Below are 144179 nucleotides of genomic sequence, written 5' to 3' on the forward strand. Positions count from 1 at the left end.
AGGTAGAAAGGAGTCTAAATAAAGTCTATCTTTTCTTGTGAATCTAGTAAGGAAATAGATTTCATGTAGCTATTTAGTATCACCTGGAGTTAAGAATGAAGAGAAAGAGGGATCCCTGGGTGGTGCAGCGGTTTGGCGCCTGCCTTTGGCCCAGGGCGCGATCCTGGAGACCCCGGATGGAATCCCACGTCGGGCTCCCGGTGCATGGAGCCTGCTTCTCCCTCTGCCTATGTCTCTGCGCCTCTCTCTCTCTCTCTCTCTCTCTCTCTCTGTGACTATCATAAATAAATAAATAAAAAATTAAAAAAAAAAAAAGAATGAAGAGAAAGAGAAAATGTTGCAGTTGAAATGTGGTGAATTGACTTTCTTGGGAGATTTTAGAGGCCAAAAGCAGAACTTTCGTGGGGTAAGATAAGAAAGAAAATCGTGCGATCTGACTTAAAAAATACTATTAAAAATATTATTAAATTTCATTTGTTTCCTGCATGAGAGTAAGCTTGCATTATAAAATGCATTTTACATTTAATATCAATTTATCAGGAAAACAAGATACTCTTTGTATCTTATTTGCAATGTCATTTCTCAGTGCTTTTCTTTCAGTTTTCTTTTGTTAGAGTTAGCTCTCTAAAAACAGATTTTTTTCTTATCAGTTTTACAGACATTGGCTTAAATACTATTAATATCCGAATGTATGGATCATGTCACTGAAAAAATGGATATTGAAAAGTCTCGTGTTTAAATACCTGATATTAAAATATTTTCAACGTTGAATTTGTAAACAGCCTTTAACCTGAATGCCTCTCATAATCATAAAAAAAGCAGTCTTTTTTTGATTTATAATACTGGTGAAACACTGATTCTAATTTATTGCTCCTTGAAAGATCTGGGAATATTTGCACTGTCAGCAGCTTAAATTGAGCACAGAAATGATAACTAATTTAGAAAATTGTAAGATTATTTAGTCATTTAAGATGTGCATACGGTAATTAAAAACAAACTTTAGAAGGGTTAAGACCTTACTGTAGTTGGTTATTCTACAGCTGGGGTCACTGCCTAAGTTGTATGAAGGCATATGTTCAATTTACAGTTGTAATGAGGAACATGGGATGTTTTGATTCTTCATTTGCTGTGCTCATCTCTAGAGGATGCAATTGCCTATATTAAAAAATGAACATAGGCAAGATCTTTTGTGGAGGATAATAAAAATGTGTAAGATAATACATGCCACATGCATATATGGCTGACATATGGCTTTTCTCTTTGAATATGGAATTGTTGCCCTTAGCTGATATCATGGAGCAGCCACATGGAAATATTCACTATTAGCCACCTAGGAATGAGACCAATTCCTTTGATCTCATTAGTTTGATCATGATTATTCCACTTTACTAATACATGGTGTTTGTTAAAGGTTGTTTTCAGTAAACTTGCAGGAGCATTCTGTGCTTTATTCTACTCAGCAAAACACAGAAATGTATGTTATAAAGTTTTCTTTTGCAAGTATACAAGACATAGTAAAAGACATAAAGCAGGTTTTTTTCTTTTTTTTTCTACATTTTAAAAAAATGAATGGCATTTGACTTGCAGATATTTTCTACATGTTGATACACTCGAAAATACTGGTACATAATTTTGAGTTAACTTTAAAGAAATAATTTTAATGTTGTTATGGCATAGGTTGATATTCAATAGGAGGATTACCTTTTGATTTAGTGAAAACTCGTATTCCTCTCAATTATTATTCCATGAAGTTTGCAGAATTTTAGTGATCCTGGCTACATTCAGGGCCCTTCTCTTGGCTCTAAAACAAAACAAATACAATCTTTCCCTTATAAAAAATGCATAAAGAAAAACATCTTGAGATGTCTCTGATTTGAACAAATTAGGGGAAGGCTAATCAGAATTAGTGAAAAATATAAGATTAAAACATGTTTTGAAAAAAGGTATATGTTTAAGTCAGTGGTCTCATTTAAATAGATATAATGAAGAACCATATTTGTTTTTAGATCTGCCCAGCACTGCCCTTTGCTTGGTACACTCTTCATTCCTTCCCATTGTGTGGGCTGCCAAAACCTGCACCCTGTAGCTCTGTGGTCACGTGATCGAAACCTGCCAATCCCAATGCTCCTGTGCTTTGTCATATTGTTCTCTCTAGAGGTTGGGATGCTTTACCAAACTGACCAATAACATTCACACCTAGGATGTTTCCACCTGGGGATCTTGAGAAAAAGAGGTTTTGGGTTGTGGAGCTGGAAAGACATAAATTGGTGGCAAGCAGTAGGCGAGCAAATAAAGCCAGTCAGGGGTAAGAGGAAAAAAGTGCTGGGGGAGGCAGAGTTTAGTTGTTTCATGTCCCACTTCTGGTGGATTCAGACCTGCCCATTTCTTTCCAGTATCCTTCAAAAATACTCTTGTTTTTTTTTTTTTTTCTTACTGTTTTGTTTAAGTTGCCAAAGTCCTATGGAGTGAATAGACAAGAATTCTTCATCAGCCTGGCATTTGTTTGTATTAAATGGGTTACTTCTAATGCACTAGGCATCATAAGTATTTCAGAGTTTCCTACAGATATCTGTACTTAAACAAGTTTGGAACAGCTAAAGCTTTCACTGATAAGGAAAAGGTAAAATTTCATTTTGGCTGAATAATCATAAATCCTGAATTAATGACATCCAAATTATTGGAACTGTGCAGCATTAATGCCGATGAATTTAGATGGTGTCCATAACCTTGCTTGAGCCCTGGACCCAACTTTATCCTTTTCTCTTTCTACTTTTCAAATCAAATCCACCGGCCTATACTCTCTTGAAATCAGAGTTTGCAGCCTACTGGCTTTCCTCCAAACGTCTTTCATTGTTTCACAAGCCATCCTTGTTTTCAATTCATCCTTCTTTATCCACTGTGTAAACTAGGTGGACCTGAATCCTTAGGAAAAATCTAAAGCATTTGGTTGTTATTAGAGGAAGGATAGCTGACTCACACATGTGAAACATTAAAGAAAACTTACAAATGTTTCAGTGATTTTTTTTTCTTTTGTTGTTGTTTGGGACTGTGGGGCATTTAACCACCTCCTGCCATGCGTAGAACACTTGAGCTTCTCTTTTTATTACCAGGTATAGTTAGGTATAGGCTAATAAAACAAACAAGGACAATATTTTTATTTTCTTTTCCCAGCATTTTTATTGATTTATTGAAATGTAACATACTATACACTGTTCAGCCTTTGGGGAGGTAGGAAGAGGGAGGGATTTTATATCTTTATGAGGAGTCTCCTTAGTACCAGCACTCAGATGGACACACATTTATGGCCAACTCACCTTGACATCATGGCTAGGGGCCACACTTCCCGCAGAGACTGAGCTCCCAAAATCATGATGATTTTTTTTTAATACACAATATTCAGGGCTGGAACTGCTTTTTCTTCAGTAGCACAATCCAACTACAAAGGTGACCAGAATTCTATCTCAATATCAAGCAAAGATGCCATTTTTAAATTCAGGAGAATCTCCTTTCTGTTTCTGTCTCTATCTCTGTGTGTGTGTGTGTGTGTGTGTGTGTGTGCACCCAAGTGCGAGCACACTTGCACACGTGTGTGTGTTGGGAGGGGGAGGTGAGGGAGATGTTTTCTATTTTTGGCTTCTGCAAGCTTTGATACATTTTGCTAGAAGCTGTTTTAGTGTTTGGGGTCTGATATTGATGCCTGTTTACACATAGTCTCCTTAGCAATCTAAATGGCTACATGAAATACGAATCCAGTTTGTGCCCTGTTTGCTGTTCGTGCAGTCATCTAATCCTATATTTGTCTCACCAAGCATTTAATTTTGGTTTTGGGTGGTCTGTATTCATGTGTCAGGTGCAATTATTATTTTAAAATGAAAGAACAAAGGTAATCTAGTTCTGATAGCAATACATTACATTATAGCTCTCAGATTCAGTTACCAATTATATTTTCACATACAGATTCCAACCACAAAAATTAAACATTTTTAGAATCTGATTTGTTAAGAAGCAAGTTGGAAGCCAAATGCCACAAAACACAACTTTAGCCATAAGCCAAAACTCTCTGCCTCAAATGCATATCTTTTGAAATCCCAACTTTTTTAAGGAATGAAAAAATAAGACCTTTTATGGGATTACTTTATGGGAAAGTTTCCTAATAAAACTAATTCTTAAATAACAGATTAACTGGAAGCACTGGTTAAGCATTGACACAATTAAGTTATAAGAGAGGATCACAAAACACCAGCCTTTCTAGAAGTTAAACTTTAGTAAAAAGACACATTTAGTGAGTCTTTCCCTTGTACCAATATACTGTATCCAAACAGTAAAAATAAACAGACCTTTTCAAAACAAGAAATATGAAGATAAAACTGCAGCATCAATATAATCTTATAGTTATCAAAGTATTTAAAACAAATAGTATTTTTCTACACTTTTAAAAAAAATCACTACAGACACTGCAAATAAGGCTTATGTATTTATTTAGTGGAATACAATGTGATGATGACTGGTATACTCTTATGTATTGTTTCCTATACCTGCTCTAACAAAATGAATTTTGATATGGTTACATGATGGAATCTTCCAAAGCTCTTTAAATTTACAGAAAATAACTTTTATTCGGTTTTGTAAAGACTAGATGATACAGCTTGAACAGATTTCAGTATATGGCTACACATATACCAGGATATATTTGCTCAGTTTAAGCCCCTGGGAGTGTTATACTTCAGATTCCTCAATAATTCCTTTGGAGGAGATGCACTATTGTGGTACTCATAAAAGGCTCTTATATATGCAGACAGCCTCTTCATCACTTACCATTGAGACGCATGGCAGAAAATCAGTAAATAATGAGGCTAGGTACTAAAATTTATTTAACAATTTTCCTTCTTTTAGCATATTCTTGGAGCCCCATTGGTGTATTAAAAGAGAAGAATTTGGCCTTTGGGTCTATTTCTTATGAAAGGAAGCCTTAGGAGTGATAGATGTTTTTAAATGATGGCAGATATCTCTCATCAAGCCATGCCACAGCACTGTCATATTTATTGTTGATGGTTCTTATTGCAGAAGTGATATTAAGTTAACAGATAGCACATGGGGCTCTCACCCTGCTTCCCTATCTCCTCTCCAATTCTTGAAGTGTTTGCCAAGTTTTAAGAACACTTTGTCATGAACATGCATGTGGTGTGCTGAAGAAAAAGAAAAGGTAAATCAGAGGGCAGCTGCTGAGGATACTCTTTAAAACCCCAAAAGATATTTAACATCCTATTAAATAAATAACTTAGAACGAAATAGAAAGGGATGAAGGCAGAATGCACAAGCATACCATACTATTTGTTTTGTTAGAACAGTTTTACACTAACATGTTTACATTTTTTAAAATCTTATCTGACTCTTCCATGATGCCACGCCCAAAGCTCCTTTGGTTGTGCATACGATGTGACCCAAGTGCTTTCCAGGAAATGCTTGCGTGTCTTACTGCTCATTGAATCATTAGGCTTGAATGAATGAGCAATGAAAGTCTTTGATATGAGTTCGTATTCCATAAATAACTTTCCTGAAGATCATTCAACAGATTGTCCCATGTCCTTTGAGTTCTATCTTAGAGGTTAAAAAACAAGCACAGAAACAAAAACTTCACCAAAAAAAAACCAGCCACAATGTTGTTCGCTTAGGAATAACTTCCATCCCATTTAATCTGCTTATATCTCGATTATAAGGCATGACACAGAACTAATCAAAAGAACATCGTATGTCAGCAGTGAGTACAACACCTTTAAAGACTTCCTTTTTTTCAAGCAAGCAGACACCTGCAATGTGTCTTTGCCTTCTGAGCTCCTGTCTTTATGAAGAATACCAGAGAGTCCTGGCAAAAGAACCTTTGGTTCCACTGTATCCACAAGCATCACCTTCCTCTAGGAGTGGACCACCATTGGAAGAAAATGAGCCGAGGTGTTTTTCCTTCGTGTTTTCTGCCCTCTCCTGGGAGCTCCTTTCCCATTCAATGCCACGTACATTTGCCTCCCATTGTGCTGCCAGTTAAAGGATGCATACGTATTGTATCCATTTTCCTCTATCCTCTCCTTCAGCTTACAGTCATTGTTAAATTCTTTCTGCAAGGGAAAAATAAAATCTTTTATTCCTGTGATGATGACACTGAATTCCATTTGACACAAACCATCCAGAGAATGCCAGTTCAAGAGTTTTGTTTGCTGTTGCCATTTGTACGTAAGTTGTGCACTTAATGTGCACTGTCAGCAACAGAAGAGTAAAACTCATAATCATAAACAGAATCTGTGTCTGAAGGCTCATGATTCATTTTAATTGATCATCATAACCACATGTTAGGGCCCTTTAAAAAAGCTGGTGTGTTTTGAAGATGACATGGTTTAAGTGACTAGAATGACTGTCAAGAAGCAAACATTCCATGAACAGTATTTGTGATATGCCAATGATAAAGAATAGCATTATGTATAATCCTTTTTTTCAGAGTAATGACCAGGGGTCTCATGAGGAAAATAGAATTACAGAAAAAAACTTGAGCTTATCAAGTTTTCAAACTTTATCTAGCTACAAGTCCATAATAAATATGCCCACACTGGTAGGAAAGCAGATCTTATAGCAAGATCATGATAGTTCTAGATAACTAAACAAGAGGCCAGGGAAGGGTGGGGAGCTGTCATTGTTTCTTACAAATACTAGATTTCCCCATTTTGTAGATTATTTACAGTTTTCCATAAGTTGGAATTTTAATAGGTTTACTCTGAGGTCTAGAAATAATTGAAAACTATGACACAGAATGCCTTGCTTTGTGAATTACCATATCAAAGAAATTACAAGCATGGTGACTATCACTGCCTTTATTGTATAAACCTGAGACTTTGATCCTGGGAAATTCCACTCTATAGCCATAGTCCTTTGGCATTGTTTCAAGTGGCCATGTGTTTTCAAGGGGATCTTTGGGACAAGAATTGATGTTTCCTTCATTCCACAAATCTAGTATTTCACCCTGGAGTTATTGATGAAGAGTAATCACTAATCTCAAAACTCTAGCTTTAGAAATGTACCTCTTCCCTCATATCCACACTAAAGCAAATAGGCAGCTAAGGAATTGGGGTCTTTGCTCTTCTGCTTCCACCTTTTCCAATCCAAACAAAGGTCATTGTAGGCATCTTTTAGCTGGCCTCTACTGGGCAGTTAGGACAGCTTTTCTCAACTTGGTATTTAAAATTTTTTTTTTACTAAATTCTCAGTTCCTGAATATGTATATATTTAAATATCTGTGTTTCCATGAGCTAGATCATCATTTTGAACATTATCAGAACCATCACAAACAGGTATATTTATGTTAATGTTACTGGTTTAAGCTTTGTTTCCTGGAATTTATTTATCCAATGTGCCTATCTTCTGCAAATTAACATTTAAGTGTAACAGTAAAATGATTAAAAAAAAAAAGTCAAATGATTTATTTGGTTGAAAATAAGATGAAAAGGTAAGTTACTTAAATAAGGATTATAATATAAAAAAAGGGATTATAATGTAACAAAGAATTCTGCATTAGAAAGGAATTTAAATCCTTACTATTTTTTTCCATTTATTCATCTTAGTTTGTCTAAAACTATATGGCTTCAAAAAGAATAAATAAATAAAACTATATGGCTTCAAAGCAGAGATAGCTTTTTGCATGAATAATTACATTCATTCTAATAAAGGGGGTGGTGCAGTTTAGAAACTAGAAGGATTAAGTTATTTGAGATGATTTTATATTTGCAACAGAGCTGTGTATAGAAAAGTAGCAGTAAATACTCATTTTTCCTCCCCCAAATAAATTTTTAGAGCAATGTCTCTAGGTTTATTTATTTTAGAGAGAAAAGGAGAAAGAGAGTGAGTGGGTAGATGAGGGGCAGAAGGAGGAGAATCTTTAGCAGACTCCCAGCTGAGTGTGCAACCTGACACCAGGCTCCATCTCATGACCTAGAGATCAGGACCTGAGCTGAAGCCAAGAGTGGTTTGATCAGCTGACTGAAGCACCCTGGTGGCCCTAAAATACTGTCTCTTAAAGTGAGGTACACCTGTAGCAGACTCCGATTCTCAGGTGTTTTTTTAAAAATATTTATACCTTACCTCAAATGTATCAGAATCTCTGGAGGAGGGATCTAGAAATCTATGTGTTTTATAGCATTTAGGTGAATCATAAGTATTAAAGTTAAAAAAAAAAGTCTTGGGGGGGGATCCCTGGGTGGCGCAGCGGTTTGGCGCCTGCCTTTGGCCCAGAGCGCGATCCTGGAGACCCGGGATCGAATCCCACATCGGGCTCCGGTGCATGGAGCCTGCTTCTCCTTCTGCCTGTGTCTCTGCCTCTCTCTCTCTCTCTGTGACTATCATAAATAAATAAAAATTAAAAAAAAAATAAAGTCTTGGGGCTCTGTGCTCTGGATAGATCTGAGTGCTGAGGGTATAGTGTGGGACAAGGAAGCCTCTGCCCAATTTAAGTTCACAATATATTAGGGGAAGAGAGTCAACAACAAACACATTAATGAGAGAATTTCTGATAAAACCCATTGCAGATAACTAAAAGGGAATGCTATGATAGAAAGCAGTAGGTATCTATTTTAGATATAGAAATGGGATGAAAGAATTCACACATCTTAGAGTTCAGTAAGAAGCATAGGCACAGTATGTGAGCCTGAAGAAGAAAAAGGTGGGGAAGTAAGAGAAGTATTAAATATTTTTCTGACACAGTTCATTTAAGAATTCTCCATTTCTCTTTGATGTCACCTTTTAAAAAACAGACACTTTATCAATTAAAAGTTATTTCAATCTTTTATTGCAATTAAAATTATTTACCCTTTTTCTCTTGATCTAGATTGTGTGATCTGGCTTTACTTTAAAGCTTTGGTTTTGACTAAGTATATTAGTATCTCTGCAAAGAATATAAACTCAGTTCTCTTACCCAGTAATTCTGATAATAGTAGATAAAGGAGGGATTCAGGCATGTACATTCAAGAAAATAAATTAAAAATGCTTCAGAAGTGATTATAATGTGAACCCTGACTGGCACCACTTTTTAAAATGGCCCATTACATTTCTGGGCTCATGAGCAGAGCTGCATATAATGGAAAAATTTAACTGAAATTCCTTTAATCACCTTCTTCCCCTGCCATGCAAAATGCAGTTATGCTAGACAGAGGGACTGGCCCACAGTGTGGGTGTCTAGCTCCCCACTTATGAGTGGGCCTGATACAAAAGAAATACATGACTATTCTATAATCAGACCAGTGGTTCTCAGTTTGGGTTATCAAAGTGTTGCATCAGAAATTCCTGGGACCTCGTTAGAAATGCACATTCTTAGGTCTTATCACAGCTTTAACGTATCAGAAAATCTAGAAGTGTGTTTTAATCTTTTCAGTGATTGTGATCAAGTTTGGGAGCTGCTGGCTCTAGGCAGGCAGTGCAATTGTTCTTATGCTAATCAACAAAATAAGGTTTTTTACACATTTTGAAGTGATATTCCTTAATATTTGCTATAAAACACAGAGATGTATGTACTCAAAGTGTCAGCTGGATACCAACTACATCAATGAATTAGTGACTATTGTACATAAATAAAATTATGGAGTTGATTGAATGCACACAAATGGTGAATTTCTTACTCTGTCTCCCCATCTCATATTTTAATAGAATACAAAATTTGAAGCTCCTGTTTTATCTTAACCTCTAAAATACACACAGTGTATGGTTTCCTACTCAATTTAAGAGCTTTGTTTTCAATGATTCTTCTACAAGTTGTCTGCAGCACCCGTGCCAATCTGACCAGATGCTTCCGTGAGAGTATGACCCGTTAACAGTTCAGAGCATTGACGGACGAAAGCCAGCAACAGCGTGTGTGGTAGACTGATGGGTGAACAACAGAGGAAATTACAAAATTGCGAGAGCTGCTTTGCCAGCCCTTGAAACTCTGGTGACCAGCCTACTGTGGCTCTATTTACTAGCAATAGAATGATAACAAAGCTCTTCAGTGTCTGGGGGGAAACATTCCAAAACTGTGGTAATGATTTACTGCAGTGGACTTGGAAAATTAAAGCAGAATACTTACTGAGCCATAGAGTTTCCCCTTCTTGTTCATGGCTAAATAATAGTTGCTGTTAATGGCTTTGACGGCAACGACTCCGATTTCCACTGAAGTTATCTCCAGGATACCTAAAACATACAATAAAAAAAAGCTAAACTTGAAGAGTTATATACATTTAAGTGAAAGAAAGAAAATTCAGAACTATTGAGTTTGAATTTCTGGTAGTTCTAAAATCAGTAGATTTAAAAAACTGGGGGTAGCTGGGTGGCTTAGGTAAACAAACAACTCTTGGTTTCAGCTCAGGTCATGATCTCAGGGTTGTGAGATGGAGCCTGGTGTCAGGCTCTGCACTCAGCAGGGAGTCTGCTTGAGATTCTCTTTTATCCTCTTCCTTCCAAATAAATAAATAAAACTTTGAAAAACAATAACTAAAAAATTTTAAAATTGGGGATCCCTGGGTGGCGCAGCGGTTTGGCGCCTGCCTTTGGCCCAGGGCACGATCCTGGAGACCTGGGATCGAATCCCACGTCGGGCTCCCAGTGCATGGAGCCTGCTTCTCCTGCCTGTGTCTCTGCCTCTCTCTCTTTCTCTCTCTGTGACTATCATAAATAAATAAAAAAAATTAAAAAAAGAAGCATTTAAAAAAAATAAATAAAAATAAAAAATTTTAAAATTGGAAAAAAACCCAAATCTATTTCAATGTGCCTAAAAACCCAACAACTATATTTAAACAAGTAGTTAGTCTTTAAAAGAATTGGCCTATATTTTACTGTGAGCATATAAGGCAAAATATTGTTTTAATTAAAATGCTTCCTTTGCTAACTCTGCATTTTCAACCCCATAAATATTGAAACAACTCTATCTTAGCCTAGATTTCACAAAAACTTATCAGAGCACACATCTGTACTATGGTATTAAATTAAATCCATAGCATATGTCAATAATATGTCAGATTTGCCTCAATCTGTAAAAACAGTGGTAAACTATTTCTCCTTTGTAGGGCACTTAGATAAACTAAATCTCTTGGCTACATTTAACTGATAAATTCAGTTTTGGAAAATGTGTTGACATTCTGTGATACAGAAAGACTAATCCCAACATCCACATTGTCTTTAAAATAGCAAAATCGTAACTCTGGTTTGGGAGAATATCCAGTATGCATCAGCATTTTTAAAGGCTTTTTTTCCCCTAGAAAGAATGGAAAACTGAGGGAAATTGTAACTGATAGACAGGAGCCCTTTTCTCCAAATACACACATTTTGGTTGGTGCATCCAAAGGTATTTTTCTCTGAAAACTGTAGGTAACTCTAGGGAGAGCATTCAGTATCTCCCTTGCCCTCAAGGCACAAACAAATAGATCCATTTATATGCATATTTATTTGTTTTTAAATATTTTATTTATTTCTTCATGAGAGACACACAGAGAGAGAGAGGCAGAGACACAAGCAGAGGGAGAAGCAGGATCCATACAGGGAGCCTGATGTGGGACTCGATCCTGGGACTCCAGGATTATGCCTTGGGCTGAAGGCAGGCACTCAACCACTGAGCATCCACCCAGCGATCCCTTATATGCATATTTTAAAACACTTTCTTGTAGTTTATTTCCTTAATTCTTACAACAGTCCTCTAAGATGGTATTGCTATTCTTAATTACAGATGAAAAAATGGAGGATATGAGATCATATAGCTCATATATACAAGATGATAAAGTGATGGATTCAACACCAAAGCTTCTGGCTTTTAGACTGTTTTGCTCTCTGTGTCTATTTGCCTCTCCATCATCTCCCCACCCTTTCCCATTCTCCAACGTGGAATCCTGTTGGAAAACTATCTGACAAAATGACTCATCAAAGAGAATAGCCTTTAATAGGCATGCTACAAAGTAAAATGTCTAAGTATCAGGGAAAGGAGTCTCATATACTTTATGTCACAAACAGAAGATATAGTAGAGCAAAGCAGGAGGTTGAATCCTGGGGCAAAATATTTAGGTTGGTGTTTACTTTCCTTAAGAAACAAACACTGTCAGTAAATTGCAAGGTGTTCCCTATGTATGCTTTTGTAACTGGAAATTGTTAGAATGAAAAGATTGAAGGATGATTTGAGCAAAGAATAAAAGCAGGATTTTTGAAGATGAATAAAAAGTAATGGGATTAAACTAGATGCTAAGAGACTGAGCTGACAAAAGGAAAAACGTGATACAAATGTTACTAAATCCTTGACCAGTTATTCCTGAGAGTGCACTGCACATGATCTATCATATTTAGCTTAGAAACCTCTCGTTTTTTCTGCTTTGCACAAATAGGAACTCAATATTCAAAGAATTCCTCAATTGATCAACCGTTTTCCCACTCTGCAACCAGTTAAGACTAGTGTGAAAAGGTTCACTATGCTTCGAAATAGAAAGTGGGAAGACCTAGACGACTTAAGGCTTTTTCAAATTCTGCAAAGAACTTTTGGGTATGAGTAAATTATAATCTGATAACTTTTCCCTAATGAACAATGACTGTCTTTATTAAAAGCATCTATTAATGTGAAAGTAACTCTTTCTGAGGGGCTTAAGTGTAGTGGGTTTGTACATTTTTCATAAGTAATCTATCCAGTATTCTCTGTCCTTTGATAAGGATGATCAAGTTTGCCTATAAAAGTATTTTTGAAAAGGAGAACCAGAATTTTACTCAATGTTGTTGGACTAATAACTTAGTATTGTATACTTTGATCCAAATTTAAGTGCCAATTAAAGGATGACATCCTATCGGAAAGTAAGTGAAAGACATACAGATTTCTCTATATTTTTTTACAACCTATGTGAATCTACAATTATCTCAAAAGTTATAAGGTTTTGTTGCTCCAAAAAACTAACACCTGAAAATTGTATCATTAATGAAAGAAACATAAGTTATATTTCCCATTCATATAAGTCAGATATTTTCTAACTTTAAAGACATACTCTTGTAGTGAAATTCTATTACTTACATTAAGTTTTAACCACATCAGTTTTGATGTCTCTTAAAAGATGAATATGCCAGGTGGTATTCTAAATCTATTTAAGAGCTTTTGAACAGTTTAATTCAAACACATAGGAAGACCTCTGAGAAGGGCATTCTTTTGGGAAATGGGAACATAAAGTCAAGTAAGTTATGGCTTTCCTTAAGCAAAATCTATGCTGTATTGAGAGTAAAAGACAAATACACAGAGAATTGCAATAAAACAAATTAAGTGATAGTAAGAGCTAAGATGAAACGCAAAAGAAGCGAAAATAAAAGTAGTTCATATTGGCTGGGACTCTAAGGCAGACTTATGATTTGGAGAGGAGACTCAACTTGAGTTTTGAAGGTTGAATAAGAAGCATCCAGGGGAAAGGTGAGAAGACATGAACAAAAGCATTAAGGTGAAATTGTATATTTTTAGAAAAATCATGTTTGATTTACCAACTAGAGAACAAGGAACAAGGAAGGAATTCATGAGATGGGAGGTTAGGAAGTTAAGAAACACTCAAGGTATCAACCATGTTGTATGGACAATTTTGGAGAAAGGAAGTATTTTACCTAAAAACATATAACTTTAAAAAACATTAGAAAAAGCCAATATTTTGTGAATTCATTTAAGTATATAATAGCAATCTATAAAGTTTATTTTGAATTATATTTGACATCCTAAATAATAAAGATTGATTATCAAAATTACAAGTGATTGTGACATAAATCAGCTCATATTAATGGGCACATTCTACCTACAAATGCATCATCACCATAGTAGTGGGGAGGATTTTGCAAACTGACAAACTTCAAATGTTAATAACCTAGAAATCACAATTTTCATGTAAATCATCTTTTCTTTTAACTTGCCAAGGCATGAGTTATGTTTTGATGAATCACTGAGTAGTTCATCTGAGGAGGGCCATTCACAAGTTTCTTTCTCAGTTTATACTTCTTATCCTTCTCCAGAAGAAAAGCATCTGACCCATTTTCTCCCCAGCAATCACTCTGCACCAAGAATACTTCTCTTTTGGGCCTATTAGAATAAACAAACTGTTGGCCAGCATGGTAACTTTCTCCTTAAATATATTTTTATGGACATAACAGGAGAAAGTAAAAGGCAAGTAAAACCTTAATACAATGGATATAGGTGGAGAAAGCTAGATGTAAAAAACAAATGCAAAATCCCATCCTCCTCTCCTAAATAAACTGAATGTATTTATCATCTATCTATCTATCTATCTATCATCTATCAGATATACATACACACTAGAGGTTCTCTCTATACGTATATATATGTACATACGTATTCTCTGTATATGTATATATGTATATTCTCTCTATATACACACACACTAGAGATTCTCTGAGTAAATTCATTTGACTAATATGTAGTAAGTGCCATGGTGTAGGATTTGTATTAGCTCTTATTATGGAGGATGCAAAGACAAACAAAACACAGTCATTACCTTCAAGGAGTTTTAAGACTGGGTAAAATAAGGACACATATAATGAAAGTAATTACAATACAAAGAAAATATTTTAGGGGCAGCCCGAGTGGCTCATCAGTTTAGTGCTGCCTTCAGCCCAGGGTGTGATACTGGAGACCTGGGATCGAGTCCCATATCCGGCTCCCTGCATGGAGCCTGCTTCTTCCTCTGCCTGTGTCTCTGCCTCTCTCTCTCTCTCTCTCTATGTCTCTTATGAATAAATAAATAAAATCTTTTAAAAAATATTTTAGAGGTACATGAGAGAGAAAATACATTGTCTTCATTTTATTTATTTATTTATTTATTTATTTTTTCATTGTCTTCATTTTAAAGAGTAAAGTTGTCTTGAAGAAGATGGTTGATGTTGGAAGTGAACCTTTTAGGGGTAGGATTTTAGTAGGTGAGAATTTGGGAAGTTGAGAGGAATAGTCTATTCAGAGAAAAATGAGTGAGGAAAGAAAGGCCTGGGGGAAGCAAAAAGATTTAGTGTGTATTTGAGCTATGGTTGGCTCTCCCCACCAATTGTACTTTGTAAAAGTATAGATCATACTTCATTGAGTAGCAGTGGTGCTGTCAGTGAGGAATGTACTTTCCAAAAACTTTGTTGTGAAATTTGGAAGCAGTTCAATAGGTGTCAGAGCCTCAAGAATTCAGAATTAGTCATGTCTGTTATTTTGTTCTAAACATTTTACTCAAAATTATGCTATATAGTTTGATAGTTTTAATGTCCTGAAACATAAATATGATTAGTATAATGTAATACACAAATCCTAACTTCTCTAAGTTAAATCTCATTCTCATGAATTGTTGTCAAGTGTCTCAAATAAATTATATTATATCCTAATATAAAGAAGCCTATGAAACCCCCCAGAGTTTTTATCACATCTACACTATACACCTCAGAGATTATGTGGCCATACTCTGAAGTGTGGGCCTACGCGGCTCCAAATGTAGTCTTGAGAATCACATAGGTCATACTCCCTTAAGCATGTATCTTTCTAATTTTATTTTATGTTATTTTATGATAGTCACAGAAAGAGAGAGAGAGAGAGAGAGGCAGAGACACAGGCAGAGGGAGAAGCAGGCTCCATGCACCGGGAGCCCGACGTGGGATTTGATCCCAGGTCTCCAGGATCGCGCCCCGGGCCAAAGGCAGGCGCTAAACCGCTGCGCCACCCAGGGATCCCTATAATCAATAGAAATCTAAAGCTGTTTTAAATTTTCTAAATAATATGTGTATATCTCTTCAACTATGCATTATTGAAATTGTGAGAAAAGGGATCTAAAACCTGGATCAAAAAAATAAAAAATAAATAAAATAAAACCTGGATCAGAAAGGCTATCTAGGGTGTGAGTTCTCAAGACAACATTCTTGGTTAAGAAAGCACCAATTGGGGTAAGTTGAATTGAAAGACAGTTATAGCACAAAAATCAAGAATGGTACAGTGACTATCATGTATCATATATTTAACATTCATATCTGAGTCTCACAAAATATATCAAGTAAGCATTATATTCTATACATGTTGAAATTGGGCCTTGGAGAAATTAAATAAATTGGAGAACATACATTCTACCTAGGGTATGGCAGATTTGGTATTCGGATCCAAGGCCCATTCTCTTTCCATTAAATAAGGCTTTGTTGAATAAAGTTGAATATAGCAAAATAAAAAAGGCAATGATAAAGACCATTTTACCTATTTTGAATACTCCTCCATACTATAGCAAACACTTGAGTTTTAGATTTCAAAAGTATTTTAGAGAAGCATATTGATTAGTCAACTCAAAGCAATTAATTTCCATATAGATTAATTTTCTAGGTAATGAAAGTTTTACAGCTTCTTGGATGTTATTTATCTAAAAAAGTAATTTGGCACCTTCATCTCCAGGTTCATTTACTTCCTTGTTCATATATGGAGATTACTAATAAAAAAGTAATGTTTTTCTTGATGACTCGGGACATCAATATTACCGCTAATGACTTTCTCTGCTATGAAAGTAGAATGCCCTAAAGTACTTCTGAATACCTCCATTAAAATAAGCTGATGAATTAATATGAAATCTGGTTAGAATTGAGTCAAAATTATGGGCAAGGCTTGGTGGTGTTTTTTTCTGAGTACAGGACATATGAGGTTTTGTGTAGAAATCCTAGAATCTCTTTTTGATAGGTTCTCCATTACATTTCAGAGAGTGATGTTCTACACAAATGAGGTGCAAAATTCTGGGGCAACAAAAATATTTAGGTTTATGTCTAGAACAAACTACATTAGTTTTATCTTTTTTATCTATGATAAAACATGTAATAAATTTCCTATGTTGTAAAAATTGTGATAATTTGCAAACAATCTAATGGGGTATAATTTTGCTTCATAGACACTGGTGTGGAAAAAATTACACAGCAATTATTATTTCAGCTAGTAGTTCATTGATACCCTTGAATTTGTTGAAAACATGATTCCACTCATGATTTTTGACAGTGAAATGCTACTTTGCAACTAGGAAGTCCAATAGATTGCATGTTTATAAGATCATGTCCAGAAAAAACACATAGGAGTTTTCATCACAGTAATTTCCATCACAGTAATTAAAAATATTTCAAATAATGTTTTCATTTCTCTTTAATGTGAAACAGAGTTGATTGAATCCTCATCATATTATGTGAACTGCTGAACTCTCACACAGCACAAAGGATCTTCCTGAACACTCTGCTAAGAGCCCTGACCAAAGGTAAGCCTGACTTCCACCTGCACTAGGTTGTGTCCCTAAAGGTGACCTCAGGTCCCATGCTGAGTCTTTACTTAGGAAAATACAATGTTGCCCAATTGCAAATTATACATTGTCCCAACCCACCTTCCTATGCTATTTTCAGTAATTCCCCTACTTCCTTCCTTCTGTAATTTTCCACTTCCACATAGACTCTCATCTCTTTTTTTTCTCACCTTTTCTGCTTTCCTGTAATCCTTCTTTGTTCTCCCTTAAAAACCTCAATCACCTTTGTCTGAGTTGGAGTTGAGCTTGATTCGTCTAGTAGTCTCCCTCCCTTATCACCTTTAACAAGCATCTGGTGGTATTTGTCTGCTTGACAATTACATGAGCTCAAAAAATTTCACAGAGGTAATGAAGTAGAAAACTGTCACCAGGGATCCCTGGGTGGCGCAGTGGTTTGGCGCCTGCCTTTGGCCCGGGGCGCGATCCTGGAGACCTGGGATCAAATCCCACGTCGGGCTCCCGGTGCATGGAGCCTGCTTCTCCCTCTGCCTGTGTCTCTGCCTCTCTCTCTCTCTCTCTCTCTCTCTCTCTCTCTCTCTCTGTGACTGTCATGAATAAATAAAAAAAAAATTAAAAAAAAAAAACTGTCACCAAATTCATAAGTAGTGCATGTCCCAAAAAATAGTCCATGAGTGGTGGATGCAAAGAGTGCAGGAAGAGAATGGGTTTTTGAAGCCTGACTGGGAAAGGAGAGCACACCGCTGAGGGTCTAACAGAACTGTGTTCATATCTCTTAGCTTAAGCAGACCTGTTCAGGATTGCATATGTGCTTGACTCAACAATTTCAAGAAGTGCATCTAGACTTCAAGTTAACTGTCTTGGAAGAATGTCCAAATATATCTAACTGTTTATATTGCGAGTGACTGGACAGCAACATTTGTGATACTAATTTTATTTTTTGGTTACCTACTTATTTTCCCATTTCATTTCTCTCCATCCTGCCCTCCCACCATCTGTCTATCTCTCAATTGTGCACACACACACATACACACACACACACAGAGCAGCTAATAACTTCACAGGCACACACACACAGATTTTTAAAGGGAACATCAAAGTTATATTTTATATGATGAAATTAATAGAGGAGTTTAGGTGTAAATGAGAAGGAACTAGCTCCCAAAGAGCAGAAGAACTTGGCTTAACATCTCAGTTCTGTTACTTAACCAGCTGTAGGACCTTGAGTAGGTCATTTATAATTCCTGAGTCTTGGTTTCCTCCTCTTTCCATTTGCAAATTGGGGCTAATTGCCTACAGCTCACAGGACTGTGCTGACTCTGCAGCAGTGGGTATTCAATAGGTATTTACTGTCCACTGAATCAGGATGTGGGGAGTTAGCCAGGTTTTCATACCAGTGATTCTCAAACTTGAGCATGCATCACAATCACCTGAAGGATTTATTTAATAAACACAGATTGCTGGGATTTTTTATTTAAAAGATCTGGGGTGGGCCCAGAGAATTTGAATTTCTAGCCATTTCTTAGGAAATGCCAATTCTGCTAGTCCAACGACCACACATGTTCTATACTCTATGATTCAGAGACAGAGCAGGCCTTTGATATGAAAAGGCATCAACAGAAACGTGCAGGAAAGTAGAACCACAAACAGGAATAGACACAAATAATGGTAGCAGCTTAACATCAATGAAAAAACTTTAAAGACTGTGGAAGGAAGTGCTAGGTTTTTCTTTTGTGTATTTTTGATAGGTGTAGAACTCAGCATCTGCCTAACTATAATCATGTGGATTTGGAACTTGTCTACAAATATACCTCATTTCTGTCTATAGGCAGTATTTTTTTTAAAGATTTGCAATAAGATTATCATAGCCTTTATTTTCTTCTCCTCACTAAGAGTGTGGAAATGTTGGTTGAAACTTAAATGCCTTCAGTTATTCCCTGAGTATTTTACATGCATTATCTTGGGCTAATTGTGTCAACACTCTAAGGGGCCATGTGGCCCCTTTAAAATTATACTGATAGCCAAGAAATTGCTACAGATCAGTGGTGATTCACTTGACCCCTTATCCTCTACCCAGAGTTAAAGGCATATACTTGTTCTAGAATGATCTCACCACCTTTAGAAGAGGATACCAGAGTGTGCTAATCATTAATCTAGTTCTGGTCTACCTTGTACTATTTTAGACTCTGGATGCCCTTTCAGCAGAATGCAACACAGCGATTTAGTTTCTCTATCATCCACAGTTCTTTCAGATACCCTTGACATTCATTTAGAATTGCAGACAGAAACAGGACCTACGTTAGCAGAAAATTCTTACCCTCTCTATATAAGAAGATATGTATTTTTCTCAATTTGCTAAAGGCCAGAGTGACCTTTTACATTTTCAACTGGTGCTTTAAGTGCAGTCATTAGTGTGGCCTTTTTGAGGAATATAGTGGCAAATTCTAAAACATTTCTCAATTTAAGGCTATATTTAATTGATCAGTATTGCAATCGAACCATTGTCAGTGACCTACCATGAAAAGTATCAGAAACTAAAAAAAAAGAAAAAGAAAAAAAGAAAAGTATCAGAAACTAACAACACAGTTTTAGGGACAATAGTGTCTGCTGTAAATTAATTATTTAAAATATGTTAAAGATTAATTTTCTACTGCATTTTTAATTGCAAATGAGATGTGACTCTGGAGTCTTCCATGTTGATCATTAGTCAACAAATATTTGCAGATAGTTATTTAATGTGTTTCTTCATGGAACTGTGCTAGATCAATAGATTTAGAAAATGTGACAATTTCTATTTTTTTTTCCCTCTCCAGAGATTGTCTTTTATCCACTTGACTTTATTGAATTATTTCAGGAAATAGTTATCAACATTGTAATAGTGCCATATTTTCAAATATTACCTTTTGTGTTCTTGAGATATATTCATAATGAGAAACATTAAATGTTTGTGAGGATGATACTTTATTTGGAATTTTTGAGAATTGTCCACAGTAAATGTTGATATAAAATTAACTTGCAAAGTGAGAAAAGATTGGCTAACTTTGCATGAAATAAAAACTTAGAAAAGCTTATGTGCCCCTAATAATGGGAATCAAACCCCCTACTTCCAACCACCAGCAATCTGAAAACAAACTAGAATGCTTACATGTTTGAGTCATTTGCTGTGACCCAGAATAACTGACAGTGGATACTATGTACAGTGGGAGAAATGGTAGGAAGTATGACATAAGACATAAGACAGAAGAGTTTAGAAAAGGAGTCTTGAGATACTCTTAGAAAAGCCCAGTACAATTCATTTGAATGGTAATAAAGCCATGGGTAAGGCTAAGAGTAGTTACTGAAAATATTTCTTCCTGAAAAGTAAACTTATTTCTGTACCAGCAAATATATTTGTACATAAAGTCATACAGCTATTTATAGTTTTGCCTTTTTTTCCTCCTTTATTTTTGTAAAACCAATTCTTCAGGAAAAAATTTAGAAAATCAGAAATCCTAGTTTCTTGCCAGGGCATCTAGCCACACCCAACTTTGGCTCAAACTTAATATGCCTCCTACACTTCACGTTTCGGGAAAGAACCTGACGGCATCCTCCTGTGTCTTATGTCTCGTCCCTTGAGCCTTGGGGAGAAGGAAAATCTGCCATTCTGTTATAGGGTTTTGAATATTAACCTGGCAAAAGTAAGGGAAATCACTGCAATGTTTTTGCTGTTGGAAAAATCTATAGAGAATGCAAAATATACTAGAAATGTGTTGTGTTCTAGTAAAAGTCCACTAACTTTCTAAATTAGATCTAATATAAGGAGGTGTCAGCAGGATTGTCAGTTATACTTCCTCACCCCCCACCAAAAAAAAAAACACTAAATCATTGGAGATTATTTCAAGAAATGTTCTGTTAATCAAAACTTCTGATCTAAATTAAAGCACAGATTTCAAAGCCTCAAAATCAATTAAAATTACTAAATAAGAAAACCAGTCTCTCTCTCTCTCTTCTTGGGCTCTCTCTTTAATGATAAAATTTAGTTATTTAAGGCTTAATAAAAAACTAGTTTTTAGCAAATTGTAGAGTCAGAGAAGAGCTTGACAAAATCTAACAAGTGTCTGGTTCATCTCTGATTCTCTTTTGTAGTAGATGACACTAGAAGACCCAGGGACAACAAGAGACTTATCAAGCACTTCTAGATTACTCAGGACTGAAATAGTCCATGTTCTTTCTACTACACCATGAGGCTCCTATAAACATTTACAAACTGTTGGGAACAAGGCAAAAATGTTTTATCTATTTAATGTTTTATAGATTATTTTATTTTGTTCATTACCCAGAAATAATAATTCATTCTTGTTGAGCTTGACCACTGCATTTTATTTATAAAGGAAGAAAAATTTAAAAGCCAACAGAAAGAGTTGGAGAAATTACTTCATGGCATATTTCACTAATTGAGCACCATGTCAGTTTAGATGCTTACCCTAAAGACATTCCTATAAAATGTCTAACCACATTTGCTAAAGTTTTTAAGAAATTATTTGATACAATTAAATATAATATACACTATCTTCACTCCTCAATTTGATGAAAAGAATAAAGTGGGTCAGTGGAACACATCTTGATGTTGGGTTTCTGGCAAGAAAAAAAATCTTACTTGATGCATTGAAGTGTTCACAAATTAGCAAACATGAACAGCCCTAAGTAGTTTAAAATACTTAATGTAGAACAAGTTTTAGGATTCAAACCCAGGCTCACTTTGAACACATATATTGTAAATTTGCCAAGCTTTCAACATGGTATAAAATAATTTATAATTAGCTTCTTAACTCTTTCATAGATTCTTTCCATCGTTACTTAGACAGTGGGTAATTATAACACTTGCTAAGAAATATAAATGCTACTATTGGTTTATATGTTTTTTTTTTTTAAATTGTGTGGAAAGACAACTCACCTGTTTATATATACTGGCCAAACCAAAACATTTACCATATGTGAAAATCTATACTTCTGTAACTCATGATATTGGCAATGAGGAATTCTGGCTTCTGCTGAAAAGGTTTAATCAAGATAGAAAGCTCATGGCCTTCTCGATTGAAGATTGCCCCTTTTTGGCCATACACCAAGGTTGAAGTGATTCTTTATCCCCAAGATTCATGGAACTGCCCTGCCCTTGCCACATCACACAACTGGCAAAGAAAACAGATCTCTTAGCCTGGAAATAGAAGACAGCATCATACATTCATTTTGGATCACAAAGTAAAGCACATAGCCAGCATTTTGCAGAGCACGTTGTAAAGGATACTTTCACAGAAATTAATGTAAAGGGTTTTCCTGGTACGTAACATTGGTATTTGGAGACAGCATAAAAAGAAAGATTAAAACTCCATGTAAGAGCCTGACATTCTAGCATAGACAACACCAGAAGAACAACCTGGGAGAGGAGGAGATGTTTTAAGAAGAGATACTGTTACCTTAATTACATGTGGGGTGGGAGATTGGGAGTGGGAGTGACATTATTCCTTCTTTAGTGAGATTCAACTAAGGATTGACATTAGAATCCAACACATATCCTCTATTGCTCTTTGTCAAGTACTATTTTGTACTCAGCTTTGTGCAAGTCTTAGTAAACTTTTCGGAATAAAACATGCTGAAAGTTTAGCATTTAAGTCTAGAGGATAGGGATGCCTGGGTGGCTCAGTGGTTGAGTGTCTGCCTTCAGCTCAGGGTATGATCCCAGGGTCCAGGGATCAGGTCCTACATCGGCCTCCCTGAGGGGAGCCTGCTTCTCCCTCTACCTGTGTCTCTACCTCTCTCTTTGTCTTTCATGAATAAATAAATAAATCTTTAAAAAAAGACTAGAGGATAGATTATAATTACTATGTACTTGAGTCCTTAAATACATATTATTTCTGGGATCCAGATTATAGAAAAAAATAAAGTGAAAATTAAAACCTAAAACAGGAGAAACACTGATATGAAATGATTAGACTGACTTGATCCAAACCTTGCAAACTGCAAATGTTTCACTTTACTTAATTCAAATTTTATTCCAAATTGTTAAAGCCTTTAAAATTTTTGGGAAAAGAATAACATTCAAAGAAAAGTTATCTTAAACTTCTTTGTAGCATACTTTAGTTATGCTGGACAAAACTTCACAAAATTATGTTTTGAAGAAATGTTTCCATTTGTTTATTTATCAAAATCTGAAAACATTCCCTCCAGAAGACTCAGTTAATATTATTTAATTCACATAATCAATTGCAAGAAGGAATTTTAATTGACTTACTCAGTTCAGACTAGTTTATACAGTATTGCCAAATGATTCTTAAATTCAGCTGAAATAAGATAATTTACAATGATTAAAATGTTGGTGTATAGATATGGTATAGGGAAAAATGGAAGAAATTTGAAAATAATTTGTCAAATTGCCATTAAAGGCAAAATATAATTCTAGGTAAAGTGGTTGGCTTTTTAGCAAGTCAAGTTAGTAATTAATTGAAACATATATAAAAAAAACAAGTAACATTCAGTAGTTTTATTCGATTTCTATTGCAAATGTTTCCTCTTCTCCTAGTAATTCTAGATGACCGAAAGAAAACTCTGATTGTAATATAATTTAATTTAGTACAAACATTGAAATATTTCAGTGTAGATTATTCTTGGGTAAGATTCAAAGTAAACCCTGTTTATTTTCATATAAGAATCTTAAAAAATGATGTCCAGAGAGATGTCAAATCTAGTGTCATAATTTAATTTTAGAAGGAGATATATTTAAAGTCTCCATACTTTACCAAAACAGGCCCAGAAATTCAGGACCCATAATACACTATACATTTCTTGGTCAGTGTTATTAAATAAATAGATGAGTAGAAATATGCACATCTGTCTTATACAAACTGGTTAAAATGGAATTGTAGAAATTTTTAAAAAATCAAGTAAATAAAAATAGACATGCCCTGAGAAAGCTCACAAAGCTCAATTAAACTATGGCAGACCATGGAAATGGCGCTCAGGAATGGAACTCTATTAAGCAATTTTTATTTATGGATAGATTACAGCTACTCTGTCACTGAACTTAATTGATAAAAAAACTGGATCTATTTTCTTATCAAGGAGAAATGTTCAGTATGCAGATTTCAGATTCTTTCAAAACTCTGATCTTGGATCATTTGGCAGAAGTGAGAACCATGGTGAGGAACTAGAAGAGTGAATATAGCTAGAGATAGGAAGAGTCTCGGTTTGCCCTTAGTTTGTTGGAAGCACGGCTCTTCTGTCTGTCCATATGGGCCACATCTGTGCTAGCAGGACCTTGCCCACAGCAGATGCCCAATATATAATCATGGAACAAATTAATAAATCCCTGTGCAAAGTACCTGTTTCAACAGTGGCACTTTTCTCTGGAAAGAGGAAAAGAGCAAATGGTATCGGCAGGTAATCCTTCTTAATTTGAGGGTGCCAATGCAACCCTGGATATTCAGGTGAAATCAGAAGCCAATTCAAAATTGTTTCATCTTTCAGAGCAGACAGGAATATAGAGGAGGATGACATTGCCCCCCAATACTGCCCCAGTTTGTCTTCCATTCTCAGCACAGTCTCTGACTGACCCAGAGTCTGATCCCTCTCATTAATCTTGTGTATATATATTCAACTCTAAGTAATGCGTTATTGCCTCAAGGGACTGATTACCAAATATAACCATATGAAAATATTAAAAAATATTCAATGTTTACTGTGTAAACCCACCTACCGATCATAAAAAGAGTCACTTTGACTTGCGTGGTATAGGAAGAGGAAGAATGAAATGAAGTCCCAAGCCTAAGTACAGAGTTATTCTGCTCAGTCATTTCCTACTAAATTCCACTTTTTCAACCACAACAAAAGGACCACTTTCCTCCCTCTCCTTACACAGGTGTGGAGTCGCAAGAAACTATTTGAAAAGCTTAGAAAAAAGTTGCCTAACCATAAAGTCTAGTTTTCTCAGTCACCACCCTGGATGTCCTTTGCCTTGGAAACTTGGTCGAGGATGTTAGGGTAATGAGGTCTGCTGCAAAGGCCAAAATATAAACAGTTACTTGTTGACTCTAAACCCCTGCTGGGTGTTTTCACCTCGAGTGCTTAACAGCTTTCTGACATGGTGGGAGATCCTATCTTTATTCCTCCTACCTACAAACAGCCTTCTCATCCCTCTTTGCTTTCTCAGTCAACACTTTAAGTCCAGAGAAGATGACAGAGTCTTTTCTTTATGTTGAGACTTAAAAGCTGCTAGAAGAGTACAACAATTTCACGCCCTTCTTCTTTCATCATCATCAACTCCTCTTTTTATTGTTTCTCTAACCTGCCATTCAACAAAAACAGCCGCTAATAATTATGTTTGTGGTACGAGGCTATGTGATCTAATTGCACAGACTTGTGCCACATGTCTTGTCCAGTTAAACTTGATTTCCAAAAAGAGAGCTTCAGAGACAATTGCTTAGCTGTCTTCCCACTCACAAACTTCAAGGGATGTGCACACGATCCTGTTAAATGCCTGTACCTGACTCTCATTTTAACGTTGTATTTTCTTTCACCTTCATTCAACTCTTCCAAAAATACCAGCATCTCTGTAGAGAGGAGTGTACTACTGATTGGAATCTGATAGTTTTTTTTCAGTTGCCCTTGCTAGCTAGCTACCTTGGAAAGTCAGAGTTATTTTTGACTTTTAAATTGAAGCAAAGTATTGACACACTGAGTCTTTAAATAGACATGGTGGGTTTTTTTGACACACTTATTAGGGACAGGAAAATTATATAGTTATTCTTTTTTGCAAGATACTTTCACAGGCAGATTCTGTATATTTACTTTAATTCTAACTATAGCCTGACAATCTTACCTATGTTAATAAATACTTTCAAAAAGTTTAAAGAGGGGCGCCTGGGTGGCTCAGTCAGTTAAATGTCTGCCTTTGGCTCAGGTCCTATTCTCAGGGTCCTGTGATAGAGCCCCACATTGGGCTCCTTGCTCAGCAGGGTGTCTGCTTCTCCCTCTCCCCGTGCTGTTCCCCCTGCTTGTGCTTTCTCTCTGTCAAATAAATAAAATCTTTTTTTAAAAAAAAAGTTTAAGGAGACGAAAACCATATAAGGAAAATCATTTCAAGTAGATTCCTATCCAGAATAACTTGTTAAATATTTGAAGAATTGATATTGCAGATGAAGATTTTGCTCTTACTTTTAGCAAAGAGGTACATCTCATTGATTTCTTTTGACTTTACCAAGTCTAGATTTTATTATGTTTGTTGAAACATATCTCTTCCTAATTGTTTGGCATATTTTAACCTGACATCACTGTCTTCTTCATCAACACCTCCAGCCTCAACCAGCCTCCATATTCACATGATAACTTAAATGAAAAACATCACAAAATGAGCATACACTCAATATCAGAAACATTTGTTTTGGCATCTATGGCTGAGATCTTCTAAGTAGTCCTGGCAAAATCACCATCTAGTCTTCAACACAAAACAGCTGTTTTAGGTGGCAAAATCTTACCAAGCTAAAGAACCCAACCCCTCAGAATGGGTAACTGGCAAGATTTTGTTCCAATTCATCTTTAGTCTCTACTGAATCTGGACAAACAACTGTGAATTTGTGCCAAATTCCTCTTCCTGAAATAGGCAGCCTGGCTTCCCACGGTGACATAGAATTTTTAAAACCTTAGTGTCCCCAGGGTATCTGCTAGTACAAAGCTGGTCTAGGATAAGCCACATTAATAGCAGTTTCCTCTTGTCATTCTTAAGCTGTCCTTTTATATTTATGAGTTCATCCGCATGAGTTAAATATTTTGCATATATTTTTGCTACTACAATAGCTGATACTTACTAAAAAACTACAGGTTCTTTAATCCTTTAGTAAATAGCTTTTCAACATTTCCAAAAGTATTGGATTTTCAAAAGAGAGTTGACTAAAAAGGCATTATAAACAAGGTGCAAGGAGACAGTGGTAGTTGATAACTTCTCTTTCTCAACATATGGGTTATGTTACAACTGAACAGGTCCTCAGCTTTTATCTCTGGGAGCTGAGGTTGATTGCTTATAAAGTCTCATTGTCTAATTAATCCTTAGTTAAAATTCACCTAAGTAAGTCTAACATGAATAGGAAGTTGGTTTCTGTTAGTTATTCCACCTTTCACCCTACTACACATCTGGGAAATATTCAGTTTAAGATCAGGTCCAAGCCTTTTGGCATTAACTACCTCTAAACATTAAGATATCACCAGCAATTTGCCTCTGCTTCAGAAAATTAAAAGCATATTTGATATATAAACATGAGTATGCCACTAATATTACTGGTAATAATTGAGAGCTGTTCTTTTATTATAATGAGAAAAAAGAAAGACTATTCTCAGATGAAATAGGTAGCATAAGTCCAAATGGTAATATTCTTCTAAAATAACTGCATATACATTCACATAATGAATACTAAAAATCAGGTTTATTAAACGCTACTGTTTTTCTTTACAGTTGTTATACTGTTGTTATGGTAGGTAAAACACATACTCTGTATAAATAGTATTTATTCTGTCTATGCCTCAGGAAAATATCAAAATTATGATTTAAATTGCTTATAGGTTAGGGATTATTAGCTCAGTTGATTAGACATTGCCATTTTTTGCTAAGATTATTGTCTGGTTAAAAATAGAAAAAAAAATCCTACTTGGATCTTTTTATTCAGACTGATTTGATCCTTGAGGTTATATTTTGCATTCATAGTCTAATAATTAAAAATGATCATGTGGATAACACTATAAATAGTTATAACTGGGAAAATTTTAACATCAGTTATGACATTTATACAGGATAGCTAAAGGTAGAGAGATGGGTAAATGGGAAGTGACTGAAAAATTTATTTGGGAACTAGATTTACATTTTTTTGTCAAACTAGAAATTAAGCAAGATAAGATATTTCTTTTTAAAAATGTATGCAGTTATTTTGGAGCTTCTTTGTTGCTGGGATCTCCCCACTAAGACTTTGTTTCACCACATTTTTTTTTTTTTATCTTGGAGCTTTGCCCAGTAACTGAGACTCGAAGAAACTGTTTGCATTATATCCATCAACATCCAAATGCTTATGTCTACTAACTTTACGTGATTTTAGTTTTTATTAAATAATTGCATTGATAAGAGAAAAAGGGAGAGGAAATTGAAAACGTAGCTTTGTGCCTTTAACTACAGACTCAGAAATTGTTCTCATGTGATTTCCATGTTTGGTTCAATGTTTTCCAAAAATCAGTGACATTTAAAACATTCTTTAAAAGGTCATTTTGAAGACATGTGAGCAAGTTGTACTGAGGGTGTTGTATGTGCAATTAGGGTTCCTTTCTCTGTAAAGCCTTGCCAGCTTCTTAGATGAATGAAGATCTATCAGCTCAGTTTTCATCACCTTCTGTATCTTTGGGTCTGACACAATGTTGTTGATCCTGTTTTGCATGCAAAAAACCATATGGGACTGAGAATTAAAAAACAGTTACCGGCCAAGCTATTGTAACACACATAACCAAAGACCACCAAGAACAGAAATCATGTTAGCATCATGCTAAAAGGAATGTAAAACACTGCCATGAATATTATGGTTACTCAATACTTGGTGATTGGTTGATATTTACATGTGGACACTTTGGGGCTAGAGCTGAAGACATCTAGGTTTTGTTTCTGATGGTAGTGCTGTTGAATATAAATAACTGAAGGGAAAAATATACAAATGTTTCCCTTTCTGTCTTCCCTCTTAACAGACAACGACTAACAGTGTTAACCCACCATAAGTGTAAAGCACAAGTGTGAGCTCCATTTTACCATGGAATACTGCAGAGACATGTTTAGCATTTTGTTAAAAACTTTTTACTCTTGGTAGGGAGTCTGTTGATAGTAGTTCCAGGTTTGGCTTGGCAGATTGCGAGCTATATGAATTTGGAAGAGCCCATTAACCCCTCAGAGTCTCCTTCCTCATCTGTAAAATAAGGAGGATGCCCCAGAGGTGATCATCAAAGTCTTTTCCAGCTTTATAATTCTGTAATCTACAAACAAGAGCCAAAAATACAATTTAGGATCTGGCACCTGATTTTATACTTTGCTAGTGCCATGGAATTGCTTCTTTCATTAATCTCACATGTTGAGTTTCTCTGTGTAACCTGGTTTGACTTTGTGGTTTTTCCTTTAAAGGAACTAAGTATACTATCCCTTTGGCAACTATAGGTGATCCTTAAAAGAACTTTTAATCCTACTTGGGAAAGGTAGGGTTTAGTGGTGTACGTGTCCTACTGCCCTCTAGTGGGTGAAACCATATCTTCCCTACATCACCCGCAGGATAGATTAAAATAGCGCTCCTCAAACTAATCACATGGGGGGGGGGGGCGGCGGGTCCTCAGTTTCTGCATTACAAAGTGCCAGGTGATTTCATTGCTGCTTGTCCTAGAACACTTGGACTAGCAAGAGTTTAAATGATTAGTACTCTTTGGCACATAATTGGTTCAAGCAAGGAAGGAAACACATTCGGCATGTGCTGAGAAGTTTCTAGTTAAAGATGAAAATGAAGGAAAAAAAGAGAGGGGGAGAGGGACAGAAGGATAAGAAAAAGGAGGAGAAGGAAAGAAGTCCACCAGATTGAAGGGACTCATTTGGCAAAGCCACATTGTTCTTGATCACTGGACATCCAGGGTTAATATGACAGTATATACATGAAGACTTAAGGTCCCTCTAGTATTTTACTATATTTTAGTAAATTTTAATTAACAGATAGGCCTACCAAAAAGTAGAAATAACTGAACCTAATTTGAGAGTCAATTCTACAATTATGTAAAAACACATTAAAAGCAGTCTAGACAGAAAATATTCACCATATTGGTGTAATTTATTACAGAAGGAAGCTGTGTTGATGGAACAATGAGTACATATGTCCAGATGCACTGAACTCTTGCAGAGTGGGACTTCTTTCCAGACAGAAGAGTAGTCTAAGTTTAGCAGCCAAAAATTATATTTCAAAGCACTTGTACTTGACCCTGTGCTAAGCATACTGTGGTCCTTACCTTGATGGCCCCATTATATATATATATATGTATGTATATATGTATATATATATATATGTATGTATATATGCTGAAATTGAAAAGGACAGAGTCAAGGTACAAACTCTAATGAGACATCAAATGTGTAGGGTCTTACCCGCTATACCCGCTAGATTATGTTGCATTTTATTGGATTTCAAAATGTTAACTCCAGTTGACTAACAGATGAAGTGAGTCCTTTCCCTCTGTATGATTTGATTTCCATATTCTCAACAGGCACCTCCATAGTGCATTGGAAGGGGCTGATGCTGAGACTGCCAGTTTGAATGATAAATGATGTGTGTCTGGATCCTACTATCTCTACATTTGTATTTTATGTGTGGGGAGTTGACTGTAGGAAGAGGGAGGAGCTGGCAGGAGGAAAGAAGGCAGAGCTTGACCCTCTTGTCTGTTTTTAGATCTGACTTCCTATTCCTTCATCAGAGCTTTCATTCTCTTACACTAAGTCTTCTGGGCCTCACTTATTTTTCAGAAGCAAATGGTCATGTGGTACAAAAAAGGTGATTATCATTTCTTTTGCCCCTACAGTGAGGAAGGGCACTACTTCCTTATACAAATGATAAGTGTTAATCTAGATTTATCTTCCTAGCATTCTGCTTCCAATAAGCCTCAGCTGTCTGAAAACTTTGTGATGCCCCATATCACATTTCTGATTGAGGATATAAGTGTCCTCTTGTTATGTCTATAACTTAAGGCTCCCATCTTCTCGTTTTGCCATATTATCCCTGCACTCTAGAGTGAGAATCCCTTTGAAAAAATACTGCTTCTGGCCCTTTCCTCAAGCACATTTTGAATATTCCTAGGCATCATCTACAAAGATTTCTTGAAACCCAAATACCAAAGCAAGTTTTCTCCCAATTCACTGAAAAGAAATGCATGCCACATTATCATTCCAACTACGAAGGGAAATATATAGTCACTTCACACAAAAACTATATTCGGAAATGCCTTACATGCTTATCAATAGAAGTGTCTTTATAGGTTATATTAAAGAATGTCAGTATTTTGGATTGGACAGACTGGATGTATACAATAGTTAAATGAATTACCTCACTTTATGTGGCAGTGGTTAGCCAAGTTTTTCCAACCCCAGCCTAATGTTCTTTTTCCTAGCTCTAGAAAAATGATGCTATGCAAAGTAGCTTCTACCTGAGTTAGTAATGACAGGAGAACAAGAAAGCTGACGCCTGATGATGTCCAATCAGCTGGCAAATAAATATTCTGGTTGTAAACAAACCTCTGGAAGGCTCAGTGGAAATTAATCATAAATACTGAGAGGAAATACCTGAGCATAAGAAAATTTCTATATCACAGAACTTTTCTCTCTCTTCCTACTCATTCTTACTTGAATGCTTTCCCCTACTAATGTTAGAGGATTTTTAAAGATCTAATATTGTTTATAGTCAAATCTCTTTCACATAGTGCCAGACTCAGAATTTAACTTCAAGATAAGAAAGGGTGAATAACAAAAGAAGAAGTTAAAGATCAGACCAGCTTGTCTTTTTCTAACTGCCTAACAGGTGGGAATATATGGGTCCCAACAAAACAATGATCATCCACAATGGTCACTCACCAAGAGACACTACTGCATCCTCATGAAAAGAAATGACCTACTCCACCTTTTCTGCAGCAAGCACTGTTAGATTGGAAAGGTCTCCTAATTTCTTTTTTGCATCAAGAACTTTGGTAATTTTGATGATTGAAAATCTTCAATTTTGGCTGTACCTTTAGTCCCGTTCACAGCTAGTATTCTACTTAGTATATATCTTGGTATACAAATAAAGACTCTTTCATATTAAATATACCTTTATCATAAGAAAATTTAAATAAACTCTTCTTGGGAATTCTCCTTGGAGGAATCATTCAGATTTTATGATCCCAAAGCGACAAGCCAAATATAACTTGGCATGTAAATTTATTTGTTAATTTACAACTTGAGCATCATTAACAGACAATGATGTAGTTCTATATTTGGTATTAATTTAGTGTTTAATACATGGAAATTAACCATGGAAAACAAGTCCTTTGTACAAATTCATGTAGTAGTTAAGCTATATGCTTAGACATTGCCTACATGTCAAGCTTTAATTCAGTTTTCCTCCCTATTGACTGTATGATGTAAAAGTATAGATTGAGGAAATGGAAAAAAATAATTCTGTAAGTAAACTACAGAATATACTACATTATATATGCATACCCACTTTAATAACTCATATAACTTATTTATATTCTTGAATATTAAACATATCAGGATAAAATTAGTGAATTTTAGTAATGATAATGACTTCAACACCAGAGGCTCAAATATCATTAGAACCTATGTTCTTCATCACCTGAGTCAAAGAGAGAAAAGAATCTACTTTAGATAAGATAGAATGCCACCTTTACTACCACTACTATTGTAAACAATCTCTCCAGTCCTAACAATGGGTCTAAGATCTAATGATTGTAATTGTGAATGTTATTTAATTTTCTAAACCAGATAAACTCATGCTATATTAATGATCCTATTTTATTTTGGAAAAGAAAAAGCATATCACTGGCCCTGAAATATGATAAAGATAACACAAAGAGAAAGCTACTATTGCATCATAAAAAATACTAGTAAATCAAATTCAATAATACACTATAGGAAGATGCCATTATGATTAAATGAGATTTTTCCAGAAATTCAAACATAGTTTAATATTAGGTAACTATGCCCTCTGATACAACTAGTATTTAATATTAACCAAAGGGATGCCTTGCTGGCTCAGTCCATGGAAAGTGTGACTCTTGATCTTGGGGTTATGCATTCGAGCCCCACATTGGGTGTGGAGATTAGTTAAAAATAGAAAAAAAATAAATGAAAAAAATTTTAAAAACTGAACCAAGAAGTTCAGGTCAATGAACATTAAAAGAAATTAGAAGGAAAAATATTGAAAAGAGAAAGACAGACTATCATTACCTTTGGGTAATAGGATTACCTAACTACAACACCAAAATAATCTACTGAAAACCTTAATTCTTTAAGTTGATTCCATACAAGATATTTAAAATTAGTAGTTTTTCTCTATGCCATCCACTATTTGAAAATAATACCTTTGTAAATCCTAAGATATAAAATAAGAAACAATCATGAGCAAAATATGCAGGACTTATAGGAAGAAACTTACAAAATGTTGAAAGATAAAAGATGAGTATAAAGAGTTATGAATATTAGAAATGTTTCAGTTTTTCATTTATTATGTACTTGATACAATTTCAATGTTACAACTTGGTAAGGGGGTCTTATATTTCTTTGAGAAGAATAAATAGTTGAGAATAGCAAAATTTCACCTTTAAAAATATGTAACTTTGAGGAAAGCATTTTCTATTAGATAATAAAATACATTATATAGATACAATAATTTCAACAATGTGACAGTGGCACCTAAAGATTCACGAATGGAGTGACAGCTGGGACATTAGTTATCCTACATATTAACATTTCCATTTCCATCAAGCCGAGGGAGTATGGACTTCTATTAGAAATATGACATGACCTTTTATCACTTCTCAATGTACTCATGAAAATGTCATTTCTATCCTAACTCTTCAGATTGTTAATCCTTGCTCTGCCCTCAACAGTTTGCATCCATTAGAAGCAGTGCAAGGACTTTTCAGGTTAAATGTTTTTGAATTTATGGCTATACAATATCTTTAAAAAATTTGTAGCAGTACGAAAAATTTTGAGGGACATGGGATCCATTCTTATAAGTTTTAAACTATAGTTAAATTCATCAGAAAACTAAAGCTATGGGCTTGAAAAGAACGTGTTAGTAAAAAAAAATTTCTTTTTTAGTATTGCTCCATCTGTTACAAAAATATCATAAAGAATATATTTTACCATATGACAGTGTCCTTCATTATGGTTTCATCAAACAGATAATTTGTAGTTTTTAGGAGCATTAGTTTCTTATACTTGTGAGTCCTGAATCCTGTAACATACTAAACTTGTTTATACTCACTAGGGACATTATTTACAGTCCATTCCTCGCATAATTATGTTTAAAGGTAAAAAATTTGTCTTAACTTCTTAACTCCATCTGCAATTTTAACTCTTATTTTTTTTGCTTCATTTTACCTTTATTTTATCTTTTTTTTTAAAGATCTTATTTATTCATGAGAGACACAGAGATAGAGAGGCAGAGACATAGGCAGAGGGAGAAGGAGACTTCATGCAGGGAGTCCAATGCAGGACTCGATTAGGGGACTCCAGGATCATGCCCTGAGCCAAAGGCAGATGCTTAACCACTGAGCCACCCAGGTGTCCCTATTTTATATTTTGTCTTTACATGTTTTCTTAAATAAATTGGAATTAGACATAGTGTAAAAAAAATAAATAGTATGTCAAATATAGTTTATGATTCAGATAGCATGAAAAGTCAGAAGATTAATTATAGGATGCTGGGCAATTATTTAAATACTTAGGTAACAGGGAGTGATTGGATCCTGTCCTCAAATTGATGTTACACTCTGAATTAATGAAAGCATTAACTTTGGAAAACAGTACCATCATGTACTCAGATGTAAAAACATAGAGAAATAATCTTATCTTGGGGCATCAGAAAACAAATGCAAGGACATACTCTCAAAGTGAAAATGATAGATTTGAATATTAAGAAACCATTATGTGTAATAACAACAGAAAATGATTTAAAATTTCAATTAAACATAAGTGTTAAATTATTCTATCATATAATTGTTATATTTCCATTAGCAATCATAGAAAATATGTTAGAAAAATGTTAGAAATAACATCATTTAGTGATAGGATTTGCTAATAATGTAAGCTCTAAATATGATACTGTATGATTGCTATTCTCTGAAAGTCTATTTAGCATGTATCTTATATATTACATATAATTATCAGAAAGGAGGCAGATAATCTAAAATAACTGTGATTACTTCTGAGTGATAGCTTTATTGATGATTTTCCTTTTTCTTTTTAATCTCCTATATTTTCCACAGCCAGTACTTTGAACATTTTTTTTCTGAGTACAAAATTGTCAGAAAAAATGATTTGATGATAATCAAACTGGAGAGATACTGAAAGACGTAGAAATTATGAAGCTCCATGTAGACCTCCTAGAGTTCCTGAAGTGATGGGAGCTCCTGTTTGCCACTGAAAGGAGACAAATGCCATATCTCCATAGGAAGATGGGGTGCAGATACCATTCAGATTGACAAAAGCACCTGTCCAGCATGTTAGCTTCCTAAGCTTTGATGTGCTTAAAAGATCAGCAGAGCTTTCCCCTTGCCCTCCCTCATTGAAGCACAAGTTCAAAGAAACATTTATTCTGAAGAGGCTAAATTGTAATAAAACCCTCTCCTAGCTTTGAATTACAATGTAAAGTTTATCTGTAACTTTATCAGAAATACCCTAACAGCTGAGTTAAAGTACTCTATTTACTCTATTAATTTTATTAGCCTTTTGTGATTTCAAGTATCAAGGGCAAATAATAGACATTTTATTGTCTTTCCGTGAGGAAGATTATAAGATAAGGTAGAAAATTAATTTAGAATAGCAAACCATACTTAGATTGAGATGATCTAACCAGCTACTTAATAATGAATTTAAAGGCTGTGTTCATGTAAAGCCAGATCAATGAATCTAATTTTTTGCCATTTAGCACCAAGTATATTTAATTTTAAAAAGTCCTTTTCCTTTTACCATTTTCCTTTCTAAAAGAGATCATAACAATGAATATGATTTAAAAAGGGTAGTTTTTGAAAATTTCTAAAATATTGAATCTGTCTCAAAACAGAGATTAAAATCCAAGCACAAAGAACATATAAAAATTGTATTACTTATTTTTTTATCTGAAGTCTGTACATCTTAGGTTCTAAATGCTGCAACGTGAGGATCAGAATAGTTAGATCATTTTAGAATTCAGTAATGCAAGTGCAAATTAACCCCCTCCTCAAAAATATTACACATACTATAATCTAACTGGTGTTTAGCTTTTAAATGTAGAAATGATATTTCTGTTCTTCCAGTATGTTAAAGAAATGTGGGATTTAGGAAAATAGAAAACAACACACACTGTACACACACACACACACACACACACAAGCTTAGTATAAGGTATCCTGTAAGAGAAATTATCCTTCTTTATATGAATGGGCTAGCAAGAGAATTTTTCATATTGTGTATTTGCTAATTACCTATAATGCCATGATAACCTCCCATCAACACACTGCATGTGTAACAGAGACCTGTCAGGCCCATTCTGAGAAATTTCCACTAATTTCCTCTTTTTCCACTTTGAGGTTCTTTGAACAGTGTCCTCTTATCTTAAAGTTTTCCTCTTGCCATTTGACTCCTACCTTTAACATCTTGCTTTCTGCTCTTTGCTCTTCGGCTTCTCACCTTCTCACTTTTGACTGAATTCTCTCCCCTTCTTCAGGTTTTTTTATTATCTTGAACAAAAGACTGCCAACCACTTCAGGCCATCTGCCCCCAATCTTTTTACGCTATCAACACCCATCTCTTGCCTCTGAAGACTTAGGTCTCCATTATTACATACCTCTTTAAAGTAAGTGCAACCTTGTTCATTTCCCATAACTTTAAATTTGTTTCATCACGATTAGGTTAATAGGATAGAAAATGGTAAGAAATTTGAATTTATTAAAGACTAGGAATGAAGAATTTTAGAATATAGTCATGATCTTTTCCTGCTTACCAATTGCCCATACTGCCAAAGTGACCATGATTTTTTCTACTTCACATGCATTTACTATTATAGATAGTTAAGCAAGAGTGGCAATAAAGTGGAGAGGAATATATAAAAAAAAATCAAAGCAGATGCAGCTGAAATAGTGGATGAATGGGAAAAAGCAAGAGTATGCATCAACACAGAATTTGGGAGGTGACATGAAAGTGGCCCTAAGAACAGGAATACCATTCCTTGGGCTTGCTTCTTTCCCAATCCCTTCAAGAATTGCCCAAGAGCTATAAACTTGAGAGTCATAAACCTTTGAAATCTACCCTTATGCCCATAAAGTGGGTATTCTTTTCAGCTTCTTGATACTCTCTCTTTTCAGCTTCTTGATACTTTCCTTTAACTCTTTAAAAAACATCCAGCACTGACCTAATAACAAAAATATTATGAGACATAATAAAAGTTTGAAAGTTTAAGAACATCGCTTGTGCAGGCTTTAAGACACAGTTAATATCAGGACAGAGTTAATTATTTCTGTATAATGATGGCATTAGGTATTATCTTTTGCCAATGTGATAGTTTTACTTTTCATTATTCTAAAGATATTAACATAAATGATTGCTAGCCCATATTTTTCACTTTGTACCTGAAAAGTGTTAGCAAACATTAAATTCTGAAAGAGAATGCCTTTTGAAAATTTAGGTTCCAATGGACTAGCTGTTTTTGATACACAGCTAGTCCTCTTTCAAAGATTTAAAATCTACCACTTTGGGTAAATTTAAAAACAGTAGAAAAGAAAATTAGGATTTTATGTATTTTCCTTTACCCCAAAGAAAAAGAAAGATGAAGTCAAAGGTAGAATCAGCCAGGAAGAAAAAAAATTCACTTTCCTAAAAATATCCTAGAAATTAACATGAGAAGCAGACTAAATTAGGATGGATTTATGTGATGATCTGATTTATATCACTATCTAATAAGAGAAAAATTTCTTCTAATCAATTCTCTGTTCCTATTTTTCACCATCTCTGGGGGCTGTTTGATGTCTAGGTTCTAGAATGAAAGCTTGCACATGAGTTCTCGGTAAAATAAATGACAATAAATGTTTACTAGTCTAATAAATAGACTAGATGTAAATAGATGTATATGATAAATACTTAGCTAAATAAAAATTGATTAAATTTCACTTTTTAAGGAATTCTTAAAAAAGGAACAAAAAATAACTATCACTTGGTTCTACCTCATTAAGTCATAGATCTGATTTACTGATTATAGTGAAAGACCAACATAATATGGTTCATTATTTTACATATTTATGTAGATAGATGAGAAAGAGTGAGAGGGAAAGGGAGGGAGGGAAGGATAGAAGGAAAGAGAAAGAAAACAAGGACACAAAATGAGTTTTTAAGTAGGTAAGGTATTTTGCAACTCAAGACTTTGGGGAAAACAATAAAAGCTCTATAATGCCCGCATTAGAGACCACTCCCATGATAAGGGGATTGTCTTAAAAGATATTTCACACCATCATTTGAATACCTAAACCAGAGAACTATCAGTGTTGCTAAGCACTGCTATTATAGGGTGCAGTTGTAAGAACAGAAACATGACAGCATATGATCAAAAGTGATGGGGAAGAAATCATCAGACAGTGGATTGATCATAGAATTTAAAATCAGACAGACCTCAACCCAGTTCTACCTTTTATGATTTTAGGTGATACTGAACAGCCCTACTTCTCATAAGGTTCATATAAGGAATAAATAAATAAATAAATTTAATGCGTGGAAAATGTTTAAAGAATAATGGTCATTTTAATTTCTCTACTCTAACCCAGTAGACTTTGCAGAAATACCATTTAGTGATGATAGAGGCAGAGCTGGGAAGGTAGCCCTGTCTTTTCTAACATAAGCTTTAAAAACTAGGTATGTATCTCTTAATAACTCCATTGTTCCTTTGATATGTGTGAATTTAATCCTAAATCCTATTTGGAAGCTAGTAGATACTAGTAGAAGTATTTTCAGTCTATACCATCTATCGCTATCTATTCCTTAGTTGTCTCTTGTATAAAATTATATTCTTTTAGTTTTAAATTTGATCTTCACAAGCATCACGGACATGTCAATGACCACTTGTCAAGTACCATATGTATTTTTTACTGCAGGAAGTAGCAGTCACACTCCAGCATCTAGACCTTGCTCCTAAATCAGCCATTAAGTTCCCTGAATGCTGGATTAGGCACATACTGTCAAGGGACAAAACAATTTGTGAAGAGTTAATAAATGTTCGATATATAGATGTCACAAATCCATCTATGAATATATATGTTGCCAAATGAATAATACAAACAATAACTTCAACAGAAGTTCAAAGGAACAAGGATTCAGGATTAGGAAAATTGTGGGAGGCTTTATGAAGAAAGCAGAATCCATTATTCAAAATATTTACAGATTGCCAGCTCTAGGTCAAGCAGTCTAGTATAACACAGGTAGGAGGGAGCCAAGGGACCCTTAGAATAAAGAAAATGAAAATTCTTTGTAACGCTGCCCACATTAAAGTTCATCTGCATTTAGAAAAAAATCAGTTACACGCTTTGAGATATTTCAGTAATTTAGGCTGAGGAGTTTCTCCTTAGACTTCAGTGTTGTCTGCAAACTTAAAGGTGTCACTTTTTACTCTGGAAGAGTAAAAAATCCTGCATGCAGACAGTTTAGGGAAAAGCTATGATTAAGGAACATTTCAACCATATTTTTATTCTTCTATTTGTAAGAATATTAATACATTAAAACTCCCATTATTATTGGAATTCTGTTCATATTAGCTCTCAAGCAAATTGACCATTACCATCATCAATTTCAACCCAAATACAGGATCATTCTCTGCAATATGTTTGGGTAGCTCTCATCTTAAAAACAATCTACCTTTTTGTTTCTGGATTTCAAATATTTTTTAAACTTTTATTAAGTTTTTAATTTTAATGCCAATATAGTTAACATGGACAGATGTAAATCCAGGCATAGGAATGGAGTGGACAAACCAATAGGACAAGATTTCTCTTAGAAATCTGGGCAGACGGGACACCTGCACCCCGATGTTTATAGCAGCAATGTCCACAATAGCCAAACTGTGGAAGGAGCCTCGGTGTCCATCGAAAGATGAATGGATAAAGGAGATGTGGTCTATGTATACAATGGAATATTACTCAGCCATTAGAAACGACAAATACCCACCATTTGCTTCGACGTGGATGGAACTGGAGGGTATTATGCTGAGTGAAATAAGTCAATCGGAGAAGGACAAACATTATATGGTCTCATTCATTTGGGGAATATAAAAAATAGTGAAAGGGAATAAAGGGGAAAGGAGAAAAAATAAGTGGGAAATATCAGAAAGGGAGACAGAACATAAAGACTCCTAACTCTGGGAAACGAACTAGGGGTGGTGGAAGGGGAGGTGGGCGGGGGTGGGGGTGACTGGGTGGCGGGCACTGAGGTGGGCACTTGACAGGATGAGCACTGGGTGTTATTCTGTATGTTGACAAATTGAACACCAGTAAAAAATAAATTTATTTAAAAAAATCTGGGCAGAAAGTGAACAGAAGGACATCTGTCGGGAACAATGAGGATGTGCATGACAACACAGTAAGGGTATCTGCTCCAAAGCAGAGGCAAGCTCCTTTCCTAGCCCAAGTACGTCAGTGCAGTCTATCATCACAATCCAGTTTTGAGATTTACACAACCTTTATCCCTGTGTGGGGATACATTCAGGCAGATGACAGTACCATGTTCAATTAAAGACAAACTGTTAACAAAAGAGCATTTGGAGCAATTGTACTTTTCATGAAGTTACTATAAAACCACAAGATACATCATTTGAAAAATTTAAAAACATTCAGTGAATGTTTTTGCTTCCCACATTTAAATCAAACACAGTAAAAATGCCAGATTAAAGCAGAGTTATAATTGGGCAATAATTTTTCTTTTTACCAAAATAGGGTTTTCCTAAAAAAAATTTTTTTTTTAACCAACACCCTGATACCACTTCTGCTTCCAGGAATAAAAATATTTTGTATTTTCAATACAGTATTGAGAGAGTACAAGTTTTCCTTCAAGATGATTTTCTGTGAAACATTTGCTAATAATAACAGTTTCTGCATTGTTCTGATTTTGGTATGTACTGGGTCAGTGGTTTCTAGGGGTCAGTAAAGGGAAGGAAGTGTTCGGACTTTCAAAGGATTTCATTTGAAAAATAACTTTTTGAATTTGGATAAAAGCATTTGTATACTCCTAGCAACATCCCTGATTCAGGCTAGAGTAGTAATTACAATTACTTGCTGGTTCCCTTCTTTTCATATTATATGTGGATCTTCAATCTGTGGCCTTGGGTGCTTTAAGGATTTCAGTTATTGGATCAATGGTCACATTACACATTGCCTATAACCTGAATAAGTGTCATTTCCCAAGTATGTGAATATTTTGTAGTGATAAAATGATCAAATTTATTTTAAAGCATTCATACTAGCTTTTTATCATTATGTAATTATAATGATTCCATGTAGAGTCTGACAAATGTCTTAACCTTAAAAATGGTCTTCAAGTGCCAAAAGATTGGGAATTACTGAGAGTATATTATTTTATTGGTAAATCATGAATGACAGAATGAGAAAATGAGAAGATTCGATTTGAAGATATATTGGGAAAAATTTAAGTAAAATAAAACTGAACTAAGATTGTATTTCCCAAGACAGCAGATTTCAACCATATTTTTTATTCTTCTGTTTGTAAGAATATTAATACATTAAAACTCCCATTATTATTGGAATTCCGTTCATATTAGCTCTCAAGCAAATTGACCATTACCATCATCAATTTCAACCCAAATACAGGATCATTCTCTGCAATATGTTTGGGTAGCTCTCATCTTAAAAACAATCTACCTTTTTTTTCTGAACTTCAAATATTTTTTTAACTTTTATTAAGTTTTTAATTTTAATTCCAATATTATATTCGTTTCAGATGTACAACATAGTGATTGAACAATTCTATACATTGCTCAGTGCTCATTGTGGTAAGTATATTCTTTAATCTCATCACCTCTTTACCCCATTTGCCCATCCACCTCCCCTCTGATAACCATCAGTTTGTCCTCTATAGTTAAGAGAGTTTCCTTTGGTTGATTTTTGTTTCTTAAATTCCACCTATGAGTGCAATCATATGATGTTTGTCCTTCTCTGAGTTATTTCTCTTAGCGTTACACTCTCTAGCTCCATCTATGTTGTTGCAAATGGCAAGATTTCATTCCTTTTTATGTCTGAATAATATCCATTATATATATGTATCTCATATGTGTGTATATATATATATATATATATATATATATATATATCTCATATGTATGATATATATATATATACCACTTCTTTATTCATTCATCTATTAACGGACACTTGGGCTGCTTCCATAATTTGGCTGTTGTAAATAATGCTGCAATAAACATAAGGGTGCATATATCCTTTCAAAATAGCGTTTTTGTATTCTTCGGGTAAATACCCTGTAGTGCGATTATTGGATCATAGGGTAGTTCTATTTTTAACTTTTTGGGGAATCTCCATACTGTTTTCCAGAGTGGCTGTACCAGTTTGCATTCCTACCAATCGTGCACAAGAGTTCCTTTTTCTCCACTTCCTTACCAACACTTTTTATTTCTTATATTTTTTATTTTAGTCACTCTGACAGGTGTGAGAAAAACAACCTACATCTGACCTCAGGTTTTTCCCAAGCTTCTATTTTTTTCTTCCCTGTCTCACCAAGTCATACATTGTCTATATATTTCCATTTTCTCACTTTTTATTCTTCCTCAGCTCAATAAGACTGGGCTTCCACTTGGCACCTTTTCATTAGACACCAACATTCCCACCTTGCCAAATTCCAAGGGTCTCTTCTTGTTTAAGTCTTTTGTCAGTGGCATTTGAAGTAACTATTCTTTCATACTTCAGTTTTCTCACTTGTCTTCTGAGATACCACACTCTGTGACTTTTGCTCCTATTTTCGGGGGGCACTCTTTGTAATATGCATAATCATTCTTGTAATTTCTCCTTTTGGTCTACTCAATAAAGAGATGTGTTGACTTTGGAGTCAAACACAGATACAATAAGCGTTTGATGAAAAAAATGGGTAAGTGCATGAATCCATCCCCTCTGCTTCTTGCTGGAGGTTAGGTCTGCATCATAATGTGTCTGATTTATCTCCCTAGACACCCTTGGACTACTTCTGCCTCAATTAAGTCTCTCATGTTACTCAGAGATCAGTTTGAGTTACATATGTCACACACTACTCTACTGCTAAAAATACATTGGTGTATGTCATGAGAATCTCTTAATGATATGGTGACTTCTGCCTCACTGGCCTTCCTTACCTTCTATCTTACACTCAAGCAATACTAAAGTGCTTGAAGTTTTCACAATCTCATGTTGGTTTGAATAATACTTCCTTTCATGTTTGGTTAACTCTTACGTATCCTTCAAAAACCTGAAGGTATGCTCCATATGATGATTCACTCATGGGAAATCTTCCTTCTTTTGCTGAGAATCACTCCTTTTTTTGTGTACCTTTTAGATCTTATCCATACCTTGGTTGCTATATGAATATCAGGTACTTGGTTTTAGGGACTGTGACTTACTTTGTAACCTTATGCCAGAGCAAAAGTTCTAGCTTTAGCACATAGTAAATGCTCCATCAATAATTGTTAATTAAACTCTGCTCATGCCCTTATAGAAGGATCCCATTGTACTGATGGATAGAACCTAGTACCTCTGGTTCAAGATTTTTATTGTTTTCCTGGAAGAACAATTCTTTTCTTCCATTTTTCTTCCAAAGAACAATTAACGTTTAATTTCTGGTTTTATTTACATTGGGGCCATCTTTTTATTAAATTTAGAATGTAAATATAGGAATCTTCCATATAACGATTCTGCAGTATGTTGGGGATTTTTTAGGGCTGTCATAATTTGGTATAAAATGTAAAGAGAATCTGAGTGGAAATATTTCACAAATATAAGGATAGTTAACAGAAGATCCCAAGGATTCTACTTACCTTCTGGCTGAACCACAGGTGAGGTAGCTACCAAGGCACTCTTAGGATCACAGAATTTCTTTAAGGTAATGTCTTAGCTATTCTAAAGAGTTGTTCATTTAGAGGTGAGCAAGCAGTGAGTTATTAAAAGCTAATTTTTTTATGAAACCAATAGTATGATGGCAATAGTAGGATGAAATATCGATATTAAAGCTGATATTAAGAAAACTTGCTAATGGAAGAGTCCTGTCATACTGGAAGCAGAACTAGAGACAGAAATGGGGTCCTGTCTTGACCTACTCAGCTGCTATAACCAAATACCAGACCAGGTGGCTTATAAACAGAAATTTGTTGCTTGTGGTTCTGGAGGCTGGAAGTCTAAGATTAGTGTGCTGGAATGAGGGTGAGAGCCCTTTTCTCGGTTACAGACTTCTTGTGTTCTCACATGGTGGAAAGGAGCTCTGTGAATCTCTAGAGCATTAATAATATTCCTGAGGGCTCCACCTCCATGAGCTAATCACCCCCCAAAAGGTCCCACCTGCTAATACCATCAACTTTGGAATTTAAGAGTTCAACATATGAATCTTGACAGGACACAAAAATTCAGACTATAGCACGTACTTAACATAGGATTTGGATTTTATAATCATTCTGACACTGTGCATATTAGTGTTTGCCCTGTCCTTTGAGGTATAAAAAAAATTCATATTTAACTGGAAGACCTATATTTATCTGTCAGCTCTGCTTGTGGAGGGTTCTGGAAAGTGGTGAGTTTTGCTTCTCTTCATCACCTCTGGCTCTAAATTCTTGCTTTTACTCAACCCTCAATCTTATGTGCCAGTTTCAATCTCAACATTCCATGAATGTTCTCTTCCTTATGTTCTACACTGATTGCTTTGTGAAGTTGGGCTCCTTTTCTATAATGTTGTCCCCTAAACTCATTCAAGGTGTCTTGTATATAGTGGGCTTCCCTTAACATTTGCCACTAGGGAGGGGATATAGTGTAAATAATTTAAGATGAAATAAAGATGTGCTTATTTTCCAGGGTACTTCGATCTGACTCTGTCCTCCTCCCACTTTACACTATGAGCAAATTTCTCACTATCCACTTATCTCTGTAATCTTTTGTCTCCTCCTGTTTTGTTTCACCTCTTCTTCATTTCTTCAAGCTTCTTGCTTATCTACTTGCCCCAGCAGCCAGATTTCTATTAAGTTCACATGCAAAGCAGTTTACCTATCTCATCTTTTTTTTTTCATTCCCCCGTAGCTCGCTTGCTTGATTTATTTATTTATTTATTTATTTATTTATTTATTTATTTAATTTATTTTTTAATAATAAATTTATTTTTTATTGGTGTTCAATTTGGCAACATAACATTGTTTTACAGACCATGTCTTCATGGCCTTAATTTTGTAACAAAGGCAATTCTTACCTAAGAAAAATCATACGTGTGTGTGTGTGTGCATGCCCATGCTTATATGTATCTGTATCTCACTAGCTTTGATGAAGTCCTGTTATTTTCCTTGCTGGAATGTAGCCTCTATTTGAAATCAAGTTAGACTTGGTCTAGGTGTATATGTCATACCATTTTGATTCACACTTGGTTTTGAAAGTAGTTTGGTATTCTAAGTTTGATCTGATTAAATATCTTTAGAAAACATTGAAAGGCTATTTGGGAATTATGTGTCAGTAACTTTAAAAATTTGAGTACTCTTTGACCTAAAAAGTTGGCTTCTATATCATTTGAAGATAGTCAAGTTGAGTGGCTAAGAGCATAGTGTTTGGAATCATACAAGCAACCCTAGTTTTACCATCTATCAGCTGTGGGAAACCTAAGTCTCATTTATTTATCTGAAAGATTGGAATAAGAATATTAAAATAATATGATTAGTTTAAGTAGAGACATATATGTATTTCCTAATTATGTATAATAAATATATATTATATGTAAGTGGTTAAGTAAATTATGATATAGCTACAAGTCAGTATCTTACAGGAGTCTTAAACTACTATCTATAAATCTTTTTAACAATATGAAAAAATATCCATGGGAAAAATAAAACTATAACCAAGATAAAATGTACTATATGCAGCATGATATCCACTAGGAATATCAGCATAATATAGAATTATGTAATCACAGATACAGAGAGAAGAATGAAAGAAAATTGACCATAGAACAGTCACCTCTGGGTAGTGAAATTTTGAATAATTATTATTTTAATATCTCTTTTTCTTTCTAACAATGAACATATATTAGCAATGAGAAAATTATATGTACATAAACATAGATGATAACATATACATATATGTAATGCATAAGTGGACATATATAATATATATGCTCTTAAAATATATATAATGTAATTTAAGAAATATATTGTTTAAAATGATCAGTAGGAGTTTTTTTAAATGAAGAATACTTTTATTATATTCATGGTTCATTCTGTGGAAAAAAATGAGTATCTGTGTTTCGCAAAGAGCTTATAAAATCACTATGGTCATTCTTGGTTTCAATTCATGCTTTAGATGGCAGTGCAGTTATTTTTTCAGAGGAATGTTGATTTTTAGTAACTTCTATGTTGAGAAAATTATTTATATTTGTGTCATTAGATAGCTTAGAAAGTAATGACCAATGAAAACTTACATGTATTATATTGCAGCTAAGAATTTAGAAAATATTTAAAATAGGTAGATATCCCTTGGTTAAAATTAATCTTCTAAGGTCAGGTAGATTGCTTTTTCTGGCATTGTTAAAATGATAAACATAAGCTAATCCAGTTTAGCCCATGTTAAAATTTAACTTCTCTTGGGTTTTAAATACTCTTATTTTTTCTCTTTTGAGAGAAGATAATAATCCATAATATGAGTTTCTTATTTATCTTTTTAAAAATATGCTAATCAGCTACATGAGGCATGCTTTAAAGACATGACATTATCTTCCAATTTTCTTACCCAAAAAAAGTACTTTATCATTCAATAACAGATAAGTGAACAGATGGATAATAGATAAAATGAGTCAGTGATTCATTCTCATATTATTTATGCTTCAGGACTATGCATGATTAAAGACAGGTCATGCTCTCTGATTTATCTTATTTAATATAATCTACATTGTTTTTGAGGTTATGTGGTTTTCCAAATATTTAACAACAGAAAATATCTGAAGATTTGAGAACTCTAAGTAAAACTTGAGTCAGATGATCACAAACACTGTGTTTGCTTAATTAAACAGAGAAACATGCTACAATGTGTGCTTTCCTTCTGAAAACCATAAGTAGGTATTTTTCCATATAGCTCATTATTAGAATTGCCCTTTTTCTTTCTTTCTTTGAGAGAGAGAGAGAGAGAGAGAGAGAGAGCACATGAGCTGGAGGGGCAGAGGGAGAATGGGAGAGGGAGAGAGAATCTCAAACAGACTCCCCACTGAGCATGGGGCCCTATCTCATGACCCTGAGATCATGACCTGAGCCAAAACCAACAGTCAGTCACTTCACCCACACTGTGCCACCCAGGCACTCCTGGAATCCTTTTTAAGGAAGGAAGATAACCAGATTACCACTGCCTATTTTCTATGCTAACATTTCTATTGCTACTTTGCTATTACTAATAATTTGTTATTTGGAGGTACTGGATTGAACCATGTAAATTTCAACTTAGAGATAAGATTTGGAGGAATGTAGTTAAAAGTACATGTTTCAACCTAGTAATTTGTGCTAAAAGATGTACAATCAACATGTTCCTTTCTTCAAATTAAACACACGCACACATAAAGATACACAGTCTAGAGTTAAATATTTATTGATTTATGTTTAGTTTATTATTTTGTACTCCTAAGTTGTAAAATTTTCTGACAACTGAGAACTGTGTTTTTGACTTTAATGGTAAAATTTTTAAAAGCTAGTGGATATTTGTAGAGTCAGTCAATCATTCTTAGTGATTCTATCTCAGGCTAAAAAGGGCCAAAAATAATCAGAATCATATCCCTTGAAAGAGGAGCACATTCAGAGATACAGTGACATGTGAGTAGGTGTCATTCAGCACTGGTCACAGCATTGGGGCTGATGCACAACTACAATGCCACACCACTGAGCTAGTTAACGGGGTGAGGGCTTTGGCTCTGAGGGACTGAAACTTTCTTTCTTTTTTTTTTTTTTAATTTATGATAGTCACAGAGAGAGAGAGAGAGAGGCAGAGACACAGGCAGAAGGAGAAGCAGGCTCCATGCACCAGGAGCCTGATGTGGGATTCGATCCTGGGTCTCCAGGATCAAGCCCTGGGCCAAAGGCAGGCGCCAAACCACTGCGCCACCCAGGGATCCCGGGACTGAAACTTTCAATGCACAAGTCCAGGGTGTATTGAAATCCATTGTCAGAACTCATGGGTTCAGTAAAAAAGCTGCTTGTACACAGTGCAAAAGCTGCCGCAGAGGGAACTCATGCCTGACCTTCCGTGCATCCAAAAGGCAACATTAATGCAGAATTGGCATGACCCTTACCTGGGCCAGGGTATAAGCCAGGTTCTTACCTTTGGGAACAAAATATCAACTGTGCATTTCATAAGCTTTGCCTGACTCCTTGCCAGGTCCTGTCAGAACTTTGAGATAACCAAGTTTTGAGATTGGCAGTTGAAAGACCGAGAATGTCAAAATATTCTAAGATGCACAAACTGTGTTAATTTAGGTTACCAAGAGTACATGATTTAGACAATTCTAGGTTCTGTAATTATGGGGACCTGGGAAAGTTGATCTCTCTATGGCTCTTTTTCCTCATCAGTAAAATAAAGATATTAAGAGTACCTAACACAAGGGATTTTCTGAGGTTTAAATGAGTTGATGCAGTGTGTGCTCAATAAACAGTAATAGAAGTTGTTTTGTTATTATTAAAAATAAACTTTCAGGCTTATTATTATATCCTAGGTTGGTTGCAAGAATGGGTGAGATACTTAGAAAACATATTTTGGAATTTTAAAAAATTCCCTTAATGTGACATAGTACCATGTGCAGGTAGAATTAAATCACATAGCTTCAGCATGCTCATCTTCCCTGCAAAGCTAATACTGTTCATTTCACAGAGATCTTGAAATATTGTGAATTAAATCATATAGATACCTAAAACAGTGTCTGCTCAATGCTCTCTTCTTAGTTAATATTAGTTTCCATTTCTGTAAGTCATTCTTTCTTTAGTATCCACAAAAGAGTCCAATGCCAAGATATATTTTTGACTGTCCAGATGATCTCACTTTGTTGTTTTTTTTTACTTTATTGTGGTTATTGTTGAGAGCTATTTCATTGTTCTACTTTTCTCTTTACATTCAATAAGCTTCGAACCAAACATTATGCTTAATAGCCACCTCTAGCATAGTTTCTAATAAAACTATTCCAACAAAAACCCTTATTACATAATTCCTATTCTTATTTCCTTACTTTAGAGGTGGTGTGGTGCATTTGTCTTTTTTTAATTGCCTCAAATCCTTTGGCAATTATGTAGAAATAATACAGAAAAGAAATTCTGAGGATGCTTTCCAATGTCACAAGAGCTTCTTAGATACCTTCTAAATAGGAAGATTCTGTTAGTAAAGTTGGATGTATCTGGAAAATTTTTCTTCAGCAAAAGAAGCTGGGAAATAAGGAAATTTGTGGAGGCTTTACAGTCTCTTCCTATTAGCTTTAAGAGTAAGTGAACTGTCTACTAAGCCATCATTAGGGAGAGAAAACTCAGTCATTTATCATGAAAAAACAGCTCTTGTTTTCATTGCTAGAAAGCAGCTATGCTTGTAAGAGTACTTCTAGTTTAACCAGCTAGCTCATATATTTCCATTTTTGAAATGAATCTGTAACAAATGCACTTATTTCCTAAGTTATTTGAAGATTTTCTCTGTTTTTGTCTCTTGTGCTGGTAGTAATACAACTAAGTAATAAAGCAAAGCACAGAGTAAGGTGGTGAATAAGAAGCTCCAACTTGCAGGGATTCTTTCCTTAGTTTAGGTGAATTAGGGTTTGTTAGAGCCACCTTACCTTTTGAATGTTAGAAAGTCCCCTCCCCCCTTTTTAGGAGAATACAAACATATTGCTTAGCAAAGAATATAGAAGATTCCTATATTGCAGCTTTCGTAACATTTAAATCTCTTTGTCAAGTTAAACCCTTAAATGGAAAATAGAGAGTGGGCAACATGTTAAATGTTGATGTTCTCAGTTCTTATTAAAATGTTTTTGCCTAGCATATATGTTGCCTTGGTATTGTAATTGATGACATTTCTCATATTGATTAAGAGTAAGGTATAGTAATGAGAAGGGCTTATTAAATATGTAATATGTAGTATATTGTATTTAAGATGTCTTCCCTGACTCTCTAGCTACCTCATACTAAAGGGCGATTACACTGGCTTTAAGTCAAATAACCATCTGACTCATATCTACTTGGTCATGAAGAACTTGAGTTTTGTTCACTGTCATGGCAAAACTTTAAACATCCCCTAGCATATATATCTAAACTTTCTATCCTGTTGAGAAGGTGTCCAAACAGATCCTAGTCTTCATATAAATGTTAAAAGTCTCTGAGAGTAGTAGGATGTTTGCTTGTAGCACCAGGTGACATATGGGAATTTGTTCCATTAGAAAAGTTATAATGCAGCTGGCGTTTTAGTACTAAATCTGTGATGGATAAAACCCAGGGCTACTGGTTCAGCTACTGCCTGCCCTGAGTCACACTATCTCTTCTCCAAAACACATGTAACATATTAACAATCCGATAATTAGTGCACATTCCTGCCTGCTCCTTAAAACCTCACTCCCAGATGCGGCTTTGGTTGGATCTTAGTTTTATTAGGTTTTATGATTCACTACCGTTGTAATACCAGTTCCCTTTTCCTTCATTAAGCTTTCTCTCTGGCTAGGCAGTGTTGATGTAAACTCAGATCCTGAAAAGCCTGTGACTCTATCCTTTTTGCATCTACCCAGTCTCTAACATATGTCCATATGCTGCAGGACTACAGTCCGAATGGCATGAAAAGGAAAGTAGGGTTTACAAGAACATTTAGTTCACTTGAATTTAGCATTGGGAAAACGGGGTAGGGAAGAAGACAACTGATTCAAGAAGTGTAATCATTGTCTCCTGGATTCTTCAGCATCTACCAAAATAGTCTAATGTATGTAGCCCCAACCTAATATTACAAATGATCTTCTTAAGGGAGTATTTATAGAAAAGTCAAAGTATATTCCCTTTCTACATGGAATAATGTTTTTGTTGTGGACATCTTAAAAGAATGAACAGAGAGAACAGCTTATAAGGCTTTCATGTGAATAGTTATGAGTAGCACAAGGAAGCTTGCTGAGGACTCAAAAGTGTGAACATATCCTGCTATGTATTTACAGTCTACACTAAAATGGTATCCTTTACTCAGAAAGTAGAGAACTAATCAACATCTCAGGCTTCTGAGTTTCAAAACGAAAGATGACTAATTGTTAGTTTACAAAGGTATCATAAAAACAAGGAGATTCCAATGGCCCAAGTTTTTCTGCAATATTCCAGCAACACTAAAATAACAGTAAGTACAACATAGCATAGAAGAGGAGACTTCTTATGTATGACTCCTCATGGCTATTTTAAGAACAGGGTGCATTTATTTTAAAGCATCGTGATTCAGTTTTCCTGATCTGCATTTTATAAGTAGAATAAATTGAGATGAATTATCCCGAGTGGTACTTTGGGTCAAATATTCAAAGCACATCAGTGCTTTTCCCAAGAGGCCTGATCCACTAATGCCTTAACAAGGGAATGCTGATCATACAACTCTCAGTGTCAGGAAAGGGTGGGAGGTGAAGTTGTTACAATCTCCCCTAGGAAATTAATGATGGGAATCTAAGGATGTAATTTCAGTTCCATTCCTAAACTTTTACCAACTCCATTCCAGCTCAGAGTCCATAGGTCAGCCAAGAGGGACAATAAAAAATATTCTTTGCCAACTTTGCTTTAACAAATTTGAGAATCAGAATCAATTAGAAAGATGACCATTAGCAATTCAGTTGAGATTGGCCAACTTCTCCCACTGAAAAAGAGTGGTTCCCATGGGCAATATCTAGATAAGAGATCTCACCCCTTATTATCAACAAAAAGTTGGGTATGTTTCAGTTTATCAGAAAATCAACTCTCTGTTCCCTTTGGGGAAGAGAATTAGACCCAAATTCAACTTAGATTTAAGTCTAAAATAACTAACTTTATTAGCTGATCTACCTAACACTTTATTACACAATGCATTCAATGTTGTAAACATGATTTTTGGCAATCTCTTACTTTAGCTCAGGAACTGAGCTGGAAAACACTGGACAACATTTGGATAATGACAATCTCATCTTGTCTTCTTTGGAGAGTAATAATGTAAACAAAACGAGCTCTTTACTGGCAGCCAAATGTAGTAGAGTTTGCGTCTGTTCCTTTTCTAATATCAATGTCCCAGGGATATTTCCTGAACGTGTTTCTGGAGGCCAAAATGCTCCATGTCTTTACTCAGTGTAAGGATCATATTATGCAGCATTATCAACTCTCCGTCAGATTCTTCTCATGAAAAATATTTCTCAAGAAAATCATTAATTTATCTATTTTTAAAAGCAGTTCTAAAGTTCTCTGATGTTTTAATGGAGGGAGTGTCCATGAAAAGGTGTCCAGGATGGTTTTAGTTGTTAGGAAGGGCAAGGGAGCCTTATCAAACTGATACGATATTACTCAACTGCTACTCTGAAGAACCAAGAATGAGGTGAGAGAGAAAAGAATTACACACTTCAGACTAACCAGGTGACCTTATAACCCTTTCCCTGCAATATACTTTGCTTTCAAAAATCTAATGTTTCACTTCTTCCTGTTTCAACTGCCAAAACTTTTAGAAGGATTGTTACAAAGAAAAAAATATATGTGTGTGCATGTAGGTGAGGGATGCCATTTAGATCACTAACACTACCTGTAATTTCCTTAGATATGGTGAAAAACAAACACTCTAATGCAATTTGGAAACATGATGAGTTATTTTGGTTTGGCAACAACAAAACTCTAGGGTTGGAGTAATTAGTCGTCAGACCTGAAAGGGGTCATAGAAGTAATCTACTTCAATCTCCTCATGTTACAGCTGAGGAAACCTGAGCCCAAAAAAGATCAAGCAGTCGCACAGTCATGTGGTTCACAAGTACGTGAATATAAAACTTAGATATCTTGTAAGTCATGTGTATTTCTTTTCCCAGTTTACAGATCTAAAAATTTATATGCAAATTGCTAACAATGAACTTGGTGTCAGAGAAATGGTTGGGACTGATCATTTCCAGTTGAAGTTTGAATGCTTACCAGGTGACACATATCAAATTATTTAACAATCTAATAATCCTATTAGTCTATTAGTATCTAATAGACTATTAGTATCCTATTTGGCTGAGAGATAACTAAAATTTAGTTAATTTGCCTGAGGTCTCGTGATAAGTGGTGAAGCCAGGATTCAAGCAGGATGGATCCCATGTCCTTGATCCTAACCACTGTGCTCTTGTGCCTCTTTGTAAGAGGCTTAAGCAGTGTAATGACAAAGATGCCAATTTGGGGCAAAATTCTCCTACTTTCTCAACATCTTGGTGAATATCAGGTTTTCTTTATGAGCACAGTACCTTTGTACTTACAGGGTCTTCAGGATCCGCAAGCTTCCTAATCTTTTCTGCTATGGAAGTAATTCAGAAGACCTGTGGGAATTCTGCATCCCCCTCTGTCTCTTCCAGAATGTGCCATACCCACCAAATGATAAGATGATGAAGCAGAGCCCATGTGAGGAAATGTGGACCTGGTGTACTCCAAAGGCTAATTGCCTTCAAAGTCAGAAGACTTGATGGAAGACAAAAGTGTTTCCAGGCCAGCCTAGACTATGGGGCCCCCAGTGTGTTTCTGCTCTTTTGTTGTTGTTTAACAACTGAAAGAGTGTCACAGATAAGAGGATTGTGACTCATTGAGAGTTAGGAGACTTCTACACGGCAGAAGCTCCAATAGATAAGACACAACATACCCAGGGGATGAAAGCTTTAACCTCTGCTTGTTGGTTCACTTTTTAATAAAACTTCTGCAGGTTAGGAAGGCTCCCAGCGCTCCAGCAGAGATGCGTAGTTCTGGGTAAACACTAGGATGCTTTTCCCTGTGGTGCATTGGACTACTGTCCTGGGGCACATAATCCCCAGGACATTATTTGAGACTGAGAATTTATATTCAATTTTTTGATCCTCTTGGCTCTTCATTGTTTGGCTTAATAAGTACAGATTTGAATAAACATACATTAAGCAAGCAGAGGGCCATTTGAGTCAAAATCTCTAAAAACCTAAAGGACATTATAGAACACAGCTAGCTGCTTCCTTGCTCTGCTAATAAAGGACTCCCTCCAGATTGTTTATGTAGTGTGCAGAGACTGTCAACTGATGTGGATTGTACAGGAAACTTTCAGACATAATTAACCTCAGTAGCCTCGTAATGCAGTTTCACCTATAATCCACAGCTCAGCCTGTACCCCAGAAGAATCTCACATCTAGCTCACCCCAGGATTGCAACATTTCATGAAGAATCTATGATTAAAGCCAGACATATAGACAGTAAGAAACCATGTGGTGCATATTATCTCCACACATCAGTTTTAATGGTACATGCTCTACCCTTGAGAACACTGAAAGCTAGTACATTGTATCTTAAATTGATATATCTATTTTAAAAGCCAAGAAAAAATGGAAATTATATAATTAATAGGATTAGTTTCCCAAAATAGAAAATTTCAGAATGATATTCACCGCAAAAGACTCTGTGGTACATTTTTTCTTTTTGTGTGATGCAATGTACATGGGCCCAAGCCTCCAAATCTCATTATGCACAAAAGCTCAAGCCTTTCAACAGCTGATTATGTGTAGTCTTATACCCCAAAGAGAGGTTCCTAGCAAGATTCGAAGTCTTGTAAATGCAGGGTACCATCTTGTACTTCTTTTGAACTGTGCACAGTGCATTGCAGAGTGCTTATATTTAGTTTTGTACTAGTGAAGTGTTCAGGGTTTTCTTCCTACTATTAGGTATGCTCTGAATTTGCACATTTTTACATCATGGATTTTGTAAGGAAAATTAACACACATTGGATGTATTTATGCCAAAAATCAGATGCGTATTCAAAGACACTGACATGACATTTTGGATCTCCTAGGGAAAATAATCCTTAATTATCCTACCTGGCATTTTTCATACACCTTCCCAGGGAAATCATAAAACCTTCCACTTTGCTGGGGAGAGGAGAAGTATGGATTAGATACACCTTCTTTGGGCCAATTGTGCAGACTGCATCAGAGGGAGGGAGTTGTTCATTGGACATTTCAGTAGGGAACCTATACAAGAGCACATATAAATCATTTGCATATGGTAGGTACTCTTTAATGGTTGATTACTTTGTTCCTTAGTTAAGGTAGCTTGTGCTGGTCTGGTGAACGGGTCTAATCCCACTGGACTGGTGATCTAATCCCACCTAATTCCAATTTGAAAATATGGGATCTATATTTCGCCTTGTGATTGTTTAGAAAATGATACTTCCCAGGGATAAATTATCTTTTTGGAATACCTGTATCCTTTTATGAACTGTTTGAGTTGGCCTTGAAGTCATCGCATATCCTCATAGTCCTAGAAACCACAAACAGGCTTTCTATTGACCAGTGTTCATTCAACATTTTGGCTCACTATGACATATCATGATTTCATGGGATGACATTTGCCAAGTCACATTTGGAGGATTTTGAAGTCCAAATGTTACAATTCATTATTCCACTATAAAATGACATTATCTTAACCACATAAGACTCATCTTAGTTAAAACAGATTTCATTGTTTAAAATATACTTCATCAAGAAAAGTAATTTTGAAGGGTAAGGCATTTAATGTATTAATTGGACTTTCCTGCTGGGACTGACATTTAAGATATTCTGATGGCTTTTGATATGTCAGTATAGCTTTTCTTGCTAATATTTCATATTCTTTTCTCTATGGCAGCCATTCATTCTGCTACAAGCATCTGGGCCTAGATCCCTGAACATACTAGTCACAGTTCTATTTTAAGCCATGGCCCCCACCTCGAATTCCTTGCCATCTCAGCCACTTTTCTAGATTATATTCTTCCTTTAAAGAGCATCTCTCAAATGTTTAGCCCTATGGCTTCTTTATGCCTGCCTCTGTATTGACTTTACATACCATTCATTCTATTTGTATTTAATAATTAGGAAATTTTATACATTCTTATAATTATACTACCAACCTTGTCTCCTAAATTAGATTGTAAGACTCTTAAGCTTGGGGCCTAGAATCTTATGTTACTTTGTGTTATGCCTGCAGGTACTTAATGTTTGCAGCACATGATGACAGTCATTATCACTACCACTAAAAGTTAAGCAAGATACTTCTAGCAGTCCCATCACTAGTTGACTGATTGTCAAAGAATATTAAGGGCATGACTTCATCTAGAAAATATTCTGTCTTAATGATATTTCAAAATTTGGATCTTCTAAGGAGGTCTGATGCTGATGAAAACATGGGCAAATTCCTAATTTTCCAAACCAAAACTTCTTTTTTGAATGAATGTTGTCCTAGTTAATCTCATTGACCCAGTATAGAATACAAACCAAAGTGCCCTGAAATGTCTACATTAAAAGGTAGTACACTTATAAGCAATAATACAATTTTTTAAATGGAAAGAGTTGCCTTGCAGAGGCAACTGTGTCAAGATTATTCTTCAGTGTTGAAATCTTGACTGGAATGATGACAATCAGAGTTTGCTAGTTCAGCTAAAAATGGCTTCTGCTGTCCCACAGAAGCTCTCTGGGCCTTCTTAGTTTGTAGTTTATTGCTTTCTGAGTTCAAAAAATTTTTAAGTTGGAGGAATAACAGCTGAGATTTTTCAGACACTCATGAGAGACTTCTATTTTAATGCTGAGGCATTTGAAGGCCACTCAAGGGGTCCACCCATCCTACTCCTTCCCAGGGGCAGTGTCATAGATTTGAGAATTCTGACAGTCTCCAAGAACTACTGGGTGCATGGAGATGACCCATAGTGTTAATTAGGAGAGCAAAGCTTGGTGCATCGCTCTGAAAACCCATTGGAGAGTAAGAGTTCCACTCCAGATGACTGATCATCAAATAAGAATTTGGAAGAGGTCAGAGCATCTGGAATTATCTCTCCAGATAATAGCTCTGTTTAGGATCTGAGCCAGGGAGGAGAGAGAAGTCTGTCTTGCATAGTCTGGCAAAACTTAGAAATATTGAGCTTCTACAGATTCTTTGTGCCTTACAAACTCATTTTTATATTGCACTTAATAAATCTGCATTTGATATTTTCTGTAAGTTTACTTGAAAATTTTCACTGATTTCAGTTTGTCTGCTCAGCAGTTTTGTAATTTCCATCTCCTGAGCACCTAGATGTCACTTTTCACTCACTTACATGCATTTGCAAAAAGTCTTCCTCTCAAATACACACACACAAAACTACCTCCTTTTGCTCTGTCAATTGCTCCCTTTACCAGAAAGGTGCTCTATGTTTATTTTGTCCAAACAACTTCTGTGCCTTTATGCTTTCTGCTTCCATTTCTGAAAGTCTTCTGAAGAGAGTATACTCTCTACAACATCTTACTAAGCCAGGTAACACACATAGAAGGACAGCATTTCATAATGATTGAATCCAAGCAAACCTAACTTGGCATCAGGGCTTTGCTATTTACTGTCCTCATCAACTTCGATCAATTATCCCTTAATGCTTCTGAAAAATGAATTTAAAAAAACCAACCATCTGTTCCATACTACTTTTGATAGAATCAACCAACACATATGTAAAGCTCCTATAGCAGCTCTTCTAATATTTCTTCATGTTTGACAACTTTAACACTCACAGCAGCTGGTCCTATATCCATTTTGTCATATTCACTATCCCATTTAGAGATACCCTAGAGTAAAAATGGATACTATGCGCTAGAGAATAAATCTGCCCTATATTCCTCTTTGCCTTATATGTGCTATTCTCCCTCTATTTACAATGCTCCTAAACTCTTGGAGATATTCTATGTATCCTATCTTCTTTGCTGAAGAGGTTCTTTCCTGGAGAAACATGAATTGCCATCACATGTGTCTGTCATGTTCCTACCCAAGACACTTAGACTGAGGCAGGCTTACCTCTCCTTTCTTCTTGTGCCTCCACTACACTGTTTCTTTGCCGTTAATGTACTATAAAATTGTGCATATGTCTGTCTCTGGTTTGAGACTGTGAGCTCCGTGTGGGAGACAGCAATGACTAAATTTTTATCCCCAAAATATTTCACAGAGACTTTCTTCGCTGATTAATGAGACCCTCTACAATATGAAGAAAGTAATTTTTAGCAACTTGGTATATGTTCTGTGTCATTAGGTAATTTATTACATTAGAAAGTAGAATGTCACCATCTACATCTACTTGCAATCACTCATAATTTTGCATACACTTTCGGTCTTATTCATTCTTTTGATGTCATTAGTTATTTCCTAGTTTCCCCACATAAACTTTTCCTTCATAATTTGTCTCTCTAGCTCTTTCATGTACCCCTGACTACATGAATAAGATAGCCCTGGATTCCATGATGATGAGGCAACAACTTGACTAGTAATAAACATGATTTCTTTATATTTGAATCACATATTTCAAAAGCTCTCAGCTTCAGAGAATACTATAAAAATAAAGAAAACTTCAAAAATAAAACAAAATGAATAATTATTTATTTACAATGTGATTCAAATATCTACTACCTTCCCTTCATCCTTCTAAGGCCTTTAGTTTCCCATCATAAGGCAATTTTCCATCTTTCCTTTAGAAAGAATCACAGTAAGAAATGTTCTTTTTCTTTTCTTTTAAAAATTAATTTTTAAAGATTTTATTTATTCATGAGAGACACGCACACACACAGAGAGGCAGAGACATAGGCAAAGGGAGAAGTAGGCCCCTGCGGGGAGCCTGATGCATGTTCAAGTCATGATCCTGGGATCTTGGGATGGAGTCCTGCATCAGGCTCCCCGCAGGGGCCTACTTCTCCCTTTGCCTATGTCTCTGCCTCTCTGTGTGTGTGCGTGTCTCTCATGAATAAATAAAATCTTTAAAAATTAATTTTTAAAAGAAAAGAAAAAGAACATTTCTTACTGTGATTCTTTCTAAAGGAAAGATGGAAAATTGCCTTATGATGGGAAACTAAAGGCCTTAGAAGGATGAAGGGAAGGTAGTAGATTGTATCTTCTGTGAATAGACACCTTTGTTATCAAAACAGTGACGACTCAACAATCCCACATGTATTAAGAGGAAAACACACATCTTACATTTAGGGAATTTCAGGATACCTAATAGGAGTTGAATACTGTTATTCTCCAGATACAAACTGGTTGTCGATCTCTCCACTTCTGGCCTGTGACAATGACAATTTTTTGTTGCCACTAGTGGTACAGGAATATTCCTGGCATCTAGTGAATAGAGACCATGGGTACTGGTAAACATCCTACAAGACACAGGACAGCCTCCCACAAAGCATTATCTTATACAAAATGTCAATAATACTGTGTCTAAGAAAGACTGATCTAGGAGAAACAGAATAGTGAGCAGAAAGATTATTAATTTGAAATCAGAGGAAGAGAATTCCAGTTTAAATGCAATATGATTAGTTTTTTCATACATGTTATGAAGATATCACCACCTATCCTGGGTAATTAAAGAGCTGTTGTAAAAGTCAAATAAGATATCTAGGTGAAAGTGTCTTCTAAGCCAAATAAAGTATCCAAATGAATTCAACCATTATATGAATTCTTTTGATTTAAGGAAGTCAAGGGAGAAATACAGAAATATAATCTCTGTGGATGGTTTTCCACAGGTGGTTTTTATGTGACAATGTAATGTTGCAGGATACAAAATCAACATATAGAAGTGTTCATGTTTCTACACACTCACAACCAATTATTTGAAAAAGAAATAAAGAGAACAATCCCATTAACAATAACATCAAAACCAATAAAATACTTAGGAATACATTTAACCGAGGAAATGAATGACCTGTACAATGAAAACTGTTAAGGCATTAACAAAAGAATTGAAGAAGACAGAAATAAATGGAAAATGTAAAGATTTTAAATAGGTTACTTAGACTCAGTTATTTCTCGGAAGAAACTAAGACAAAATAAGATGAGAGAATCAGAGGCTTACGTTAAAAATTTTAGTATACATATCCAGATAGTATATTCAAAACTAGAAGTGGCTATTAATGAAAACTGTAGATTCTCCAATTATAATGATTCTTAAATATCAGTGTGGGTGTGAGATATCTAAAATGACAAAGAATGTGGTTTGTGGAGAGAGGGAGGGGGTGACCTAAGTGACCTCTGAAAGCTCCTTCCCTTCCTACAACCTTCACTCACACTTTATACCCCAAGATTAGCGTCAGCAGGCTCTGGCAGGTTGTCTTGTGGGATTCCAGACATTGCCACATTTGGGAGCTCTTCTATTAATTGTCTTCTTTTGGTCTCTTCACATCCCTTTACTGGTGGTCAATTCAGTTCGTAGATAATTTGCCAAAGAAAAAGCTTCCTTTTTGTCATTGTCTTCCTTTTTTTATAAATACTGATTCTGTAATGCTATTTTAAAAATACATTTGGAAGGAAACTCAAAACCTTCTTCTTGCACCTCCCCCTTCTTGCTCCATAAAATTTCTACTCCACTGAGCCATGACTAACATGTACAGTATGCTTGCAATGAAAATTGTTTTTCCCTTTAAGTGTCCTAACTCCAGATTTTCACTCTTATGACTTTAAGCTTGATTAGGACATATGTTAAAAGTAAAGATCTGTTTTCATCCCAGCCCCAGGTCCTTTCCTTTGTCGCTAAGGTACTTGATAGAAAAATCTCATCTCACCATGTGTTGCAGTTAGTTTCAGCATGGAGAACCACAAATAGACAATGCTATTAAAAGAGGAAAATACCCAAGTTTGGGTAGGGGGAAGCTAAGTACAGGTATAATTAGCCTAAAGAGTGAGGGTTTTGTGTATTTGGGCAAAAAGAGTCAGAGAACATTTGGCGTTTCTTTCAAAGTGTAAAAAAAGATAAAAACTGAGAAATGTTGAAAATAACATAGCTTGGGCATGATTGACTACAGTTGGACAATTTCTGGATGCACAGAATTAAGAGAAATTCTTTCTCTCCCTTCTATCAACTTTATACCAATCACCTAGGGTTTGGTACCTTGGAAAACCCACTCTTCCATCTTTCTGATCATATATCCAGATTTTACCCAATCCACTGTAAAAGTTCATTCTCATACCTCTGTATCAATTATTTCCTATTTTGTACTATTTTCTTTTTTTCCTCCCTCTCCCTAATGGAAGCCAACTAGAATAATGAGGGCAAAAGGTTATATATACATCTGGTCCTTCCATTTACCATCCTGGCTTATCTTTTATGCTTTGTTGAGAACAATGGTGAAAGGTGTGCAGGGATACCTTCTTCTATGTATTTTCAATGCAAAAAAAAAAAAGCATTCAGTATTTTGTACATATGTGACATCTGAAATAACTCAGACGTGGCAACATTAAGGAAATCACTGCTTCTTAGTTTCATGTTTAATTGTCAGAGCCAGGAAAGAAGGAGGTGAAGAAAGAAGGCAGGACTTGCATGGGCTGACACTCTGAGGGACAGGGCTGGAGCAGGCATGGCTTTCATTATATTTAAGTGAATTAGTCTGTTTCCTTTAAACAGGAGAGATTAACAAGCCACCAAGGGCCTGCTGTGGGATTCTGACACTTTTAGTGGCTTGTGACATATGATTTGTGAATATCAATTCGCCTTCAAAAGCAGAAAGCAAATCTACCATTAGCATGAAGTATGCCAAAAGCTGAGTCTAGGTTACTTTGGTTGAAATTCATTAGGAAAGACATTTGCTAAGATAGGGGAATAAATCTTTTATTTGACTCAATATCTGGATCATTTTTAAGTTCTCCTTTGGATTTAAAAATGGCTACATGTGGATGTAGGGGTTTAATATGAATGACTTTCTTTAATAAAGAGAATACTTCAAGTCTTGAACTTGGAAACTATGGGGACATTAAATAAAAGGGAAAAGTAAACTCTTAAAATTTTGCTTTCTTAGTGAAAGAATATATCTTTGGGCAGTTTGGCTTCCAGACAAATATTTCCCAAACTGCATGAAAATAGAGTATTTTCTCCTCATATGCGATTAGGTCAAAAGTATCATCTTTGATTTTAAGTAAATGGCATAAAGAATTTCGAGCTGAAAGAACTGATAGAAAACTAAATTCATACTATAAAACTTTAAAACATTTCCAGTTTATCATTCTTTTAAAAGTTTACTACTGGAAAAGTACATATATTTTATTGTCCTGTTCCTATTTTAGTCATCATGAGTATCAAGACAGCATCAAAGATTGCTCAGGAGCCAACCTTTTGAAGCTGTGGGTACAAATTTGTAGATAGCAAGAAGAAAGATTCTTTGGTCTTTAGTAGGCAAAGTTGAGTCAGGAAAGCATAGATCACTGCATAAAGCTCCCCCAGCTATAAAATTTAATCTCCTAATGTCCCATACTGTCAGCTTGCCTCTGTTTGATTAAATGATTTCAAATCAGACTAGTTGTAGGTTGTATCCTACGGAAAAGTGCAATATCATACTAAGTGCCTGTGCAGTGGGGTTGCTTTACCTGGTTCAAGTCCCAGCGTCACCTCTTATTAACTGTAAGACTGCAATGAAATTACTCAGTCTCCTATCACCTTTACATTTCCCCATCTGCAAGTTAGGATGACACTAGTATCCATACCCTAGGGTTGTTTGAAGATTAAATGAGTACATATGTGAAGTATTTAGGACTCACTAAGCATTTATTAATGCCATTAGCTGTTTTTCTTTTATCCCATTCTAAACACAGAACTGAAACAATATTTACAACTATAGAGCTAGGTATCAGCTGTTAAGACTATTCCCCCAATTTACATCAATCATTCTATGTTGCCTAATAAAATCTTTGTTATATTGTTTTTAAACGCCACTTTTCCTGTGTATTTGATGTAGTCTACTGATATCCAAAATGATAAATAACCAACGGGACGTGAAGAACCCATATGATGATTAAAACAGAAATGCTTCCAAACATTTCCAATGATCAACATAGGAAAACAATTTTTTTCTGTGCAGTTAATCTAAAAGATTGTAGAAGCATTACTGAATGTTTATTATGTTTAAGGTAAAATAATAATGAATTTAAGAATACCATTTTTTCTAAGTTATTTTTCTTTTTTCTAGTATCTTTCTAGCTTTACTATATGACAAAATGTCACCATTACTGTTGAAAACTTTAATTCAATTAAAGTGTCAGTCACCGAATAAGGCCATGGGATGATAGGAAGTTTCAGAACAGGGTGCTTTTATTCCATAATCCTTGTGATCAAAAGGGATAATAGCATGACAATTTATGGCATTTTTCTGGTGAATAAAATCAGCAGTGTTCAATTTGAGATTTTTTTAAAAGTTGAAAAAAGTTGATGCCTTCTTTGAAGCACAAAACATCGGGGCAAAAATACCTTTGGCCAAGTACCTCATAGAACACAGCAGGATATAACAAATAATTTAAAACCCATGAAGTCTTTTTGGAATGTGAAAAACCCAACTATACTTCTTAAGGCTGGTCAGTACGATAACGATCTCAGATTAATAAATTATGGCCAGTGTCAGTGATTATGTACAGCTCAACTCAGATGAATATATTTTGGCTCATCTTATCAAGTGAATTTGAAGCTTTCAGTACAAAGAAAAAATATATAAGAAGAAATAAACATGGGAAAAAAGATGCATCAGAGGGTGTGCTAATTGTTGATTTTGTATTCACATTTCCATATCCATATTTCCTGTGACTTTGCAGGAGACATTCTGTAAATTATTTGGGCTGTAAATCTGGTCTGAGATGTCTTTTGTAGGTATAAATAAATGTCACTTAACCAGAAAGGAGTCTTTCATTTGCATACTCATGGAATAGCCAGGGTGGCCATATCACACAGCCTTTGCTATAGTGCCTGCCAGTCTGAATCACCTGAATAAAGGGTCATATAGGGAACTGATGCTCAAACAATTTCCACAGCTGAAAGAAAGCCTCACAACAAAGAGGAATCCCCCTCAACAATGCCTAAGCCATTAAAGAGCTGCTGGAGTTTGGAAGATCATTTCCAGGAAACTCTAGAATCTCATCAGTATTCCTTTTTCGTGATTCTAGCTTTGGAAGCTGTGCAGCAAACTCAAGTGATCACTTTGAGGTTTCCGTTCCTGCTAACACTCTTGGGATTAGGGGTGCTTGTACACAGATTCCTGTGGCTTCAAAATAACAACAACAATAACAGAACAAGTGGGGAGGAGCCCTGAATCTCTAAAAGTTTGTTTACACAATTGTCATTTGATATAGCACCCCCCCAACTCTTCCTCATAAATAGCAGTGGCAGGGCACTATGACTTGGGGACAAAACAGCCAGCTTCAGACAGGTGTCGAGCCTCTCTCCCATCACCACAGATTTGGCACACATGACTTGTGCCTTGACAACCATGAGCTAAAGACTGACCTAATCTCAGATTTATCAATAACTTTCACCAACCAAAGAGTATTTACACTTGAGCATATGTTTTAACTCACTTTTAAAATTACTTCCTCTTTACAAAATATACTGGCACTTTCCCCATTCCCAGAATATGTGCAAAAAATGGAAAATATGCAAACACACAGTATGTGTATGAAATTCATTCTGCCAAGTTTTTTCCATTACTCCAAGCTCAAACACCTTTGGCCTTTTGTCTTACCACCTCCACACCAAACTTAGTGTGTCCTTAATTTGATTATTTCTTAGAGGTTTGTTGGCATTAAGAATCACTTGATTGATGTTCAGATTCCTGTGTGTGTACCGCTGACCAGTCCTTCCAGAATAGGACTCTTATCATTCGCATTTTAAGCAAGCACCCTAGTACGTTCTGATCACGTGGTCGGTCCATAGGTCCAACTCTGAGAAATACTTAACATTGCCTATTACTACTAGCTCTTTCAAATTTGGCCTTTCTTACTCTTTTTGCTCCAAATATCGTTTCTGTGTACTTATTAGAAGGAATCTTATTTATATTAAGTGCTACCTCTCAAACCAGAACTCACAACCAGCCATTCTATTGCTAAGAATGTTTCAGGAGCCTTCTGTAGGACCTGTATGGACCTTCTGTATGGACCTCTGCTATTTGCCTGGTCTCGGAGACTACAAGTAAACAGTTTTGAATGCTTCCAGGGATGGTAAGATTGACCCTCACCGCTAGCAAACTCATTCTGCTCAAGATAATTGTGGATCGGATCCTTTACCCAGTTCCCTTGCATGAGAGCCCTATTCATATTTGCACCCACATTTCCCAATATCATCACCATTTCCTCTCCTCAAATTACTTTAGCCCCAACACTCAGTTAACAGTGAGTGTGAAGGAGAAAGGAGTGAGCTTTATCACACTCCAACTTAGGAGATGTCACTGTCAGCCTCAGCTTGGAAAAAAAGCCCCATTGCTTTAAGACATAATAACAAAAACATTTATCTACTGTCTGCAATTTCATACCCCTATTGCTGGGAGAGAAACTAATTTTCTTTTCTTTTCTTTTTTTTTTTTTTTTTTTAGATTTTATTTACTTATGCATGAGAGACACACAGAGAGAGGCAGAGACATAGGTAGAGGGAGAAGCAGGCTTCCTGCAGGGAGCCTGATGCAGGACTCGATACCAGGACCCTGGGATCATGACATGAGCCAAAGGCAGATGCTCAACCACTGAGCCACGCAGGTGTTCCAATAAACTAATTTTCTATAAGAGAAAATGCCAGCTTTAGAATCATGCTTTTTTCCAGGCTTTAAAACTTTAAGTGATATAAACAGTCATGATAATACATTTTAGGAGAGTTGCCCCATTATGGAAACATCTTGTGATGTGAAAAGCTGAAACTAAGATGTTATGTGAATTTTATCCACAGTAACAGAGGAAAGAGGATGCAGAGTATAGTTTCTTTTTCTTTTTCTTTTTTTTAAAGATTTTATTTATTTATTCATGAGAGAGAGGGAGAGACACAGGCAGAGGGAGAAGCAGGCTCCATGCAGAGAGCCCGACGTGGGACTCGATCCCAGGACCCCAGGATCAGGCCCTGGGCTGAAGGCAGCACCAAACCACTGAGCCACCTGGGTTGCCCCAGAGTATAGTTTCAAAGAAAGCAAATATGGCTTCAACATATTGAGATATTGAAATACTTTGCAGAGTACCACTTGCTTAATTATATTAATTATCCATTTATTAAATAGCTCTTCTATCACCTTTAGCTCTAAGAGGGCCTTTTTAAATTGGAACAGTTCCCCTGGATTTAGCATGTACCTTCAGGAGTGCGGCTCTTGGGCCAATGAGGAAGAGAACAGATACTCTTTATTGAATATATAACCAAGTGAAAAATCAGACCACAGTTCTGCATCAATCAAAGCCCTTCTTCTGCTCTGGCAGGGCCCAGCAATCAAAGAACTAAACTATATTTTTTAAACAATGTTTTACAGATACAGAGTCATTTAAACTCATCATCAATTTAGATTCAACTAAAATTTGAGGTTCTATTATAAGCTTGATAGTTGGTTGGATATTTTTACAGAAGTTATTTTAATCTTCATTGATCAGATGAAGAATCTAGTCACCTATCTCAGACACTCAACAGGTAGATAAAGTGTTTGCACTTACATCTAAATTAATGCTTAGTACTTTTCATGATAAGATACTGTTTTGGGGGGCACCTGGTTGGCTCAATCGGTTAAGGGTCTGACTCTTGATTTCAGCTCAGGTCATGATCTCAGGGTCTTAAGATCAAGCCCCACATCAAGCTCTGCACTGGGCCTGGAGCCTGCTTAAGATTCTCTCTCTCCCTCTGTCCTTCCTTCAAACTCTAAAATAATAAATAAATCAATCTTAAAAAAAAAAAGATACTGCTTTTGCCAAATTATCCTTAATTTGGGCCACATAAAATGGTCATGGTTGACTGTATTAGTTTCTTAGGGTTGCTGTAACAAATTACCACAATGTTGGTGCTTAAAGCAATAGAAATTTATTTCCTAACAATTCTGGGGACCAGAAGTCCAGTATCAGTTTCACTGGGCTGAAATAAAAATGTTGGCAGGAGGCAGCCCTGGTAGCTCAGCAGTTTAGCGCTGCCTTCAGCCCAGGGCATGATCCTGGAGACCTGGGATCGAGTCTCATGTCAGGTTCCCTGCATGGAGCCTGCTTCTCCCTCTGCCTGTGTCTGTGCCCCTCTCTCTCTGTGTGTCTCTCATGAATAAATAAATAACATCTTTTGAAAAAAATGTTGTCAGGGTCATATTCCTTCTGAAGGCTCTCTAGGGGAGAAATTATTCATTGCCTCTTCCAGATTCTTGAGCCACATTCCTTGGCTCATGGCCCTTCCTTCATCTTCAAAGCCAATAGTATAGCATCTTCAAATCTTCTCTGCTTCTATCATCAAATTACCCTCTGCCTTCTGTGTGTATGTCCAATCTCCCTGTGCCTTTATTTTATAGACATTTCTGATGGTAGTTAGAGCCTACTTGGATAATTCAGGGTAATGTCCTCATCTCAAAATTCTTAGTTTATTCACAGCTACAAAAACACTATAATAACATCCAGAGGTTCCAGGGGTTAGGTCCCAGTATCTTTGGATGACCGTTAATGACCATTATTCAGCATACTATACCACCTCTGGACCTGCAAAATTCACATCCATTGCATAAGTAAACTCTATCTGGACATCCCTCAGGGTTTACACACAGCATAAACTACCCTCTAAATTATCATTTAATGGGGCAGCCTGGGTGGCTCAGCGGTTTAGCGCTGCCTTCAGCCCAGGGTGTGATCCTGGAGACCCGGGATTGAGTTCCATGTTGGGCTCCTTGCATGGGGCCTACTTCTCCCTCTGCCTGTCTCTCTCTGTGTGTGTGTGTGTGTGTGTGTCCTTCATGAATAAATAAAATCTTTAAAAAAAATAAAATCTCATTTAAATATCATAGTTAAGAAATCCCAAGTCTTATCACCTACGTAATCTGAATCAGATGTGGGTAAGACTCTGGGTATGATCCATCCGGAAGCAAAATTCCTCTTTATCTATGAATTTGTAAAACTAGAAAATAAAGCATCTCTTCCCAAAATACAGTGGTGGCACAGGCATAGTACAGCTCTTATAGACATTTTCATTACAAAAAAGGAAAAGTGGAAGGAAGAAAAGTGTCACCAGTCTCAACCATTTTGAAATCTAGTAGGGCAAATTCCTGTAGATTTCAGCACCTTAGAATAGTCCTCCATAGCTTGAGGGTCTTGCCTCTGGGCCTATGTTTAGGGTCTCTACCTCTATACCTATGGTTCAGCCTTCTGTGCCTAAGGCTCTACTCTCCTGGTGATCCTGGTGATCCTTCCAGGGATTAGGATTTACTATCTTTGGGTGGCTATTATTCAGCATATCATAGTTGTTATCTCTTAATATCAGTATGCTTGCAGAATCTGGTCCTTAATCTAGGGAATGAGCATATTGATATAGAAATATTTTTTTAAAAAAATTTTTTTTTATTTATTTATGATAGTCACAGAGGGAGAGAGAGAGAGGCAGAGACACAGGCAGAGGGAGAAGCAGGCTCCATGCACCGGGAGCCTGACGGATATAGAAATATTTTAATAATAATTTAGTTCAATGCACTCATTTCATAGATTAGGTATCTGAAGTCAAGTTAAAGTAAATGGCATGCCTAAGATTGCACAGCAGATGTTCTAACATGACCAAGACTATGAACACATGCTTTTACTCCTATTCTTTACAGTACATTCTCCTTCTCTAAGTGAATTACCAAGAGTTGTTCATTTCTTAATTGTTACCAAATTACTCCAGTATCCAAGTATAACTCTGAAACAAAAAGTATCTCACAGCCAGCACCAATTTTAAAACAGAATAAAGTCATCATTTATATCCATTGATCATAGGCAATAGTAACTTAAGGAAAATGGGAAAAATATGAAAAAGAATCCATTTCAAGGGTTACATAATATTTCGATTTAGAAGTTTGTATGAATTTAATGACTTAACAGTCAATTAAATAATGATGGGTCTAACATTTTCTAAGTTCTCAGAACTGTAGAATTTAGATCTGATGTAATTTTAAAAGATAAATTTACTTCAACCACATTTTTGGAGTTAGGTGTATTAATCATACTTTTCAGACCAAGTGACCGAACCCAAGAGTCTAAGTGACTCGGATCAAGGACATGCAGTTAAAAACAACAATCTTTACCTAGTAAATATATAGAAAGGATCCATTATATACCAGACTCCGTATTGAGGGTTTGCATGTGAAGGTCAATGTGATATGTACCGTCCTTACCCCCAACAGGTTTTCTGTGTTTGAGGAAACTAGATGGGCAAACGAATCAAGCATGATAATGTGTTAAAACACTAGAGACAAAGTGTTTGGGGGAAGGCTTTCTAGAGATGACATCTAACAGGATGTTGAAAAGAAGAGTGCTAGGGACAAGGACAGAAACATCACTCCAGCCAGACCTAGTAATGTTTGCAAGGTCTGGACATGAGGGGACAAGGCATGTCCTGGAACTAACATCAACTCAGTCTACAATGGGGGGGTATAGTAAGAAATGGGGTAGGGGCTTAGTAGGAAACAAATCATGAGGGCCTTACATGTTAAGGAATATAGATCTTGTTCTAAGGACATTGTGAAGAAATTAAAGTATTTAATGGGGAACTGGCTTGTGTAGATTTGTGCCATACATAGACCAAACTAGCTTAGGGTGATTTTGCCTTCGAGAGTGAATAGGGTGCTATTAATAATATGCCAGAGCAAGAGGCGCATACTGAGACTGTCAGCACACCAAGGCAGAAGTCACCCTAGACTGGCCTAGGTTTGAATCCTGACTCACTCATGCTATCTAACTTGAGCCTGGCACCAAAACTTCTAGATTCAGTTTTCTCATCTAAATATAGTATGAGAATAACAATTACCCATTTTATAAAATTTTTTTGAGAATTAACCCATGAAAACATAAAAATGCTTTATAAATGAAGTAAAGTAGTATGATAATCAATTTTCTGTCTAATCTTATGTTAGCCCATGACTTAGGGATGGATCCTTTCAGAGAAGGAGATAATTAAAAACAACAAAGTAGTCATTGCATAAAACAGTAATGAGAGCTAACACTTTGAGGTCTTCAAAGGTGCCAAGTCCTATAATTGAGGATTTCACATTTATAGTCCCAGTTGTAAGTTTACAAACTCATCCAACAGTGACGAGGTGGGTGATGTTATTATCTTCACTTAGAGCTGCAAAGATCATGACCCAGTAATTTGTCCAAGGCCACAAAGCTCCAAAGTTTTAGAGCCCTGATGCTATATCAAGAAGTTCGTCTCCAAAGCTCATGGTCTTCAGTGTGGGTGCAGTTGCATTTGGTGTGTCCCATGCCTAGTTTGTTTTAAAAATATGTAAATTTTTTTTTCAAGAAAAGAAGCTGTATTTACTTTGTTTCTTTTCCTAAAAACCTAAACCAAGTAAATCTGAGATACTTTAAAACAGGAAAGACAAGAAAAAGTATGCAACAGGAGCAAGTAATATTGAGTCCTCAGTAGTTGCCTTTGGGAATCTGCTGAGAAATGACAAAACCCTTCCGAATGCTATGTATATTTTAAGAACTTCGGCACTAGGGACTATTTTAAATTTTTAAGTAATGATGAGTGCTAAAGATGGTGTCGTTTGGTGGAGATCAGAACTACTTTTTCATGTCCCTAGTATAAAATTAGTTTTGGGTTTTTGTCTGCTTTGCTGACCAAGCTAGAATTTCGATGTTTCAGTTATGTCTATTCTATAATTTATATACTCTTTTAAAGTATTTCTCTGGTTTCTGCTTGTTTTTCCTTTACTTCAAAAAATAAATAAGAAAGGCCAATTTTAAATGAAAATTGTATTAATGGGACACCTCGGTGGCCTCATCTGCCTTTGGCTCAGATTGTGATCCCAGGGTCCTGGGATTGAGTCCCACATTCAGCTCCCTTCAGGGAGCCTGCTTCTCCCTTTGCCTATGTCTCAACCTCTCTCTCTCTGTGTCTTTTATGAATAAATAAATAAAATCCTTTAAAAAAAGAAAACTAGGGATCCCTGGGTGGCGCAGCGGTTTGGCGCCTGCCTTTGGCCCGGGGCGCGATCCTGGAGACCCGGGATCGAATCCCACGTCGGGCTCCCTGCATGGAGCCTGCTTCTCCCTCTGCCTGTGTCTCTGCCTCTCTGTCTCTCTCTGTGTGACTATCATGAATAAATAAAATCTTAAAAAAAAATAAAAAAAATAAAACTACGTTAATGTAATATTTTAGCAGAAAAGTCCTCAAATACCATGGTATTTACATACCCCACTCTCACATGACAACATATTCTAGGTATTTTCCTTTGTTTTTCTTAAGGTAGTGCCAGCCTAGATACTCTGCTCCACTCCCTTCACCTGTCCATTATTGCCTGGACACTTCATGTAAGGTTCTGTGCCCTCTTTTAGGACATTCTTACTCCTCTCTTTCTCTGTGTGTCTAGTTGAAGTCCTTATCCTTAGTGTGACTCTGTCCATGTCATTCATGGTGGCTGTTCACTTAATTTCTGTCCTGCTTCTTTGGAGGTTAGTATAAATGTCTTACATTATCTTCCAACTCCTTGTGAAGGTCTCCTGTCTCTATCTTTAGATTGCGAACCCTTTGAGGCTATGGGCCAAAGAGGTCACAGTCATGGGATGAGAAATAAGAACTTTACAGAATTTATTAAGAGCTGAGCATCTGTGATAATCCTGGTTCAAAACTATATCATAATTTGAAGCATAGTTTGTCTCGAAAGTATTTAGCCTAGAGTCACTTTTGTCTTTTTGCCTTTTCCGCAATAATCTGCTTTCCTCCATTCTCTACAGTTACCTGTTTCATCCCTGTTTGTCTTCCTTTGTTCTTTTACAATACGCCCTTGAAAATATTTGTTATCTTCTTTATTTTCAACTCTTTGCTGTCTCCTCAAATTATCTTCAATTTTCAAATATCTGCTACTAGTCTTTTAATAAATCAGACCTTTACTCTTTCCCCCTCCAAACTTTAGAACATTACAAACACTACAATTTGCAAATCCTAAATAATTTCAGGTGTTCTAATATGTCCCTTTTCTAAAAATACCAGATGTATTCCTCATTCCTGTCTCTTTCTTCAGCTCCAATATTTTTACTTCCCACTTCAGCGAATCATCTGCTAATTGCTTTCCCAATCCTTTCCCTTAAAACAAAGGGAAGCATCATATGTACATTTTCTTTATATAATACCCATTTAATGAGGCCTTAATTTGGCACCAAACACCATTAAGCTAGTCCATGTATTAAGTCTGACTTCTCCAAACTTCTCACCAAGCCCCAGGCTCAGTATGCCAATTCTGTACTTCTTGGAGGAGGCACCAAACACTCCTCATGCTCTTCTTACCAGTACTCTTCTTACCACCTTCAAATGTCTCTAATTAACTAGGAGGTTTAGAATAGTTACTAATTGTGTTCTTTTAGAGTATACTACTTGCTTCTTCCATAGCATTTACCCTAATTTTTCATCACACAGCTCTTTATTTGGTTTGTTTTTCTTTTTTTGGTCACTGTCTTTAGAGTGAATCTCTGTCAGAGCAAAGCCAGCATCTTTTTTCAGTACTATATGTAGTGTCGTACAGTATCTGACACAAAGCAGGCACTTGATTTCTGTTGAATGAATAATCTCACTTAATCTTTACCACATAGGAAAGAGGAAGGTATTGTTAATATTGTTGTTTTACTGATAACAACTTGATGAAGCCATACACTATTGTCTGGCAGCTCAGAGCCTCAACTACACCACTTCTGTGTCTTCAAAACTCATTTTCAATCCAGGGCCATGCTTGTAATCACTTTAATCAAAGCCCACACTTTTAATCCCTCTATCCTACTGCCTCTTTAGCAGGAACTCTGGACTTAGCCTTTCTTACTTTGATATTGCGGCTGCGATTACTTCTGTAGGATTCCTTTTAGATCACAGGTTCTCATTTCAGTTAATTTAACTCAAATGCCAGGGCTTGGGTTATATTTCCCTCACACCTTTCTTGTCATGTCAGCCCTTTTGCAGTGCTACTCATTAGCTTGATCTCTTTCCTGGGAGTTCCAAACCCTAGTCTCCATCATTCTAGCAAAGCATGTCTTCCTCTTTCTACAATCTGTATCTAAATACTCTGTCTTCTGCTTTTCCTCTGGTTTCTAACATTCTAATTATATGTTCTTTACCATCTCCTTTGCTTCAGCTTTATTTTTTTTCTTGTTTCAGCTTTAAAGCACTTCTGTAGTTTCATTTATCATGCTTTTGTACCATAATATGATCAATATACTCTTTTTTTCATACTTGTAGAATCACACCCTTTTACAGAGATGTTCCAAATATGCCCTAGAAATCCGGCTTACTACATTGGTAATTAGCGTTATTAATATCATAAATATGTCTCACTTTAGATGAGAAATAGTTTGCATATTAATATCATGTGTCACCATTTTCCCCATGTTATAAAATATTAATTTTTCTTTTAATAATTCTATCAATAAATCAAAGCAACTCAGGCTTTGGAAATATATCTACATTTATATATCTATATAATTTGAAACCAATTGTAAAAAGAAGCTTGACTTTTAATTATTATGGTAACAGAGCAATCTAACTTATATAGTCACATCCTGTATATAATAAAAATAAATTTAATTCAGCAGTCAGTACAAAAAGGGGAAGAAACAAGTGAATATACATGTATGCTATTAATTCAAATTCTAACTCCCATTAGTGTCTTACTATCTTTCTAACAAAGATATGTGCATTTCTATATTTGGTCATTCTGGAGTATATATTCATGTGTATTTTACATTTTTCCCCTTTGACAACTATTATGAATGAGTAAATGGGTTTTGTTTTTATTTTTATTTTTTTTAAGATTTTATTTATTTATTCATGAGAGACACAGAGAGAGAGGCAGAGACAGAGACAGAGGGATAAACAGTCTCCATGAAGGGAACCCAATGTGAGACTTGATCCCAGGACGGCGGGATCACTACCTGAGCCAAAGATAGACACAACCGCTGAGCCACCCAGGCGTCCCTGGGTTTTGTTTTTAAATGCTACATTTGGGGCAGCCCGGGTGGCTCAACGGTTTAGCGTTGCCTTCAGCCCAGGGCGTGATCCTGGAGACCCGGAATCGAGTCCCACGTCGGGCTCCCTGCATGGATCCTGCTTCTCCCTCTGCCTGTGTCTCTGCCTCTCTCTCTGGGTTTTTCAAGAATAAATAAATAAAATCTTTTAAAAAATGCTACATTTGGCAGGGACGTATAGAGAAGCTTTGTAATTTAAGAGAAATCATGGAAGCTGGAAATAGTAAAGACCTTTATGATTAGCATTCATCTTTGAAATAAATGATGACTAAAATGGAAGGGAAATAGTTACCTGATTTCCTAAATCATCTTCACTTTAATGACAAAAGAAGTATGGAAATCGACAAAGTAGCTGTTAAGTGTTACATATATTAAAACAATTTAAAAGAAAGGTAAAGTGAACCTGCACAGAGAGTTATTGGAAACAGAATATTTAATCTGGAGGAAAAATGCAGCAAGATGGTGATTTAGTAACCAGACAATCAACATTCATTCACAGAAGGTACTTATCTGTGGTTTGCCTACTTCATTAAAGGCAGATCTCTAAGAAATTGACCTCTAAGAAATTGAGTGCTGGGATAAGAGACAATGCACTGGAGATTCAAAATGAGAAAAGACCCCTGTGGAGTATGTGGAATTTACATTGCTAAAGACTTTTATGCATAGAATATAAGCTATCTGTCTTGGATGTTGCACATCCAAAAACGTTGAGGCTGCTGGCTCTAACTATATAGTCTAGCATGCTGAGCAGTGATAATGGATGCCTTTCCCTGGCTTACATGGTATTTAAAGGGTTTGGAAACCAGAGAAGGTGGGGTGGTGGGAGAAAACAAGAAAAAGAGGAAAAAGTAATGAAGGGGTTAAAGGACTGAAAAAGTATCATGGATTCACATTGCCTCAGAGATGGGGCTATCACAAATGTCTAATATTTCAGGTGAATAAATGCCTCAAGACAGAACTATTGGAAGTTGATGAGCCTTGAATTAGACTCTATGAATATGCCAGGTTATCCTCAAACAGGGACAATGTGTCAAAAAAAGGTTAAGGATGAACTAACACCCATGTTTATCAGTAAGTCATGTTTTAGTTTAGTTTGTTTAGTAAAAAAACATGTTAACACCAGGTTCTTGAAAGAAAATATGATTATAGAAAAATGCCTTTTAAAAAGTTCTCAATTTTGCAGTTAACCACTGCTACTTGGAATTAAGTTGTACTAATCCACATTACTCATAATTAAGTTATAGTTGTGGTACAATTATTAGGTTATGTTTTGTTGACATTTACTTCAAGTTGGGGATACATCAACTTAATCAATACTTTGCCTCTTCTGTTATGGTTAATTAAATGGTTCATTAATCTCTCAATGTCATCATTCACTGTTGGAAGCATGCCAAACATTTGAAAATTCCTCATTAATGATAACACACATACTGACAGATTAGATATAGGTAAAGGTGGACAGATTTAGGCTGAAGAATTATTAGGTGAACTATACAATGAGGCAATGCTTTACTGCCAGCACTATGAATCTTTCAGATGGTAATTGGATGCACGTGTTAGCAGCAGTAAAAAGTCACTGTCCAGTTGTCCACCTTACATGGGAATCTACTCTGAGTGTCTTCTTTGATTTATTGTTCCAATTAGAACACAGTGTTCAAAGAAAGAACACAACTGACCTGATTTAAAGGCAAGGGGGCCTTTAAGGCCATTATTTGGTAGATGACCTGGCTCCCTTTTAGATATCTTGAAACTTTCTATTTGTGTAAATGCTGTACTTATTAAGTATTTGGTTTTTAAATGATCCTATAAAGCATGACATTGTATATTCATTAATTCTTGATCAGAATGTCACTGATGGTTTCCCAAGATCAGGTACAATTTCTTTCACTAACTTTAAAGGCCTCTTCCTAGGTTGTCACTTGTTATATTGACTGACTGGCACAGGTAAAGGTAACAGGCACTGAAAAATAAGGGTGCCAATGATGAAAAGTATAAGTATTTTTAATTGGCAAAACCAAATAACAGACACCACTAGTCAAATGGTAAATGTAAATGATCTTAAATCATTTCAATATGCCATGAAAAATAAAGATATTTCTGCATAAAGGACTTGAGACAAAATGAGGTTTGTTATTTTCTAGACCTTGATAAAGCTGTATTAAAATGACAAACATAAATCTTATGTCCATCTTACTGGAGAATTAAAAGAGAACTCTAATTTCTGGGAGGGAAATGCTAATATTTTACTTATATTAAGCAAGTATCAACTATTAATGCTAACAAATGTTGGAACAGTAATACTAAAAATGTCATCTGAATTACTCTTCATTGCAAAGTTCACAGAATTAACATTAAGATAGATTAAAATCACTTTGAACTAATACGCATTATTCTTCCTTCTGAAGCATAATAAAGAAATAACATTTGTACCACTATTTTGGATAAGCATATAGACATTTAAGGCTTAGGAAAGATGTAGATATTCACAGGCAGCTCATAAATGTGAGGAACATTAGCTCCATTTCAAATGAGCTGTCAACTTTTTTCCAACATTTTGGCTTGTGGAAAGTTGGACGTTTGAACAATAAATGGCGTTCGCCTCTGCACATTAAGGTAACAGTGCAGAAATTTAAAGTGCTCCTTCATATTCTGCTATAAGTTCATTGAACACTTAAAAAAATGAACTGGAATAAGCCTTTTTGCTCTGAACCAGACAGTAGAAATGCAGAAGAAAATATGCATGCGATGGGTCATTCAATAAGGCACAATTTTTCTTTTAAAGTCTGTGCTTAAACATCATTTTGAAAACACCTGTTTTTAAAGAGTGGTCCATACCTTCGCCTAATAGATCCCTGAAATGCCCAAGACCTACCTAGAGATTGGGGTTTCTGAGTTCTCATACTTTAGTATTGGATGTGATTTCTGCCAACTGTTTTCTTGGGTTTCATCTTGTAGCTTATAAATCAGGTCTGTAAAGAGGAAACTCTGTAATTGTGCATTTTTAATAGATTTATGATAAAGCCATTGGAGTGGAGAGTCCATATGGTAGAAATGCAGTAAAGGTAACAGGACAGTGTCATGTAAACATTAAAAACAGTGTCTTCCACCTTCATAAATCCTCAGTGTGCATGATTAAATGCTGCCAGTTATAAATTATACAACCAAACTCTAGAAATGACTACAGTTTAAGTAAGACACTAGAGGAAGCTTTAAGTTGTATATAGGTTTTCTTTCCAAAACACATTGTATATGTATTAGGAGATGATATTCAAGTCCCTATTTTCCTCAACAGTTACTTTCTCATGTTATTTAACTACTTACAATAAGCCCTAGTCCTGATGTAAAAGTAATAATGCAAGCCTTTAATCCTAGACAGTAATTTGTCATTTATATATGGTGAAGTACCTTTTTGATATGCAGACTCATTTTAAAGCTTTCTTAACATATATATATAGCTTTAGGTCTCTAAGATTTTGCCCTTTTTAGAGTCATATATCAGAAGTTTCTGCAATAGCCCAATTTCACACTGGTATTTGCAATCAAATTATTTTTATTACATGTGGGAACAATTAAACATTTTGCCCTCAGCTGTAAACAACTACTATATACAATAACATTCATGTATTTTTCTCAAATGGTCATGTACTTCTCATGCCCTCTGTTAAAAAGTTGAGATCTATGTACATGTAGTTTGTGAGTCCAAAAGCATATATATTCTCAAACAAAATATCAAGAGATATTTCACTTAGATAATGCATTACCATTGTCTGATACCATGTAGCCACCTGCAGTGATGATACCTTGAACACGTTTCATTTCTGTTCCTCTCTCAATTTACTACTGTCTCAGTTTGAACCTGAAGAACTATTGATGTTCATATCAAGAAGCGATTAAGATTTTGGATAATTTGTTTTTTAGAGTTTTGGGATGTCCAATTCAAATATATTGGCATCAATGTTGCCAGTAGCAGAGGTAAAAGAAATAATATAACCAAATAGATTTAGTCTTGACCTAACTCTGTCCATTTCCAGTTGAATGACCTTGGGTAATTTACTTTTCTCAGCCTCATCTTTGGAAAAATGTGGATAGTTATAGCTAAATTATAGGACCACTATGTGTTCAATGATATATATATTTGAAGAAATAGAGCACAGGCTACCCAGTACATACCGATTTCTCCATTGTTTCCCAAATTCCTTTCCCACAAAGACTCATAGGCACTGTGGCTTTCCATTTTGGCTCTCTCAAGTTTAGGGATACATTTTATTTTTTCACTAGACTCCCTTTTTCTACAAATGACAACCATGGGAGAAGCCCACAGTGCACTCACATCCAGAAATAAGTCTACCAGTTCCAGTTGCAAGGGTACCTAACAGCTGTATCCAGCCTTTCCAGGAGGCCAGAACTGGAGCTGAGTGGTAATGTTTCAAGGGCAAAGCTCTAGATGTAAAGAATGATAAAACAAACTTAAATGAGTCTAAGCATATCTAGTGACAGATACACTGCAGCTATTCTAAATTATTCAAGCTTTCTTAGATTTGTAGCAGAAGAAACATAATTCATCTCTGCTCCTTTTATTCTATTTTCATATAATGGCATAGAAGCAAACCAAAAACCACCCCCTCCACTAAAAAAAAAAAAAAAAAAAAAAAAAAAAGGTTAAAATCACCCAAATTGAGAAGAGTTTCTTTAACACATGTAATATTTTTAGAACCATTCAATTTCTGGGAACCAGCTTTGGAGGTAGAAGTTAAAAATGATTTTGCAATGCTTATGGGTGATTTCCTTACTTCCCCTTTGTTAGTATTTTGCTGGCAAAAAGCCAGGAAAGCAGTTGTTTAATTACCCAGGACATCCCAAACATGTAACCTCTTAGATAAGCTGTTACTGTATTTTAGCAGCAATAATACTAGGGTCAAAGTAACAAAGAAAATTAAGCTTCAAATAAGCAAACCTCAAAAGAACAGCTTTGTGTATCGAGAATAATTAATAACTTGTTTAGGAAAATGTTACTGAAAAGTGGTTTTTGGACAAGGAACTGACACTTCAGAAACCCTAATATTTAACAGGCTACCATTTGGTGGGCTGGCTGGCTGGTTACCCTGTAGGCATGGCAAAAGTTTGTTCACATGTAATTATGCAACATTTAGACAATATCTTAATGATACCATGTAGTTCAGCTGAATCAGTCCAGCTGGAAATTGTAGCAGTGTTCTGATTACCCAGCCACATGTGAAATTAAGGCTTTTTCAACCTCTACTTTTCACTTGCCATGTCTTGATACAGATGTTCTTGGAAAGCCTAAATTGTTTATAGTTTGACATTATTTGCCAGAGTAAGCCCCACCCCTTTGATTTTCAATCATTGATTACAACTGCATTACTATATAAGAAAGGATACTTTAACAGGGACTACTGGTATACTTTTCCTACGGAAGAGATATTATATTTTGGATGGTTGGGATAAAAATTTTCCACAATAGTTTTTATCAATAAAAATTGTATACCTTTCTCTTTGCAGGTAATTCTTACTGTAAAAATGTAATTCAATTTATACCCGTGGCAATCATCTTATTAAATAAGCACATATGATTATTATTTTAGAAAATAGTAATTTCAGTTGCATAAACAAGCTAGTATAGACTGGTCTTTGTGTCACATTGTAGAGACACTTAAAATATAGCAAAATCAAATTAGTGTCCAAAAACAAACAAAAAATTTGCTCAAGGTTAACACTTTGAAAATAAACTAAAAATACAAAGAAGAGTTTCAGTCAATGGGGTTTGTTTTGTTTTGTTTTTTTATCTCCCAGCTCACTCTTCAGCAAGTGTTTGGCTTACTTCTTCCCTGTCCCCAACGACCTTCCTGGATGACACCACAACTAATTTTGTTTTAGGAGTGAACAAAGGTATTAAGTTTTTAATCAATAACTATAACATCTCTACATAGTATCTAATGAATTCAGGGAATGAATGACTTTCAAACAAAAAAAACCCCACATAAATGACATTATTTCATCCATTTTCTATGAATCAGAATGGAAAAAAAGAGGTAATGGGTTTTTTAACATCTCTATATTAAACGCAAGATGGAATATTTTTAAATACTTTCACAATATTTTTATTACTTATAAACATATCGCTAATTTTAGTAAATGGAAGCAGCAGCTGAAGAGGAACAGAAGTTAACGTTGAATACATGTGGATCCCCAAATAAGGAATCTAAGTCTTAATTCTTATAAATCTTTATTTAAAAAGAAAATCCTAAATTCTGATTAGCTGTCTTTCCCAATGGTACCAGATACTCTTCTGGGCCAAGGTATCTGGGAATGTCCCGCCCACGTATTTAAGTTAGTTGGCAAGAAATTCCCAAACAACTGACACATAAAGGTCCCTTTAAAAGGTAACTTAGGAAAGACCATTGAGATAATGCTAAATGGTCATTAAAGATGTTTAAATGTCATTGTCTAATTCAGTGTGCCATTACATAGCCTCGGGATCCTTTCAAATAGCCATCAATAGAGGGTGAATAAGTCTCACCACTTGAAAAGTAACTAGGAAAGGAAGCCAACAGAGTAATCTGGCTTTGCTGGACTGATTCAAGAGACACAATATCCACCCCTCCTCTTCTAGTTCTCCCTCCCCCTACCCAGCCCACACCCCTGCAAGAAAGAAAGAAGAGAAAGAGCTAAAGAAGGAAAGAGAGAAAGGAAAAATGGAAAGAAATCTAGGGATGGAGCTTGGGGGGGTGGGTTGGAGGGGGGGAGGCAGCATAATTGATCCTGAGCAGAAAACTTCATCCAATGGGGACAAACTTATAGCCATGGAAACAGACTCACGACTCTTACTTTGAAAATAAAAGAATGACAATGAAATTTGTGTGAGGTCTGTGTGAATCCAGTCCCAGATGTTTACAATGCTGTAGTAGTGTGGCTCTGCAATATGAGAGGTTTCAGAAGAAACGAGTACAACGGGACACCACAAAGCAGCGCATATGCCATTGACAATGCAGACATGAGCATCATGTTACCAAGAGAGAAGGCAGGCGGAAGACAAATAGCAGCGCTGGTGCCTGAAAAGCTAACTTCATGGGCTGCGATCACTCAAACCAACAGGAGGGGTCAAGAAAAAAAAAATCAAAACCAGAAAAATGTTTGCACTCCTGTCCAGATAGGTAGTAGGGTAAAGAGATGGGGGGTGGGGAGCCCGAGGAATTGACTTTTCTTCCTTAAATAAAGCTCCCATAAAGCCCCTGTAATTGACAGCGGATAATTATTTTCAGCTTGAGGAAACCGTCCCAAACCTCTTAATAAGATTGCCAGCGAAAAGAAACAAAATGTGTTTACCCGGAGCCATTTCCAGAAGGGAGGGAAAGGGGGAACCTTGGGATGAGGTGCGGCGGGGTTGACGGAGACGGAGAGGGGGCATCGGGCACCGCAACGACTCTCGGGCGCCCGGCGTGGTCCCGGGAATGACAAGCCGGGGAGACCGGGCGGACGGGGTGGCAGGGAGTGGGGGGGGGTGGAGGGAGCCGCGCCAGGGGGAGGGGGGCGGCAGCTCGATGTATGGGGGGGGGAGTGATTTAGTGTGAAAGTATTCCACTTAATCATTTTACAGGGGTTGGGGACGTAAATATTTAGCTGGCCACATCTGGAACAGATTTTCCCCCCCTTGTGGGGTGGGGGGTGGATAATTGGAAGGAGGGGAGCGCGCATTTGTTACTTACTGTACGGGCAGTTCTCCTTCTTGGTGCCGCTGACCTTGCCGTTCTTCTCAATCTTGAGAAAGTACTTGGTAAAAGAGAAGAGCTTTCTCCAGCGGACATCGCCTTGGAGGTGATTGTAGCTCCGCACGTGCCTCCCCGCACTGGAAGGAGGGGAGAAGGAGGAAGAGGACGAGGAGGAGGAGGAGGAGGAGGAGGACGAGGACGAGGAGGACGAGGAGGAGGAGGAGGAAGAGGAGTTGGTGGCCTCTGGTGACACCATGTCCTGACCAAGGGCTTGGCAGGTGACAGGGATGGAAGACACCAAGAACAGCAGCAAGAAGCAGCAGCAGCAGCCAGGCAGGTGGGGAGAGGCTGAGGCACAATGTGTCAGTATCCATTTCCACATTGTACTGAAACTCTCGGCACTGGAAATTGTCTCATCAGAAGGAACATACTGGAAGGGTAAGCCCTGGTGCGAGGCAAGGAGACAGCTGGAGGCGGCGGCCGCTGGTTAGCTCCCCCGGGGCGCGGATCCGGCCAGAAGTGAGGGCACCAACATCCATAACTCCTCGGAAGGGCCGGCCGCCTCTCCTCGCTCCGTCCTGGGATCCGCGGCCGCGCGAGTCTCCCGGTGAACGTGGACGTGGGTGGACGTGGGTGGCCGCGGTAGCGGGAGCTGGCGGCGGCGGCGGCGGCGGCGGCGGGGCTCTGGGTCACCAGCGAGCTCCACTCCCCTCGGGAGCTACTTTGTTCGCTTCTTCACTCCTTTCTTCACCATGTTAGATGCAAAAAAAAAAAAAAAAAAAAAAGACACAAAAACAAAACAAAAACAAAAACAAAAACAAAAACAAAAACAAAAAAAAGTCTGAAAAACAGATGACAGCACGGTGAGCAAGCCCCGCGGAGGCCGGGGCGGGAGGCCGGGGAGCCCGCTGCGCCCGCTGCGCCGGCCCGGGCTGGGCGCCCTCCGGTCCCTCTCCGCGGAGCCCCAGCCTGCGAGCCCGTTCGCAAAGCGCGTCCCCCTGGAGTTGTCAGAACCGGAGGCAGCTGCCCGTCGCCGTTGTTTCCTTCCCCCCTCTTGCTTTCTCTTTTTGGTGGTGCCTGTGGATGTGAAGCCTCCAGAAAGTCACTTCTTGTTTGGGGGAGATGGCGGTTGGTGTTTCGCTTGGCCCTATTTCCCTCCCGCCCCCCTCCCGCCACCCCCTTCCTTTGGGAAGCCCGCTTGTAAACAGGTTGAAGCCCGGAGTCGAAATGTCAGTGATTCGGAGCCAGAGGTGGGCTCAGCCTCTGCTGGTCAAACCTCCTTCGCAGGGGTGGAGAAGCGGGGGGGAGGGGGTCAACCGGCGGTGGGACATCTGAAACCCTCGGCTGCTGGGAACTCCGGGGAGGGGGAGGGGGAGGGGGAGGGGGCCGGGAGCAGAGAGCGCGGTGCCTGCGCGCGCGGAGCTGGGGGGGCCGGGTCCGCTCCCCGGGGCCCCGCGGCCGCCGCCCCCGCCCCGCGCCTGCAGCCCCCGCGAGCTGCCGGGGAGCGCCCGTGCGCCGGCGGCGCTGGCCAGCGGCGCGAGCTGGGTCCTCGGGCTTTCCGAGGTTTGCTGTCTTCCAGCCCGAGCCAGTCCCCTCTGGGGAGCCCCTTTCTCACTTGTTTTCCAGCGCAGGATTCCACCCCCCCACCCCCACCCCCGGGCTTTTGGCAGTGAAGTACTTGAGAGCCACCTGGAGCTCGGTGCTTGGCTGCCTGGTTGTCCCCCCACCCACCCACCCACCCCCACCCGCACCCGCACCCCCACCCCGGCCCCCACCCACCCTCTCTGGCTCCCAGAAGAAGGAGAGAGGCTGGGGAAGAAAGCAGAGGATGCTGTTGGACAAAACCCTCTACAGCAGCAGATTATAAACCGGTCGCAGCGAGCCCAGAAAAGGGGAGACGTAATTAGCTGCTTTTCCTCCTCTTTTGCCAGCTTCCAAGGAGGTCTCCGCTTTAATGAACCTCTGATTTCTCGCTTCCGTTGCCGGAGTAAAAAGTTCACACTCTGGCCCTCTCTGCCTTTTAAGCTCAGGGAGATTTATCGTCACCCTTAAAAGTCGCCTCTCTCTTGGCGCAGATGAAGTGGGGGACCGAAAAGAGCGATTTCTAATTGCTGGCGGCGTGAGTCGTCTACCGAATCACGCGTGCGCTTCCAAAGCGAACGCACGTAATATTGAGATTGGGAAGATTTACCCGCACGATTTGCCCCCCACGTTCTGCTGTCTTCTACGCGATTTCCTCTGCGCTTTGCCATAAAAAGGGGCGTCGTTTTCCTACCTTTACATTTAATGTGAAGAGAGCCCTATTTTACAATGCAATTGCACTACCGGTTCTCCCTCTTTCTCAAGAACACTCACCACGTCCCAACACCCTCGTTTGCTAGCAATGCTGGCAGCCCAGGTGTAGACAGAACCAAATCCCCCTCCAGGAAGACTTGCCAAGAACCAAGAGGCACGAGAGGCAAGTAACTGTGATCGTCGGTTCCGATCCGAGGAAGAGAGAGTTCCTAGAGAATCACTACGAGGATTACTCTCAACTCGGGAGGGCTTGGCTGGGAGGAGTAACTGACGATGTACAGGTGTAAAATATTTATGGTCTCCTGTAAGGCAGTTGGATGTTAGTGTTATGTTGAAGCCTCTGAAATTGCCACTATCTCATATTTTTTGACCTTCCAAAGTGGCAATTTCATATGGTTCAGCTTAACATTTAGAGACTGCTGTTCTATGATGGAGAGTCACTTCAAGGTGAACTTGGGGGTTTGACCTCTGTAACTAATTCGAAGGGAGCTAATCAGAAGAACTTGTGTATATGCCACAAGCCAGGATCCCTATAATATGCGTTTGACCTCCGTCTTCATTGTGAACAGGAGAAAATACAGAGAAATAAAAAAAAAAAAGTCTAGCTTTAGAGATGGGCATTAGGAATGATTGCCCAATTATGTTGTTTAGTGACCTGAAAAAATGACTTTACATGAATGTGCTTATATTTTCCTACACATTCAGAGCCTTTGAAATAGAGCCATGTAATGCTAGAATTAGGGTTTTAATTGCATTGTTTATATCCAGTTGCAATGCTTACTGAAAAGATTTTGACAATGTGGTGAACAGCACAGTAGGTTTTTAAATTTAATATAGTTAGTTCTGATTTCTGTGGCCATTAATTGGAGACTTAAAGAGCTACGTCATTTGTATGCTCAAAGTTTTGTTCTTTCATTAAAGCAGGGATGTTTAGAAATGAAATCATGTGCTAATTTTTTTAGTTCACAGTTTTATACCTGGGCTAACAAATGCCTGAAAGAAAGTGTAGTGTTTCTAAGGGACTTGAGTTTCAGTCAAATTGTTCAGTAGAATCCAAACGTTTGGATTTAAAGCTAATTAAAACTACATTTTTTTTCTTATGTTTGATGAAACCATACAGTAAAGATTCTTCTGTGAAAAGTTACAAAATATGGGAAGTTATAATTTTGAGGTTTCTCTACACTGGGCATCAACACTATTGAGGCCAACTTGAGATCCTTTTAATTTTTTAAAAAACTCACAAAAGACACCCCCTCCTACACTGAAGGCAGTCCCCCCACTCCCACCCTAACCCCCACATCTACCGACTTTCTGCTCCAGCAGAGAAAGCTATTCAGGTCTTTGTGAGAAGTTTTGTGTTTTTATTCTGTTTGAAATGAGGGGAGGGGGAGAAAACACAGCGTCAAACTTCCATATTAAAATGTGGTTGCAGCAGGTGCAGTGTTTAAAACTTCTAGAGTCCTTTTGCCGTTCTTCTGTACAGCGTGATGACAGGAAGGGCATTTACAAAACAGCCCAAAGGAAAAGCTGACATAGCTTTTTAGATTATATCTCATTCTTCTTTTTCTTTTCTGCACAGCCTTTCTTTTATAGCACAGTTGAATCCCTAAATACTCCACTGCTTTGCATTGTTAGGTCACCTCTTAGGTTAGCCTGAGAAAGCCTGAGAAAAGTTCCACAGGAAAGATGCACTATTTAACGGAATTCAATCTCTCCCAATAGATTTGAATCACTAACATAAATGTATGAATGTAGATTATATCTCTGTAATGAGGCCTGAATCATTCTCAGTTACTTCAAAGGACTGAAATTCTACCTTCCTTTTTTTAGCAGCAATAATCAGGTCTTAATGGGTTCCTTTATTAATTGTTTCTCTGCAACGATTGAAAAGGACAGTACAAGCTTCAGATTAGAGTGGTACCTACTAATTCTAAAAGGCTGTTTTTCTTTTTTTTTTTTTTTCTTTTTTTTCAACTTCTGGAAAGCATGCTTTATTTCTCTGTCCTAAACATATCCAGTATTATTAGGCTGAGTCTTTACTGGGGGAAATAGATGTGGCCTTTTGTTTAACATGATGTCTTGAGAAGTTACTGAGGCTTTTAAAAGCAGGTCCATGGCAGCAGCCACTGAAGAATCCTAAAATGTGGCTCTTTAACCTCAGAGAAGCAGTTTGCATATGTACTTCCAGATCCTTCAGTAGCTGTTCTGTTTGAACAGTTTACATTTTAAGTATGTATTTCCTGGATTCTTTATGTTGCTTGGCACTATCTGTGGTTCAATTACAAGATGTGTGTTCTATTATGTGTGATGTAATTGGCAGTGTCAGTAAGCTGCTTCAAATAATAAGAAGTCAGGTCAAAAGTCAGCCAGGCTGTTCTACAAAGTAGACATGTGCAGGCCTCATTTTTTGAAGTCATGACTGTGTGTTCCAGCCCTTGTTCCCTTTCGGATATGGAAGATGCCAGTTTTAAGGCATTGTTGGGGCTTCTGGTCTTTCCAGGATGTAGCTAGAGATGATGCTTATGGTCTGTGACATTTGGGACAAATTAAATAGTGGTATCTTATTTTTCTAAGAAGGGGTTTCAAAAGGAAAAGGTCTTAAGCCACAGAGAGCAGTGCAGTTCTTGAGAGCCAACTTAGCAACAGTTGAACTCAACTCATTCACTTTGTAGCTGAATGAACTGATGCCCAAGTCACTCAGTGGGAGAACAGAGTTTAGAACTCAGGTGCTGAGTCCTAATTTTAACAACCATAGGCCGCTGTCCTAATATTTTTGGTAACACCTGCCTTGTCTGTTTTCTCTTTTCCCCCAGCCGGCTCCTCTTCTCCTTATCACTGACCACTCATCACTCTAATGTCTGAGGTGCCAGGGTGGAAATGATAAGCGGTTAGGAGGCTTTCCTTATGCAAAACCAATATATCTTTGCTGCAATAGCCAAAGAAAAGTAATAGAATAGCTTGGTGTTGAATAATTGGGTACCAGTTGATTAGCCAACTAAATATTGATGTCTATATTTGGCAAAGGGGGCTATGTTATCAAAACTTGTGAAATGAACACAATTAGAAAGCAATGCATGCCACGTATTGTCAGAATAATCAAGCATTTTTTTCTATGTAATTGAAATTTTTAAGTTCTTCAGGAAATTCATGGCATCTTTTAGAAGAGTAGATTTATAGTTTGATTCTGCTTTCTCCATTTCAAGATTAAATTTCCATAAAGCAGTGTGATATTTCAAAGCATAGGTATTGGCTTCAATAATTTTTTTCAAAGCTTGAAACGGAATTAAAGTTTCTGTTCCCAAGCTTTCAAACAGACGTAATGATCTACTGTTGAGAATGAAAATTGGCTAAGGTAGTGACACGGATGTTTTGAAGGAAAAAAAAAAAACTATATTAGAATGTTTAAATTATACAATAAATCACAAAAATTCTTGGAAACTCAACTCTGCCTATTGGCACCAAACACACCAAACATATTTCCACAAAGCTGCTATTTGTCTCCTCCCAGCTGATGGTAAACAGAACCTTCCCTTGACAAAGCTGTGAAGTATGAAGAGTTCTGTTTGTTTTCTGTGTTTCCAGCTGTCCCTTTGTAGAGCTGTGCCTCCTTCCACTTCAAGCCCTCTAGGTTTCCTAGTCTTGTATCCTTGATCAGAAGTTTAAACACTCCAATATCAGTCGTTTTTGTGATGTCATCTTTGTGATTCAATTGGCAGGTCATCGTGTTTTCTTTAAAGTAGCAATGTCTTACAACAACAGACATTTATAGTAAATTTCTTTCTTCGTCTATTCACTTAACTAGTTTTTATTTAACTAATATTTATTGATACCTGTTAAGTGCCAGTGTAGCATTGTGCATGGTGCAGGATTTTATAAACGAATAAGACAGAACAACATCCCTTGTAAAAAGCATGAATGACCGAATGATTTTAGGTACCTTGTTACTAATGACGAACAAAATAATCTTAGGACTCAGAAAGTAAATGGAGAGATTTAGGAGGAGAAAAAAGAGGCCCTGAAATATTTTTCCGTTTGTCCTACTGTCTACAAAAAGAGCTGAAGGAACTGTGACTTCTATCTTCTAGTTTCACAAGGATCAGGGTTCGATATTTTCCTGTTACAGGTCCCTGACATAATCCCTTACAGTTTCTCCTGCCGGCTAGGCATTTGAGCTGCATCCTTTCTGAGAACTCACCCTGACTTCCTTTCCTTACCTTCTTTTCTCAGGCTTTCTGGATGTATGTTTTATGCCTTCCAGCTTATTATTTAAATTACTTCCCAGTAAGAGTCTCCTAATCTATATGCTGTCCTTTGCACCTCCTATTAAAACATACATATTATCAAATATAATTTGACCTGAAACCCATTCTCCCTATTTGACAAAATTTGCCTCTGTTAGACTTCAACAAAGAAGATAAATTATCCAGTAATTACTATTAGAAATATTATTGTGTTGAGAGAATGCAATATTCATGCTGCTGGATTTTTCTTGGATTGGTCCCCAGATCCATTTCCTGCCGTTCTGTCCTCAGCTCTGTGCTGATACCTGTATATCACCAGTGCCCCTTGGACAATGACTTGCCATCAGTTTTGTTGGTGGGAGAATGGAATCTGCAGAAGTTCAGAGCCCAGGAGAGAGAGCTCTGGGTATTTCTTCCTCTTTTTCTATTTGATTGACTGTAACTTTTCTGGCAGTGGCCATGTCCTTCCAGATTCCATTTCCTACCGGATAACCTATCCTCCAGGGTTCCAACTTTCACTGGAATCCCTGCAATATGAATTCCTCCCCTTGCCCTTTAAGCTCAAGGAGTGCTAACAGTTCTTCTCTATTGCTGGTTTATCATCATCATTTCTTGCTTGTTTATTTACCAGACCCATACCCCTACAACTGGTAACTTTGTTCAGGTTTCTTCATCTAAATCAATTGAGACAAATTCTATGTCATCGTCAGGACAGTGACTAACTAGAACACATATCTGCAGTGAGTAACCAGTGTTTAATAATATGTTTTGTATGTGTACAAGGAAGCAAAGGAGTGTAATTTAATACAAAGTGCATTGTAGAATATCTAGTGCTTTCTTGATATGCTATATTCTTTGAACTATACAAAAGAGAATGACACATGGCATTTGTCCTCAAGAAATATATAATTTAGTATTAAGTTTTGATTGATTATTGATTATTTTGATTATTATTGATTGATTATAGGGAATGACTTTGAGGTCCCAAACCAAAGAATAAATAAGACATTTTGATTGCTAAGTGTTCAATAAGATATTTTCACACAAATAGCTTTCGAAAATGAATTCAGTAAAGTAGAAATTTGTTTATAAATAACATGCACTTGTAGAAAGCTGTAGTAAAAGCTCTATATTAAAATTACCTTCTTTTTAAATTACTATGAAAAAATTAAATGTTTCCTAATCTTTAAAATCATTAATTTTTTTGTGAATGAATTTGTTACATTGTGCTTTACTTATTCTTTAGTTAGAAAGGAAGGAGGGAGATAAATAGTATTATTTTTTAGCCTGCTTAATTAACTTTGATCTAAAGATAATTCTTTAAAACTGGAGATATGAACTAACCATGAATTGTTAGTTAGGCATAAAATCTGGGTACAGTACAAAGATTCCCAGGACAAACTATATATGCAGATAATTTGTGGATTGGTCACCGTCCAGACAATTCCATGAATTTCACAGACAAATAACTCCTTACAGAAATCAATATTACCCAGAATTTATGGAGTGCAGATCAAACCTTTGTCTTTTATCCTGTCCCCTTTTCAGCATGAATGGTGATAAAATAGTGAACTTCTATACTTGGAAAAGACTTTAACTTCCTTAGTCCTGCTGCCCTTACTTCACAGGCTAGGGGTAGTGGGGGGAAAGAGGAGGATAAAGAGCAGGAACAAGAGCCAGAGGAATAGGAGGAACAGGAGGAGGAGCAGGAGGACAGGAGGAGCAATAGGAACAAGAGGAACAGAAGGAGAAGCAGGAGGCAGTGGCCTGGGAAGAGGAAGCAAGCTGCCCAGGATAACAGGGCTAGTAGTGATGAGTTACTGTGCCTTCACTAAACTAGCAAATTGCAGGAAAGCTTCACATACTTAGAAGATGTAATACGCTTGCAAGAACAACAGTGGCCCCTGCTGAAGCTGTGGGACAGGGAGGGAGAACATTTCATAGTCTCTAGGGCACTTAACATGTTGTTTGGAAAATTCTCAGAGTTTATTCCAACTTGTGCCTTCAAAAGAGCATGTCCTTGTGGTTGAGAACATACGAGACTATCCCTAAATTAGGAAAGCATTTGGATAAGTTGCTTGAATCCTAGCTAGGGATGAAGAGACTGCCCTCAGAATAATAGCCCTAAAAATAGTGATTTTAAAATTAATTTTCTGCTCCAGCATCTATAATGGCTCCTCCTTGTCTATACCATTCTGGCTTTCACATTCTTCTTTCAGTTGTCAGTGTGATTTTGGATATTTTGGTTTGATATATTTATGTTTTATGGACAGAAGGAGATAGGACTTGGAAAAATTTTTTTGGCTAACTTGTGAGAAAGAAATACAGTTTTGCGGGATCCCTGGGTGGCGCAGCGGTTTGGCGCCTGCCTTTGGCCCAGGGCGCCATCCGGGAGACCCTGGATCGAATCCCATGTCGGGCTCCCGGTGCATGGAGCCTGCTTCTCCCTCTGCCTGTGTCTCTGCCTCTCTCTCTCTCTGTGACTATCATAAATAAATGTAAAAAAAAAAAAATTTTCACCACCATTTAAAAAAAAAAAAAAAAGAAATACAGTTTGCCTTTAACCAAAGTCATGCTCATTTCTGGGTGGATGAGGGTATATTCTTTCTACTTAATAGCACTAGATAGCAATGTTTTCTGGATTTATTTATGTAGCCAGTGTTTTTATGATTTTACCTATATTTGCTGTGGTTAAATATAGGGAGGTGTTTATGAGAAGTGGTTTAATTTTGTATTTTCTGCAATTAGAAATGTAACTGTGAAAGTGATCTTTCCCATTTATTAAACACACACACACACACACACACACACACACACACACAAATACACACACATCTTCAAATACCTCTTGTTAGACACCTGAATTTGGAAAAACAAGGCCTGTCAGATTATTTGGAATTGACTGAAAAATATTTTTAATTCCAAAGCATGAATTAGGAAGATGATCAAGAGCTAAAGTGGTCCATTTTCATTCTTTTCTTTTTTCCAGTTTTATTGAAAAATAATTAACATGCATCACTGTGTAAGTTTAAAGTATGCAATATGATGATTTGACTTACATATACGGTGGAATGCTCACCACAATAAATTTAGTTAACATCCATCATCTCATATAGATACAAAAAGAGAAAAGAAAAAATAAATTTCTCCTGGTGAGAGAACTCTTAGAATCTGTTCTCATAACAACTTTCCTATATTATCATATAGCAGCATTAACTTTAGTCATCATGTTGTTCATTATATCCCTAGTGCCTATTTATAACAGGAAATTTGTAACTTTTGACTAGCTTTCTCCAAATATATAAACAGCGTTTGCTCTAGTTCAGAATTTACTTATAACAGATTAAAGTTATTTATATGAATTGGTGCTGGGTTCTATCTGTTTTAGAGGCCAGCTTCTAGGTTGACAGAAATAACCCCAGAAAAATAATTGCTTAGTAATATAGGGAAAGTAGGCCATTGTAATTAAAGGCAACTTTTAATATTTGATTTGTCAAAGAAACTTCAGTGCTGTAATAGTAGACATGTGAGTTGTCAGTGACAAATAAGCAAGGGAAACAGAGAGGAGTATTGACCTTAGACATATATGTCGAAGTTCAGGAAGGGGAAGTAACCTGCTCAAATGGCAGAGCCAGGATTCATCTTCAGACACTATCCTGTGAATACAAAAGTGCTGGGTACCCAGTGGAGTACTTTGCACTTGAGAAATGTCAGTGTCACATTTTGGGAATATCTGTGTTAGAAGGATCTAAGGAATAAAGACAATGGTTCTTTACATTGATGTTTTTGTTGTTTTTCTCTTTCAGGTGCCTGATTTTATTCTTCCAGAAAGTTCTGGGTTCTGAATACATGCTCAAAAGCATGTCCTCTGCTTCTTTACTCCTTTCCTAACTGCAAACACTTTTTCTGCACAACTGCCTTTTACTATTGATACGACCACAGTAACAGTAAAGAGAGCTGTTTCCCCTAACTTGGGGCCTGTGCTCTATGTGTCAAGTTACTGTTCCTCTTATTTCACTTGGGGCAGAGACTTGACTCCTGAGCTAGCTTTGTGCAAAGATAAAACGATTTGGTTATTTTGCATAGAAAGCTAAGGCTGGATGGCTGCACACAGGTCCTATATAATGAGTGGAGAACAAACCCTTTTGAGCTACTTGAGGACATTCCCAGTGAGCATTTGGAACTTCCTTAGGTGAGGATTCTTAATGGCAGATCTCAATCTGAGCACAAAAGACCTGGGGGATGATGCCAAATCAGTTTTTAGAGAACAAAGGGCATTGTGACGGAAAAAAAAAAATCCCTATTGGTTTAAGAGTTAGAATTCGGGTAACAAACTCTGCTGCTGTTTTCAACTCTGTCTTTTGTATTTTGAATTTGTGAGTTGAATTTCTGCTAATGCATTTTTAAATTGAATAACATTTAAATTAGAACAAACAGAGTAAACCTAAGGACAGGATAGCCCATTCTCAAAGTCCAAAATAAAATTGTCCGTGAGGTTAAAAAAATTATAACTAAGCAAAGCCAGGGGGAAAATGTGACTAGTTTATCTCTTGGTAAATAAGCAAGGGAAATGAAATACAGACAGCAAGGAAGCCACATATTTGGTAAAGATAGAAACCTCAGATTTTTTTTTAAATAAAGCAACTTCCAGATTTAGCAATATAAAGTATAATTAGTTTTGGTACTTAGGAACATTTTATTGATAAACATTACCCTTTTAGGCCTACTGAAAAATACACAAGGCTGTATCCACATGACAGCAGACAAATGTTTTAGGAAGAAATTAATTGTGTAAAGTTTTGGGAGCCAGTTGAATTTACATAATTTTTTTTTTTGTCTTAAAAATATTTGCTTCTGTCATTTGGAGGGAATCTTTTATTTTTTCTTCCTACATCACTTGTCTTTATTACCAAGTAAATTCTTCAAAGACATCCTACTAAGTGACTATTAGGGAAAATTGGAAATTTGTGGTTGGCATTATATGTCTCCTTATGTAGAGGATAAAGAGAAAGCTATGTATCCCTTAATTCCCACCAGGAAAGAGCAGAAACTGGACATAAATTACAGTTGAGAAGGGTTAAGGTGAGATATTTTGTCATAGAGTCTGTTCCTTAGAGGGGCCCAGTGAAGGGAGGGTGGCATGCAGATATGGAGGAGCTTCATCTGGATCCCTGTCTTTCATCAAAGCAGCTGTATGACTGAGAGCAAGGGCTTGGAAACTTTTGACTTTGGTGGAGTGAAGTGGCTGAGGCACTGTCCTCAATTCTAAGAGCGTGAGGTTCCTGTGGAAGGGCTGGAAGATTAGATAGGAACATGACATATGCGAGCGGTTGCCCCCCCTGCTGCACATTTTGTAAAAGAGACACCATTTTAAGGCCCCTTACATAAATCATCACTATTTTCTTATAATTTTTATTTCAGCACTACTGTGTGAATACTATTAAAGCTAATAAAAAGTAACATGTTTTTATTTGAGAGGGAGGTAATCTTTAACCAGTAGATTTTTAAATATTTTTTCATTTAAAAAGGCCTTAAAATTTATAGAAAGGGAAGGTAATATGTTTTAAATTGAGCAATATTTAGAACCTCAAACCAATGTTTTCCTCAGCAGGTGTGTATGCTATGTGCTGCTGAATGTTATTCTGGGTTAATTTTCCGACAAAGGTGTATTTCCTGGAGCTGTTCCTTATAGGAAAATATACAATTTCTCAGCTTTTACTTTCGAGACTTCCATACTGTTGGATGCTGAGTCTGTCCAGATACAATTAAGATGTGGAATGACAAATGTTTTAATTATGTCCACTGATAGTATCATCCACAGTGTTCACATGGGGAGGAAAGGACAATTCAGCATAATTGTCAGGCTCACATAGTGTGTAATTATTACATTTTCAGGAGAAAAAAGAGGGAAGTGCATGAAACCTGGAGGTTAGGACGTCTAGATTATATTTCTGAATCTGATACAAAGAATTGTGAGGCCTAGGACTAATATTTAGGCAAAGGGATGAATAACTTTGGCTTTAAAATTCTCTAACATATGAGACCCAGTATAATGAAAATTGTTATTTTACCAGTACTACACTATGGCAATAGAAAAATGGATGATACTTAACATTGAAAGTAGGCTCTTGTCACTCAAGTTATTTTCTAGAATCATGGAATAATGGAACAGAAATGCCCATCTAATACCAAGCTGTCTTTTCATTTTGTCCTATAGTTGCACATGAGGCAGCTATGGTCCATGAAGGAAAAATTACTTGCCCAACACTATCCAGATAATTAGTGACAGAACCTTTAGAAGCTGTGCACCCCTACTTGCCCATTATCCTCGTATCTATCTTTGGCAGCAAAAACAATATAAAATATTTTTTTTAAGAAAGAGTAATAGAGTGAGAGATCTGGTGAGTAAATACAAATACAGATTAAAGGGAACTTTAGTTTTTTTTTTAATCTATTTAGATTTTTTTTTAAATATGTAGTCTTTTAAATTTTTATTTATTTATGATAGGCACACAGTGAGAGAGAGAGGCAGAGACACAGGCAGAGGGTGAAACAGGTTCCATGCACCGGGAGCCCGACGTGGGATTCGATCCAGGGTCCCCAGGATCGCGCCCTGGGCCAAAGGCAGGCGCCAAACCGCTGTGCCACCCAGGGATCCCTCTATTTAGATTTTTATGTAAATTATGTAAAAAGACTGGCAAAAATCCAGGTGCTTTTATGTAAATTATGTAAAAAGACTAGCAAAATTCCAGTCTTTCCCATTCGGATGGGAAGGGGTTAGAAGTCAAGTCCCTGTTGTTACTTGATTAAAGATAAGAAATCAAGAATAGGGGTGCCTGGGTGGTTCAGTTGGTTAGGCATCTGACCTTGGCTCTGATCATGATCTCAGGGTCCTGGGATCGAGCCCCATGTTGGGCTCTCTGCTCAGTGGGGAGTCTGCTTCTCCTTCTGCCCCTTCCACCCCATTCCCCCTGCTTGTGCTCTCTGTCTCAAATAAATCAATAATAAAAAAAAAAACTCAAGAGTAACCATAGGCATCCCTGATGAGACTGCTGTGTTTGATTATTTATATTTTTAATATTTTAGAGTCCCCAAAGACACTGGAATAATCAGCAGTTGAAAGTTCTGGTTCAGTTGGAAATTTTGAAAAGAAATTGTCAAAAACTGCATGAATGAGCAAACAATGATATAATCTTTCATCAGGTGATTTCTAGGAATTTATCTCAAGGAAATAATCCTTGGCCTTCCCTTTCATCTGTGTGGAAAGATGGCTTAATTTTTAATATCAGTCTTACTCTTGAACTTACTAGACTTCATCTCTGACTGTTTTGGTCATGTCTCCTCTAGGGTACTTCTTTAAACAGAGAAGATTGCTTTTATTATTATCAGGCATTTCTTATTTTTAATATGCTTTCTCTACTTTTGTGTGCATGTGAAAACTTACCAGAGACTTTTTAGAAAATCTTAATCTAATGATGTCACTTTATCCATATATTTTCTCAATATAATTATATATCATTCCATATACTTCCCCAGCTAGAATGTTCTCCCTTTTCATTGTGTGTCTATGCTTAGAGTGCTCATTCCTTGAATTCTTTACCAACACTAATCTCACTCTCATTTAAGTGGCTATGCAATTGGATGAAAATAAATCAATTTTTACTTTATAAATTCCCCAATACTATTTTCACAAAATTACCAGTAATTAATTTTGACAGTATCACATTGCACTATTCTGGGGCCTGTTGTTCCTGTGTTAGTCTATGTGTAAAATCTCTCTGGTATTTTGCAATGCAGAGGTTTATGTAGCAGACACTATTGGCTGCCTAAGAACTATTACCCGAACAATACGTTGTCTAAGACACCCACTTTATTTGTTTTTAATTTTTTTAAAGATTTTATTTATTTATTCATGAGAGACACACAGAGAGAGAGAGAGAGGCAGAGGGAGAAGCAGGCTCCATGCAGGGAGCCTGACATGGAACTCCATCCTGGGTCTCCAGGATCACGCCCTGGGCCAAAGGCAGGCGCTAAACTGCTGAGCCCCCAGGGATCCCAAGACACCCACTTTAAACATAAAAATACATATAGACTAAAAGTAAATTAATAGAGGAAATTCTACCATGGTAACACTAACCAAAAGAAAGCTGGAATAACTATATTAATTTTTGACAGAGCAGACTTCAGAGCAAGGAAAGTTATCAGGGATAAAGAGAGCCATTACATAATGATAAAAGGGTCAGTACTCCAAGAAGATATAATAATCCTGAATGTATATGCACCTAATAATAGAACATCAAACTACTTAAGGGAAAAACTGAAAGAACTATAAGGAGAAATAGATGAATCCACTATTATATTTGGAAGATTTTAAAAACACTCTATCAGAAATGGCAGGTCCATTAGACAAATCAGTAAGGACATAGGTGAACTCAACAGCACTATCATTTGACTAGATATAATCGAGATCTATTTTTTTTATAGCTATTTCATGCAACACTAGCAGACTAAATACTCGTCTCAAGCTTATATGGAACATTCACCAAAATAAATCACATTCTGGGTAATAAAACACATTTTAACAAATTTAAAAGAGTAGAAATCATGAAATGTGTGCTTTTAGGCTAAAGTGAAATTAAACTAGAAAATATCAACAAATAAGATAGCTGTAAAAAATATGTGTAAAAATCCCGAAATACTTGGAGATTAAACAACACACTTCTACATAAAACATGGTTCAAAAAAGAAATATCAAGAGAAATTTAAAAATATTTTGAATTAATTGAAAATACAACTTATCAAAATTCGTGGGATATAGTGGAAACAGTGCTTAGAGGGAAATTTATAGCATGAATGCATATATTAGAAAAGAAGAAAAATTTTAAATTAATCTAAGATCTAAGTTTCCACTCTAGAAGCTAAAAAAAATCAGATTAAATTTAAAGAAGGAAAATAATAAATATACTGCAAAAATCAATGAAATTGAAAATGGAAAATCAATAGATAAAATGAATAAAACCAGAGCTAGTTCTCTGATAAGATCAATGAAAGTGATAAGCCGCTAGCCACACTAACAAAAAAATGAGAGCAAACACAAAGTACTGAATTATTTTATCAGAAATAAAAGAGGAAAAAAAAAGAGGAGTCATTACTACAGATCTGACGTATGATAAAGAGATAATAAAAGAATACTATTTATAACTCTCTGCCCCTAAATTTGGTAACCTAGATGAAATGGATCAATTTCTTGAAAGACAATCTGCCAGAACCCGCACTGGAATAAACAGACAATTTGAATAGGCCTATATCTATTAAATAAGTTGAGTCAATAATTAATAACCTCCCAAAACAAAAGGCAGTAGGCCCAAATGGATTCACTGGTGAATTCTACCAAACATCAAAACAATAAATTATACATATTCTCTACAATCTGTTTCAAAGGCTAGAAGTAGAGGGGATATTCCTTAAGACATTTTATGAGGCCAGCATACCTTAATACCAAACTAGGCAAAGACATCACAAGAAAAGAATATTTGCCGTGAACATTGGTACAAATGCATTTAACAAAATATTAGCAAATCAAATCCAGCAATATATAAAAACAATTATATACCATGAGCAAGTGAAATTTATCTCCAATATGCGAGGCTAGTTGAACTTTCAGAAATCAATTCATATAATCCATCACATCAACAGGCTATAAAAGAAAAATCATATGGTCATAAAGATAGATGTAGAAAAAGCATTTTACAAACTCCAACATCCTTTCATGGTAAAAAGTCTTAGCAAACTAGGAACAGAAAGGAAACTTCTAAAATTTGACAAAGAACATCTACAAAAACACTTTTAGTTAACATCATACTTATGAGAAACTCAAAATGTTCCCATTAGGACCAGGAACAAGGCAAAGATGTCTCTTACCCACTGCTTTTCAACATCGTACTATCAGTCCTAAGTAACACAATAATATAGGAAAAGAAAATGTATACAGAATAGGAAGAAAGAATTAAACCTCTTAGCAGATAACATGATGGTCTAGGTAGAAAAAATTTAAAAACAACAAAAAATACCTCATAGAGCGTAAGCATAAGATTGCAGGATACAAAATTAATATACACAAGTTAACTATTCAATATGCCAGTAATAAACAAGAGGAAATTGAAATTAAAAACACATTTACAGAAGCACCTGGGTGGCTCAGTCAGTTAAGTGTCTGCCTTCGGCTCAGGTCATGATCTCAGCGTCCTGGAATCAAGCCCATGCTAAGCAAGGAGTCTGCTTCTCCCTCTCCCTCTGCCTCTGCCCCCCAGTTCTACTTTCTATCTCTCTCTTTCTTAATAAATAAATAAATAAATAAATAAATAAATAAATAAATAAATAAATAAAAAATAAATAAATAAATAAAATCTTTAAAAGAATAAACAACAAAAAACCACATTTACATTAGCATGCCCCAAATGAAATATTTAGCTATAAAACTAATAAACTAAGCACAAGACCTGTATGAGGTAATCTACAAAATTCTGATAAATAAAATCAAAGAACTTAATAAATGGAGAAATAATCCATGTTCATGGATAAGAAGGCTAAATATTGTTATGATATTAGCTGATCTGTAGATTCCCTGCAATGCCAATTAAAATCTCAATTATTTTGTGGATATTAAGCTTGTTCTAAAGTTTCTATAAAGAGGCAAAAGTCCTAGAATAGCCAATACAGTAATGAAAGAGAAGAACAGTTGGAGGACTGACACTACCTGATTTCAAGATTTACAAACAAAGCTACCAGTAATCAAGACATGTGGTATTGATAAAAGATACACAAATAGATCAATGGAACCAAATAGAGAGCCCAAAGCTAGACCCACATAAACACTGTCAACTGATCTTCGACAAAGGAGCAAAGAAAATACATGGAGATAGTCTTTTCAACAAATGGCCCTGGAGCAACTGGACATCTACATGCAAAATATTAATCCCGACACAGAATGTACACTGTCACAAAAATTTACTCAAAATGGATCATAGACCTAAATACAAAACATGAAACTGTAAAACTCCTAGAAGACAACACTGGAGAATACTTAGATGACTTTGTATATGGTAATGACTTTAGAAACAACCCCAAAGGCATGATCCATGTAAGAAAGAAAGATAAGCTGAGTTTCATGAAAATTACATACTTGAGCTCTGCAAAGACAGTCTCAAGAGAAAAGGTGGGAAGTACAAACTATGAGAAAATATTTTCAAAAGTCACGTCTGATTAAGAACTGTTATCCAAAATATACAAAGAACTTTTAAAACTCAACAATAGGAAAATGAATAATCGAATTTAAAAATGGGCAAGTGACTTTGACACCTCACTAAAGAAGATACACAGAGGGCAAGTAAGTATATGAAGAGTTGGTCAACATCATGTTACAAGAGAAATCCAAATTAAAACCATGAAAAAGATTCCTCTACACACCTATTAGAATGGCCAAAATCCAAGATACTGATAGCACCAAATACTGTCTAGGATGTGGAACAACAGGAACTCTCATTCATTGCTGGTGGAAGTGCAAAATAGTATAGCCACTTCAGAAGACAGGCAGTTTCTTACGAAACTAAACACATGCTTACCATATGATCCAGCAATCATATTTCTGGTATTTACTCAAATGAATTTAAAAACTATGTTCACACAAAAACCTGCACACAGACGTTTATAGCAGCTTTATTCATAACTGCCAATACTGTGGGGCAACCAAGACACACTTCACTAGTGAGAGGGTGAATAAATTAGTACATCCAGAAAATGGAATATTACTCAGTATTAAAAAGAGATGAGCTATATCAACCCATACCCATAAAAGACATGGAGAAAACTTAAATGTATTTTACCAATTGAATGATGCCAATTCAAAATGGATTCATATGTAATGTAGGATTCCAACTATATGACATGCTAGAAAAGGCAATCCTATGGCGACAGTAAAAATAAATAGTGGTCACCAGTCTTGAATGGGAAGGAGTGTTGAATAGAGCACAGAGGATTTTTGTGATAGTGAAACTACTGTGCAATACTGTAACAGAAACATGTCATCATACATTTGTTAGACCCTGTAGAATGTACAGCCCTGAGAGTGAATCCTAATGTAAACAATGAACTATGGCTGATAATAATGAGTCAATTATGACAAAAATACTTCTCTGGTGCAGGATGTTGATAGTGGGGGTAGTTTATGCATGTGTGGAGACAGGCTGTATATGGGAACTATTGAGCAATGCAGTCTCACGTATTCAATCTTTTGATCCCTACGCTTCTGTAAAACAATGAGCCTTGGGCTAGCAATGTTAACTTACCAACAGATAAAGAACCACATGGCCTGTACAGGATTTACCACCTTGTCTGGAATATCTTCTCCTGTTTCAGGAGCAGTGAGGATTCCTTTGTTCTGCTTCAGCATGGAAGTCACTGGCCCTCAGGCATTCCTCCAGCTACAAGTATTTCAAATTCCTCAAGAGAGTCCTTTTACCATAGCTAGAGAAGGATGTAAGTATGCAAATCGTCCTGCGTTGGCTGTGGGGAGAGACTTGTTGGCCATGTGCCACACCCAATATTGGAGTTGATCTTATTCTGTCTCTTCTCTATGTAAGTAAAGTTTATTCCATCCCAGTGCTTGACTGTGTTGTGTTTTCCTTGGTGACTCTGACACTAAGATTCAGTGGACAGAAATATTTGTAGTCTTCCCCTGAGATTGGTAACTGGTAATGAACAATATTCTGACTGACAGGAGCTCTCTATACTTTATGCTCAGTTTTGTCGTGAATGTCAAATCGCTCTAAAAATAAAGTGTACCAATTAATAAAAATAAGTAGCTTAACTCCTACCTCATTACACACAAAAATTAATTCAAGATGAATTATTAACCAAAATGCAAAAGCTTAAATCTTCAAACTTTCAGGGAAAAGAAACATAGGAGAATTTTCTCATCGTGTGTGTATAAGCAAAAGTTTCTAAGGTTACAGAAAGCAGTAACTATACAAATTGATAAATTACACTTTATCAAAATTTAAAACTTATGTTTGTCAAAATATACAATTAAGGAAATGAATAGGCAAACCACAGATGGGGAGAAAATATACACAAAGCATACATCTGACAAAGAAGTGGTATCTAGGATATAGAAGGAAATCCTGTAATTGAATAAGCAAATAACAACTCAGTTAAAAGTGGGTAAAGTATTTAAATAGACATTTTATAAAACAAGATATATGAAAGGACAATAAGCACATGAAAAAGTGTTCAGCATCATCAGGCATCAGTGAGATAAAAATTAAACCTGATTTCTGCAATTTTCTATGAAATGTATCAAAAATAAGATGGCTGTGTGGCTAGACGGAATGAAGAAAGAAAAGGAAACATGATACCGTAAGTACAGTAAAAAATTACTGGTCAAATGTAGGTGATGAGTAGTAGATGTCTGTTGCAAAAATCTCTTCTACTTTTTACACATTTTTCATAATCTTGAAAAATATAAAGAGAAAAATGTAATGAGAATTGAATATGATTTATATTAACTTATAAGGTATTAAAGTAATCTAGAATATGTAAATTATAGATTTTATTTGTATGTGGTAAATGCTATAAAAGAAATAAAGCAGGGAACAATATAGAATTGGGCCATTAGAGGTGATTAGAGGACATTTTGGTTGAAACCCAAAATTTCTAATAGGGTTGCTAGAAAAACCTTCACTCTGGATATCTGATCTGTCTTAAGAATGATTCTGACTACTGTTTTGAGAATAGATTATAAGGAACAAAAGTAGAAATAGAGAGGCCGGGCTCCTGGGTGGCTCAGTAGTTGAGCATCTGCCTTCAGCTCAGGTCATGATCCAGGGTCCTGGGATCAAGTCCTGCATCAGGATCCCCATGGGGGCCTGCTTCTCCCTATGCCTATGTCTTTGCCTCTCTCTCTTTCTGTGTCTCATAAATAAATAAATAAATAAATAAATAAATAAATAAATAAATAAATAAATAAAATCTTGAAACAAACAAACAAAAAAAAACAAAACAGGCCATTTTGGCAGGTAGGGCCATGATCCAGGAAAGAATGATAGCTTAGACCAAAGGTTGTGACATTAAAGGTGGTGAGATGTGGTTCTATCCTAAATATATAATAAAAGTAAATGGACAAATTGAGTTAATGTGGGAGAAAGAAAGAGGGGAACATTGCTAGAATAACAATGTCCTTGAGTAGGCAAGGAGGAGGGAATGAGGTAGTATATGGGTAGAGACATTGGATTTAGAAAGGGGAATGGATGGATCGTTTATGATGGGAAGGAAGACATGGGATATGATGCAGATCCTGACCAACAGGGAATGTGTTTGAGGCAGTTTGTGACGATTCTCCTCTGATTGCTTCTACTTTCTCAGTGAAATAGGAAGCAAGGTCCTCAACTAAGTTTCTCTTTACCTTTTAAAACCAGACCCCTACATACTCTTTTGACCCAGAAATTTTAGTATTTAGTATCTATCCTATAGAAATAAAACACTGGCATATAAGGACATAAATATACAAGTTTTTAGTTTAATATTATTTACAATGTCATAGAAAAAGAATCATTTTTAAAGTTCATCATTCAGAGGGAAATAATTTAATACATTTTGGGTTATCCATATCGATTATTTTCTCTTCTTTGAAAATGAATTGTACATGTTTGTGTATTTATCTGAAAGGATGGTTGTGTAATATTTTTAAATAGCAAGGAGAAAGTATTGAATATGCTGTTATTATTTTTAATAAAAACCTTATATGTCCATATGTTTACGTAAACATGGATAAAAATGTTAAGAATAAACAAATAACAATTTTAACACTGGTTACTTGAAGGAATACAATTTTTCTCCCCTTTTTAAATCATTGTGTTGTTTCAGATGTTATAAGAAACACTACTTTTTCTTAGAAATGGATATTTAATCATGTTATCGTGAAAAAATATTGCTAATGGAATAAAGTTGACATATATAAATTAAAATCATGTGTAACACCACCACAATTATCAATCTTCTGCCCGGATTCCCCCCAAATACCTTTTACTCCTTCACGGATTTCCAACCCTAGCACTTTGGCTTCCAACAGCCTATACCTGTGACTGTCCAAAAGAAGACTGCCTTTGCTTGCCTGTGAAGGGACCTAGAAGTACCTCATGTTGATGTCTGCTCACGGTGACTCCTTCCAAATTCTGGTCTGGCACAACACAGGGATGTGAAAGGCAGTTCTCTTGCTCTGGAACAAGATAACTCTGAGGTACAGCCTACACTTCAGAGATCGCTGGTGGAATCAATTGTCCCTATCCTGCAGGGGCAGGGGACTTTACTGAAATTGCATTCTTGTTTGGCTTTCCCCCTCCCTGGTGCCCTCCTTTTCCCACTCCTTACTGGCTTTTCCTGAGAGCCCTTTCTTCATAAATCACTTGAACATGAATTCTTGTAGCTGAGTCTATTTCAGGGAAATCCAATCTAGGAAAGTTACACTCAAAAAAATACTGCTCTTAAATTCTCTCCCTGTCATAATCAAAACTTTACTCTTTAGGTCTCTGCTTTGTTAAGTGACAACTAATTAAACTGTTTCAAAAGAGGATATGTGACTTAGTGCTTTGCTAGGGTTCCCAGATTTTATGTAAGTCTACTCTTAGTAATTGATTATTCTACACCAATGACTTTAGTGGTTAAATTTCAAAAGTCTCTTTGAAAATTGGGTCAATAAAGATTATGTTTAGGAAAATCCAAGATCTATGGACTTTTTTCAAATCAAGTTACATTTGTTACCACTTTTTTTTTAAGATTTTATTTATTTACTCATGAGAAAAATAGAGACACAGACAGAGGGAGAGGGAGAAGCAGGCTGCATGCAGGGAGCCTGCCGCAGGACTCGATCCGGGGTCCCCAGGATCATGCCCTGAGCCAAAGGTGGCACTAAACTGCTGGGCCACTGGGGCTGCCCATTTCTTACCATTTATTTCACATTCCTGGAGGTCTTCTCTGGTAGAATTAGTTTTTATCCTAATTTTTAAAAGCCAGTTTAAAATTTTTAATTTTAAAAGCCAGCTTACTGTTTGCTCTGTCCTATTTAAATATACTGATGTGTCCCACTTTATACCCTACCTAGAAGAGGGATGGCCCAAATTAGTAGATCCTGGTCATTATCTCTCAGTTTCCAATTCTGACCCATTCTTTCTGGGTATAGCTTTGCCTGGATTCTTGGCTGTCTTGACTTTGACTCTCAGGCTTCTTTGGTTTGACGACACATTTGGACACATTTCTACAAATTGACCCTTGGCATCTCTTCTTGGAACACAAGTGGTATTTGGATTCTGGCACCATGTACCACAGATGCAGGCAAGAGTTTTGCTACCTTCTGAGGTGGCCCCTCAAATTCCAGCCAGCTAGGCCAGGCCTGTGCAGGCTTTCCTTTAGAGAAGAGGATTGGAGAGCTACCACTTACTGATTTTCCCAAATGTCTTTGTTTAACCAGTGTTCTGAAGACTGAGCTTCATGAACGTGGATTCTTGCCTCTGGTTATAAAATATATTATCCTTATTTTCAGCCTTAGTTTTGGTTGTTTGTTCCCTAAAATTGTCTTGAAAATGTCTATAATCTATTTGCATTTGTCCAAATTTTCTAATCTTAAGACAGGACCATCAATGAAATCATAGTGTAAAGCCTCCAGGTATTATTTTTTAACTCTGAGCTATATTTTTAAATTTTTAGTGAGATAGGTTTTGTAGTAAATTCTATGAAAATTATGAAAAGACTAAAAAATAGCACCTACCATAAGGTAGTTTATAGTCCATGTAAAGAATATTATTTCTGAAAAAAAAAGAATATTATTTCTGCCTTATAAATGGGAACTTTGGAATCCACTTGTGCAAGATGGCAGAAACTTCATATGTCTAGGTCTCCGAATGAATGAGTGAATGAATAAATTCTTACCAGTCTTTGCTCAAATTTTACATTTCATTTAGAATTCTTTCTTTAGTCCCTATTCCTATATAAATTCCTACCAATATTTAGGCTTATCTCAAATTCCTGACAAAGATCCTGGAAGGGTTGGGTTTGAGGTATGAGATATGACCTGTAGATGGTTTTAAAGAACATGATTATCAGAAAGTGTATATTTGCTCCTAGTGATTTTCTTTTGAGTGTTGATGAGTTTCTTGGAAGTGGAAAACTATATTTTGTCCAAAATATCAATCCCACAAATATAACTTATGGCTTAATAGAGGGCTCCAAAAGCCAAGGTACAAGGAGGACCTTGAGCCATTGCAGGCATTCTTAGGTTTAGCCACATGAATTAAAGGTTAAAGATCCTAATGAAATGGTAGGTCTGAGGATGGTGTGGTGCCCAATCCTGAAACCAATTCCAATCTATCCAGAAGCATATGCAGATCCTGGGGACATGAAGTGTTCTTTGTGAAGAATGAAAAACTGTCTACTATATTCTAAAACACTAGGCTGTGGCAGGCATAGCCTACTACCCTTGAAAAGTTTCTGAATTATTACTGGAAAGTGATTTCCCATGTTGATACCACATTTCCCAGCTATTCTTGTCATTATGTATTATTACCATGATTGAGTTCTAGCCCATGGAGTATGATAGGAAGTGATAGTGCTACTTTCAGGACTGGCTTATAAAAATCCTACATGGTGTTCCTCCATGCTCCTTTCCTCTTCTTTCTACCTATAACAGAAAGCTCCCCCAAGGAACCTTGGAAGCCACTTGCAAAAGATGATAGAACCTTGATGAACTGCCCCATCAACCTGTTCTCCCACCTAGTACAATCACATGATCAAGAAATGCACCTTTGTTGTTTTGAGTTTTTATAGTTTTGAATCTACTTGGTATAATTGTGAACCTACTCTTATTGGTACAGATGCCCAACCCATCCATCTATGGAACCCTCTCCTCTTCTAATATAGTGGGATGGAACATTGCAAACGTTATTGACATATTGCAGTACTACTAGGGCTGAGAGCGTTAATGTTGCAGATGAAAAGGTAAGGATAAGCACTTTAATGGGTTCAGAAGCTGGTATGAGATAACCAGACCAGCAGTGATTGTTAAAGGTAGAGCTTAGAGTAGCAGAGTAGGGATCCACGGTTTAGCTGATGTTCCAGTGCATAGAAAACCCTCTTTGCTGAAGTGGGGAAAAGGGTCAAGGCATTCGAGTTCCTGAATGAGCAGATGGAAAGCTGGAAATAACAATATTTGAGTAGTAATATTAATGTGATCTAAGATGTGCCACAGATTGGTGAGGCATATATATCCTATAGGATATATCCTATAGGATAGCATAATACAATGGGCACAAAACAGACATTCAGCAAATGTGTGAATCAAAAGATGTATGAGAGCTGTGTTGATAACTGAAAACATTTATTGAAAATGCTCTAGTTAAGTAGATCAGAACTCTGTAATAGAATCTATACTTGTAGTTAATTCTAGGCATTCAAGTTACTCTATTACTTACAGTTGGAGTAAAGTGTCAAGTGCTTGAAGTACTCATTCAATCACTCAGGTATTCAGAAATATTCACTGAGCATCTTTTCTCCCTATGGCACAGTACTAGGCACAGGTGATAACATGGATGATTAACACAAATAAGATCTCTGGCTCTGCCTGGTGCTTATTTGCCAGTAGGGAAAATAGCATAAAAATTAATAAGTGAGATCATAAATGTTGAAATTAGTATTATGAGAGAAATAAAAAGGGCCTTTTAATAGAGAAGATCAGGGAATGTAAAAGTGAGAAATCATACATGGTAAGAGTGTTGTAGTCAAAGGGAAGAACAAGCACAAATACATTGGCAGGAAAAAGTTTGGGAAGTTCAAGGAGCTTGGAAAAGGCTGGCATGGCTGGAACGTGGCATATAAACAGTGGTGCTGCTTGATATAAGGTTCCCAATGTCGACAGGAGCAAATCAAACCACACCTTATGGGTCATAATGAAGATATTGAGATTTTTTTTATTTCTTGAGTGTACGTGTGGGTTATTGATTATATCTGACATATAACATTGTGTAAATTCAAGGAATGCGACATATTAATTTGATATATTTCCATATTATAATGTGATTCCCACTGAAGTGATAATTAGTGCCCCTATGACGTTACATAATTAACCTTTTTAGTTTGGGGAATAATAAGTTCTAGTCTCTTAGCTAGTTTGATGATTATAATACAATATTATCTCTATTAGTTATGCTGTACATTAGGTATCGATGGCTTATTTATTCATTGTAAGTTTAGGATATTGAATTTTATTCTAAAGATAATGAAAATAAAATGAGAGTTTTAAATATAGCAGTGAAAAAGAACTGAGAGGAAGTGAAGTTACCAGTTAGAAGGCTATGGCCATAAACCAAACAAGAAATTATGGTGGCCTGGGGGATGATGGCAGAGATGCAGAGAAGTTAATGGGTTGAAAGAATATTTTAGAGGCAGATACAACAGGTTTTACTGTGCTGATAGAAGAGAGGGGGGAGGCCTAGGGTTACTCTGAATTTCTTGCATAACTGGGTGGATATGGGATGATTGGGAATAAGTTAGATGGACAGAAGATCAACTGGCCTTTAACATGAATTTCTGAAGTGCCTCTCTTTTAGCAAAACAGATGCAAGTAGCCAGCAGAACAAATTGATGTTATCCTCACCCCGGTGCTGACTTATCCAAATAATATTTAGCTTTTTGAAAACCTATAGTGTGTATTAAACAGCTCCATTTAAGTTTGCTCTTACATTTAACTTAAGAGAAAAGATAAATGTCTCAACTCTTAATTGTAGTCCTTTATCTCAATTACTAGCTGTTCCCAATATATTTGTGTAACTGTCACAAAACTAAGTAGCTTAAAACAATTGCTGTTTTATCATGTGGATTCTGTGAGTGAGGAATTCAGGCAGAACTCAGCTCTTTTGCTCCGTATGGTATCAAATAAAGTCACTTAATAAAGTCCAGCCAATAGAATGGTCCATAGAGTCTAAGATGACTTCATTCACTTATTTGGCTGTGGCAGTGATAGCTGGAACTGTTGGCCTCAGTTGGGATTGTCTGGATTAATGCCTTTGTCTCTAGCATGACAATTTCAGAAGAGCACAATAGATCTCTTGTATGAAGGCTGGCCTCTCCCAGGGTGATCATCCCAAGAAAACATGGCAAAAGTTGCAAGGCCTTTTATGACCTAGTCTTAGAAGTTACATAGCATTACTCTGTTTTCTCAAGCAGTCACAAGGTTTCCCAGATTCAAGGAAAGAGGACATAGATTTTACCTTTGGATAGGAAGAGTTTCAAAAAAATTGTAACTATTTTTTTTAAACTGCCACATTTGTACAAACAAACTTCCAAATCTTATACCTTCTAGTACTATAGTTCTTTAAGTTGTTTTGAATTTCTGAGCCCCTTTGAGAAAGTAAGTTCATCATTTTAAGGTGAATGTTAATTTAGTAAATGGAAAAATGAAGAGGAAAAGAAAAAAAGTAAGTTCTTTAATAACAGATACCTTGGATTGAGAGGATTCTCTTAATACAACATCTCCTAAAGGAAGCAAAATATAAAGAAAGGGGCATTGGTCTATAAATAAAGGAAACCTTGTGTTTTTTTTTTTCTTTTTAAGTTCTTTACTTTGACCAGTAAGAATACATAAGTAACCAAGAAGTTGAATTTGCGAGTAAGAGAATGCAAGTCTGTTTTATAAAAAACAAGTGGCTTCATCCTTCTCTTGTGTTGTAGTTAATAAAGCGTAATGGCTAATTTTATATGCCAACCTAACAGTCATGGTACCTAGATATTTGGTCAAATACTATTCTAAATGTTACTGTGAAGGTATTCTTTTTTAGATGAAATTAACATTTAAATGAGTAGAATTTGAGTAAAGTGGATCATCCTGCGTACTGTGGGTGAACTTTATCCAATCAGTTAAAGCCTTAAGAAAAATAAGGCAGAGGTCCCTGGTGAAACGGAAATTCTGTTTCCAGTTTGTCTTCAAACTAGAGCCACAACTTTTCCATGGGTCTCCAGCCTGCTGGTCTACCTTGCAGATTTTAGACTTACTAGTCTCTACAGTCTTGTAAAATAATTCCTTAAAATCCTTTCTCCTTTTTCTCTCTTTCCCTCTCTTTCCTTCCTTCTCCCTCTTCCTTCTCCATAGGTGAGCAACTTTTCTAGTTTGCAGCTTCAAGGGACAAACATTAATAGTTTAGTGCATGACATCAATTTGAATTGAGCATTTGTACTATTTGGATAATTTTAAAATATTGATGGACACTGACTGTGAAGACTTTTTCCTGTTACTAAGTCTTTTTGTTTTGAGGCTGTGGCCATATTTTTCTTGTCCTCTGTACTTTTGCCTTGTTTCCTTAAGCTTTTATTGGATATGTGAATAAGAAATCACTTGTATAACTTGCCAAGAAATGCACATTTCATAGCTTTAAATCTATAATTAGTAATTTAAAAATCCCCCCAAATACATAAAATATGTATAATACATATATTTTACGAATACAAATTTATGCACACATACATCCTATTTATTCTACTTCCCTGGAGAACCTTGACTAATACACATTGCTACAAAGGTTATTCTGCAACAGCTGTTTGTATTTCTAATCTCAGCTGTCTAACAAGTTAGTGTGTGAATGAAGATGGTGTAGGAGAGCCTTTCACTAGCACTTGAAAAATAGTTAATTGATTTTATTGTAAATTTATAAATCACTAGCCTCTTCCTGATCTGTAGGAACTAACATATCAGCAAAAATATAAATATTTTTCATGTAATACAATAAAATCTATTTATTAGATCTAAAATCTTTTATACTAGAGGTTCTCAACTTTGGTGGACCTATGTATCATCTAGGGAACTTGTAAAAAGATACTGTATTCTGAGCCCCACCCCAGACCAACTGACCCAAATTCTGTAATAGGAGCCTGGGCATGTATAGTTCTGTTTTGTTTTTCCTTATGCAGCGACTCTAACATTCAGCCATTCTTCAGAACCACTGATCTAGAGTAAAGGTTGTGACATGGCAGCTGTTGCACTGAAGCCAGGCTGTTATCCTGTCTTACTGGGCTAGTTCTGTATTTTTTAGAACATAATTCAAATTTGAGTGTTCTGGGGTAGGTATCTATTTTGCAGTTCACCATTGGTCTCCTGCTGCTTTCTGTTACTTTATACCTGGATGCTTTATAAGTTAACATTACCTTCCATGTCTCTAATGGCTTTTGGATTCTCAGTCCCTGAATTCTAGATCATAAAATATTATCATCAAATATACACTGAGACTGTAAGTGAGAGGATTGAGAATAAGGGCAAGAAGATTGGGAAGTGCATTTTTCAGCAGCAGCTCATGAAGAACATGTCCAAATCTAGGCAGGGCAGCACTTAGGAAAACATTGATTCTGATCATTCTAAAAGTCAAGGACTTCAGGAACAATCTGAATGATTAAAATAGGTTTCTTCCCTTCTAGAATTAGAAGAGCAGACAGATGATACTGTGGTGGTTTAGGTATCTTGAAACATATGATAGTATATTCTTCTTAAAACTTAAGCGTCTTATCAATTTATGACTTTCTTAATTTTTGATTTCTCTAAGTTATCATAAGGATCTATAATTCCCCCCTCAAAATATGTCTATGTTCACTGTTTCTGAAATTTGAAAGCACCCTTTTGCTTTACAGTTACAATGTTTTGTTTTGTTTGCTTGTTTTTTTAATGTTCTAGTAACAGTTTTCAGAAGACTTTGGTAATTCATTTGGGCAATGATGTCATTGACATTTTATTGAAGAAGCTAGTTTTTAAAATAATATCGATTCCTTATGTACTTTTGCTGAGATAATAGAACTATAAAGGAGGTAAAATCATCTCTTATTTAAGTCAACGAACCTAAAAAAAAAAAGATTGCTAGAATAAGGATTTATAAAAATCAAGCCCATTATGAGTAGTTCAGACTGCACTGAACAATCATCACAGATGTTTTCTAGTCTTAAGTTGGTCCAGCCTTAAAGTTTGTTAGAGATGACTGGTAATGTCCTATTTTTGCATTTTTTCCTCCCAGCTCATGAACAATCTATTGTCATTATACTTATTTTTCAGTGAAGAATGCTTTCTAAGAGATTGGCTTTATAGCACTCACAAATAAATATCTCAGTTGAAATTTACTGAAGTATAAAGAATTACCTGATAATTTAAAAGTAACTTTAGCATACCAAATTAGTACCACAACAATCTTGGTTTTCTGATGATGATTGGAGGTGTTGAACATCCAAAAACAGGATTGTGTTGGCTATTAGTTTACGTATTAGATAAGTTAAGCATGATAGAATTGTATGGCAATAAAGGGTATGTCAATTCTGGTCTAATAGGAAATATATTTTTGTTAGGAATGTGTGGTTTTAAATCCCTCTTTAATATTTAATGTGTATAAAGATATATATATATATTTAATCTTTATAAAGATATAAAATCTGGTAGTTAACAAATCTCACAGCTTCATAGTTTAACCATTAGTTGCCATTTATCTGAAAACTTTCCAACATTCAAAAGAGCTTTATTAGTGGTGACTTTTAGCTGAATATTGTTCACAGAAGTTTTAGGCATATAGAATTTCCTGAGTTGCGTTGTGCCTTTTATTAATAACATTTACCGATAGCACTGCCTTATACCTATAAAGAAACAAATTGTATCTTAATTATAGTTAGTGGTGACTACAGTTAGTGGTTTGATCATTATTTTGATATCAGAAGAGTTTTTCAAATTTTTATATTTTGACACCAAGTTCAAAATTATCTAATGCATAGTGGATTAAATCCTATTATACCTGTTGCTTATGCTGTATTTTAATCCATGGGAAGGGCCAAACATTATTCTTTGGAAAAACTTAAATCATTCTAGATTTTAATGGGTATAGGGCAGCCAAGCTAAGCAATGGCCAGAACTTTGGTTTGGTTTGCTAATGGCATCAAATAAAATTTATGGTTATAGTTCTTGATATCAAACCCTTCTAGATCTAATGTTTATAAAAATCATATCTGTTATATTTCATTTCAAACTAAAACCACATGGAGATTCTTGAAGAGTTCATTTTATGCTATTGTTCAATAATCCATATAGAATGAGTCTTTGAAATTCTGAAGCATTTTGTTTAGGCTCTTCATTAAATTACAGGTTATTTACTTTTGTAATCAGTGCCTCCTTTGCATGCTTAAATATCTCATGAGCATTATCATCAAGTTCTGGAGCTTTAATATTGTTTTGGCCCTAACAGCTATAATAACATTTTCAAAACAAAGAAAATAAATAATTCATAAACTAGAATAGGCCCCTGAATAACTGAGTTAATAACTTATATTTGAATAGATATTAGGAATCAGCAGACCACATTCCACTCTAACTTCTCATTATGGTACATAGATATTAATGTACATTATATGATTCAGAGACCAAGTCACAGTTACTTAAACTGGGAGTATAAGCTTTCCAAGAAAGGATATTTTCCCCTACTAAGATATTTCTGAAGGTTTGGCTCTAAAACAACTTGGGAATATATTTGTTTAATCATGTTGAATATTAATTTGCAAATTCTCTGAATTTTTATTAAGATTAAAATGGATGATTGAAGCATCAGGATATGATATGTTCTGTCTAGCATTATTTAAAATGTATGCAATATGTTTGGGATTAAGAAAAAGATTCTAAAATGCAGTTATATATTCTATTTTCCTTTAAGCTGCAAATTATTTTAAAAGTGTATAAATAAAAATGTATTAAAATTCAAATTTATACATCCTTTCATCACGTTGCAAATTATTACTAATAATTAGCTAAAAGAATTTCATTTACATAATGTGGCTGTACATTGGTTGCCCCCTTTCATCAACATCAAGTAGGATACACACCAAAAAAAAAAAAAAACGGAAAGAAAGAAAAAGGCATTTGAAGAGCAGAGAACTCTAATGTTATTCATGTAGAGAATATTTTGAAGAATACCACGGGCAATTTTCCATTACCACTCTACCATTTCTCACCAGAGACCAAGACTTTCCAAGAACAAGTTGTTCTTGTAAGATGATGTGCTAATATAAAAAGGAATATGGCTGATATGTGCCTTTTTGTCATTTAGATTTTTAGCTTTATTCTTTATTCTTATTATCTTGATTATTATTTTCAGTGAGTAGTAAGACAATAATATTACTAGTTTGTTAAATTATTTTTCAATTAGTATGAAATGGGAAGAATCTCATGGCTGAATATCAGAGTAAAGCTTATATAAAAATATATTTCTACCTATAAAAATTTCCATTCACTTTCTAGGAAGGATTCAGAAAATCCTGCCCGGGCAAGGTTGAGAGCCACTGTGGTAAGAGATGCAGTTACATATTTTTGTAAAAATTAAAATGTATTAGCTTTGAAAATACTTATTATTTACTTACATATGTTTGCATATACAATGCAAGGATAATTCTATGGGAAACAAATTAAAGGGTAAGTGAATTAAGTGAAGTTGGCCAATTAAGGGTTATATCACCATCCCTGGATTCCAGGAGCCAGCAAGGAGGGACTCAAACATTGGTTTTTGGTAAATTTGGAATATGATCTCATCTGGAAGTTGTGTTTCTATAGCAAGAAAGCCCGATAGAAAAGTCTTACATCTTTAACCATTATACAAGGTGATTAGGGAGGACAGTTTTGACAATAGTGGGAGAAGATTTTAGCAACTTCATATAACAACCACAGATTAATGTTGCTAAGCAGAGTTTTATGTCAATTATATTTATTAATACAATGCTGGTCCAAGAGAACTTGAGAGACATTGTGTATACAGAAAGAACATTAACTAATTTAGTATACTAGATGTTTCAAGCTGTAACATAAAGTAAACTTTTAATCTGGGTCTGTTAATTTGGGTCTATTCAAGCAACTGATAATAGGCAGTTCTAATATAACTGTTACATAGTCAACATAGTATAAAACATGCCATTCTGTGTCAAACAGATCAGGACTCTAAAAGACAGTTTGTACAATCATTCTCTATTTTCAATCGATGTAGCCTGATTAAAAGCAGCTGAGACAATGACATCAGAATAGGCTTTTAGGATAAAAGGAAAAATGGGGGGACCAGGCAGCACAGTTAAAACCATGGTAATCAACATTCAAGAAAGGACTTTAAAGAAGCAGGTTGGTAAGGAAGGATGAACAGTCAAACATGGAGGAGAGACATTGCCTTAAAGGAAACTTTTTGGGATAGATTCTTCCAGAAGGGATGATGTTTCTTTTAAGATGCCAAAGAGGAGTCCATCCAGCCAGAGACCAGACTTCTAGCCAGAGGAGTAACCATAAGGACAGTAGAACTCCAGACTCTCAAATTCTCGCTAGAAAAAGGCCCAGTGATAAGTAAGGCTGCTTCAGCTAATGATAGCTAGCTAGCTGGTTAGCTAGCATTTACTATGTGCTAGGCACTGTCCCAAATACTTTTCATATATTAACTCATTTAATATTTATTTATTTATTTATTTATTTATTTATTTATTTATTTTTTCATTTAATTTTTATAACAACCCTGTGGGATAGGTGCATTATTATTTTCATTTTACAGATAAACTGAGGCATCAGAAGTGTCATTTTATCATTATTAGTATTAAGGTGTGACGGAACAGAAAAACATACTGATGAGAAGTCAGCTAGAAAAGTTAGATGACACTCTGATTTATGTTTTTTTTTGTCCTAAAATTTGATTCATCCAATAAACAATTGAGTACATATTTATACCAGGATCCAAGGTAACCTCCAGATATACAAAAGATAGGCAATTCAGATATGGGTCTTAATAATCTTGGAATTTGTGATATTATTAGAGAGACTTGTAATTTAACAAAAAAATATTTGCTCACTTTTGTTGATTGCTAAATTGAGCCTGGAAGATTCAGTAAGTGTCCTCAGCCTAAAAGATGAGAATTTTACTTAATATTTAGAAAGTTGTCAGGTACCTAGTTCTCAGTGTAAGGCCATGCTTGCAACCTAGCAACAACTCTCTCATAATGACCTTCGAGTAGAGGACAAAGTATAGGAAATACTTAAAAGCTGTTTTAGGGTTTATCCCAAAACACACCCACATACACAAATGATAGGATAGATCACAACTGATCTCTTGGAGTCTAGCAAGGTTTTTAAAAACCAAACTTTGTTTCTAAAGAAGCTTTGCCTTTATCCTTTTTTATTCTTTTTAAGTTTGATTTTGTTTTTTAAACATGTATTTTGTTGTTTCTTTATATCTATCAATATAGTCTTGGAAGAGAATTTTTTTCTTCCTTTTTCTAGGTAAATATTGATGATTTCATGTACTTCTGCATGAAGTTTTTTCTTTTTTGTTTTCTAAATGTAGAGTTGCCAAATAAGTTGAAATTTAGATAAAAAATGATTTATTTTCATTACCCTAAAAAGTTCCTTTTTGATTTGTTAAATCTGGTAAGTTTAAAGTGACTTTCATGAGTTATCCTTCTACCACCTTTGTCAATTTGTTCACTTTTTATTCATGTTTTCAAATAATATTTGAGGACTAATTATGTCAAGTATTATTCTAGGTTCAGGGGAGTATCTCTGTGAACAAACAGACACTTTTCTCTCATAAGGCATAGATTCGTTTTTTTTTTTTAAGATTTCATTTTAAAAAAATAAAGATTTCATTTATTTATTCATGAGAGACACAGAGAAAGAGGCAGAGACATAAGCAGAGGGAGAAGCAGGCTCCTCACAGGGAGCCTGATGTGGGACTTGATCCCAGGCCTCCAGGATCACGCCCAAAGCCAAAGGCAGGCGCTCAACCACTGAGCCACCCAGGCGTGCCTCATAAGGCACATATTCTTATGAAAGGAAAATCAAAGAAGATTCATAATACTGAAAACCGTGAGAAGTTATGGGATAAAAATAATTTCTGAAACATTATCTTTCCCATAGTGAACAAAATACCTGGTGACTACAAACCTTATTTGGAATATATAGTTATTGCCCACTTAAGATTTGTTAATTATTTCATGCCTAATAAACTTGAAATATCTGATGTTATGTTTAATCAATCAACCCATTAATCTTTTATTTTTCATATGGTCAATGCCTGAGAAAATAGAATAAATTCTTGTATAAGCCAATTGGGTTTTATGTGAAGGAAAATTTTCTTTCTCACTTAGTTTTGTTATTACTGTTAAATATAGGTAAAATAGGGTGATATCTCTTGAGATATCCAAGCATAGGCTTGTTGACCCCTGTAGGAGGTTATTTGAGCATTACTTAGGCGGGTGGCCTGAATGGCCTATGAGCTTCCTTTCAATCATGAGTTTCTATAATACATATAGAGAAACTCCTCTGTAGAAAAACCATCTGTCCATGGTATTCCCCTGGACTCAACACTGACAAACTTAATCCGGGCAGTATTAAATTAACTATTTGTTCCTTTCTAGCTTAAGTCAACATTATCTAATTGCTTGTTCCGATCTTTCAAACATTACTCATAGCTTTCAACACTAAAACATTGAAAAAAAAAAAAGCCCTGAATATTAAATAGCACTCCATAATGAATCATTTTAATTTTCAGAATTTTATGACATAGGTACTATTGTTATCTCCATTTTTCAGAGGTAGCAGCTGAGATTATAGAAGTTAAGCAGTTTTCCTAAATTCAGGAACTGAATGGAGGAGGTCTGAGCCCACAGTTGGTGCTGTCAGTCACCAGGGTTTATTATCATCCCAAGTGAATCTATTAAAAGCTTGTATTTTTCAAAATGTTTTTTTCTGAAAAGCCTAAATATCACACTTAGTAGGTAAATAAATAGAGAAATTAGTAGATTTATATGACCATTGAATTCAACTCTGGCATACATGCATTTCAGATAAAAATTTGGGACTTAATGGAGAAAAACTGGCAAATGCATTCTCAAGTTTATAAAGTCTAGAGTCATTAAACTTTACATTTTATAGTGGTCTGTGATCTAGTATAAATACAAATAAACTCATATCAGGAATAACATAAAAAGTGACAAGAATAGCCCCAGACATTGTATAAGCCTCAATGACTTTATTCCCCATGGTTTGCTCTAGTCACTCTTTCTCAAGTACTTGCCTCACCTGCACTCTTGCCTCTTACTGGTACTTGGGAGCACATCCCTACTTGCTCTGGGAAGTTATTTTTATAGAGGATTTCCAAAGAAAAGCCTGGAGTGTGAATTTGGCAAACTAGGTTCTAGCCCAGGACCTGCAACTAATTAGTTCTGTGTCTAAAGTCAAATTTCTTCATTTTTCTGGGCCTCAGTTCTTCATAAAGGGGATGGAGCTCAAGTACTCTTGAACCAGCCAACCTAGCCTTGCCAGCCCTTCAATGATTCAACCTCATATTCTTTATCACTCCCAGCATTTTTCTAAATCCTGCTGAAATATCTCCAGGAATTCCATTCTACCTACTCCGACTGAGAATGTAGGTTCCTTTGAACCTAAGTCTTCTACTACATGGTTTCCAATTTTAGTTTCATTTTTGATCTCTTGAGCGTCCCTGATCAAGGGTATTCATTCTTTCATTTTTGAAGACAGCTATCCTGTTCCTTGTCACTATCACCCTTCTCCAATCTCAGTTCCAGCCTAATATTTTGAGCTATTTTAACCTTCCTTGTGAAGTGGGTTTGAATCCTGTCTTCTTGGTCACTTGTCTCTGGACTGGCTTCCTTATCGATGGTGCTCTGAAAGTGCAGCACCCAGAACAAATAACAATGAGAACAATAGCTAGTATCTAGTGCCGTCATGTGCTATCTACTGTTTTTTACGTGTTTTATACATACTGTTTCATTTAATCTTTCTAGCAGCATTATTTGGAGTACTGTTATTTTTTTTTAAAGATTTTATTTATTTATTCATAGAGACACAGAGAGAGGGGGGCAGAGGCACAGGCAAAGGGAGAAGCAGGCTCCATGCAGGGAGCCCGACGCGGGACTCGATCCAGGGTCCCCAGGATCACACCCCAGGCTGCAGGCGGCGCTACACCGCTGAGCCACTGGGGCTGCCCTGGAGTACTGTTATTATCCACATGAAGCCTGGGGCCAAAGAGGTAAAACATCTTGCTCAAATATAGGACAGAGCTGGAATACCAGGAATTTAGGTATTCTGGGATGCAGAGCTCATGCTCTTAATTACTTGGTAAAACTGCATTTTCTCAAATTTTTACTTGAAACCCAGTTTGTCTACCACTTGCTTGACTGGGATTTACATCTCCCTTATTCTAGACATGATATTTCTATGGGCACAGCCCAAGATTTGATTAGATATGTGTATTTTATGTGTGAGGACTTCAATTTTGAAACGTCCATTAAACATCTGCTATATATCATGTACTGTGCAGAACATAAGTATTTTCAGGATAAAAAAAGCTGTTCTTTGTCAAGTTGGAAAATAGACATGCAAATAAGTAGCCTAAATATAATGTTAAGTATGGTTAAGTTTTAAGTAAAGTAAGAAATTTATTAAGATGAATGAGAACACGGAGAATGTAACTAATTCTATCTAAGAGAATGAGAAATTACACCAAGGAATTTCATGTGGATAGGTTCTTTAAGGATGAATAGAAGTCCATTGACAAAAGAAGAAAAATATTGGAAAAAATACTTTGTCTTTATTAATTATCTTTGTAAAAATATGTCTCAAAGCCAGCCAAGGATTAGTTCATGTTTATTAGACAATGGTTCATGGAAACCACTGTTGAAATAAATAGGACAATGTTTGGTCACTTAGAATCTTCTAGAACTTTTATACTCATCATGGTTTCGCAAAGATTCTATTCAGCAATCTCTAATTAGTATGAAATGCCATCTACTCAAACAGAAACATTTGAACTCACTTAGTGAAATTTTGTGCTATAATACAATAGTCCTACCACTAACTAACTTCTTGTCCTTTGTACCTATTTTATTTTTCTTCAGAAGCATAGATCATGGTTAAAAGCAAGCTATAAAGTAAGGAGTTTGGTGTTCTTTCTATAATCTGTTGACAAGTTAATCATTTATATAGATGGCTTATTTCGTTGTGTTCTACTCAATATAAAAATACCTTTAATATTAATTTTAGGTGGTTCTTGAAACCTCAATACATTCTAGGATTCATTGTTTAGTTATATGATTTTTGAAGCCTAGATGTCTCCTCTCTTATTTCTGTTATTTCTTTCATGCTCTGCATATGTAATTGTTTTTTAAATTGATGCTTGTGGTTATGTAGAAATCCCCTTGAGGATTATTTGAAATATAGAGCCAGAATTTCTTTTTGAAAACTACATCTCATATTATTGGTTTGGGATTTAAGCTTTTTTCTTAAGGGCTTGATCTAGGAAAGAGTTCTGCTGTCTCTGAAATTTGCTTTCCTGAAATTCATGTTACATCTCTGACTTCTTGCATGTTTCCTTTACTCATTTTCAGGCATTCTGTGGCTTTTTGATTCAGTGTGGTGTATAGACCAGCAGCATTAGCATCACTGGGAGCTTGTTAAAAATGTACAATGTCAGGTCCCCATATGAGGCCAACTAAATCAGAATGGGCTTGTTAAAAACTCCTTAGAGTGCCTTTTAAGTACATTGAATTAGAGAAGCACTGCTTAAGATGACAGGGCAAAATAACTTTCTCCAAAGATCTTCTCATTTCTACCTCTCTAACCAAGTCTTTTTTAAGAATCAGGTTGATGGACTTCTGGTAGGAAAAAAAAAAAAAAACACAAGAAAACAATATTTCAAGGCAAATAGAAAATGTATCAGCTTTTAGCTGAATTTTAATAATAAAAGTAGACTAGCATTCACATAGGGATTACTATGTACCAGTACAATTCTTTTAAATTTATTCTCTTGGGATCCCTGGGTGGCGCAGCGGTTTGGCGCCTGCCTTTGGCCCAGGGTGCGATCCTGGAGACCCGGGATCGAATCCCACATCGGGCTCCCGGTGCATGGAGCCTGCTTCTCCCTCTGCCTGTGTCTCTGCCCCTCTCTCTCTGTGACTATCATAAATAAATAAATAAAATAAAAAAATTTTAAAAAAAATAAATTTATTCTCTTATTTAATCTTCCTGATGTCACAGAGATGCAGTTTCCATTATAATTCCCATTTTACAGGTGAGGAATTTGAAGCCAATGTAGAGATTCATTTCTTACCCTATATCATAGAGACCTGCAGAGCCAGGTTTCAAATTAAACCTATTTGATTGTAAAATCTATGCTTTACATGACAATGTCAAAACACCTTTTCTCATGACAGAATGAGACTTTTAACAGATTGCAGGGAAGCTGAAAATTTCCCACTCCATTATATTTGTCTTCTTTTCCAAGTCTGTATTCCCTGATTCTTTTAAGCTGCTGCCTCTACCACCTGTTAATATTCTTGTCCACACCCATGTCTCATATACTAAACACCCTCTGTGAGGATAATCCAAACACTTTCTTGTTCTCTTTCTGTTGCTTTAATTGTGAATTGCTTGTCACAAACTTTTCCATAACATACCAGCTCACCCTTAATCCTTTCAGCTTCTAACCACTCCTTTTTTTCTGCCTTGTCTTGATCTTTAAATCTGCTATTCAGTACTGTTATCCTTTCCACTAAGATCTAGGTTTTTCCTCCAGGTACAATTTAACCCTTTAGGTAAACACCGTTCCTGATGTGACTAGACCTGGACCCCTACCTTGGGGCCATCTCTAGGCTCAATTCCAGAATCCAAGCTCTCTCTTGTTCTAAGAGAAAGAATAAGACTTTCTTTCAGTAATTGGGCTATATAACATTCTATCTAACATTTTACCTTGGTCTCTCTCTCTCTTCTTCACTGAAATTTTACCTTTCATGCTATCAGAAGCAGAGCTGAAGAATTCCACACAAGCTTTTATCTTCATGACATATCGAGTTCACCTACATCATATTCTAAGGCTTTACTTTGAACAAAGTACTTTTCATTGTTATGATCATGTTTTCAAACGATAGATCTTAATGACTTTCTATCTTTTTTTTTTTTTTAGGATGACTTTCTATCTTGAATTATACTCTAAATGTGTTAATGCTCTGGGCTTTCAACACACAGAATTCTTGACCCTCTTTTTAGTCATTTTTAACTATGGACTCTTTTGTCTGTACCAATTGCATAACTTTTTATTATAATGGCTGATGTCCTTCATCATATCCAGTTTTTATAGTTTTATCCATAAACTTTGATTTTAGAGGTAGCATAAACATGGCATACCTCCAGATAATTTTTTGCAACATGTCACTTATCCCTATTCAACATTATGGATAAGTGATGGTGAGCCAGAGAATTCATTCATTCAGTTATTCATCTTCAAACTACATTTAAAGACTGATTTTTGTTCCAGGTATGGTGGTGGGCCCGTAAATTGATAAGTGCCAGTGGACTCTGAATGGAGAGGATGGTTTTCATTTCAAGAAGAGGAAACAACCATGATTGTCCATGTGATTGTACAAAGGGCATCTCCATTCTTGTATATTTCTTCTTTGACATCCAGGAACCAAGTTATACATGTTTCCTAATTCTAGAAGCCCTTCTGTCTTTTTTTTTTTTTTTTTCAGAAAAGGGAGAATATTGCTTTCTTTCTAGAAATTACACATCTCTTTCCAGAGGATTTTTCCAGTGGATCAAATTTCCTTCTCTTTCCTTTCTTCCTTTATATAATATTCTTCCATGTACTTGATGTGTCTTAATCCATCTTTGCCTTCTCAAAATCTCTTCCCTTTCCATTACTTGCTTCAGCTGGTTCTCTGTGTTATCCAGGAGGTAGTTTTCTCTTTCAATATAGCAAAGGATAAAAACCCATTGATTTTGGTCTTTTAATTTTATTAATGTAATTTAAATTTTATCACCTTGCAGCTACCAACTAATTTTTTTTTATTACTTCTGGAAAGAAGACTAGCAGAGTCTCTAGGGAAACCATATGAGCAGATGAGTAGGATGTAGGACTCTTTTAGGTGATCTTAGTGCCTTCTCACCTTCTGAACTTGCTGGATGAATTTGATCAGTACTTACTCCTAGTATTATAACTTTTAAACCATCAAATATTAAATGCAGCCAGCAAGTAGAGACTTAACTTAATTTTAAAAATAGTTATTCTTTCCTCTTGCTTTATTCTTCCTATTTTGCTGATACTCTGCATGAGCTCCTAGTTGACTCCTAAAATTCCTTCCAGTGTTTCAGTGTGACGTTCTAGTGTATGGTACATGTTTATGGACCACTTAAGCTATTATGTGGTTGAAAATTACCCATTTTCAACTGAGGACTGATACTTTATTTTTTTAATAAAAGTTTTATTGAAGAAAAATAGAACCACCAGGTGCACAGGGGAAAGAGCACAAAAAATTAAGTGATACAGAACAACTGGAAGTCACAATTATCCACTGTTGTTTGCAATTACTTTTCAGTTTCTTAAACAGCTCCCCTCAACTTGTTTTTTAATAGTGTTGCCAAGTTTTCAGTTGAAATGGCATCAGGTTTTCAAGAAATTAAGAGCCTTAAGGAAGGGACCAGCTTGTAAGATAACAAAAGTGACGAATACCAAGAGTCTCTTCCTAACAGGGACCAATTCTACCTAAAAATTCCTTAGGAGTAACTACTGAGTCTTATAAGTATAGTAATCTATACATCTCAGAGATCATCAAGGATGAGTTAGAACACCTATTGATACTTTAAAGAGAATTTTATATGGTCCAGAAGGTGCCATAGGTGTATACAAAAATCAACAGATGTTCAATGCTGAGAGATGAATTTATTATAGTATTTGGTTTCAAGAGAAGAAAATAATCCCCTATAAAAACTGAAATAAGATTACTAGTGTGTTAAATAAACATTTTATGTGCATTTCTAGTGCAAGTTGATTTTTTTCTTTCATATTGCCCTCTTAATGTATATGCTATCAACTTTTTAAAGTTACATGGTATGCATAAAACCCAATGTTAGATTGTAGCTCTAAAGTGTCTGCATCAGATCAGATGGAACTTGTGCTCCATGTATATAAAGGGTAACCATGATACACAAACCAACTTTTACAGGATACATTTAATTTATGAATCTTTGTGTCCATAATCCCCCTTACACAGGTTTTTTTTAATGAAAGGAAATGGAAATTACAAAATACCTACATTTAAATGAAATTAAGAATGTAACACTAACTGAAGTTGGCAAAAGAACTTTTTTTTTTCATCAGTTGTGGTTTAAAGAACTGGACTGAATTTAGAGTTCTCTGAATCTTTTGTGACTTAATTTAAAATCTTTTCTTTATTTTAAATGGGATGGACTTCTTATGACGTGAAAGGAGTAGTTGAGGATGGAAAGTTCTGAAGTATAAGCCTTATGGTTTTCACAAAATTGGAAGTGCTTTAAAATTGGCTTAACAGGGATCCACACATTAGATTGGTAAGTTGGAGGCATGTTTCATTTTGTCAGAAATGCCATTCTAAAACAAAGGCAAAAGTTCACCGTGTCAGTGTCCTTTGTGCTTTATAAAAAGTTCTGTCCTTAGCTAGTAGTATGCAAGTAAGTCTAGGATCAAAGTGTCCCACCTTCTGTTCAAAGTGTCTCCCACTTTTCCTATTGCTTTTGATACTATTTAGAATGTTCTAAAGTTAACAGTGCTCCTTCCCACATGAGAAAATTAAGTCCTGTTTAGGTTAATTTACTTGACTATGGTTATGTAAAAAGGATATGGAAAGGTATGTGTATTTGTCTCTAGATTTAGGTAAATTCCCAAAGTTATAAATAATAGGCATTAGAAATCTCCATATTCTAAGGAGTTTTGAGGAGATGCCAGATACTACTTCCAGGACTAGAGAAGAGGTGGCCAATGGTATCCTTCTACTTTTGGTATCCTTCCACTTTCATACTCAAGATGACTCTCAGGCTATATCAGCAGAATACTGGAGACTGGAGCTTAATGAAGAATGCATTTATATTTCATGAGTTTTTAGCTTAGTGGAGAATGTGGTAACGTTCCACCTTTTCTCTATTTTAAGGAAAAGAGGGCTACTTCTTTACATAAGAAAGGATTCAAGAGAATTCCTAATAGTAAACTGAGGGTTTCCTCAACAAGGGAACCACTGGCATTTTATATCTTAGTTGGGTGTTGGCTGAGCATCAGAAACTTTTATGCTTACCTCCTGGTGTGCCCAAGTAGATCACTATAAGAGATATTGATACTTGAATTCGAGGGCAGAAAGAACACATATCCTGATTCTTGCTTATTTCTGGGTAATTTTAACTCTGAATCAGGGTAAAACAGCTCCTAATAATAAGAAGAAAGGGCATCAGAAAAACCAGTATGCATTCCCATTACTAGGCATGAAAATAATGTATGAATCCAGAACCAAATAGATGTCAAGAACAGATTCCAAGGCACAAGTAGATATGAAGAGATATCAGGGTGTAAGTAACTCTAGTGAAAAGTAAATATGGGAGCCATAACATGACAAGAGCATGGTGTGACAGTGTGAAACTATCTCAATCAACAGTTGGAAGCTATGGAGTGTGTTTCCTGGAAGTGAAGATAAATGGGGTCAGAGTATAAGGTTATTTTATTAAAGATATTTCTTTTCCAAACTGTGGGAGGATCATACTTCCCGCCCTATCGACTCTAGGCTTCTTTATGTGACTTATTTTGCTAATGGAATGTGAACAGAAATGGCATGTAATACTTCTCAACTAAAAGTTTAAGAGTCATCTTGTGTTCTTCTACAATGGCAGCAACAGGTCTCAGATAAGGGTCACTTCTTCCTTATGAGTCCCAGAATAAAGAAACAGGGAGAAATGATAGAAATGATGTTAACCAGTTGAAAACATGTAATTTAGATACAAGCTTTTGTTATTGTAAGCCACTAAGATATGAGACTGTTTGTTGCCACTGCACAACCTAGCAAAATATAATAGATAAGTCACCCACAAAGGGAATCAGTGGGTGACTAGTATGGACTTTTTCTGTATGGGCTTCTAAAGAATCCATGAATCTACAAAAGAGTGAATTTGGGTGTCTGCCCATAGGAGTCACCTATCTTTGCCCATCAAAAAGGTAAATATATAAGACTTTTTTTTAAAAGATTTTTATTTAGTTATTCATGAGAGACACAGAGACAGAGGCAGAAACATAGGCAGAGGTAGCAGCAGGCTCCCTGCAGGGAAACTGATGCAGGACTTGATTCCAGGACCCTGGGATCACACCCTGAGCCAAAGGCAGATGCTCAACCACTAAGCCATGCAGGTGTCCCTTGAACATTTATTTCTTAAAGGATATTGTCTGTAGGAATTATATTAATCAGATAAAAAAGGGCAAATTCTGCTTTGGTAAATGATTTGGCAGGCAATAGTATGAACTATAGTGGGCAAATTGTAACTTATCTTCTTCCCTGGAACTGATACCCCCCAAAATAATAACTGGTATGCATTATTATTCTAGATAGCTCAAGTGTACAATTACTGGCAGAGAGATCTCTATAGTAATTGCCAACAGCTTTTATTTAATAGTGTGTTTATAACATATTCTTGTCTGAATCTTAAAAGGATCTGATGTGTTGTCCTCAGTGTTAACCTTTTAAACTACACAAATATTTATTGATCATTTCCTATTTGTGAAGTAATCTTCCAGACGCGGGGGATACAAATGTCACTGTCCTCAACAAAATATGGAGAAAAATGAATCAGTCTTTGAGATTATAAGCAATAGAAAACCAGAAATTTGCAACAATCTTTAGATCTTCCAGCAATGAGGCTCTTTGAACTTCTATACATAACATTTTAATGATGCCTTCACATGTTTATATTCCACAGCGACTGTTTTATACAAGGACAGGCAGTGAAATGGTTTTGCAGTGTCTACTTTCTATATGAACTTTATTTGAGTGGAAAACACTATAGTTCAAACTACTTTAAATAACTTTTCAAAGAGACATGAATCAACCAAAACATACTTACTTCCCAGTTCCATGTTTGCTGGTTATTATGGATAATATAATTTTAGGTTAGTGAAATGTGTGATAAGGGACTTACACTTTTATGATATACTGACATCCTTTGTGTAACAAAAGACTAGAGTATATTTATTCTTAAGTTTTGTTATTATTGGATTTTCCTTTCAATAGAGACAATTTGATAGAATAGAAAGAATACTGCACAAGAAGTTAGAAGATCTGGGTTCTAGTCTTTCTCTATTCAGCAAATACCAACCTGAACTTGGATATTTTATTATGCCTACTGAGCCTTACAATCTAATCTAAAATTTAAGATTTTTAACTAGATAACTGTGTTCTCCTTTCTGATTTAGAATTCTATGATCCTGACTGAAAACTTAGTGGAATATTAAAATCCAATATAATCAGTTGACATATTTAATACAAAAAATTGGCAAGTGAAATTACATTAAATTTCTTTCTAAGGAAACAATACTATTACTTGTGTCTGGAATTGTCTATAACCCAATGCTTATATTTGCTAAAGCAAATATTTGCTAAACAAGTATCGAATGCAGTCCTATATTGGGTAATTTGTCTCTCTTTCTCTTTCCATTTGACAATATTTCTTCTATAGCAGTATACTTCTTGCCAAGAATATTGTGTGATTATTGAATTTTATTTTAAAGTCTAAGTATTTCTCACTGCTGTAAGGTACAGTTTGGTATTAGGCTCTAAATCAAAGTTCTGAGTTGGAAAGATTTTTGATAGGGTAAAACCATTTTACTTGATTCTCTTGCCTAATGATTTTCTGCTTTGAATGTTAAAATATTTAGGAATCCTGGCCTTTCTATATGAACTTTAAAACTATGTTTATAACATATTCTTTCCTTAGCTTGTTAATAAATATCAACACTTTTTAAAAGATTTTATTTATTTATTCATGAGAGTCACAGAGAGAGAGAGTCAGAGACATAGGCAGAGGGAGAAGCAGGCTTCATGCAGGGAGCTCGACTTGGGAGTCAATCCTGGGTCTCCAGGATCACGCCCTGGACTGAAGTCGGTGCTAAACCGCTCAGCCACCCGGGCTGCCCAATAGATATCAACTTTGAAGAAAACATGTCATCTGATTAGAACTAAAAGATAACAAAAAATTTAGTCTTTTAAGTGTAAAGTAGAATAACTAAAAATGGATGCATAGAACATCTAGGAACCCTGATAAGAGAGAGAAAGTGTCTCACATTGAGTAGAGAGTGGGATGAAGAATGTCTGGGCTCATTTGTCTATTCAAAATATTTGTTTAGTTTCCACTGTGCCAGGTGAATGTACCAAAATCTCTTTCTTTAAAGAATTCAATATGTGTGGGATGAGTGGGTGGGCAGAGAGAGTCAATGAAGGTTGAAAAGTGTCCTGGTAAGCACCACAAAAGAAGAGTGGAGGAAGATCCCAGGAAACAGTGAGGATGGAAATCTAACTCTGCCTTGAAATATATCACGAAGAGTGAGATGCCATAGATGTGTCATAATGGGTAGTGAATGATTGCACAGGTAGTGAATGACTGTACAGTGAATACACAGTGAATGATGTGGAAAAGCATCAGGCAGAAAGGCCATCATACATAAATATACCCAAGGGCACATCATAATGGGAGAAATGAAGTATAGTAAACAGGGAAGCAATGAAAAGCAAAAGTAAAGGAGTAGATTCAGCCAAAATTATATTAGGTAGTACATATAATGGCAAGATGTTTGTGTTTGATATCATAGACAGTGGGTATCATTGGGCAATTTAAAAACCTAAAGTATAGAAATATTATATGACTGTTGTATCAGTTTGCCAGATCTGCCCTAATGACGTATCATGAACTGGCTGGATTAAACCACAGAAATTTATTGTCTCAGAGTTTTGGAGGCTGGAAATCTGAGATCAAGGTGTTAGCTGTTTTGGTTCCTTCTGAGGGCTGTGAGGAGAATCTGCTCCAGGCCTTTACCTAGTTTCTGGTGGTTTGCTAATAATTTTTGGCATTCCTTCACTATAAATGTGTCACTTCAATCTCTTCCTTCATGTTCATATTGTGTTCTCTTTGTATACCTGTCTCTGTCCAAATTTCATCTTTTCATAAGAACACCAATCATAGGGCAGCCCGGGTGGCTCAGCCGTTTAGCGCTGCCTTCAGCTCAAGGCATGACTCTGGAGACCTGGGATTGAGTCCCATGTCAGGCTCCCTGCATGGGGCCTGCTTCTCCCTCTGCCTGTGTCTCTGCCTCTCTCTCTCTCTCTCTCATGAATAAATAAATAATATTTAATTAAAAAAAAGAACACCAATCATAAAGGATTAGTAACCCACCCTACTCCTGTAGGATCTCATCTTAAGGAATCACATCTGCAGTGACCCTATTTCCAAATAAATTCACAATCTGAGGTACAGGGGGAGAGAAACTTTAACATATGATTTTTGGAGCAGCACAATTCAACCCATAACAATTGTATCATATTAAACATTTTCAAAAGGTTATCCTGGTATCATTGCAGCTACCTTTATGGGAACAGAATTGGTACCAGGAAGATGAGTGAGGAATCTCTTGTCATAACCCAAGAAAGTAATCATGCTGGTTTGAACAATGGCAGTAGCTATGGCGAGGGAACAGGTTTTAGAAATATTCAAGAGGTGGCATTAACAGAATGTAGAGACAAATTTTATAAAGGGTTTGATGACATAAAAGGAAGTTAGCTCAGGTCATGATCCTGGGGTCTTGGGATCGAGCCCCCATCAGGCTTCCTGCTCAGTGAAGAACCTGTTCTCCCTCTCCCTCTGCTGTTCACCTTGCTTGTGTGTGCTCTTTCTCTCTCTAATAAATAAATAAACAAACAAAAAAAAGGAGCACATAGCCATCTCTTCTATATGGAAGAAAAGCAGAAAGAGATGGATTTAAGAGACTGCGATCTTCAGTGTGGTTTTTTCATAGTAGGTTTGCAAAAATCTCAGATTTTTACCTTACATGATGACTTTAGAACTTAATCTCTCTGCATAAACTTCATTTTATCTACAATGACAGCATTTGCCAATTGGTGATATCAGAGGAGACAAAATCAGCCAACTTAAAACAATGAAGGAACAAAATGGAAGTAAAATTGATGGAAAAGGTAACACTGTAATGAAATGAGTAAGACAATTAGTTTCTACAAATCAGTTGGGTAGGTTGATTGACTCAATAAAATAACCAGTTTTCAGCTATTGTCAATGTTATTTACAGAAGGCAAGTAATGTTATCACTAATAGCTCTCAGTTTTAGGACACCTAGAAGGCTTTTTGTATTGTCAGAATTGTATGCTTAGTCAGTCCAGGGCTCTGATTTCAACACCCAGCATCAAAAGCTGTAGGAATGCATCATATTCCTCACTGCCACATCCTTCCAGAATCTTGGAATTCGAAGACAAAAATGGGAACTGAAAGTGAGTTTATTTCTTTATTATATATTTAAAAGCATGAGAATTAATCACTCTGGGATAGTTTAATTCCAGGGTTAAGAACATGGCCTAGGCAACCTCAGAGGAGTCCTTTTTGCTTTCATGATTCTGTGAAGTATTAGAATTTTCTAAGAAGGATAAGTAATGATGACTCCTGGATATCCATGAATAGAATGTATTGTAATGCTGAAAGGGTACTTTAAATTAATTTCCTTAGAAGAGACATTTGAATGGTGGTTTATAGTTACAGGGGCAAAACAGAGAGGTCAAATTGTAGATTTTGTACTTGTTATGAAATAAAGCATGAGGAGTATATTATGAGTATAGAAAGATGTTAGAATGGTGTTCCTATGGGAACAGCTAGGTCAGATAAGAACAATAAACACCAAAATTAACAGGGAAGAACAATTTGTCAATGACAAACTATTTAACCTAACGAAGAGGAAAGGGGAAAAAAAATCCCAAAGAAAATAAAAACAGTTGATCAACACAATAGCAGTTAAATTCAACACAAAAAAAGTACCATGGAAAAATAATCATAAGAAGAAAATTAGATAGTTTATATATGCTGATAGTTTCTTAATGTTCTGTAACCTTCCAGCATAAAAGTTATGACTTTTTGTGGTCAATCAATGAAAGCAACTACTCTTTAAAGTAGGCTCATTGGAAGAATGGGTGAAATAGCTGTAAAATACATGAAATAGAGAAGCTATGATAGGATTTGGTAATATGCTAATAATATATTTGTGGATTTCTAGATTAAGGAAAAATGTTGGAGGAAATACTGTACACAGATTTACAGCATTTCCAAACTTGATGATTGCTCCTGTTTCTTTTTTTTTTTTTTTTAAGATTTTACTTATTTATTCATGAGAGACAGAAAGAGAGAGAGAGAGAGAGAGAGAGAGAGAGAGCCAGAAACACAGGCAGAGGGAGAAGCAGGCTCCATGCAGAGAGCCTGACATGGAACTCGATCCCAGGTTGGTAAGAATATGTTTTTCTTCAGTTTGAGATTTAGTGAAGGAGTGAATACAAGCAACACAGGCTTACTCATACATTCACAGCCTTACTCATTCTTCATGCTTATATATAAACATCTCCAGATACTCTCACAGAATTGTGGATATTCATATACATTGCTTAAATCCATATGTTCAAGATGGAAGAGAGTTCTTGCATGTAACTTTGTGCATGACAAAAAAGGTGTAACAAAAAGACACAAGGTAAAGAGCTTGGAGATTTGATTAGGGGAGGAGTTTAAAAGACACAAGTCTTCATTCAATGAAACAGCCAGTACTAATAAGGTCACAATGTGATAGGAAAGCATAAGGAAATTGAAACATTCCCTTCATCTTGAAGCCTTGATGATGCCAGTATCTTCTAACTCAGTTCCACCACCATTCATGACCACAGGCGTGGACAGAGTGGCAGGTGCTGTGGATTAGCTATCTTAAAGGACACTGCAATCCACTTATTCCTTGTGGCATCTGCTTTAACATTTGTAAAAAATAAAGCTAGGTTTCCTAACCCTTCTTGCAGCTATAAGGGAGACTGTAGTATAGTTCAGATGAATGAGAGGTTATTGGAAGTCTGCTGGGGTTGCCCCTTCCCATGGGGTACTGATGCTATTAAGGTGCTACCAGTGTGGAGCCACTGACCCTGTCCTTCCAATTACAGCTTCTCAGCACAGCTTAGAAATAAAAACTCATATCCAAGCCTCCTTAGTCAAGTTTTCTATTAACCCTCTCTGATTGCAAGCCCTAATTGATATAGGACAATAGGAGGAACATAAAACAAAGTGAACAGGAAAGAGAAGGAGGAAGTAACAGATGAGAAGATAAGAAGGGTGCTCTGGAGTGGTGTACATTCAGAAATAGAAATAATCATTTACTTCAAACTCATGCATCAAATACAATATGCAAAGGATAAGTTCATAATTTGAATGGTTATTATATCAGGGAAGAAATGTAGAAGAATTAATAATATATAATCCTTTATATAAAGCTTTTGGAGTGAGCTAAGTTTCAAATGTAAGTTTCTTTGAGTTTAGAAAGGTAGTATGTTTTATATACTGAATTTAATGTTGCATCCCCCGTAGGATCTGATCACACACCATAATATTTCTTTTTTCAAAAAGATTTATTTGTTTAATTGAGAGAGAGAAAATATGACTGGGTGGAGGGGCAGAGGCAGGGGCAGAGGGAGAGGGAGAGAGTGAATCTCAAGCTGATTCCATACTGATCGCAGAGCCTGATAGGACTCTATCTCATGACCTGAGCTGAAATAAGAGTTAGACGCTTAACTGACTGAGCCACCCAGGAGCCCCCAAATACCTTAATAGTTCTGCATAGTAATGTAAGTATAGTTGCACTGAGAAGGATAAAGACCACAAATGATCTACTGATAGTTAAGCTCAGTGCTTGCAAATTAGTCATGAAAGAGCATTTTGTTTCAGGGTTTATTTGAGTTAGAATATGTGGACAAAGGTATTCTGAAGCTGTGATAGTTAAAATATACGTAGCATTTATGTTAGGTACTCTTTTTAGACAGCTCTTTTTTTTTAATCCATTCATAGAGACAGAGAGAGAGAGAGAGAAAGAGAGAGGCAGAGACATACTCAGAGAGAGAAGCAGGCTCCAAACAGGCTCCAGGGAGCCCGACATGGGACTCGATCCCGGGTCCCCAGTATCACACCCTGGACTGCATGAGGTGCTAAACCACTGCGCCACTAGGGCTGCCCTATTTTAGGTACTCTACATATAATAAGTTGTTTAATTATTATAGCAATCTTATGGGGTAGATGCTATGATTATTTTCATTTTACAAATAGACAAACTGAGTGGAACAGAGGTCATGTGACTTAGCTGGAGTCATCCAGGAAGGGGCTTTGTTGGAGTTTGAACACTTCATAGTCTATAGCATCAGAGTCTGTGGTTTAACCAGCATGCTATTCTGTCCACCTAAATACAAACACATATATAATAAAAGCTAAACTGTGAAACAGACCAGTTAAAAGCTCTTTTCTTTTTCCTATGTGCTTCTGAATAATTTATGACCAACTTTCACATGTAATCAAATCAACTTTATAATATACCCAAATAAAAATTAGATTTGTAGTTGGGAAGATGTTTCTAGAGAACCTGCAGTTCTAGAAATAAGATAGTATGGAAAGAAGCAAAAGAAGGAGCAATACAAAGAGAGAAAGGAAAGAAGAAAAAAAGGTAAGAAAAGAGGGGAAGAAAAAAAGCATAATTCATACGTTAAGCTTGAGGTATAACATACAGGAATCAAATATATTCAATCAATGTATAAGACAATGATTTCAAAATCAGAACTCATAAATTAGATTTTAAATGGAGGACTATAGAGTAGTAATCAGCTTAAGGAGAACTAATAAAGGACACCTTTATGAAGATGTGTTTTAAGTTAAGATTTAAAGGAAGTGATAATAGGGTAGCAGAGAAAAGCCTGGGAGAAAAGCATGGAAGTGGCAAATAGGGAACTGTGTAGGTAAAAAAAAAAAAATATATGTGGTCAGACAATTTTGGCGGTGGTATCTCTTTACCCCTCCCACATGATAAAAAGTGAGAACATTAGTAGGCATAAACAACAAATACAGAATCAATGAAACAAACAAACAAAAAAGTCACGAAGCCTGAGTTATCTAGTATCACTAGAGAAGAAGAAAATTACTGAGATACTTAGATTAATCCATACCGCGATGCTCCAAAAATTTTGTTTCTATAGAACAACAGCAAAAGGTAAAGGAATCCTAAGAATGGGTAGGCATCTTTATAGAAAATGCCTGTTTCTAATCCTCAAGATTTCAAAACTCAAGGAGAATTTCACAAACATGTCTCAGTAGATTTAGAGAATGACAGCAGAAAAAGGGAGGCGACACATCAGAAGAAATTATCTTTGTGATATAATAAATTTAGAGAGGCTTCCCTAACTCTGGAATTAGAAGGCTTACTTTATTCAGAGTTGGCATCTAAAGACAAGGGATTTTGCTGATTGAAATTTTTAAGCATGAAAAGATGCTCACAATTTTTCTCATTATTTTGGTTTTTAAGTCTCAAAACCCAACCTCTATAACTCAAAGCCAGCTTAAGTTTTCAAATGAACATTTGCTACCAATTAGTTCATAATGAGTATTTGTCTGAAATGTTTAATGACCATAAGAAAGCTTTTAAAATTGAAAAACTTTTATGTTTAGGACTTAGTTACCCTGCCTGACTTATAAGTGTAACAAGTTTGATCACCCAAAGAGTTCATAAGGTTTTAAACATGAAGATTTGGCTCTCAAACAGAATGACAGAGCTCCTGTCCCTCTTCAACATCTTTCCTAGGAAATCATTTAAACAAAGGGTAGATCTCAATTCCTGTTTTGTACTTAAACCTCACACTAATCCCATTGCCATCAATAGAAAGTCTGTATATGAATTGAGTGTGGGCTACCCATTCATAGACCTATTGAGAAAAGGAAATGCCCTTTTATTTCATCATTAAATCCAGTTTTCTTACCTTTTTTTTTTTTTTTTGGAGTCTAATTAGTACCTCAAAGAATCCTTCCTGACTTTATTGGGAATGCTTCTAAAGTTTCATCATTAAATGCAATGTTTACTCTAAGTGTTTCTGTTCCTCATTGATTAAGATGTTTTTGTTTCTTAACCACAAATGAGTAATTTTATTGAATTCTATATAGCAAACATCTACAAGGTCATTGGATTTTTTCCATCCATTCATATAGTATCTTAGAATAATAGATTTTCTGATTTAGAATCATCCTTGCAGTATTTGGAAAACCTACTTGGTCATGATTTTTTAATTAACATTTCTGAATGAAATTTGATAATATTTTATTTAGAAGTTTTGCACCTAAGGAAGTTGAGATATAATTTTGCTTTGAATACCATGTTTATACTAATCTCAAAAGTAAATTGAGTAGACCATTGTCATATTTGTTCATCTAAGAATTCATAATTATTGGCATGAAGTTGTTCGTAGAATTCCCTTATATTTTAAATTATGGTTTTATCGAACTGTAGTTATGTTCTTTTTTCCCTATGTAATACTTATTTTTCTTTAATCCATTTATTTTTCTTTAATCTCTATTCATTTTTCTTTAATCCATCTCTCAAAAATTTTATTTTATTATTTTTTTCAAACCTTAAGCATAAAAAATGATCTCTAATGTTACTTTACTTTCTGCTTCAGTAATTTCTCCATGGAAAATGAAGCACTTGTGGTGTTCTGTAGAAGTCAAATTTCTCTAGGCATAAGGGAATGAAGTTTAGCATTCCTCATCTCTCTATCTCTCTCTTTCCCTCAAACACACACACACACACACACACACACACACAGGGAACTGGGAATATCAGAACTACCTTTCTAAGGAAATCCTCCTAAAACATTCCTCCTTACCCATAGACTGACCCATTCCTTTTTTTGTTTTAAAGATTTTATTTATCTACTTGAGCAAGGGAACACGAGTGGGGTGAGGCATTAAAGGAAAAGCAGCCTACCCTCTGAGCAAGGAGCCTAACGTGGGGTTCCATCTGGGGACCCCAGGATCATGACCTGAGCCAAAGGCAAATGCCTAACTGACTGAGCCACCCAGGTGCCCCAGATTGACCCATTTCTTTCCTTTTTTTCTTTTCTTTTTTATTGAAGTACAAATTACCACACTGACCCATTTCCTATTTCTTATGAATACTGATATGTTTAGACTTACTGTGATCATTTTATTTTCATCTATTTATTGACTCTGTCTTTTTTTCCCCTTTTCTGAAATTTCTGAATTAATGGAATGTTCATCTTCTTGTTTCCTCTTCTGGTGTGAGTTCCAGTCCCAAGTTGTGTGTAGAGATTACTTAAAAATAAATAAGTAAATAAACTTTAAAGGGGGGGGTAACTAAATACATTAGGATAGATAATCAATTAGGAATTAAAACCAAGATTATCACCTAGAATACAGTTTATAAAGGAACATTTGAAACCCATTCCAAATGAGATTAGATTAGCCCCAGTGTATTTCAATAAAATTTACAGAAGCTGAGAGGACTGAGAATGAGTAAAGAAATTATGCCAAAGTATTTTCTGGGATTCATGAAAATTACATCATTTGCCCTATCTATGAGTGGATCTGTTTATATTACCCTGCTGGCTTTGGTGTGCCTTTTCCAGATAAGGAGACATCTTTCTTAAATCCTGAATATTTATATTTTTTTTCTAAATCAACCTCGTCCTAAAATGATGTCCTTTTCTTGTTTAATGGGTTCCATTTCATCATTTACCTGCTTGCATATTTTCAATTCTATGAATTTTCAATTATATGAAACTCTTTCCTGGAGTTTTTCTTAGTAGTTTAGGACCAGTTTTTTTTTTAAGATTTTATTTATTTATTCATGAGAGACACAGAGAAAGACAGAGAGAGGCAGAGATACAGGCAGAGGGAGAAGCAGGCTCCATCCAGGGAGCCCAATGTGGGACTCGATTCCGGGACTTCAGGATCACGCCCTGGGCTGAAGGTGGCACTAAACCGCTGAGCCACCCGGCCTGCCCCAGGACCAGTTTTTATATAATATTTTCAGTCTGTTTTTCTAGATTGCATTTATGGCATAAGTTTGGGCTGTACAATCTGCACAGGACTCTGATTTGGGGCCATGATTTCTCTTGTGTGACTGTATCTCCACTTACAGCAGCTGCTGTGGAGACGGCATTCTCAGCTCTGGGCCAAATTCCTATGTTGGTGGTGAAGTACTTCTGGTCTCTGTCAATGACCATCTGCTCTCTGCTTCTTAGTGTTATTCAAATGACCTGTTCCAAGTCCCTGTCCCGCACAATGATTGTGTCCTCCATCTCTTTAAGATTTTAGTGACCATCCCAACTCCTAAGCTTCAAATATGGTACCGTTACCAGCTTGCTCTGGATTTGAAATTTCTCTTCATTTCTGATACCTAGGATTATTCTTTATTGTATGCAGCTTCTGCTTTATGAAAAATAGTTTTGCTGCATTTTGGCTAACTCATATTGCAGTACTTATAGTAGGATTTTTACTTGTGGTAGTTGATAGGCTTTGCATCTGCAGCCTTCCACACTGCTCTGTAGTACCCCTAATAACTTAGAACTCAGTAATATTTTTATCTCTTCACCACAGTAGTAGCCATAACTTATGTTTCTATGAGTCTGTGCAAGTTCCTTGACATGCTTTTGTCCTTTCCATTGTACCTTCATCCATTCCATTCTTACAATGGCTTCTCTGTGCTTTCCACTTCCTACAAACCACCATTGTTTAAGGCTCACCTGGATCTGTCCACTTGGGTTACTTTTTCTTCTACTTTCTAGCTCAAAGTGATCTTTTCTTCCATAAGATTTAAGGTGGCATTTGTCATGTAAAGGCATCATTCTCTACTTATCTCCACTTATCAGGCATTTTCTTTTCATGCATGCATATGTAACTACCATTTTGTGTGTGATCTCTTTGAGAGGGAATATGGATTTAAGTTTTGTAATTTCTCTTTCATCCCCAAGCTTGTGCATTATGCAGCTTTGTATAGTAAGTTATCAATAAATATTAAATTGAATAATTGGATCTCTCCTTGTGTTTAAAGGCTGGAGCACATAGTAGGTTAATGTTTAATAAAGTAAATAAGCAATTTCTTTTTCCTGCCATCATGATGTAGTACAAAGAGGATAGCTTGCAGTTAAACTATTTAGGTTAAAGATCTACTTCTGTTACCTGCAGCTTAATGATTCTGGGCAACTCAATTAATTTTAAGGACTGTCATTTTCCTCATTATTAAATAGGAACGATAATACGTATCTCACAGGTTTCTTATGAAAATTAGTGAGAATCTGTGTGTGAAACATTTTTAAACAGTAATATAGTAGACAATGACATTTGCTCTCTGAAAAGTTTAAACAAATAAGAGTTGATAATAAGGATGTAATCTTTTGGGTAAGAAAGAATAATTGAAGGGAGGAAAGACACAACTAGGAAAAAAATATATATAAATAAAAAATCGAGAAAGATCCCTGGATTGGAAAAACTGTAGCAAAGGAAATATGTGGATTCTTAGAGCAAATACAAACAGATTAGGATGAAAAGGTTATAACTAGGGGTGCCTGAGTGGTTTAGTTGGTTACATGTCTGCCTCTGGCTTGGGTCATGATCCTGGGATCCTGCTTTGTGGGAAGCCTGCTTCTCCCTCTCCCACTACCCTTTCCCTGCTGCTCCCCCTGCTTGTGCACTCTCTCTCTGTCAAATAAATGAATAAAACTTTTTTTTTTTTAAAGAAAAGGTTATAATTGAGAAGAATAGCATACTTTAAAAGACTTGATGCATGTTATAAATACTTGAGATCCACAAAATTAGTAACTAAAAATATCTTAAGAACGTTGAAAACTGTTCTGGGCAGCTCGGGTGGCTCAGCGGTTTAGTGCTGCCTTCAACCCAGGGTGTGATCCTAGAGACTGAGGAGGATCCAGTCCCACATCAGGCTCCGTGCTTGGAGCCTACTTCTCCCTCTGCCTGTGTCTCTGCCTCTCTCTCTTTCTTTCTCTCTGTGTCTCTCATGAATAAACAAATAAAATCTTGGGGAAAAAAAAGATAAAGGAAACTGTTCTCTTGCTTCAAAATCAAATTTATTGTCAATAACTCATTCTTCCTTTAGGTATTAGTAGTTGTTTTTATTCTCTGAAATAATTTTAGAGGTAAGGATGTTATACAAACACAACATGAAATGTAATTAATCAAAATTTTCATATTGCCATGACTTACATTCTCTTTCATATTTTAACTTTAAAAATTGTATTTGAATGCACCTCAATATTATTATTACATCCGTAGAAAATGAAGGTTTCTTTTCTTACAATAGGATCTAATTTTTCTTATGCTTACATTATATTTGCAAACAAATTGTCCCTGAAAATATTTTTTTCTCCATCTTTATATAACTACTGCAAATTGGTGCTTCAGTAACTTAGCTAACAAATAGAGGTTGAACACAAAGCCATGACTTCTTGTAGATGGGTAGAAATCTCAGACTTGTCTGTGTAAATACATCAGGAATGATTATGTTTCAAAAAAATACAATAAAAACTGATACTAGAAGAATTCAGAGCAAGGATATCTTTTGTCATCACATCAAATATTAAAGCATGTTAATTTTACCCCAAACTACTTAATCCATTGATTCTTACCATCCATGAGAGAGCTAATAACTACTGGAAGAATACTGGGATGGTAGGCCTTTCAATATAGTGATTTAAAAGTCTAGTTTAATAATGTGACAATAGTAGATAAGAGCATGTCTATGCAACTGATTCCTTATTGACCGGGTTCAAATATTTTGTGGGTTCAGATCCTGCCACCATTGCTTACTAGTTATGCAACTTTGGGAAAATTATTCAGCCTTTCTGTGCATTTATTTTCTCGTCTGTAAAATGTGGAAATTGAGACTAACTACCTCACAGATTTGTTGTAGAATTAAATGTGTTAAATGTATAAAGTGCTTAGAAGAATACCTGACACATAGTAAATGCACAAAATAATTCGTTGTGGTTAATATTATTAACTATTTCTACCATTGTATAAATTATTTAACATTTCTGGGTCTTAGTTTTCTCATTTGTAAATGAGAAACTATCTGTTTACTATTGAAACTAACTGTTTACTGATGAAACTATCAAATATGATAACACACATATAATGTTATAGAATAGAATGCTATTGATTCAGAATCAATATTCAATCAATTGAATCAATATTGATTCAGAATCAATAAGTGTTAACTTACAAAATAACTCTTGAGGTCACCTGAACTTCCAATATAAATGTTAACTTAAAAAATAACCCTTGGCAACCTGAACTTCCAATATAAGTATGTTTATCACATCACAAAGATTCTAAACCCTGAGTCTCAAGAATAATCTTAGAAGCAATAGATTAGAAATCAGGAAATCTAATTTCTACTTTTGATTTCTTCTATTCCTCATGTAAAACTGAACAAGTTGTTTATACTTTTTGGATCTGGATGTTATTTTATTGAGGAAGGGATGGATACCTATTTCCATTTTAGGCGGTGTCTTAGATCTATCCTTAGGGTCCTGAGTTGTATTTCAGAATGGATTTCTACCATTGACCACATGTACTATTAATACAATATTAGTGGTATTGTAAGTTAGGAGTTTTTGTTATTTTGTTACTTTAATTGCTTCCTTGGAAAATATCTTATATTTTCAAGTGAAATTTTGGAATCTTGCTTTCCCACCTCAGCCACAAGGATTGTATGCTCCTGAAAGTCTTCATGGCAAAAAAAACTTGTGGTTGAAACAAACCAATTATTTGAAAGTAGGTTTCAAAGAGTCAATTATAAATACTATTTTATGTTTACAAAAGAAAGTTAAGCAAGAAAACAAAGTAAATAAACTATCAAGGGCATTTTAGGTCTTAATGATAATGGATTCCACAACTCCATTTTTATAGTCTCTCTCTATTGAAATAGACTCCCTGTTGAATCATTGTCATTGCATTTTTCTTCCATTCTTTGAACATCTTTTAATTATTTGAACATATTTATAACTGTATTGAAATCTTTGTTAAATCCAATATCTAGACTCACTAAGAGTCAGTGTCTATTGACTGCTTTGATTTGTTTATTTTTAAAGATTTACTTATTTGAGAGAGAGAGAAAAACAAACAGGTGAGTGGGGGAAGGGGCAGAGGAGGGGAGGCAGATTCCCTGCTAAGCGCAGAGCCCACTGCAGGGCTTGACACTGGGCTGGATCCCACAACCCTTAGATCATGACCCCCAGCTGAAATCAAGAGTGTGATGCTTAACCAACTGCACCACCCAGGTGCCCTGACTGCTTTTATTTCTGAGTCACACTTCCCTGGCACTTTATCGGTCTTTTAATATTTTTGTTGAAAACTGAACATTTTAAATAATACGTTATAGTTACTATAATCCCCATCTATGCTTCTGAGGGTTTTTTTTTGTTGTTGTTGTTGTTTAATAATTTGCTTGGAGTTATTAAACTACAGAAGCTACATTCCCTATGGTATAGGACTGTTGATGTCTCTGGTCAGTTTTTTACTCTTATTTTTAGCTTGGCTTCCTAGGGGTCACCTTGCATCTGCATAGTCCCGGGTTTTGGTGTTTTGGGTTGAGGTTGTGCTCAAACACCTCAACCCCATAATCCCTCTACCCTCTGCTAATATATCCATGTGTGGTTGAGGAGCACAGTGTTCAGTCAGTTCTGATGTCTGCTTTGGCTTTTACTTTCTGCAGGACTACTCGGGGGTTTCCCTGTATGTGTGCATAGTTTTCTGATTAGCCAAGGCTTATCTAGTTAGTACTTCTATGGCTGTCTCACTTTCAGAATCCCTGATTAAATTTCTGGCTGGTTCACTATTGATTCCTAGCTAGATTGCAACTTTAAGTTGCAAAGCTGCATGTTTTCCCTGTTTATTTTCTGTGGAATTCACACCTCTGTCTCCCCACCCCAAGCCTGGTATCTTGCTATGTGTTCATGGACAGACTCAGTCTGATAAAACTACCATTTTGTAGACTGAACTGGGCTGGGCAAGGGAGGTGGGGGAATTGGTGGGGTGGGAGAAATGGAGGGATGGTTGTGGTGATGGGAGCATCCCAGGCTAAGATTCAGACTTCTGCTCTTCTTATCTAAAATTCTAGTGTTTTTTTTTGCAGGCGGAATTTGCCAGCCTCTTCCTACCATTGACTGAAGGCCCTTTCCTAAGGCTTTACAAAAGCTGGAATATTTTTATAATAATAAAAAATATTTCTTGGGGCACCTGGGTGGCTCGGTGGTTGAGCATCTGCCTTTGGCTCAGGGTGTGATTCCAGGATCCATGGATTGAGTCCCACGTTGGGCTCCCTGCGTGAAGCCTGCCTCTCCCTCTGCCTATGTCTCTGCCTTTCTCTCATGAATAAATAAATAAAATCGTTAAAAAGTAAAAATTTAAAAAAATGAATATTATTACAAATAAAATTAGAAAGGATGGGAAAAGCTAACTTTCTACCTTAGAGTGTATTCTGAATCCTGCCTTATAACCAAATTCTAAATTTTAAGGGCTTTTTCTTCTGAGAGTTTCTCAGGGATTTTTTTTTTTTTTTTTTTTAATCCTGTCCCAGGTTTGGTGTGTGTTTCCCTGATTTTCTTTGTTTTGGAGCAAGCCATCTGCCTTTGCTACCTCTTAGGTTTTTTCTTCTATCAAGTGGAGATAACAACACCTACCTTAGAGAAGATAGAGGTTTAGTGGATACATGTTAGAGGGTCCTGAAGAAACAGTACTTCGAATTAACCTTAAAGGCAACACTAGCCCTAAATCATTCTGAAGAAGATGACAAAAGAATACGACCAATTTTGGGGTGGAGGCACTTGTGAAGGACATGGAAAAACATTAGAAGTTGTACAAAACAGTTGTCAGGGATACCTGAGAAACTTTAGGTTTTTTGAAGGACCTTTAAACTTGGCGATTTAAGTGACCTAAATTGAATTTTAATTGCTCTTCCTCTGGAGCAAAACAGTAACACCCAGGTGGGTGGTTGCTCTTTATAATGAGAAGTAAGGTAAGCCAGCTACTCCTTTTAGAAAAACATCCTGTTTTGGTTTTCAGTCGCCCCAGGCAGTGGGCAAAACTCAAGTGGATAAATTTGTTTCTGAAGGGCATGTAATTTGAAAGTTCATTCTCTTTTGCTTTTGAAAACACACTCTTACACTTGTTTTCTTTCCCTGAGCACACCCTGACTGGGGGAAGGGAGGGAGCCAACAGATGGTAAAACTCCCTCAGCATGGATTTAGCCATGTCAGGCTGATAAACTTAAATATTGGCATTTTTCGGCTCTGAAAAGAAGTAGTTGGCCCTCACATGGGGCAGGGCTAGCAGGTGGAAATAGTCCAAACATCACTAAGTGATTTTCTGAAGAAAGACAAATGTCTATTGAGTAGATGCACCATAAAATGATTTGATTCTTTGGTAAAATCTTACTAACTTCAATTGAGGGAGAAGGCATCTGGATTAGTGAAAAACCTGAAAAGTGTTCATAAAGCTCTTCCCTTCGTTTTTGTTTATTTTATTTTTATGTTTACAGTCTAGGACCTATTAGTTAACTCCCAGTAACCAGAGATTGGAAAGGCTTCAGATAAGATAGATAAGATGAATTTGTAAGCAGTTGCATATTTGCTTACAATTAATGTGTTTATGGTTTTAAAAAGAATTGGTTCTTTTAAAAACTGGGGAATCTTCTGCAATGTTGTTTACAGTGTTAAATTTTTTTTCTTCAGTCAGAAGTTATATGTAACTAAGGTTGAATGGATTTTCAGAACATTTTAGATTCCCAGCAATCTTTCAGGACATCTGGCCCTATCTCCTTTCCTAAGCCATTCCTGGCAGATGGTGGTCCAGTTTTCATATAAAGGCTCTTGTCAAGAGTTGAGGCTCACCACACTTAGAGACTTCAGCTTCACTTTTAACAAATCTGTAGAGCTCCAGTTGTCATCCAATAAATAACTGGGATAAAGAAATTGTACCAAATATGGAGGCACTGTCTTCTCCACAATGACATCTGTCAAATACATATCAGAAATAGGGTATGCATTTTGCCTATATCAGGCTCTGGGTTGATTTCTCTGTTATCTTCAGTTTCTGGAAGGCTGAATTGGATAAGCCTTAGGAGCACAGGATCTAGAATCACTCCCTTTGTTAGTTGTATGACAACTTTCTTCCCTTTTGTCTCAAAATGGTGGTATTGTGGTAGTGATTCCTTTGAGGTTGAAAATTGCATAATAATAATGATAACATTTGCTGTTTATTATTTTCCTGACATTATTTTAAGTTCTGTTTAAACACTTTTAAGCTTTAAAATATTTTAATCATTTTATTTAACTCTCACATTTATCTTAATTGAGTATTGTTATCATCCCATTTTAGGGATGAATCAAGTTAAGTATAGGGAGGTCTTGTCACTTTCCAACATCATACAACCAGGAAAAGTCAGATTTGGGACATAAAATTGGGCAACCTTCCTCCAGCACCTA

At 36.1% G+C, this 144179-nt stretch overlaps 1 protein-coding gene across 1 annotated transcript; it reads right to left on the reverse strand.

Moving 5' to 3' along the window:
- Window positions 1-3165: 3165 nt before the first annotated feature.
- On the reverse strand, window positions 3166-83435 carry FGF10 (fibroblast growth factor 10). The gene is made up of 3 exons (XM_055324800.1): window positions 82138-83435; window positions 10094-10197; window positions 3166-6110 (listed from the first exon to the last, which is right to left on the reverse strand). Exons 1-3 carry the CDS (start codon window positions 82520-82522, stop codon window positions 5913-5915), a joined length of 687 nt encoding a protein of 228 aa, XP_055180775.1. The 5' UTR covers window positions 82523-83435; the 3' UTR covers window positions 3166-5912.
- Between the last annotated feature and the right edge of the window lie 60744 nt (window positions 83436-144179).

The sequence above is a fragment of the Nyctereutes procyonoides genome, unplaced genomic scaffold (assembly GCF_905146905.1).
Source record: "Nyctereutes procyonoides isolate TBG_1078 unplaced genomic scaffold, NYPRO_anot_genome, whole genome shotgun sequence".
In the NCBI taxonomy this organism is placed as follows: Eukaryota; Metazoa; Chordata; class Mammalia; order Carnivora; family Canidae; genus Nyctereutes; species Nyctereutes procyonoides.

What these genes read in the sequence shown, in the direction of transcription:
- FGF10 (XM_055324800.1), bottom strand. Translation starts at nt 82,522, where the DNA reads ATGTGGAAATGGATACTGACACATTGTGCCTCAGCCTCTCCCCACCTG. An exon ending in GAAGGAGAACTGCCCGTACA is followed by an intron (nt 10,198 to 82,137) that starts GTAAGTAACAAA and finishes TGTATGTTTTAG; the next exon opens with GTATCCTGGAGATAACTTCA. An exon ending in AGGGGAAACTCTATGGCTCA is followed by an intron (nt 6,111 to 10,093) that starts GTAAGTATTCTG and finishes TTTCCCTTGCAG; the next exon opens with AAAGAATTTAACAATGACTG.